This window comes from Saccoglossus kowalevskii, chromosome 1 (assembly GCF_978046115.1).
Source record: "Saccoglossus kowalevskii chromosome 1, keSacKowa6.1, whole genome shotgun sequence".
Taxonomy (NCBI): Eukaryota; Metazoa; Hemichordata; class Enteropneusta; family Harrimaniidae; genus Saccoglossus; species Saccoglossus kowalevskii.
This window is the reverse complement of record NC_140641.1, coordinates 31021430-31154533: the sequence shown is the minus strand read 5'-3', so window position 1 is coordinate 31154533 and position 133104 is coordinate 31021430. Positions and strand designations below refer to the sequence as shown.

General features: G+C 36.2%; 6 protein-coding genes and 1 pseudogene across 6 annotated transcripts; 4 read left to right on the top strand and 3 right to left on the bottom strand.

Moving 5' to 3' along the window:
- The first annotated feature begins 17096 nt into the window (after window positions 1-17096).
- Window positions 17097-22981, top strand: LOC100373999 (matrix metalloproteinase-19-like). The gene is made up of 8 exons (XM_078012386.2): window positions 17097-17298; window positions 18949-19033; window positions 19249-19498; window positions 20086-20307; window positions 20482-20733; window positions 20870-21091; window positions 21269-21439; window positions 21989-22981. The coding sequence occupies exons 2-8, from the start codon at window positions 18962-18964 to the stop codon at window positions 22357-22359; spliced, it is 1560 nt and encodes a 519-aa protein (XP_077868512.2). The 5' UTR covers window positions 17097-17298; window positions 18949-18961; the 3' UTR covers window positions 22360-22981.
- Window positions 21578-24746, bottom strand: LOC100374153 (uncharacterized). The gene is made up of 2 exons (XM_002731282.3): window positions 24097-24746; window positions 21578-23601 (listed from the first exon to the last, which is right to left on the bottom strand). The coding sequence occupies exons 1-2, from the start codon at window positions 24259-24261 to the stop codon at window positions 23098-23100; spliced, it is 669 nt and encodes a 222-aa protein (XP_002731328.2). The 5' UTR covers window positions 24262-24746; the 3' UTR covers window positions 21578-23097.
- A 1239-nt stretch (window positions 24747-25985) lies between these two features.
- Window positions 25986-27910, bottom strand: LOC144359201 (uncharacterized). Its single transcript, XM_078012424.2, has 2 exons — window positions 27665-27910; window positions 25986-26831 (listed from the first exon to the last, which is right to left on the bottom strand). Exons 1-2 carry the CDS (start codon window positions 27830-27832, stop codon window positions 26145-26147), a joined length of 855 nt encoding a protein of 284 aa, XP_077868550.2. The 5' UTR covers window positions 27833-27910; the 3' UTR covers window positions 25986-26144.
- Window positions 27911-29409: 1499 nt separating this feature from the next.
- LOC100373247 (TATA-box-binding protein-associated factor 11-like protein 11) lies at window positions 29410-32339 on the top strand. The gene is made up of 4 exons (XM_002731277.4): window positions 29410-29832; window positions 30217-30304; window positions 31332-31428; window positions 31783-32339. Exons 1-4 carry the CDS (start codon window positions 29501-29503, stop codon window positions 31911-31913), a joined length of 648 nt encoding a protein of 215 aa, XP_002731323.1. The 5' UTR covers window positions 29410-29500; the 3' UTR covers window positions 31914-32339.
- Window positions 32340-36291: 3952 nt separating this feature from the next.
- LOC100374454 (tyrosine-protein phosphatase non-receptor type 5-like) lies at window positions 36292-92677 on the bottom strand. Its single transcript, XM_006812170.3, has 14 exons — window positions 92551-92677; window positions 92166-92422; window positions 59753-59863; window positions 55287-55448; window positions 50234-50338; window positions 48427-48620; window positions 47329-47418; window positions 46846-46945; window positions 46427-46582; window positions 45519-45656; window positions 45036-45149; window positions 44397-44563; window positions 43405-43518; window positions 36292-42864 (listed from the first exon to the last, which is right to left on the bottom strand). The coding sequence occupies exons 1-14, from the start codon at window positions 92630-92632 to the stop codon at window positions 42774-42776; spliced, it is 1881 nt and encodes a 626-aa protein (XP_006812233.2). The 5' UTR covers window positions 92633-92677; the 3' UTR covers window positions 36292-42773.
- A 12964-nt stretch (window positions 92678-105641) lies between these two features.
- Window positions 105642-109786, top strand: LOC144343285 (uncharacterized; annotated as a pseudogene).
- An 8527-nt stretch (window positions 109787-118313) lies between these two features.
- Window positions 118314-128793, top strand: LOC100374608 (lysoplasmalogenase TMEM86A-like). Its single transcript, XM_002731285.4, has 2 exons — window positions 118314-118451; window positions 123301-128793. Exons 1-2 carry the CDS (start codon window positions 118431-118433, stop codon window positions 124078-124080), a joined length of 801 nt encoding a protein of 266 aa, XP_002731331.1. The 5' UTR covers window positions 118314-118430; the 3' UTR covers window positions 124081-128793.
- The last annotated feature ends 4311 nt before the right edge of the window (window positions 128794-133104 follow it).

Sequence of the window (133104 nt, the reverse complement as noted above, 5' to 3'; positions counted from 1 at the left end):
CTTCTCAAAGCGTGCATTCAGCCCCCTTCCTTCCAAGAAATTCTCAGTAGTATGATTTTACACGGGAAGAAATGATATCCCCCCATCCGGTGGTATTCAGTACTTGGAATACTGTGACCCGAGACCAAAACGGTGAACAAAAGGTTACGCACAGTCACTGACATCGCGCACTTTTCTGATACTATGGTGTGTTTTTTAAATCAATTAAAAAAATGATGCCACATTTCCAAATTGTTCCAAATTTTGGAATTAATTTAAAAACCTTATTATTGGGAATCTGGTTTTAGAATAGATCACTTCTGCCACACTGGTCTCATACGTAACAACACGCCAACCTTACAAGAATGTTGATCTGATTCAGCAATTTAACAAATAGGTTTGCTGTTTACCAGCTTTCATATTACCCTTATCCCCGCGAAAATGTCAAATAACATGACTATATTAAATGAAGGGACCAAATACTGAGATAAACACTTTAAGTTAGCTAGAAAACTTAGTGTTACTTTAAGTGTCTATTGTCTTGAATCGGAGGGGTCGACGGGGTTTGAGTCCCAAGCAACGATAACAAGACGCAAAGCCTCGTGGGTAGATGCGTGTTTGTAAACAACGACACGCTATGACCGTACGACGCATGCGCAGGTAACGATTCCCCCGCTTTAACTAATTAGGTGGAGTTATACAATAATGATGAATATCGCAATCGGGAACCCGAGGATGCGTCCCTAAAATTCGATAGAGTAAAACTAAACCTTTTTCTTCAAAATGTATCAATATTAATACACAATGCATTGATTATTGATTTCATGTAATGATTATTGATTTCGTGTACTGATTATTTCATCAGGTTTCCAAATTATAATGCTATTGTTTTTGTTTTTATTAGTATTCGTAGGTTTTCAACCCCACGAATGTCCTCTCGAAAACGAAACTCCTCTTGCTATTTTACAGTGTTGTACCATTATCGTTGTATCTCATTTGCATAACTTTATTCTAAACCACTCTTCCTGAAGCAAATGATGAAACACCAACTGACATACTAACTGCATAACATACACACATTTTATCCCTAGACCAAAAGCCGTTCTGGAGAAGATTTTTGAAGAAAAGCATATACAACAAGTGCATGTTTAGAATTACATTTTGTAATGGACAAAAGATGTGAATAACAGATCTGGTAGCCGTACATAGTTTGATTATTATTGATTTCATACTATTTATGATTTCATGATATTGATTGTTAATTAATTCGTGTTATTGATCATAATGATTGATATCATGTTATTGAATGATTTCAACATGTAAATTTCCTATTGTGTCTTGTTCTTAGGGGCGTATACTCAGACTTCCCTTTTTCAACGAAATGCGCGTACATTTATTTCAAAAGCAATTAGCATACGAAAATAAATGAACATTTAGTTTTTAATGTTTATGTGCAAGACTTTTTTTGTGAGTGCTCACATAAAGCGTCATTTTGTCACAGAAAATACATTTCATTTCACGTGATAGTGGTGTGTAACACTCCTCCTATCATAATAGTAATTCAATGCGCTATCCTAGTAAATCTAACATTGCCATTGAGTGTATGCACACTCACTGTTAATCGACTCTAGTAGAATTTGAACATGCAATACCTGAACATATGACATACATGATTCTACCGGTCTAGAATGTTTCAACGTCCAACAGTGACGATAGTCTGATGTTAACCAATCTGAAACGATTTACTGTTATAGTTTGGTTGTACTGATTCTATGTTTTTATAAAATAATGACGTCGATCTGATGTTACACATGGCCAGATTAATATACCACACATGGCCAGATTGATATACCACATATGGCCAGATTGATATACCACACATGGCCAGATTGATATACCACACATGGCCAGATTGATATACCACACATGGTTAGATTTATATACCACACATGGTCAGATTGATATACCACACATGGCCAGATTGATATGCCACACATGGCCAGGTTGATATACCACACATGGCTAGATTGATATACCACACATGGCTAGATTGATAGAATACACATGGCTAGATTGATATATCACACATGACTAGATTGATATACCACACATAGCCAGATTGATATACCACACACGGCCAGATTGATATACCACACATGGCTAGATTGATATACCACACTTGGCTAGATTAATATACCACACATAGCCAGATTGATATACCACACATGGTTAGATTGATGTACGACACATGGTTAGATTGATATACCACACATAGCCAGACTGATATACCATACTTGGCTAGATTGATATGCCACACATGGCCAGGTTGATATACCACACATGGCTAGATTGATATACCACACATGGCTAGATTGATATAATACACATGGCTAGATTGATATACCACACATGACTAGATTGATATACCACACATAGCCAGATTGATATACCACACATGGCCAGATTGATATACCACACTTGGCCAGATTGATATACCACACTTGGCTAGATTGATATGCCACACATGGCTAGATTGATATACCACACATGGCTAGATTGATATAAAACACATGGCCAGATTTGTAGGCCACATATGACCAGATTGATATACCACACATGGCCAGATTGGTATACCACATATATCTAGATTGATATACCACACATGGTTAGATTGATATACCACACATGGTCAGATTGATATACCACACATGGCCAGATTGATATACCACACTTGGCCAGATTGATATACCACACATGGCTAGCCACACATGGCTAGATTGATATACCACATATAGCTAGATTGATATGCTACACATAGCTAGATTGATATACCACACATGGCTAGATTGATATACCACACATGACTAGATTGATATACCACACATGGCCAGATTGGTAGACCACATATGACCAGATTAATATACCACACATGGCCAGATTGGTATACCACATATAGCTAGATTGATATACCACACATGGCTAGATTGATATACCACACATGGTTAGATTGATATACCACACATGGTCAGATTGGTACACCACATATAGCTAGATTGATATGCCACACATAGCTAGATTGATATACCACACATGGCTAGATTGATATACCACACATGGCTAGATTGATATACCACACATGGCCACATTGGTATACCACATATGACCAGATTGATATACCACACATAGCCAGATTGATATACCATACTTGGCTAGATTGATATACTAGTACCACACATGGCTAGATTGATATACCACCCATGGCCAGATTGGAATACCACACATGGCTAGATTGATATACCACACATGGCCAGATTGGTATACCACATATAGCCAGATTGATATACTAGTACCACATATGGCTAGATTGATATACCACACATGGCTAGATTGATATACCACACATTGCTAGATTGATATACCACACATAGCTAGATTGATATACCACGCATAGCCAGATTGATATACCACACACGGCTAGATTGATACACCACACATGGCTAGATTGATATACCACACATGGCTAGATTGATATACCACACATGGCTAGATTGATATACCACACATGGCCAGATTGGTATACCACACATGACCAGATTGATATATCACACATGGCCAGATTGGTATACCGCATATGGCCAGATTGATATACCACACATAGCCAGATTGATATACCATACTTGGCTAAATTGATATACCACACATGGCCAGGTTGATATACCACACATGGCTAGATTTATATACCACACATGGCCAGGTTGATATACCACACATGGCTAGATTGATATACCACACATGGCTAGATTGATATACCACACATGGCTAGATTGATATACCACACATGGCTAGACTGATATACCACACATGGCCAGATTGGTATATCACACATGGCCAGATTGATATACTACACATGGCTAGATTGGTGTACCACACATGGCCAGATTAATATACCACACATGGTTAGATTGATATACCACACATGGTCAGATTGATATACCACACATGGCCAGATTGATATACCACACTTGGCCAGATTGATATACCACACATGGCTAGCCACACATGGCTAGATTGATATACCACATATAGCTAGATTGATATGCTACACATAGCTAGATTGATATACCACACATGGCTAGATTGATATACCACACATGACTAGATTGATATACCACACATGGCCAGATTGGTAGACCACATATGACCAGATTAATATACCACATATGGCCAGATTGGTATACCACATATAGCTAGATTGATATACCACACATGGCTAGATTGATATACCACACATGGTTAGATTGATATACCACACATGGTCAGATTGGTACACCACATATAGCTAGATTGATATGCCACACATAGCTAGATTGATATACCACACATGGCTAGATTGATATACCACACATGGCTAGATTGATATACCACACATGGCCACATTGGTATACCACATATGACCAGATTGATATACCACACATAGCCAGATTGATATACCATACTTGGCTAGATTGATATACTAGTACCACACATGGCTAGATTGATATACCACCCATGGCCAGATTGGAATACCACACATGGCTAGATTGATATACCACACATGGCCAGATTGGTATACCACATATAGCCAGATTGATATACTAGTACCACATATGGCTAGATTGATATACCACACATGGCTAGATTGATATACCACACATTGCTAGATTGATATACCACACATAGCTAGATTGATATACCACGCATAGCCAGATTGATATACCACACACGGCTAGATTGATACACCACACATGGCTAGATTGATATACCACACATGGCTAGATTGATATACCACACATGGCTAGATTGATATACCACACATGGCCAGATTGGTATACCACACATGACCAGATTGATATATCACACATGGCCAGATTGGTAAACCACATATGGCCAGATTGATATACCACACATAGCCAGATTGATATACCATACTTGGCTAAATTGATATACCACACATGGCCAGGTTGATATACCACACATGGCTAGATTTATATACCACACATGGCCAGGTTGATATACCACACATGGCTAGATTGATATACCACACATGGCTAGATTGATATACCACACATGGCTAGATTGATATACCACACATGGCTAGACTGATATACCACACATGGCCAGATTGGTATATCACACTTGGATAGATTGATATACCACACATGGCCAGATTGATATACCACACATGGCTAGATTGATATACCACACATGGCCAGATTGATATACCACACATGGCCAGATTGGAATACCACACATGGCCAGATTGATATACCACACATGGCCAGATTGGTATATCACACATGGCCAAATTTATATACCACACATAGCTAGATTGATATACCACACATGGCCAGATTGGTATATAACACATGGCCAAATCGATATACCACACATGGCTAGATTGATGTGCCACACATGGCTGGAATGATGTGCCACACATGGCCAGATTGATATACCCCCCATGGCCAGATTGGAATACCACACAAGGCCAGATTGATATACCACACATGGCCAGATTGATATACCACACATGGCTAGATTGAAATACAACACATGACTATATTGCTGTACCACACATAGCTAGAATCATATACCACCCGTGGCCAGATTGATATACCACACATGGCAAGATTGGTGTACCACACATGGCCAGATTGATATACCACACGTGGCCAGATTGATATACCACACATGGCTAGATTGATATATCACACACAGCTAGATTGATATACCACACATGGCCAGATTGGAATACCACACATGGCTAGATTGATATACCACACAAGGCTAGATTGATATACCACACATGGCCAGATTGGAATACCACACATGGCTAGATTGATATACCACACATGGCTAGATTGATATACCACACATGGCTAGATTGATATACCACACATGGCCAAATTGATATACCACACATGGCTAGATTAGTATACCACACATGGCCAGATTGGTATATCACACATGGCCAAATTGATATACCACACATGGCCAGATTGATATACTACACATGGCTAGATTGGTGTACTACACATGGCCAGATTAATATACCACATATAGCTAGATTGATATACCACACATGGCTAGATTGATGTGTCATACATGGCCAGATTGATATACCACCCATGGCCAGATTGATATACCACACATGGCCAGATTGATATACCACACATGGCCAGATTGATATACCACACATGGCTAGATTGAAATACCACACATGACTATATTGCTGTACCACACATAGCTAGAATCATATACCACCCGTGGCCAGATTGATATACCACACATGGCAAGATTGGTGTACCACACATGGCCAGATTGATATACCACACATGGCTATATTGATATATCTCGCACAGCTAGATTGATATACCACACATGGCCAGATTGATATACCACACATGGCCAAATTGATATACCACACATGACTAGATTGATATACCATACATGGCCAGATTGGAATACCACACATGGCCAGATTGATATACCACACATGGCCAGATTGGTATATCGCACATGGCCAAATTGATATACCACACATGGCTAGATTGATATACCACACATGGCCAGATTGGTATATCACACATGGCCAGATTGGTATATCACACATGGCCAAATTGATATACCACACATGGCTAGATTGATATACCACACATGGCTATAGTGATATACCACACATGGCCAGATTGATATACCACACATGGCCAGATTGAGATATCACACATGGCCAAATTGATATACCACACATGGCCAGATTGAAATACTACACATGGCTAGATTGGTGTACCACACATGGCCAGATTAATATACCACATATGGCTAGATTGATATACCACACATGGCTAGATTGATGTGTCATACATGGTCAGATTGATATACCACCCATGGCCAGATTGGAATACCACACATGGCCAGATTGATATACCACAAATGGCTAGATTGATATACCACACATGGCCAGATTGATATACCACACATGGCCAGATTGATATACCACACATGGCTAGATTGATATACCACACATAGCCAGATTGATATACCACACATAGCTAGATTGATATACCACACATAGCCAGATTGATATACCACACATAGCTAGATTGATATACCACACATGGCCAGATTGATATACCACACATGGCTAGATTGATATACCACACATAGCGAGATTGATATACCACACATAGCTAGATTGATATACCACACATGGCTAGATTGATATATCACACATAGCCAGATTGATATACCACACATGGCTAGATTAGTATACCACACATGGCCAGATTGGTATATCACACATGGCCAGATTGATATACCACACATGGCCAGATTGATATACTACACATGGCTAGATTAATATACCACATATAGCTAGATTGATATACCACACATGGCTAGATTGATGTGTCATATATGGCCAGATTGATATACCACCCATGGCCAGATTGGAATACCACACATGGCCAGATTGATATACCACACATGGCCAGATTGATATACCACACATGGCTAGATTGAAATACCACACATGACTATATTGCTGTACCACACATAGCTAGAATCATATACCACCCGTGGCCAGATTGATATACCACACATGGCAAGATTGGTGTACCACACATGGCCAGATTGATATACCACACATGGCTATATTGATATATCACACACAGCTAGATTGATATACCACACATGGCCAGATTGATATACCACACATGGCCGAATTGATATACCACACATGACTAGATTGATATACCATACATGGCCAGATTGGAATACCACACATGGCCAGATTGATATACCACACATGGCCAGATTGGTATATCATACATGGCCAAATTGATATACCACACATGGCTAGATTGATATACCACACATGGCCAGATTGGTATATCACACATGGCCAGATTGTATATCACACATGGCCAAATTGATATACCACACATGGCTAGATTGATATACCACGCATGGCTATATTGATATACCACACATGGCCAGATTGATATACCACACATGGCTAGATTGATATACCACGCATGGCTATATTGATATACCACACATGGCCAGATTGATATACCACACATGGCCAGATTGAGATATCACACATGGCAAATTGATATACCACACATGACTAGATTGATATACCATACATGGCCAGATTGGAAAACCACACATGGCCAGATTGATATACCACACATGGCCAGATTGGTATATCACACATGGCCAAATTGATATACCACACATGGCTAGATTGATATACCACACATGGCCAGATTGGTATATCACACATGGCCAGATTGTATATCACACATGGCCAGATTGATATATCACACATGGCCAGATTGAGATATCACACATGGCAAATTGATATACCACACATGACTAGATTGATATACCATACATGGCCAGATTGGAAAACCACACATGGCCAGATTGATATACCACACATGGCCAGATTGGTATATCACACATGGCCAAATTGATATACCACACATGGCTAGATTGATATACCACACATGGCCAGATTGGTATATCACACATGGCCAGATTGTATATCACACATGGCCAAATTGATATACCACACATGGCTAGATTGATATACCACACATGGCTATATTGATATACCACACATGGCCAGATTGATATACCACACATGGCCAGATTGAGATATCACACATGGCCAAATTGATATACCACACATGGCCAGATTGATATACTACACATGGCTAGATTGGTGTACCACACATGGCCAGATTAATATACCACATATGGCTAGATTGATATACCACACATGGCTAGATTGATGTGTCATACATGGCCAGATTGAGATACCACCCATGGCCAGATTGGAATACCACACATGGCCAGATTGATATACCACACATGGCTAGATTGATATACCACACATGGCCAGATTGATATACCACACATGGCCAGATTGATATACCACACATGGCCAGATTGATATACCACACATAGCTAGATTGATATACCACACATGGCCAGATTGATATACCACACATGGCTAGATTGATATGCCACACATAGCCAGATTGATATACCACACATAGCTAGATTGATATGCCACACATGGCTAGATTGATATACCACACATGGCTAGATTGATATAAAACACATGGCCAGATTTGTAGGCCACATATGACCAGATTGATATACCACACATGGCCAGATTGGTATACCACATATATCTAGATTGATATACCACACATGGTTAGATTGATATACCACACATGGTCAGATTGATATACCACACATGGCCAGATTGATATACCACACTTGGCCAGATTGATATACCACACATGGCTAGCCACACATGGCTAGATTGATATACCACATATAGCTAGATTGATATGCTACACATAGCTAGATTGATATACCACACATGGCTAGATTGATATACCACACATGACAAGATTGATATACCACACATGGCCAGATTGGTAGACCACATATGACCAGATTAATATACCACACATGGCCAGATTGGTATACCACATATAGCTAGATTGATATACCACATATGGCTAGATTGATATACCACACATGGTTAGATTGATATACCACACATGGTCAGATTGGTACACCACATATAGCTAGATTGATATGCCACACATAGCTAGATTGATATACCACACATGGCTAGATTGATATACCACACATGGCTAGATTGATATACCACACATGGCCACATTGGTATACCACATATGACCAGATTGATATACCACACATAGCCAGATTGATATACCATACTTGGCTAGATTGATATACTAGTACCACACATGGCTAGATTGATATACCACCCATGGCCAGATTGGAATACCACACATGGCTAGATTGATATACCACACATGGCCAGATTGGTATACCACATATAGCCAGATTGATATACTAGTACCACATATGGCTAGATTGATATACCACACATGGCTAGATTGATATACCACACATTGCTAGATTGATATACCACACATAGCTAGATTGATATACCACGCATAGCCAGATTGATATACCACACACGGCTAGATTGATACACCACACATGGCTAGATTGATATACCACACATGGCTAGATTGATATACCACACATGGCTAGATTGATATACCACACATGGCCAGATTGGTATACCACACATGACCAGATTGATATATCACACATGGCCAGATTGGTATACCGCATATGGCCAGATTGATATACCACACATAGCCAGATTGATATACCATACTTGGCTAAATTGATATACCACACATGGCCAGGTTGATATACCACACATGGCTAGATTTATATACCACACATGGCCAGGTTGATATACCACACATGGCTAGATTGATATACCACACATGGCTAGATTGATATACCACACATGGCTAGATTGATATACCACACATGGCTAGCCTGATATACCACACATGGCCAGATTGGTATATCACACATGGCCAGATTGATATACTACACATGGCTAGATTGGTGTACCACACATGGCCAGATTAATATACCACACATGGTTAGATTGATATACCACACATGGTCAGATTGATATACCACACATGGCCAGATTGATATACCACACTTGGCCAGATTGATATACCACACATGGCTAGCCACACATGGCTAGATTGATATACCACATATAGCTAGATTGATATGCTACACATAGCTAGATTGATATACCACACATGGCTAGATTGATATACCACACATGACTAGATTGATATACCACACATGGCCAGATTGGTAGACCACATATGACCAGATTAATATACCACATATGGCCAGATTGGTATACCACATATAGCTAGATTGATATACCACACATGGCTAGATTGATATACCACACATGGTTAGATTGATATACCACACATGGTCAGATTGGTACACCACATATAGCTAGATTGATATGCCACACATAGCTAGATTGATATACCACACATGGCTAGATTGATGTACCACACATGGCTAGATTGATATACCACACATGGCCACATTGGTATACCACATATGACCAGATTGATATACCACACATAGCCAGATTGATATACCATACTTGGCTAGATTGATATACTAGTACCACACATGGCTAGATTGATATACCACCCATGGCCAGATTGGAATACCACACATGGCTAGATTGATATACCACACATGGCCAGATTGGTATACCACATATAGCCAGATTGATATACTAGTACCACATATGGCTAGATTGATATACCACACATGGCTAGATTGATATACCACACATTGCTAGATTGATATACCACACATAGCTAGATTGATATACCACGCATAGCCAGATTGATATACCACACACGGCTAGATTGATACACCACACATGGCTAGATTGATATACCACACATGGCTAGATTGATATACCACACATGGCTAGATTGATATACCACACATGGCCAGATTGGTATACCACACATGACCAGATTGATATATCACACATGGCCAGATTGGTATACCACATATGGCCAGATTGATATACCACACATAGCCAGATTGATATACCATACTTGGCTAAATTGATATACCACACATGGCCAGGTTGATATACCACACATGGCTAGATTTATATACCACACATGGCCAGGTTGATATACCACACATGGCTAGATTGATATACCACACATGGCTAGATTGATATACCACACATGGCTAGATTGATATACCACACATGGCTAGACTGATATACCACACATGGCCAGATTGGTATATCACACTTGGATAGATTGATATACCACACATGGCCAGATTGATATACCACACATGGCTAGATTGATATACCACACATGGCCAGATTGATATACCACACATGGCCAGATTGGAATACCACACATGGCCAGATTGATATACCACACATGGCCAGATTGGTATATCACACATGGCCAAATTTATATACCACACATAGCTAGATTGATATACCACACATGGCCAGATTGGTATATAACACATGGCCAAATCGATATACCACACATGGCTAGATTGATGTGCCACACATGGCTGGAATGATGTGCCACACATGGCCAGATTGATATACCCCCCATGGCCAGATTGGAATACCACACAAGGCCAGATTGATATACCACACATGGCCAGATTGATATACCACACATGGCTAGATTGAAATACAACACATGACTATATTGCTGTACCACACATAGCTAGAATCATATACCACCCGTGGCCAGATTGATATACCACACATGGCAAGATTGGTGTACCACACATGGCCAGATTGATATACCACACGTGGCCAGATTGATATACCACACATGGCTAGATTGATATATCACACACAGCTAGATTGATATACCACACATGGCCAGATTGGAATACCACACATGGCTAGATTGATATACCACACAAGGCTAGATTGATATACCACACATGGCCAGATTGGAATACCACACATGGCTAGATTGATATACCACACATGGCTAGATTGATATACCACACATGGCTAGATTGATATACCACACATGGCCAAATTGATATACCACACATGGCTAGATTAGTATACCACACATGGCCAGATTGGTATATCACACATGGCCAAATTGATATACCACACATGGCCAGATTGATATACTACACATGACTATATTGCTGTACCACACATAGCTAGAATCATATACCACCCGTGGCCAGATTGATATACCACACATGGCAAGATTGGTGTACCACACATGGCTAGATTGAAATACCACACATGACTATATTGCTGTACCACACATAGCTAGAATCATATACCACCCGTGGCCAGATTGATATACCACACATGGCAAGATTGGTGTACTACACATGGCCAGATTAATATACCACATATAGCTAGATTGATATACCACACATGGCTAGATTGATGTGTCATACATGGCCAGATTGATATACCACCCATGGCCAGATTGATATACCACACATGGCCAGATTGATATACCACACATGGCCAGATTGATATACCACACATGGCTAGATTGAAATACCACACATGACTATATTGCTGTACCACACATAGCTAGAATCATATACCACCCGTGGCCAGATTGATATACCACACATGGCAAGATTGGTGTACCACACATGGCCAGATTGATATACCACACATGGCTATATTGATATATCTCGCACAGCTAGATTGATATACCACACATGGCCAGATTGATATACCACACATGGCCAAATTGATATACCACACATGACTAGATTGATATACCATACATGGCCAGATTGGAATACCACACATGGCCAGATTGATATACCACACATGGCCAGATTGGTATATCGCACATGGCCAAATTGATATACCACACATGGCTAGATTGATATACCACACATGGCCAGATTGGTATATCACACATGGCCAGATTGGTATATCACACATGGCCAAATTGATATACCACACATGGCTAGATTGATATACCACACATGGCTATAGTGATATACCACACATGGCCAGATTGATATACCACACATGGCCAGATTGAGATATCACACATGGCCAAATTGATATACCACACATGGCCAGATTGAAATACTACACATGGCTAGATTGGTGTACCACACATGGCCAGATTAATATACCACATATGGCTAGATTGATATACCACACATGGCTAGATTGATGTGTCATACATGGTCAGATTGATATACCACCCATGGCCAGATTGGAATACCACACATGGCCAGATTGATATACCACAAATGGCTAGATTGATATACCACACATGGCCAGATTGATATACCACACATGGCCAGATTGATATACCACACATGGCTAGATTGATATACCACACATAGCCAGATTGATATACCACACATAGCTAGATTGATATACCACACATAGCCAGATTGATATACCACACATAGCTAGATTGATATACCACACATGGCCAGATTGATATACCACACATGGCTAGATTGATATACCACACATAGCGAGATTGATATACCACACATAGCTAGATTGATATACCACACATGGCTAGATTGATATATCACACATAGCCAGATTGATATACCACACATGGCTAGATTAGTATACCACACATGGCCAGATTGGTATATCACACATGGCCAGATTGATATACCACACATGGCCAGATTGATATACTACACATGGCTAGATTGGTGTACCACACATGGCCAGATTAATATACCACATATAGCTAGATTGATATACCACACATGGCTAGATTGATGTGTCATATATGGCCAGATTGATATACCACCCATGGCCAGATTGGAATACCACACATGGCCAGATTGATATACCACACATGGCCAGATTGATATACCACACATGGCTAGATTGAAATACCACACATGACTATATTGCTGTACCACACATAGCTAGAATCATATACCACCCGTGGCCAGATTGATATACCACACATGGCAAGATTGGTGTACCACACATGGCCAGATTGATATACCACACATGGCTATATTGATATATCACACACAGCTAGATTGATATACCACACATGGCCAGATTGATATACCACACATGGCCGAATTGATATACCACACATGACTAGATTGATATACCATACATGGCCAGATTGGAATACCACACATGGCCAGATTGATATACCACACATGGCCAGATTGGTATATCATACATGGCCAAATTGATATACCACACATGGCTAGATTGATATACCACACATGGCCAGATTGGTATATCACACATGGCCAGATTGTATATCACACATGGCCAAATTGATATACCACACATGGCTAGATTGATATACCACGCATGGCTATATTGATATACCACACATGGCCAGATTGATATACCACACATGGCTAGATTGATATACCACGCATGGCTATATTGATATACCACACATGGCCAGATTGATATACCACACATGGCCAGATTGAGATATCACACATGGCAAATTGATATACCACACATGACTAGATTGATATACCATACATGGCCAGATTGGAAAACCACACATGGCCAGATTGATATACCACACATGGCCAGATTGGTATATCACACATGGCCAAATTGATATACCACACATGGCTAGATTGATATACCACACATGGCCAGATTGGTATATCACACATGGCCAGATTGTATATCACACATGGCCAGATTGATATACCACACATGGCCAGATTGAGATATCACACATGGCAAATTGATATACCACACATGACTAGATTGATATACCATACATGGCCAGATTGGAAAACCACACATGGCCAGATTGATATACCACACATGGCCAGATTGGTATATCACACATGGCCAAATTGATATACCACACATGGCTAGATTGATATACCACACATGGCCAGATTGGTATATCACACATGGCCAGATTGTATATCACACATGGCCAAATTGATATACCACACATGGCTAGATTGATATACCACACATGGCTATATTGATATACCACACATGGCCAGATTGATATACCACACATGGCTATATTGAGATATCACACATGGCCAAATTGATATACCACACATGGCCAGATTGATATACTACACATGGCTAGATTGGTGTACCACACATGGCCAGATTAATATACCACATATGGCTAGATTGATATACCACACATGGCTAGATTGATGTGTCATACATGGCCAGATTGAGATACCACCCATGGCCAGATTGGAATACCACACATGGCCAGATTGATATACCACACATGGCTAGATTGATATACCACACATGGCCAGATTGATATACCACACATGGCCAGATTGATATACCACACATGGCCAGATTGATATACCACACATAGCTAGATTGATATACCACACATGGCCAGATTGATATACCACACATGGCTAGATTGATATGCCACACATAGCCAGATTGATATACCACACATAGCTAGATTGATATATCACACATGGCTAGATTGATATACCACACATAACCAGATTAATATACCACATATGGCTAGATTGATATACCACACATGGCCAGATTGATATACTACACATGGCTAGATTGGTGTACCACACATGGCCAGATTAATATACCACATATGGCTAGATTGATATACCACACATGGCTAGATTGATATACCACACATAGCCAGATTGATATACCACACATAGCTAGATTGATATACCACACATAGCCAGATTGATATACCACACATAGCTATATTGATATATGCATGGTTACATTGGTGTAATAAAATGACAATACTGATTGTTACATCGATATCAAGCGATGAAATGACAAAACAAAGTCAAATATATATAGTAAACACGACTAATTAAAATCCAGGATTGATATGATATTGGGTTAGCATATCATTATGCCATTTCATAGTGATATGAAACTATATTTCCTAGATTTTCATGCTGTGTTGAAATCTGTAACTGTACGTATTTAGAATATTTTCACTGGTATGTGTCTCTCCGTGACAAACTGCGTGAGGGCGCTGTTCGCGTCTAATCTGAACATTCCAACTTGGAGCCACTTGGATACGTGCAAGTGAAGATACAAATCAAAACTGTCAGAGATGGGTGAACGTTGAACTTGACGCGTACCTAGTAAGACAGTCGCACGGACACCGCCGATAATACAAGAGCCATACTCGAAGGACATACTCTGAATTAATGATGTGAAACCTGTAAGCCTGCTTCGTCATGATGGTCATTGGTGAGATTTTATCCAATGAATCCTTGCTTTATATTAATGTTTCGTTGGCAACATGTCCAATGTTTTGCTTCGTTGATAAGTATAATTTGGAATCCACATTACAAAGGTTTGCACAAACGGGGTGGATAAAAACATCTCACACAAACTTTATAGAATTACCAATAAATAAGGAATACTCGCGAAGTAAGCAAAACAGATTTAATAACAGTTCTTGATGATTTGCCAAAACCTCCCACTCGTTGCAGGTGACAGGAAACGCGCGTGTTTGTTAAGGTTTCTGTTAAGATGCCGCATTGGCTGTGGGTGACATTAAAACCGGATCAGTCAACAAGCGCAACATGTAAATGTGTTGACATTCAACAACTCAAATAACGTTTTGCACAGCCGTTTTATTCGTTCAATCATTTTAAATAGGTCTGTGTTTTAAGTGTTGAGGGCGTTACCTTTCGTTGACGGCAAAAACATTGAGACATGGGGGTATATTTGCCCACGAGTCTGTGTAATCCATTCCTCAATGACGCATTATACTAATAATATACTGTTTAAGGTGACATCTATATAAGACGTCAGTTTCATTCAGAATTCCAATCATAACTATTACATTATCGACAGTCGAAAAGGTAGGTCATACACGTTATTCCTATTTGTTTCCTTCACCACGGTGTCGTTGGTTGCGCTTAATTATTTAACTTTTTTTCTTTATTTGAAAACGTTTTCTGGTAAAATTGTTTCTGATGAATCATTTGCATAGCCTCTGATTGTACCAAATGTCGATCTCGCTCTCCTCATATCGTCGCGTGTTGTAAGTTCGTGTATGTTCTAAAACACTTCTTACGCAAGCTGCTCTGAAATATAAGGTTCGACCAAAGATAAAATGATCTTCCGTCGAAAGGGAGTAATCGTGTCATATGCATTATCTGACCGCAGTCCCTCAACACAGTCTGTGAGGGACTGTTGCGGGACTGTGATCTGACATAACAACTGAAACACCCAAACTGTCACATAAGATCTGTGACAGCCTCGTATTGTCGATAACGTTCAACGGTACTACAAATAGTCTTATACAGATGTCGTTGTGGGGTTAGTGCCGCTTTTCCACTTCTTTGAAATGCTGGAAATGTGATAACACTGTGGTTACGGGTGCGTGAATCCAGTACGGCTGTGTACAAGTCGTGAACGTTTGGAGTGTATTGTTGTCATAAAATGTTCATATTGAACTTGGGGCAGGTGGAAGTTATACTCAAAAGTTGAATATTCAGGATCTAACTTTGAACGTATATTAACTCGTCGTTTTAAAGCCAAAGATCTGACATCCAGTTGTAGGTAGAACAAACGAGTGTATATCCCAACTTTCGTAAACTCAGAACTGAGCTCGAACCCTAATTCCTCAATGCTCCAATGTATTAATACCAATACAATTTCACATGATGTATGTGAAATGCTTGGTGTGCTTTATATATTTAGAACTTAGCATGGTCGCAGGCGTGGTCATACTAAGGATACGAGTCAGACTTGAAAACCAGACATTCAGTGTGTATAAACACCTGAAATGGCTTACTTTGTTTGGTCAAGAAGCACTGATGTCATAATGTTTGTATGTTTGTTTCATATGCACGGGACCACGAGACATGTAGAGCCCTTAGCAACCCGTAAAATGGTACTTAAAATTTGACAAAATGAAAGCCCTTTAACATATCCGTTTCTTTTCTATTTTTTTTTTTAATGATCTTTGAAACAATTTAGGTGCCAGCGATATTCCAACTACTCCCCTTTTCTTTGCAGATTATATTTTCTGAAGCCCATATCGTGTTTTCCACCAACACACATACAGTACATTGCCACGTGGATGTAGTTTTGAATGCTGTGTACAGCCGCCGTACAGAACACTAAATCTGGCCTACTTATCTGTGCGGTACGCGTTAAAGGACCGCAGTGCATACCTAGTGTTACGGTCTAGCACGTATATCCATTTCTTGAATAAGAATTCTTATACCATAATACTGCGTTGGTGCCAAGTTTTCTGTTTCTATGTTTGTTTTTTCTGCAACTCGTTACTTTTCTTGATGTAAACAATTAAATTGGTTACAAAATACATCGCTGTTTGGTAAATACAAGGCTCTCTGAAATACTATATTAAGAGGCTTATTACTAGCAAGCGTTAAATTACACGACATAGATCGGTAATGCGATCCACCCTCTCTCAAATGGCTGTGTGCACTATGTCGTCAACTTATATATATTTATTTGTTTGTTTTTTACCCTTTTTTCAGAAATATAAACGCCATGGGACATAGAATGTTGCTGATTCTTCTTATTGGATGGGTTTGTCACGTGACAATAGCAATTGATGATATAGTAAGTTCGCGTTAAAGGGAGGGGGAAACGAAAACGAAAATGTATTTAAACGCGTTATATATGTCGCATAGGACCCACATCTAACATGGGCGACGCTCACCGTACTTTCGTTATGAGTCAGTCTTTAGACTTCTTTAATTTTTTGCACTACAAACCCCTTTTCATTAATTGGGCGGGCCTTATATTATCGGCGATTTTTTGTGTTTATCACATAGGAATATCTCAAGAAATATGGTTATCTGTCTCCAAATCGAGTTAAATTTGGCGACATGGAAGTGACGCAAGCCATCAAGAATTTTCAGCGAATGACTAATTTAAAGGTCACGGGGTTAATGGATGAAAGAACGAAGGCAGGAATGCAAATGCCTCGTTGTGGTGTCGAAGACATGATTGGTTCAGACACGGATGAGAATGCCGTGGAAACTAACTTTGTGCCGACGATAACGAAGAGATACGATTTAGCAGGTGACCCATTGCAGTGGTATTTTTCCCGTTGTTTACAGATCCTCTTCGAACAGATTTAATAAATCGTATTTGAACACATTTGTAATACCCAGTAACCCTGGGGGTATACGTTCAGCTATTTTGGTCATCCCGTCTCGAAAATCATTCGTTCAAAGTCTATGCCTGGTAATGTGTTTTTACGAGCTCAAATGTCAAGAATGAACAATAACAACGGTGGACGTGGTGGGTTGTTTGGTTAGGAAATAAGATGTGAAGAGTCCGATAAAGTTCTCATTTAGCATATTGATACACAAATGTTGTCACTGCCTTCACATTTCAGGGCCTGAGGGAATTTGGAGTATGGGGGCTGACCATAATTGTTGCCGGGCTTGTTAGAATGTTCGGATAGATTATAAATGTTTTCGATTACAGAGTAGTAAGCCACAATTTATACAGAGTATATATGTACAGATCATGTTCCTCATAAAGTTGTTTACTCTGTTAAATATATTTCTGGCGCTTATGCTTTGCCACACCCGCAGAAATAGTGGTACACTCTTAGATGGGTGTGTCGCACTGAATTTTGACTACATGTGTTTATATCGTAGGATCCAAGTGGAAGAAAACTGACTTGACATTCAGGTTTCTGGGATACACATACGATATGGATAAACAGCAACAGAGAGCAGCCATATATGAAGCATTTAAACGATGGAGTGACGTCACACCTCTAACGTTCAAAGAAGTTACAAGCGATGAGGCTGACATATATATCGAATTCGCCACTCGTATCCACAGCGACGGTCCCTTGGCTGCATTTGATGGCCCAGGTGGGTATCATGGTTACACATCTCAGTTATTCATCTGATTGTTGATGGCGATTATATATCATTCTACCCCGGGTAAGGTCATCCTTACTCAATGGTGTATTTGAAACTGCTGTTTTTTTATTTTTCAATGACAGTTTTAGGTTACCTAGTAACTAGATCAATTGTTTTGTTTAGGTGGAACATTGGCACATGCTTACTTCCCAGAACACGGGGACATGCATTTTGATGACGATGAATATTTCACAAGATTCAGTAAAGATGGCATAAATCTAGACGGCACGGCGCTTCACGAACTTGGACACAGTTTGGGTTTAAGCCATTCAAACAACAAACAAGCTGTTATGTACCCGATATACCGAAAATACGAATACTACCCAAGCCTACAGCTTTCCCGGGATGATATTATGGGAATTCAAGCTCTCTATGGTCAGTATTCCAGTAATTATTGGTGGCTGACATGTTCTTTCACTCAAGTAAAAGATCGTTCTTTTCTGTCCATACGCATTGGTCGTATGTAAATGTTGATTTTAAATGTGAAGTATATTTCAATTTATATGTGCAGGCAGGGGCGTGTCTGGTAATTCTGTGGGCGATGCAGAAAACAACAATGCACAGGAAGAAGACCGTGATGGTGACGATGGTGGTCGTCGTCGTGACGGCGGTAACGGAGGTCATGGTGGTGGTCGAGGGGGTGGTGGTGGTGGTGGAATTATGCCTGATCTACCTCCGTCGGACCCCGGGGCTCCTGATTTATGCACTAGTAATTTCGACGCTGTATTGACAGGTAAGATTACGACGCCGTCACTGGCAGAATTCTATAGCTGAGGTATGTCATTGACACGAATTGGCGACGGTGAGGGACTGTGTATTGGCACATGCCGTAGGAGGGCACAATATTCCTCTCAATTTTGTTCCAGCTGAAGATAATATCTCTCTTGGCTAACATTGTGATTATTTCTAGATACCAACGAAGACACATTTGCAATCAAGGGAAAATATATATGGAAACTTGACGGTGGGGGTATTGCGGATGGCTACCCAAAGAAACTGTATGCTGAATTTTACGGTATACCGAGCAATATCAATGCGGGGTTTACGTCGCATTGGACTGGCAGAACTTATTTTTTCAAAGGTGCGACTACAAAAACATATCTAACGTTATCGGTACATCGTAATTAATTTATGAAAATGCCATTCTCTGCATTGTCGTGTTCCCACCGAACAATTGTAAAAACAATGATAAAAGTCTTAAATCTCGATGAACACAATATTTTTATTTTAATAATGGGGTTTTATTCACTCATATACAAGGCCATTGGCCCATAGAAGTAAATGAATGGAAATTGTGCGTCCATAAAAAAAAGAAATAATTTATTTAAATATATTAGAGTAAGTCTCGCGACTGATTTTCAATTAATGGAAAAGATAATCAATTAATCGTTTTAAGATGTTATCATTGTTTTGATTTCACGATACGAGTCTAGTTTTAAATCTTCCAGAGAAAAACAATACCACAAATTACGAACATGGGCACATGTAGAGGTGTGGACCCATAGCTAGTAAAAGTACACTCCCCGGACGAAAAAGATTGTCAGTACATATTGAAAAAGTTTACCAAACTGATTTGCCGAGGTGTCTTACAGTTCCTGGGTGACTATGAATTCCTTTTTATATTTTGCAGGTGATCGAATATGGCGCTTTGAAGGACATGGACTGGAAACCGGTTACCCAATGAGTATTAGAGGCAGCGGCCTTCCACGCAATCCGGACGCTGCGCTCGTCTGGGATGGAGATGGGAAGATTTACGTGTTCAAAGGGTCTCACTACTACGTGTGGAGTGAATATTCTGAACGTGTTATTCGAGGGGGTGTCCGCCCAATTCGTAAACAGTGGGCAGGCATTCCCAACAAAATCGACGCTGCTTTCACGTGGACTGATGGTAGTACGTATTTCTTCAAAGGCGATAAGTACTGGCGTTTTAATAACACACAAATGAGAGTAGATCAGGGTTATCCTAAATCTAAATCTGAATACTGGTTAAATTGCATGTAATTGCTATCACGTGCTTAGAGCGTGTCAAATAACTGCCAGCATAATTGTGTCGGTGTTACGATGTCACAGTCGTCGCGTCGCGTCGCTTTTGACATGGATCCAATTCGACGTAAACAGTGTTTGTTTACACGAACATCGCGCTGATGACGATGGTGGCGCTGTCGTAATACTCACCATGATACAAGAAATAAATATCATATGCACATAAGATTACATAGTAGATAAAACTAACCAATCATCCAATAACATAAGCACCCCGGGGATATTAAAATATGCTAGGGTCTGCCGCTCTAACTCAAAATATCGATCGTGTTCTAAGAAAATTATGGTCTCTAAAATTATGAAAACACATTATATTGTTCATTTTTTTTTTGAGTATTTCAAACCAATAGTTAGGGATATTTTTCTACGGAATATCAAAGTCAGTGTAATAATCACGATCGAATCATTTCCCCTAACTAGATCGCCCTCGCACACTACTGTAGTCTACGGATATATAGACAGATTTTCATTGTTAAACATGTTAATATCAGATTTTTTAAATGTGTGAATTGATCAGATTGTGTCAAGTCAATATTTTTTTCAAATAAAAAAACTATATAATTCATGGCTGAATTCCGAATGTATTTGCCTCCATCGTCTTACTAGCATTCTCTGTATCGGTATGCAACGAGGTTTCCACGATTCAATAACTGACAGCTCAACTCGACGACCCAACGATCGCCTTCTCTCCCACACTCAACTTATAGTCACTGATGGGGTTATGTTTCCGGATCTTATTCCTGATTTTACCACTCCGGGTTTATTGGTTGTGTCGATGTCCCCGTTATTCTGTTCTCTACAAACATTTGTGTCGTTCCAGTCCATAATTCTTTCGGCTATTACATTATCACTGTTCGCCGACGAACTATCTTCATTACACCTGTTTCTCGGAAATGTGAAATCATCCACTATACCGCCCTCTAGTGACAGTTTGACGCAATTGGCAAAAGTGGTGTAATCCATGTTAGGGACAAATAATGGAGAGAATGGGTCCTCCAAGTTTGGATGGTAGAAAAGAAAAAGTATAGCCTGAACGACATGGTCAAGGTTGAAACAGCTTTGCCATTCATCCAGCAAGCTCACACATATCTCACCATAATCTTCACCGAAAACCAACAAGTTTTCTATATTTGGGTGGTAAATTGGGGTAAGACACGTCACTTCCGGTGCAGTCGATGGGTAGTTCGGTGCCAGGTATATCTGAAGAGTGAAATATTACAAAGAGAATGTAAATCTCGATGTTTCGGTACTTTAGAAAATGTGATATTAATTTTATATTCCGCTTAATAAAAACCTCCTGTGTACGTTTGTATTTTACTCCCATGGTGCACCTTACTGATGTAATCTCCAGAGATTCAAGGTCACCATTATTTTGTCCTTGATAGCAGAAAGCGGCACAAAAAAGAAGTGAGATGCATTACGGGAATACCATCTTGCACGTACAGATTAATATTTGATATCTAAATTTAATCCAAAATTAATTAATTAATTAATGCCCCCTAATACCACTCAAGGCACATTCGCTTTGTGGGTACCCCAGCCCAACACCCTGTCAGATCGCCAGGACAATAATTAAATTATCTATAAAAAAAAATGATGTTCGACGATTATTCTGTTTAAAAACGCACCAAAATATGCTTTATTCGTTTACTTAAACTATAAGCTATCTGAGGTCAGACAATAAGTAGTACTCACCTTGAAAATAAATTGTCCGTTTCCATAGAGACCACTGTTAGGTGTAATTGAGACAAACAATGTTCTTTCTTGCTCCTGGAAATTCACTACCATAGCCTGACCATCTGACAGCTTGTTGATATCGCGCATCAGGTAGTAGATATCTTTTGTAACACTTCGGTTCATTTCAACTTTTAGCGGTACTCACTGTGTTTTACTGGTGGTCTACGCCCTCTAAAATAAAAACGACAACAGACTGTTAGAATTTTCTGTAGGGGGCGTCGTTAGATTCGGTCAGCAGAGTGCCAGCGATTTAATCCAGCGGCGAGCAATGTATACAGACGTGGATAACTTGTTTAACCTCTGAAGATGTATATCTGTTGTGTAATATACGTGGAACGTCTTCTAAATATAGTGCCTCGACGGCAATATCAGTTGCAATATGCTAAATGTCGTCGGCGTCGATATAAACACCGTTCAGATTTGAGTTGACCTCATCAACCCAAGTTTGAGCGCTATACTACAAGTATGCTGGCGAAATACACATCAGGCTCCACACTTTTTGCTTCGAGTCGTCAAATTGATCAGTTGGATCTATATGGAAGTTTAGGTTCTCTTTGGTGTTTTTTTATAGTGCCGAAAATTGGATACTGCAATCGCGAGAAAGAAGTACTCCATGCTGGTTGAATGTATGATGCAATACCGAGAAATATAATAGCGCCCCCAGTGGTGATAATAACATTATCGTGTCTGTCCCCCACAGTATACTGCCCTGTAAAATGTACATGTTTATTTTGTGTTAAAGCGGGAGGGTCGTCACCTGCGCACGCGCGGGAATTGAGTCCCAAGCGACGATAACAACACACGCTAAAAATGCAAAGGCTCATGGATAGACGCTTGTTTGTAAATAATGATACGCTATAAAAGGCCATCTGACGCATGCGCAGGTGACGACTCCCCCGCTTTAAATATTTATTCCATGACATTGGACGATTTCAGATTCCAGTATACAGAAATTAAAAATTAATTAATTAATTTTAGCACCGAATTTATTGCCCACCAAATTTATAATCATCAAAATCGATGTTTTTTTCAGAGTTGTTTGTTTTTGTCTGTTTGTTTTTTAATTAAACGTGTCCCTTGATTATGTCTCCATGCTGTCCATGGTGGATTCAAACGATAAATTAAGTGTACAGTCCCATTATGTTTGGGAAAAACACGAGACACACTTATTTTTTTGTTTTTCATATATTGGGTCAAAGTTGCCTGGTGCATGCTGGGAGGACGCATAATTGCATTGAATCTGTTAGTTTAGTGAATATTTTGTAATCTTCTGACGTTTATATTATGACACAGTCAAAATTACCGTTGTCAGGTTATATCAATCGGCTTTCAGCATGTTTGGGCCTGCTCGGAACGTGTTGGAACTCATTTTTGTTTTCGTGATAGGCTTCCGATAACCTTTTTTCAATAGGCTTCCTACTTTTACATATATTTTTGGCGGCTACGTATAGTATCATTTTGGGATGGCTACGACGACAGAAAGTCAGAATCACTGTTGTACCGTGCCCCAATTTGCTAGCTATAGCTAATGAAATCGACTGATCGGTGTTCTTTCACTTCATTATATACTTACCGTATGCATTGTAGATCAAATGGAGACCAAGATGTATTCTGAGAAAATGACCAGCAAGTTAAAAATAACATCCCGTCATTTCTGTCTGAGGTTGCCTTTTCTATTTGAAACGGGACTTTTGGGGTGCACTGCAAGTGAATGCTAGACGGAAATAGCCACAAACAAACCAAACGTCAGATCAGCTGTTTTCTAAACGTGTCTGTGACGTTAACAGATCCAATGCATATATATATATAATATATTTCAAGTTACAATAGTGCACCTACTATTCTGGTCAGATGAGTAATATATATCGAAGTTTATTGAACATTGTCCTATAACATTACATTATTTAAACATTCAATTAAAACAAAGACGATTTTTTTGTTTTGTTACGAAAATACATAATTGTATATGAAAAAAACAATCTTATCGTTCACTTATATTTCTACGTTCATAGCTTTACGACCTTTCTTCGTGCAGTAAAATTAAATGTTCGAAAACAAACTCGCACAAAACGTTTTAGGGGGAGTCTTCCCCGTGTTTTTCTGCCACGTCCCCTGCAACGGACACCGCAGCATCGCTCCGGTCGGCAACTCCAGCAACAAGTGGGGGTTGCCTCTCCTCCAAGCTCTTGACAACACGCCACAGTTTCGTCCACTCCCAGATTTGGTGTTGCGGGTTTTGTCTCTAGAATGGCACCGTCGTCATTCAGTGGTTCTTGAGATACTTTAACTACGTCAGAAAATTGCTCACCAAGTTCTGATACGCGTGATGTCATATCTGGATTCTGGATCTCTCTCGTTTCGTCGGCTTGCTGACTGACGATATTTCTTTCAAAATAGAAACCGTCCACTACTCCTCCATGCAGTGACTTCTTGACTCTAAGGCTATACTCGTCTGACGTCATATAAGACCCAAACATAATCGACAACGGGTCGTCTAAGTTAGGGTGGTAAAACAAGTAAAGAATGCCTTGGACGAGGCTTTCTAAATCGGTTTTGGAATCCCAGTCATTGAGAATGTTTACACAAACGTTATCAAAGTAATTACCATCATAGGCGTCGATGTTCGGGTGATAGATCATGGTTTCACATGAAACTGTCGGTGGTGACACTGGGTATCGTTCGTCAAACTCTATCTGTAAAAAAAAAAGAAAACGGTAAATATTGAACAAACAATATTTTTCGTGGAGTGTGTAGAACCAAACGACATTCCCGCCGTTGGGGGCGTGAAAATGTGACATGAATGGAATCTTACTTCTAGGAAACAAATATTCGATTTGGAAATTGAATTTAAAAGTATGAAATCACCAGGAATAGAGCGGTGGTCGCTGAGATGCGTCATGCTATTTGACTTCGGTTTCAGTAAATTACATGTTTGATAGGTACATTTATGTGTTTTTTTCAGTGGCTCATTATTCAGTTTCATGATTCATAATTCGGCGAAACAAGCGGTACTTCCGCGGCTTTTTAGTATATATCCTAGAAAATCTCAATTAACTCCCCAAATGACTATTTAACTCGGATTCTTTCGGGCAACCCAAACACGACGACCGCGCATCAGCGCGCAAACAATGAAATAACATTTATCTGGCCGCCCAGCAAATTCATTAAGAGTGGCGTAATTCAAAACTGGTCGGGTACTCGGCAAATATTGACAAAAGAAAATAGTCTGGAAAGTTTATGGTCAATTTTCTCATGGCATAGCTGTGGAATCATAGCCATATGTTGCCGACCGCATTATTTACGTGACTGAGGCTCTGGCAGGCCCATAGGTTCGACATACAACAACTAAATTAAATAGAAGAAAATGAAATTGTTAGGGCGAAATTCTATTGTAGGTCGCACCAAAGAACAACGGAGCCGCAGCTACGCATGGCATATTTGCAATATGACCCAACACAAATATTTAGTTTGTGTTTAATTAGATATAGCGCAGTAATATCAAAAGACGTTCACTGAACTTACCCACCTTGAATTTGAAGCGCCCTCCTTGGTAAAGACCGTCGTTTGGTGATATTATAATTGTCATTTCCGTCATGCAATCGGCATAATCTGACACTGAAGCTTGTCCATTGCTCAAACTCGTAATATTTCTCATTAGAGAAAACAACTGTTTGGATATGGATTTGTTGCCCATTGCTGCAAGTGATGCTACGCCCTTGGTGTATTGTGAGTCTTTGCCCGGTCGTTTTGCAATCACGATGTTTTTGTATCACGACACGTCTATTTTTAGATATCGGACGACGTCATGGGTCAGTTCTATTATTGGTATGCAAATGCTGGGTTTCCCCAAACTTATCGCTGACTTACCATAGTTTAGAATGACAAATCCAGATTATCAGAAACCTGATATGTGCTTAGCCATAGACGGTCTAAGGTAAAGTATAAAGCGTAGTTTAAAATCACTCGATATAATAAACTCGGTGAGAAGAGAATCAATAATAAATAGTTTGAGAAAATAAACACCAGCAATCAAACAAAAGGTTTTCAAGTTAGTTCCGGCTTCGGGTTCAGCTTTTCGAATCATTGTATATAATTGGCAAGTGTGTACACATAACACCAACTTCGAACTTGAGATAAGAGTAAAATAGAATAGAATGGAATAGAATAGAATAGAATAGAATAGAATAGAATAGAATCTTTATTGCTATCCAATCCCATATTTGAGGTTTTGATGAAAAGTACAATAAAGTAATACATTTTGAAGACATAAAAAATTACTAATAATACAGGAAAAATCAAATAAGACACTCAAATTTAAAGGAAACATAGAAACATAGGTTAATTTGTATTTTCTGAGGCAGCTGGTTTAAGCATTTACTCGTATATTAAAACACGTGCTATGAAACACTGTCTTTGTAAGATCTCTGTTTATTGCTGACATATCCAAACAAGCTCCACAAACACATTGTGCAACGGTTAGCAAATATTAGCGGTTTTCTGGGTTGGAACGCGATTGAACATTCTATTTTGTGCTATTATTTTTTTTTTACTAAAATTTAGTTATTTTTATTTATTTTTTTCAGTCTTTTGTTATTTGCCTTATTAAACCCACTGATGGTTTTGGTTGTGTAATAAAGTTATTATTATTATCATACGTCGATAGCCATTACAGGCGCTGACTTGGCGCTTATTGACTGCAATAGAATACGTGTCTGATCATTTCGGGCCAATCTAACGTGTAAGCGGCAAAATCTGAAGTCTGAAAATTGGGTTTTAAATTACGATAAAACATGCTTGTCCTAAGGAGCTAGTAAAAAATGAGGTGGCTTTCAGTTTATCTTAAAAGGCGGCAGTCGTCGCTCCGCGCATGTGCGACATCTGTGTTGATTGATTTTCCCACAATCCAATGCGCTTTTCTAATAAAATCAGGAGTACGAGTTTTGCAGTGCCAGGCACCACTTGCACTAAATTACTGCCGGCGACTCCTTCGATACCCTTCGATACCAATTTGGACACAATTTCAGGATAATAAAAACACAGTCCCTCTATGATAGAGGGACTGTGATAAAAATAATTCATTGAATAACGAATTTGTAAAATGTCTGTTTGTAATTTTGCGTCGGACCATGATTAAAAAAAGAAATTAACATATAAAACAATACGACTGGGTCAACCTTATATTCAGAGTTGTTGATCGCACAACCATTCGTGTGTGACGTCACATAAAGATTTCTTTCTGACACCTCGAATCCGAATGTGTCCGAATATGAAACCGACGATAACGGCAGCTTCGTTGTGCTTGTTTAGGTGTGAGAAAATATATCAGGATAAGTAATGGAACACACATGACGAAAGCAAGAACATGGATACAACAGAGTCCCCAGATCGTAAAGATAATGTACCACCAGTCGTAGACTCCTCCGAAATAGAACAGAAAAACGTGGGAATCGCTGAACCAGTGTCTGACTCAAGGCCGGAGACAAACGTCGATAGCAATGGCGAAGACGGCAGCTCGACGTCGAAACGAAAAAGAGACCCAACTGAACCAGAGACTGAAACCAAGGAATCAGATGACGTGGAAAGTCCAACTAAGAAACAATGCACAGAAAGAGGGGAAAGCACGAGCGAAGAGAAAGAGAGGGAGCATCATAGACTTAAAGAAGAACAGCGCAGAGAAGAACGGCAGAAAATGCAGTAAGTACAAAATGTGCAAAAATGCCGTTCGATAGAAGAATTGGAGAGCATTTCCAAAACCTAATGCTATCTATGTTTGCCGTTCTTGTGTTGTGTGCATAGTTGTTGTCATAACCACAGGGAGCACACAAACTGACGACCCCGTCAGTGCTCAAGCTAACAAACATTATGTGCATAGACAGTAAAAAAAAAAACTAAAATGAAAAAAGTATGGAAAAAAAGCTTTCAATTTTCAGGGTATTTCATAACAAGGTGTTACTAATCTTTTGTCATTTTGTATTTTAGTTTTACGTCGTTCGAATAATATATTTATCTCGTATGATATGATCATTCTCTCATTTTGTAAAAGATTTTGTTTTGAATTTTGCCATATGTTTCTTATAGCACTTTAGTTTCTGCGTTCTCAGAAGAACAGTTAAATCGATATGAAATGTACAGAAGGTCGTCTTTTCCAAAAGCTGTTATAAAGCGAGTAAGTATTTATTTTATTTAACAACATAGCTCTTGAGGCAAGTTTCAAAAATGTGGTACAAAACTCATTTCAAAGTAAAAAGAAACCATAACAAGGACACAGAATGCTGATAAGTAACAACACATTGTTAAATAAGTTTGCATTCCCTTACCTTGTACTAGACTATATATATTAGAAAACTTGTGATACAATGAAGGACAGAATAATGTCCATTGCATGTATATCGCTAGTTTGGAGATGCAGGTTAATACACAAATTATCAATACTTAATTGTGCAGCATGCACCCTTTCAAGACATATGTACGTAAAGCCTTCACACACTTAACGCATTCATGAAACAGTTAGTTAGCTCCCTTTGGCTTGCATTGCATTGCATGCTAAACATTCCCACATACAAGAAATGGTCATGTACATTCCCGCAGTAAAAAAATACAAGAAACGGTTACATGGTACCTTACATTGGTATGACTGCATGACAAGCTTCCTAAAGTCAGCATGTACAAGAAATAATATTCCGCACATTATACTGTCCTCTCTGTTGTAACGGTACAATATCAGTATGTGGGAAACAATTTGGTTGCACATTCTAGCAATAAAAGTAGCTTTCCCACATTTTTGGTAATTTATATATAAATAAATTTGAGAGTACATATAATATAAAACTTTACTATCAGTTTAATAAGTTTGGGGGACTGTGGTTTAAAGTAACATGGCTTCATGACTAGTAATTTCTAAAGTACATTTGTATGTGAATGGTATTAAAATCTGGTCTCTAAAATCTTCTAGGAAAGACTATGCAGGAGGCTACTCATCATCATTTGGTTTTGGTACTGTTTGAACTGAAAGTAATTTTTTTCATGGAGAACAGCATTTCCAAATTTCCAAGAATTCCTTCATGAAAAAAATACGATGTACTTTTATATTTGTAACATTACAGAGCATGAACATTCATCTTGATAATTTAAAGAAGGGACTGGTATTGACAGATGTTATTCACAGGTGTTAATTGCTAATTGTTTATTCACAGCTGATGCAGTCAATAATAGGAACCTCAGTGTCTCAGAATGTTGTCATAGCAATGGCTGGAATTGCTAAAGTGTATGTGGGAGAAATTGTTGAGGAAGGTGAGACTCGTATAAATGCTTTGTCGTAATTGCTCTATTAGTAGTGTTTATGTAGCTGACTCAAGAGTGTACATCCATAATTGCAATAAATTAGTCATATCAAGACATTGGTTCGGATGATGTTAACTAAAGTGCCTTGGTGCATATTTTGGATAATTTATTGAGGCATATGAGAATAGTTGCTTGGAGAAATGATGAGTTAGTCACAGGTCAATTGACTATGATTATACAAGCAATTCTCAAGACCACATTATTTGAAGCTTGCTTTTTTTGATGAAAGAGAATCGTCTTACATAAGATGAAAGTAAGTACCATTCTTCTATATTTCACACTACCATTACCATTTATTTACAGCACTTGATGTAATGGAAATATGGCAAGAGAGTGGACCACTTCAACCAAAACACATCAGAGAAGCAGTCAGACGATTAAAAAATAAAAATAAAGTTCCCTGTACCAAATATAAGAAAACTTTGTTTAGGTAGCCTCAAATGTTGTGCAGATTTGTGAAAACTTTTGCAGAGCTGTTTCAATCAAACTCAGATACAAGCTGCTGAGATCTCATTGAGATTGAGATCAATGAGATCTCAGCAGCCATTAACATCTGAGGTTGATTTCATAAATTAGAGAGCTTTGTACATTTTATTACATGCCTTCACCTCCTCATTAATGTGATCCATGGTTTACTAGAAGAATATCTGTGGTATTCTCTGGCCCAGCTTATATTGACCATATCAACCCATTTAGTAGATGTTCAGTAAACAGTGATTCAAGATAATGGACATCTCTAAAGTTCAACTAGATTTTGTAAATGATGGTTGATGCCACCATTGACTTTCACACATCTTGTATACTAACACGTTTATTCATTATTAAAAGTACAATAATAAAGATTGTATGATTATATGAAATTATAGAGTATATAATTGTGAATAATATGATTAAAACACACAATGAATGTTTGTAAAACTTACAGAGTGTTTGATGGTTGTGTGAGAGTTTATGTTGTATGGCAAGTCATTTTTGAGTACACATTGATGTTCACTTGTTTTGTGTATTCTACTAGAAACTCTTTATCAGACTTTTGCTATGTTCACGTTACGAGATCTTGGCACGAGCCAAAATTTTTAATCCGTTTGCAGAGGGATTATAGTAGTTGCATTCACGTTAGTCGAGACCCACTTGGATCGTGTTGTTCTGTTATTTGACCAAAACATGGAAAATTATGATAATAATCGCTATATTGAAATTATATCCATTTGCTGTTATGGCATTTATTACGAGTCATTGTACATATGAACGGCAAAGAAGATTTGAAAAATAATTATTTTTGACTCCCGTGTGAGAAACACAAAAGGGAGTCTTTGCAGCTACCCTGTCTGTATGTATGCATGTCACTTTTTTGTTCCGCTGTTATCTCAAGAACCACTAATCAAATTTTGATGAAACTTGGTACATGGATGCTCTGGGCCAATGCGCAGATTTGATCAGGTTTTGGTAAAAATCCATGGACATTAATTACGTAATTTGAATGATAATTACCCGGTAGCTAATTTTTTAGCTGTTCCACTGATATCTGAAGAACCTTGGTACATAGATGATTTGAACTAATGCGCAGATTTGATTAGTTTTGGGTAAAAATCCGTGCATTTTAATTAGCTAATTTGCATAATTATTAGTCAATTTTTGGCTTTTCCCACTGATATCTCAAATCACATTTCAATGAACCTTGGTACATAGATGTCATAGGACACTGCACAGACCTGATATTTTTTGGGGTAATATCAGTACACATTAATTACCTAATTAATTTTCAGCTTTGATATCATCGTAATCTTCACATTCCAATTAAACTTTGTACACTCTAGGACTATGCAGAGATTGATTGTTTTGGAGTAAATATTTGTGCATATTAATCACCTAATTTGCATAATTAGTTAATTTTCAGCTTTTCCACTGATATCTCAACTAATAATCATATTTTAATGAAACTTGGTACATAGATCCTCTAGCATATTCAGGGACCATATTAGTTTTGGGGTGAATATTTGTGTATATTAATCACCTAATTTGCATAATTAGTTAATTTTCAGCTTTTCCACATTTCTCAAGTAGTAACCACACATTTCAATGACACTTGGGACATAAATGCTGTTGGCCTATGCAGAGACCTGATTAGTTTTGGGGTAAATTAATTAACCAATTTTCAACTTTCACACGATATCTCAAGTACTATCACATTTCAATAACATTTGGTACATAAATGCTCTAAGACAATAGACAGACCTGATTAATTTTGGGTTAAAATCTCTACATATTAATTTGCATAATTAAATCAATTTTAATCTTTCATACTGACATCTACAGTACTAATTTTTCCATTTCATTGAAACTTGGTACGTAGATGCTCTAGGACAATGTGCAAACCTGATTATTTGTGGGTTAAAATCTGTTCATATTATTTCCCTAATTAGCATAATTTATATGTTCACATTTCAATGGTACATAAATGGTCTGTTACATTGCACAGACCTTATTAGTTTTACACTCAAATCTGTTCATATTTAATTACCTGATTTGCATAATTAATTTTTCCATCAATATCTCAAGTACAAGCAATTTTGAATTAATTTTTAATGCGTCTCCAATACACATACACATGGAAGTTCTTTCTAAGCTTTCTTTGATTTCAAGAAAAACAGGTTGCCGCAGCGCATAAATATGCGTAGCTGAAGACTGTTTGCATTCATTACTACAGCATCCCACCATATCTAGCTGCACTTCCTTTAGTCATACCATACTGGTATGAATCTGTATACGTTCCCTTATAATTCACTACCGAGGATATGATTTTGGTTCGTGCTGAGCATTCAGGCAGCAAATCTCAGAACATGCCAAGTTTCGGTCTCGAGCATCAATCAGGATTGAGAGTCTTGGCACGTGAACGCTACTACCCCGGTATTATCTCAGTGAAGGTTGCAATTGGACACTGATGTTGATAGAGTAGCTGTTGGTTTACAGGATAAACTGAGTTGTTTGGGTTAGAATATTATTTTATTCTGTAAATCACTGGCCATGAGTTTGTATTTTTGATTTTTAACTTTAATGAAAACCATAAAATTAAGATTCAGCAAGCAGTTACGTACCAGTTCACCTAAATTATATAGCTAATACAATGTTAGTTTAAAAGTTGTGCAGTTAACTATCAATAAAAACAGTATGTAGGTGACATGCAGTGTAGTAGTATGGTCGAAAAAAAATGGCTACCAGTCGACCATCTTTGATCAGATTGTGAAACAATAATTGTCATGGACATCTATCCTAACATGTATAATCCAAAGAAAAAAACATGCTAGTTGGTTATTTTGGATCTGATCATGAAACTAATCACGGACATGCATCTCAACATGTACAATTTACGTACCAAATTTAATTGAAAACCTACAAAACATTTTTTAAAAAAAAGATGGCTGTCGGTTAGCCATCTTTGATCTGATTATAAAACCAACTGACTTGGGCATGTATTCCAACATGTATGATGATGAAAATATGAATAACAAGCAGCCTGTCAGCAATGCACATTACAATTAAAGAACTGAAGATATCATTAGAAATGAACAATATGTATAAATATCAAAGCAATCGTGGCACACGGACAGTGAAGTACGTTTCATCTCTTCAAGTGATAGCAATAGCTAAGAGATATAAATAAGAGCACAGTGTAAAAAAAAACTATCGGCTGAGATAGCTCCACTGTTAGCAATGCACATTTCAATTAAAGAACTGAAGACATCATTAGAAAATGAACAATATGTATACCCCGGTAGTATCAAAGCAATCGGACTTACAGTTTTTAACATGAAGTCGAAAATATCACTTTCTACCAAAAATGACAAAAATATTCACCAAAATTAGAGAATTTAAGATATCATCACGAAATGAACAAATCTGAGAAAGGTCTACATGTAGTATCTATATATGTAATGTCAAAGCAATTGAACTTTTGGTTTTTAACAAGAATTCGAAAATATCACTTTTCACCAAAAATATTCATCAAAATTAGAGAATTGAAAATATCATGAAATGAACAAATCCAAGGTACATATACACCAAGTATCAAAACATTCAGACTTGTAGTTTTCAAAAAGAAATCGAAAAAGTAAAACATTGACACGGGTGACGGACGCCGACAGACAATCACTCATATGATAAGCTCCGCTCGACAAAGTCGATAGCGGAGCTAAGAATGGTTCATTAGTCTTGGAGTAGTATGACCAAAACGCAAGATGGTCGCCAGTCGGCACATGCAAAGATTTAATGGATTCGGTAAAGAGGGCAGTGACTGAATTACAAGTTCACAATTTCGAACTAAAAACAGTCCTTGAAAATGGGCATTAAACAAAGACTAGTAAATGGAGACTACCGGGTATAAAGAAAGAGTACTTTCGTAGTAGATGCTAAACTCAATGCAAGAACAAAACAGGCCCAAAAGTTGTACCATAAAATCCGTGTTAGTAGCCACACCCATTCTTATGCACAATGAAAACCCAAAACTCACCTTGCTCTAATAGAAGCGGCATCTGTCTGTTACATTGTACCATTTCAATAGTAACCACAGCTTCTAAATGCAGGTTTTACACTATTACCTATACTTCGGTTTTAGCTCAATAGAGGACATCACTTTCAGTCAACTTGTACTAAAGTGCCGAGGCTAATCAGACTAAATATTTCATAAGCACCACATTGGAGACTTCTAAATATGGAGATTGGACAATTTTTATGTATGTGAATACCAGTAGTCAGCAACGTTCCAATACTGGCGCTTTAACTGGTTACTACATATAGTCATAGAATAAAACAAACTAAATATTGGCAATTTTTTATTTACTAAAATCACCAATATAATTACATGGGAGACAAAATGGCATATTTACTTGGGTTCTTTCTCTATTTACATTACATGATACATTATATTTTACAACAAAGATTAAAAATGGAGGCAACCCCATATACGCAAGTACATACAACAATTTGTTTTTTTTTTTACTAACGGCCATTACAGCCATGTATCTATGTACCTCTAGCATGAAGGAATACACCACATTTTATAAACTAATATTCTACACATGGGGATTTTCCATTTTACTTACAGGGGAAGTATGGGTGGTCAATTGATTTATTTCAGACATTTTTTTTTTCTCTCAATATAATACAGGCAAAAACAAGAAAATATTACACATTTTCTTCTTCAGTTACAATATATACACTACTAAATCAATACATTTGTTGAACACTTTGACCGAGGAGGTCCTAGACAGAGAGATGGAAAGAACAATATGTACTACAGCCAAATTATATCTACCGTATCGCTATATACAGTGCATTATGCCCGTTGCAAATTCTCCTGCACTATCCACAAAAAGTGATGCAATCATGCATAATGCTAATCGTTTTGCATGACGATTATTCACATGTTGCATGATATAGGTTATAATAGTAAAATGTTGTGTTGTCTAGTTGCTAGGCAACCAAGCATGTGATAAAGGGAAGATATATGCAGAAATATAACCGTTTGTACTAAAGATGATTTTTATTATATGCACTCAAGTTGCCTTCTAAAGTTTATGTAATGTTTGTGCTGTACAAGAAATGTACTTTTTATTCATTCAAACTAAACAAAACAGGAAAATATACAAAGATACCTTTGTATCAATATGTACATTTCGGAATATTTCTTAGGAACTGGAAGGAAGAGCTGTCAACTATTTGAGCAACAATCTTTCCCGCCAAAAAAATTTGGTACAACTACATGCCCCATTTTTATGTATTTTTTTTTGCACAAAATGGTCATAATTTACTAATTGGCTATAGCTGTTGATCAAAATTTGTAAAAAGGTGTGAAAATCAAATTATGTGGGTTTTATATTGTAAAAGATGATAAAAAGTTGACTTCAGAGTTCAAAAGGTCAAACTTTTGATGAAAGGCAACAGCGAGCCATAAATCGCAGAATCACGATTGGTATGAACTCAGTGACCAGAGAACACAAAATTTGTCTATTATTCCCAGAGATAAGGATAATCAAGAAATAAATGATGTACGTAGATAAATTATACAAATTATTAAAACATAGTTATCACCATCTCTCTGTGTTTTATAAACTGAGCACTAGTTGGAATGTTCTAGAATTGGTTATCAAAACAAAGTGAACAGTACACTGAGACAGAAAGACATCCTTCAGTTACTGCAAACTGATTAATTCACACAAATTGATAATTTTACTGAGTTTACTAAAAGTCCTAAAAAGTCACCAACTCCATCTTACAGTTGATGAATACAGCGAATGCACGGGAGTTTTCTTTCACATGAAAACATGTTCTATTGCCCATGTATTAAGCAGAGGGAAAATTACTGAAACTGTCATATCTTTACAAATAGGTCCATACCCATTTTTTTTTTTTTATTACTTTGCAAAATGAAGTTCCAGATGTATTGTTCCATTATTTTGAAATTGAAAAAAAAAATTTGTTTCAAATTGAACAGGTCATGAATTACTTTATATATTATCGCATACATCTCTAAAATTGTGCCTGCGACCCCAATTTTGTTTTTTCCACATATGACCAATAAGCAATTTGCCTGCCAGCATTCTGGTGCAACATTTTGCCCGTTTTTAGTTGACTTGGGCACTCAAAGGACAACTAGTGAAAAGTTCATTGCTACACAATTTGCATGTAGCTTTGTCTTGTGAAATTAAAACGGTTTACAGACTCTTGCTAGACTGGTACATAATACGACAGCATCATGTAAACTAATCTCACTTTGACAGTACAAGTACAATGGAGCAAAACACAGTAAGGCTCCATTCAATTCAATTTAGTTCAGGTCAGTTCAGTGCAGTTCAATTCAGTTTAGTTTACAATGAAGGATATCCTCGTCTCAAATGTCTACTACATTTCAAAATGAAAATATAAACTTGTTACTATTTACATATGAAAACATCTACACTTTGTTGAAACCATTAGATAGCTCTAATCACCATTTGGCGAACACAGGTCAACAAGATGCAGTGTTTTTTTTTTTATTTTCACTGTTCAAGATAAATTAAAAAGAAATGACAAGAATATATATATATATATCTCCTTTGATAATCTACAAAAATATCACAGACTTTACATTATAGTGTTTTTTTGCATTTTTTTTTTTATAATTCAGTTTAAGAAATATTATTTCTGATCATCATTCCTATATAATGATCTAATCTTGGGATTGATATGCTACAATAAAAACGTTTTAAACCAGAATTTGAAATATTTTTCCTTGACCAACCCAATTGTTTAATGTACAATATATTGACAATTTGCTTAGTTACATACAATATGTATAACGTTATTGCATAAAATACGTGGATTGTCGACACAATCATTTAACAATACTTTTCATTGATGTCTTCTTTGCATTTGTTTTGCATAGAACTTAATCCACGCAGCCAAAGGCTAGTGAATTTGGTCCATATTAATTGCATATCGAATGTATATGCTGGAAGAAATCTAATCTTTCACAAAAATGCAACAACTTTAAAAAACATTGTTTATCACCTTACAAGACAGGATCTTTTCTATTTATTAAGTGAAAATGGATACCAATGCAATCTTTAATCTCACTCCAATCCCACAGTGACTACCTAGTCACTTCTGGCACGCATGAATTGGAATTCTGAAAACAAAACTGAGTAATAATGCCTTCTAGCATCATTCAAATAACATACGTGGAAATTTCGGCCCACAAGGGAAAAAAGCTGCATTACTTCATAACAATATTTCCATGCCAAGAGGTCAAGAAAAAACATTTCTTTTTTTTTCTATCATCCATACTACCTATGATGCAAAATAAACTAATGAACATTTATGGTGAACTTGAAAAGAAAAGTTTTATAATCAATGTGATTCAAGGGGGAAAAAATTTAATATATCGCTTATTTGCGAAAATTGCACATAAACTAGTACACATGTACGTCAAATTACTGACAACAACTTCAAAGACACAAATAGAATGTGTCAAGCTCAATATATCTCTCAAATATAAGTTAAAATGGAAGTTTCAAAAAACTGTAAATACTCGGAACAACGTTTACATTCTACAAGTTGATTGCACATTTTCTCAATAAATAAATGATTTAATATTTACAAATACATTGTTAATAATGAACAGAGGGTAAATACAATTAAAACCTAACTTAATCTGCAGTCTCTTTAGATCACAGGTTCTAATCTTCATTTAATTCTCAGATTTGACAATGGAAAGCAAGGACTGCAACAGAGCCAAAATGCTACCCAAGAGGCAACAGGTCTTTGACCAACTCTGACTAAACTTTAAAAGGAAATACACTAAAATGAAAAATAAGCCGTTAATTTCAGGCAAAGGTTAAATATTATTTTTACAGTCAACAGGATGACTTCTGATCTTTTGAACCTGTCTCCTTCTTTTTAAATAGTAGTCAGTAATAATTTCAGTTTTTGTTTTATTAAGTACCATTGAGGGAGACTCTTAAACCATATATGGCCTGAAATTGACCCCTTGACTTTTCAAATTTCAGTTTTATAATAAATAACCAATATTATGAAACCTTAAATGTACAGTAAAATTTAAATAGGAATATGTGATATGAAATGCCAAGTATGGCTGGCAGTGTTAAAAACCTTATTTTCTAGCATGCATAACACCCACGACTCACTATATTTGCATATTAAATAATTCAGAATTGAACCAGTACACCTGTAAATTGCTTGCGGTCACTCACTCAAACACGTCTGTACACAACCAATAATACTCAAAGCTGAAATGACACAATTTATCTTACACACAGTCAGTCCCGTAATTTTAACAATTCTATTTTCAAAGATTTGGGTACATTGTGTCATTTCAACTTTCACTTGATGGAAAATCATTTTTTTTTTAATGCATAATATTTCAGAAAAATGTACTTGTATGCTAAAGTTGACTTCTGTTGGCATTACCGGTATCTATTACCCGTTTAGTCCCAACAAGTATGCTGAAATGAATCGATTGGCTGATTCTATTTATTCAATTTAAATATTTTCAGCTTTATCCATTTAAGTATGCAATGTTTTGATTTAAAACATTTGAGAACTGTCTTTATTATGACACCGAATCTGAAAAACTTGTCTAATTTAATGTTACCCATGGCGATAGCCTTTCAATAACGTAACACACAATTTTCTTTTGCTCTCCAATACTGCAATCTGAACATTACTGAGACTGAAAATAAGGTCATTTTGTTTCCTCCTTACTTATACACAATATAATTTGTTAAAACTTGCGTAATACCAGTATATGGTTGCAGAGACGTGAAGGTGTTGACAAACTAAAGCATTAAAAATAACACCACTATTGCACAAAACAAAGTCTGAAAACGACGAGAAATGTACTCAACTGAAAAGCATGAATGCCTGAACACCTAAGCTTTGTCTCTTCTGTATAAGTGATTTTGTTTTTTAAAAAACAAAAATGTATCCCAGTAAATGGAGTAATTCTTAGATCCTGATTTGAATTTTTGAACTAAAACCTTGTCAACAGCTGCTACAGTTTTCATCTTTGGATTAAGACATCTTGTCAATGTGTATTTGTCCAGATTCAAAGTGTACATTTTTATGTTTCTAAGAAATTTTAGCAAATTTTGTTTCTACAACTGTATTAAAACAATCGATCTGAAAGTATTTAATACTTATGAGGGGAAAAAAGAATGATGTTTTTCTTTTTTCTGTAAATTTTGTTTATGTTATAGCAGCTTAGGAACACATTCAATCATTATTCGAAACACAATATTTGTCGTTTTATCGATTTAAACAGAGAAAAGGTATCTATAATACTTGATTTGAGAAAGGAAGATTAAATATTACTTGATCTGATACAAACAAAGTTCGGGTGGGATGTTTTAGAGAAAGATGGTAGTTGATTGGAGAAACAATACTGAATTATCGAGGGGAGGGACAGTCTTTACACCTCACATACTGCACCATTCTTCACAAAGTTTAACGAGGACAGCTAAGATAATAGATAGATAGAACATCACTGCAACCTATTAACAATAACTCACTGGAATTACCTATTTTGGTGAATGCAAGATATTCATATAACAGAATGTGACTACATGGTTTCAAAGAAGACTATTCAGCAAATACTACTGGTAGGTTCTAACACAGCATGACTACCGCATCATAGCTAACCCTATAAAGTTAAATACTCTTTACCAAAAAGGGGACAGATTAAAACTACTAGAGTCTTGCATATGGAAAGATTTCACCTCCCAGTAACTAATTAATCCCATTAAAAATTTACAATTTAATTTTTAAAATTTGCATCATGCAGGATTTTTCGTAAATATTTAAATGAAATGCGCAGAAAATTGCTAACGAAGGAACAGACATGCGAGTATGTATATAATCTATGCAATTTCAAAAGTTTTATCACTACATAAATAATCTTGTAAATTTGGTTGTCAAAAAATGGCAAGAACAAAAAATAGAATAAATATTTCGGATAAATTTTTGTGACAGCTTCAGGAAGTAGCATCCTCATCTGAATTAGTGGCAAGATCTAATATCAATTAGTGGAAAGATTCTAATTACTGAATTCAATTACATGTCAGAGGTAAGCGCAAATAACAGTGCACTTACTCCCTGAGATGCTAAAAATAACACAAGTGACCTAAACAGTACAGGTCTCAATAGTGCTGATATGCTCAACTAGCTACAGTATATGAACTACATAGTAAATTTACAACTTGAACCAGACTCCTTAGAGTACTGAGAATTTATACACAAACTCCCTAGTAATACAGCAATACGTGCATGTACTAAATATATATGCATAATAACAATAAATATTATCTTTGGTCCCTTTTTTGTGAGAAATACATTGTACCCTGCCTTTACAATAAAGTTTCAAAGCTATACTCAAACTAAAATTCTTACATTTGATCTTGGTCCCATGGATTGAACAAGAAGACTTAATACCCTTGAAAAGTGCTAGGGAACCTTACAAAGTAATTGCATGTATTTTCCTAATACACTTCAGGAATATAATGAAGACATTGCACTTATTGACCACACTTGCATGTACTTTTCCTATACATCATGTATATAAGACTATTACACATAAACACGCAGTAAATTTACTTCCTGGATTTGTGAACATCAATCTTCGGGGGTGTTGCATTTGACATTATGCTGTCAAGTATTCCATGTGCTCCATCCACTACATGACATCGATGACAGCATTCTTCTACCTCAGACACTTCTGGTGCCGGATACGTTTTAACTGGAGTTCAATCTACAATATCTGGGAGACATTTCTCATAAAGACACAAGGCTTGGTGGATGAACTCGTACTGTTCATTTGTTTGTATCATTCCACCTCTGAAATAGAAAAAAAAGCACATGTCATGTAATGACAAGAAATTCATGATGATTCTGGAAATATCAGAGCATTGCTACAGCCATTATCCCTCATTTTGGCCCATGCAAACAGGAGAAAATTGCTTTCATGGATTTTAACGTTTTTCTGTTTTTGACTCCTGTGTGCAGATTACACAATGGGAGTCTTTGCAGTTACCCTGTTTGTATGTGTTTATGTCTATTCCACAATTATCTCAAGGTTTGTGAAATGTCGGCAGCATACATGTACTATGATGGTACACGTGTAAACAACACTGCCAAAATAACTTGTGTCAACTTTTTCAGATTCATTTGTTTTTATGTGGATACCACAGCATGTGGATGACGGTAGCCAGTCACAACACCCAACTATACACTCACTGTGCTCAGTAAAAAGTGTGTCAATTCACAACACAATATATGTACATCAATTTGTATTCTCTTAGTGCAACCATCAATCACAATCTTACTCATTTGGTTATGTTTGTATGCATGCATCTTAGTTCAAATGATTGAGCCTACCTATCAAGCCTCATTAGACATACAATTCCTAGTATATCCACCATGCTTTCTTCTATAAGTTGCAGCACTCCTATACTGATAGCAATAAAACAGCCAGTTCTACCCAAACCAGCACTGTGTAAGGAAACGAGAACAACACTTGAAATTGAACAACAAAGATTTTAGTGAAAAGTTAAACACATTAGACACTGATGCAATGTATATAAGTGTACCTAAATTACTGTCAAGATGGTGATTGGCTAAAGCACCAGTCGATCATCATACAGCGCTAATTTTGGCAGGAGTTCTTTAGGGCCCCTCACCCATAGCTCTAATCTTAACCATGCTTCTTCAATGACCCTCTCCTATATCAATTGTATATACCCTTCTTTGGGACACTTGTAGTTATTTGGAAGGACATATTGAATTACATTGGGGGGCTGGAGTGTTAGGGGTGAGGGACCTTAAGGAACTCTTTCCCTAAAACTGTACCGCTACCAATAGTAGTAGTGATTTAGAGTAAACCCAACAGTACATGTGAATACTCACAATAAGGCCAAAAAAAAAAAAACTTATGTTGCCCTCAAATCAAATAATTTTGTCGGTCGGTCGGATTTTTTTTTTTTTTTTTAAATTTGGGAAAACTAAGAGTATCGTAAATAGCCAAGGTATATGGACTTCATAGTATTCGGAACATGTCAGAGAAATACAGATCAACCCGAGGTTCAAAGTCGCCACTTATGGGGACTCTGGGGATCAAACAATGGTCCGGGATCGTTAATTTTTAGAGGAAACACTTTATTACTGCTTAAAATAGCGAGTTTTTAATATTTGGGCCTATTTAAAAAAAAAAAAAAAAAAAAACACAACCCGATATTTTATATTTTTCAGTCGGTCGCTGAGGCCAACAAAACAATTTTTTGTTTTTGGCCTAAAGGATGTAAATCTTATACCACATAACAGTGTGGCTACAAAGTGGCTGTGATGCAGTGATTCGTACTTGAAACACTTACCTGCAGTGTACAACCACTGGTCCTATTGCCTCGTCCTCATCGTCATCTCTTCGATGTCTTTCCACATCTTCTACAAGTTCCAGCAACTGTTTGGCAGTGTCTGGCGTTTTATGATCTGGCCAAGCAGTGTACCAGTAATGCTTGACATGCCTAACTTCATCTAAGTACTACATTAGAAGAATTACAAATTGTTAATCTCACTGTATGATGATACATTGTACTCAGAAAAATCATCTGCATATTGGGTCATGTAACAGCCACTCACTAACACCACAGCAGGCATTAGGACACATACAACGACGTTTGACGTTTAACGACGTTTGACGTTTAACGACGTTTGACGTTTAACGACGTTTGACGTTTGACGTTTAAGCACAAAATAATCAAAAGTACATAGAGCTTTCGGTTAGCACAATGTATTTTTCCCCTTCAAACTTTAACGGGTGGTTGTTGTTGCAGAGTGAGTGTTCGAATTTCATACAATCAAAATAGGTATTTTAAATGTACTGCGTACATCGCTACGGATCTCAAGTTGAACACAATATGGTGTGACAACCAACACTTTAAATGAAATCCAAGAAGGCCACACCACCATAGACAGACTATATCATACTATGAGGTAAAAACGATGGTACTTACCTTAAGCGTCATAATTCTAAGTATATAGCCATCTTTTCTAATAATATTATCTACACAAATTTCTATATCCCCATAAATACCCTGTGTGTGGGGCCAATAATGCTCACACTTCACCTACAAAAGATGATAGGAAATATTGAACAATGTATACCATGTTTGCTCTATTCATAGAGCATATGTGCTTTTTATAAATGACAGGTGTGACTGTGGTCAAAATAAGTGAACTTTAATGATCCAGGCAACAGTAAATGTACTATACCATAGTTAGTAATACGCTGTATTTGCAACCATTTTCTATACATTTTGACTTTAACTGAAATCATTTAATAATTCTATCTACTGGAAAAATGAATTGAGTCAACAAGACCAAACACTATATAGTAATGAACATGTAGGCGTTATAGTCAGTTTATGGCATTTTTTAAAATTAATCTGGACAAGAAAGCAAACAGTTGATTCGCTGTACCTTCCCAACAACCTTACCTTATTCCTTTCTTTGAGCTTTGTAATCATAACAATAATTGGTGCATTGGTAAACCATATCATCCTCCAAAAATCATTAATAGTATGGGCCATTGGACCTTGCGTGGCTATGAATGCGCTCTCTTCCTGCTCATAGCCCTGCAAACAAACATAAAAGAGGCGATTATAGCAATTGTTATATGGTTCATCATGAATAAAGGAAGTGACACATATTACGTTGTGAGACATTATTAGTATACTCATCATATGTGTATATGTAGTAATACTGCACATATGCTCTAGATCTATGGTTCTGGTTGCGTATTATCAAAAGATAATATTTTCAGAAATCTTACAAGACTGTTTCTTATAGGCTACCCAATTTTAACACTTAATTATTCAGCCAATCTAGGAATGTAAACCGTGTTTCACTGCTGATATTATGAGGTTATTACGAGGATACCTCAAAGTATGCACAAAGACAGTACAACGTGCAGCAGAGGTCGATGTGACAGCGTACTGTCTGATTGCACACTGTGAGGTATCCTCGTAATAACCTTATTATTATACATCTTTTCCTTCCAAGGATACATCATGGGAATGCCGAAATCCAAAAAGTTTAGAACAGACTCAGCAAACTTCTTTGAGTGGAGTCCGGTCAAACCCTAGTGGCACCCATGTTTGTTTTTATTATTAGAGGACGCTTATGCAAGTAATCATCCCATATTTGGAGTTCGCATTTCCTTATAGGGTAGAATGAAAATACCCCGTAAAATACCGCAAAATCGCGGCACGCTGTAACTTACGATGTTACGGTGACAGATATATAATAATAATGAATAATTTCCATGTGGTTTATACGATGAATCAACACTACTATACATGTACCATTACATGCCAATATGTGTATTCAAATACTTAATACTTACACGTATATAGTTTGCATTTATATACGTTGACAGAGGATCACTGTTGATCTCTGGTAATATAACTCTAGTATGCAAATTAGGTAATATAGTACGATATCTGTTTTTAGTTCCTGACCCTGGTACATCTATGGCTTCGGGGTGATTCATTGGAATATCCTGAAAAAGCAAATTAAGTTATTAAATATTATCGATAGTTGACGAATCGTCACCGTAAACTGCTTTAATATTGTGAGAGACACATTTTCGCAAATTTGTAGCATTAATAATTTCTCTAGTCTCAAATGATCCAATGTCATCAAAAATTAAAGAATTTGGTTATAGTGCTGTGTCTGTCTTTACAGAATTTAGTGATGCAGAAACTAAGCAATAATTCTTGGAAAAAAGAATGTGTGTGTTTTGAAAATTAATACTATACATACCCAGAATTCCTCATGTAGAGCTCGTACATTTTTTAAAGAATTTCTTAATTGTTTTCTAGTCATTCTGTTACCGGCTGATGACAAGTACTCCTCACTAGAACTGAAACAGAAAATCATGAAATTTAATTAAATATAGCTGATGTTTTTCTACCACTATCCGTCACTTTAGCATTTGGGAAATGCTTCATTCCTGGAAACTTGCACTGTGGTGTCCATGGGCGCAGCATGGTGATTTAATCAACATGTGCACGTAACAGGACAAACAGCGGTCATTGCGCTAATTCTTTCCCTCATTCGGAATCCTATGCAACTTGCATTCTAGCTGTTGTGAACAGTTCAGGTCAAATTATTTTTTTTTAGTGGTTTTTGTCACTACATACTGTATATACCAAACATAATGGCTATCTGTAAAGGCAGGTAGCAGTTGATGTGTGGAAATGCCTGGAAGTATACAACAAGCATGGAAACTGAATGAATAATTACCTTTCCTTGGGAGGCGTTCCATAATGTATTCCCCCAGTGGCACCACCTCTTCCGTTCAAATCAATCGTCAGTGATGCATTCGATCCTCTCCTAGAAAAAATAAAAAGGCTTTTCATTTCAACTTGTTGTACGTACCCTTTAGTAAATTGTACATTTTTGTACAAGATTTATAATATATATTTACAACTTGGTTACGAGGCACCCAACTTTTTTCCTTTCAAAATCTTATTGCAATTATTATCAGAATGCCTAATGAATGCATTTTAGTAATTAAAAAAAAAGACCGGTTTTGAATACTTATTAAGCTGGGTACATTTTTCCAATAACGTCAGTATAAGTACAGTCGATTTGAATTTTTAGAAAATTAAACTTTGTGATTATAAATAAATTTTCAATTTTTTTGTTTTAATTGTTCTATAAAAATAAGCTCTGCTTGTGAAACTATTACATTGTTGCTTATTTTGAGTCTAATTGTAGTTTTAAAACCTGTAGACTCATGTCTGCATGAATCCCTTCAGAGTATGTATAGCGCCACCAAGTGTGCTTCACTGACAACAAATCAGCTTTTTGTCAGTCAGAATTTACTCTTCATTTACGGCAAGAGGTAAAAATTTCTTAAATTTGCATGACATTTAGTTGTAAACTGTACAATTCATGCAACATTTAGTAGTAAACTGTACAATTCATGCAACATTTAGTAGTAAACTGTACAATTCATGCAACATTTAGTAGTAAACTGTACAATTCATGCAACATTTAGTAGTAAACTGTACAATTCATGCAACATTTTCTTAAGTAAGCTTAATATACTACGTGTTTACTTTTATATTTTTTTTCTTTTCTTTATTTGTCTTGGATACAAGTTCAATAATTATTATTATTACAACAACATAATAGAATCATTAGTAAGCAAGACGTGAAATGACAAGCAACACAGCGCAGTGTTAATTTTGATGATTTCCTGAAAACAATTAATTCTTACTCGTTTTGTTAAAGCATTTACCAGACATCAAGAATACTGCTCAGGTTCAAGTACACTATACACAACAGTCATGTATGCAAAACTTGCATTATCAGCACCACGTCTGAGCATCTTACCTTTCCAGTAAACCTGGTGCTTTAATTATTTTGATTGGTTGACTTCTTGCTACAGGTGCATATATCTGACCAGGTTCGGGTTGAACCATTCTTCCAGTCTTCAGCTCGGGTTTAATAGGGGGATAGAAACACACATGGGTTAACTCCTTCTCGGCTTTCTTTCGTCTTCTACGTCTGATACAACAGTAGCATGTCTAAGGAATGGTGCAAACCAACAGTATGATTAATGACTCACAGTAAAGGGTTAGCCAAGGATGTCACTTTTGCACCTACCCATGCATCTCAGAACAATTTCTCTGACAAGGAGAAAACTAACAAGCATATAGGGCCCAATTACTTAATTGAAACTGTGCCCTAGAGAAGTAATATGTCTGAAACTACCCCCAAGAATGAATTTGCAGACACCATTAGATAGTGCTCTGTATGTTAAAGGACTTGTTATTATAAGGGTGACTGTACTAGACCGACTTGATGCCCATGATGGCCTTTCTATTACTAGGGTCAAGTTCAACTTGCCGCTGATAGAGTTTCTGAATAATCAAATTAGAGAATGAATTTTGTGAATTTAGACTACTGTAGAATACTTTATTTTCGCTTGGAATTTATTTTCGCTATTTTCGCTGAAGGGATGATTCCGTGAAAATAAAATCCAGCGAATATACTTTTTTCCCTATATTTCACAATAAACTCATGAAAAATCAGTGAAAATAAATTCCAAGCAAAACACCAAAAAAGCCTTTTCAGCGAAAATTAATTCCAGTGAAAATAAAGTATTCCACAGTACTATGTAAATAGATAAACTATGCTTCATTAATTATCTGTAGAAAGGTGTTGTATACTTTTTAAAGCACACTCAGTTTAACTTTCAATAATTGCTAATCACCAGTTTCATGTCGTTTTTTTTTTTTACATGGAAATCAAATCAACAGATCATACTTCAACATTGATAATCCACTTCATGATTGCATTAAAAAAAATACATATGGTAAGTCTTCGCCAATATTCAAGAACTCAGAGATTACATCCGTACGACCAGCATTCTGATTGTTCAATAACACCTGAACTTGCAAGTCAAAGTATGCTGTTTCATGCAAATCATGCAGGTATACAGCATGGCGAAAATTACTTCGCATCAAGAGTTTGCATGAAATCCAAAACTAATTTGATAACTAAGATAATGATGAGGCTCTCGACTTTTTTCCCCACAGACCCGATTAATTATTACATTATGAATTTTCGTGGTACATTAATAAATCTGTAAAAATGAAGTTTTTTTTATTTTCTATAATATAATAATTTTAATAAATAATTAATACTGTGGAATACTTTATTTTCGCTGGAATTAATTTTCGCTGAAAAGTCTTTTTGGGTGTTTGCTTGGAATTTATTTTCACTGAGTTTTGATGAGTTTAATGTGAAATATAGGAAAAAAAAGTATATTCGCTGGATTTTATTTTCACGGAATCATCCCTTCAGCGAAAATAAATTCCAAGCGAAAATAAAGTAATCTACAGTATATAATTTTCTGAAAGGGGGGGGGGATTGTCCAAGTCCCAACTTCTTAAAAAAAAAATTTTTGTAGCTAAATACTTATTGTCACGTACCGTAACATTTAGTTTTTGTTGCTATCAAGTCTCACTATATGAAAATTTGTGGGATAAAATTTTGCTAAAGAAACTGTAATTGTAAACTCGGATCCAAATGAAATAAAGCGAAAAAACACATCGAGAGTACATAAGATTGCACATTAGCAACAGGATCTGATAAACACATGCAGAGGCTTTTATAACAATTTAAATACACTCACCACTGCTACAAGTAGAACAAACACGGCAGCTACAGCCCCAATAATATATGGAAAATAACTGGTTTCATAGAAAGGAACATCTGTATAATCCACAGAATACACCTGCTGAAATAAATATGAAAATAAGGTCACTTTAATATATTGCATGCCAGTGAATGGATGCTGTCTATAGGCAGGCCATCAGAGCTTGAGCTTGTAATCAAATTACTGTAAAATACATTATTTTCGCTTGAAATTAATTTTCGCTATTTTCACTGAAGGAATGATTCAGTGAGAATAAAATCAAGCAAATATACTTTTTTTCCTATATTTTACATTCAACTCATCAAAAATCAGTGAAAATAAATTCCATACAAAACACCCAATAAATCTTTTCAGTGAAAATTTATTCCAGCTAAAATAAATTATTTTACAGTAGTATAAATGCATGGAGACTGGTCTTTCAAAAACAACTCCAGAAACAGCGTTCACACATTAGGTGTTAAACCTAACACTGGTATTCTCATCAACCCACTTTTATAGCTGAAAAGGAACTTGATAGTGCTACACATTTGTGGGAACACTAGCAATGGTTTCTGGGTAAATACAAATTAACCCAAAAGATGTTGTAATACTACGGTATCCACTCTCATGACATTAATTTACAGTTGTAGACGTATAGTCTAGAGATAAAGGCTGAGACAAATTATTTATGATACGATTACAAGTTTTAATATAATAAAGACCCTTCCTCTCTTCCCAACCCTTCTATTCTCTGAATACGCTATTTACATTTATGAATGAATGAATAAACATTTCAATGAAATACATTTTGTACAGATGGATACAAACTGAAAATTCCTATACCTATGCATACTATCCAGATACAATGAACATACCGGTAACGCTCAACGATAGACCCTTCACAATTAATTACATAAATTTAACATAAAATTCCTAATATATTGCATTTATTATCATTAACCTGTCAGCTGACATAAAAAACATGTCACAAAGAGCATATCACTTACATGCAATATGTTTGTTCACTGCGTATGAATTTAGAAAATACAAAGGCTTGTTGAAGGCTAGTGGTTGTTTTGATTGAGATGGAACTTTTCTTTTTTCAAAAGAATACAAATATTAACTTCAAGCTCTTTTTATGTCTGACCTCATTAGTATGATTAAATATCAATTTGCATAACAATACATATTACAATACACCATAGTAAGGGAACTGATCATTACCACCCAGCCGGTTTCCTGTGAGTTTGACTCGGTTTACCGTACCGGTCGTTGCTTTACCGTACCGACCGTTGCGTTACCGTACCGACCGTTGCGTTACCGTACCGACCGTTGCGTTACCGTACCGGCCGGTGCTTTACTGTACCGGCTGGACAATTACCGTACTGATAGGACCAATACCGACTATTTATCACCTTCGATTAATGAATGCATGGTAAACAAAGCCCCGGTAACTGATCGGCGCCCTGCCGGTAACCGTGAGTCATGCATGAATTAATTGGGCATTTTGCAAACAATAAGAATTTTTTTTTAGGACTTGTACAACAGAGTGTTACGTCCCAGTCGACTAGAGGACTCGATGGTTTAATTATTTGTTTATATTTGTCAGTAGCTCACACAGTGGAAAGAAAGTCGGGCAACCGTCGAAATACAAATAAATAAATAAATTAAATAAAAAAGTCTTTCTGAAATTCTTCGCATGTGTTTTTTTCAATATATGTGTGTTATTCACATATTCATGATCGCCTGTAACGCTATAAAACGACAGTCCTAAATCGTAGCTTACCCACAACGTTGAATAAAACGTCTCAACCTGTCGCATGAATTCGATGATACTTGCATAATCTGTCAGCGTGACTCGCTTGGCCGAGCTCACATGTATTTAAATTCGGGCTTGGGCGTTCGAAAATCTGTTTTGATACTTTGTCGACAATAACACGCGCAACGCGTGCACGTAGTCCAGATAAAATTCAAGTGCGTAAAACGGAATTTGACCTTGCTCTAGTTCAACATTTTTCCATTGCTTTTCGACCTCATTTTGTGATTTTGCTTATGGAATTGACCAAACATATTTACACATCCCTTCCAACAATCCCCAATGTAACTTTATTATAACAAAACAGAGTGTGCAAGTGTGCCGGTACATCTCTTTTTGGAACATGTGATTGGCCCTGAAAAGGGCCGTTTGGTTTGGGGCAGAATACGTTTTAGACTGGAAAGGTCGGGACTTTTTTTTGTTTTACAAAAAAAAAAAAATAATTACAGCCAATACAAAGTCAGCTTGGACATTCAGTTGTGAGACATAACAAAATAAACGGTGCCAGCGATAGATTTTGCGAATGAAAGAACAAACTAAACGCAATCAAAGGCGCCGACCACTCGCGTTGGAAATAAACTAATAAAACGCGTTGCGACGAGAAATCTCGTCTGCATCTATCATTCGCGCACACGCACACACATGCTATTTTCGTATGTTGAATACGTTGGCAACGTCGTCAAATATTTAGCCCAATCATTGAATAAAAAAACATCCAAGCACACGTGCACTGGCGCCAGATAAAGTGAAAAAATGAAAACAAAATTACGTCTGCACTGTGCATTTGTAACAATAACCAAAACCATTAGGTTACATGCCAAAACTACCGACTCAGGATTCATCATACACAAATATAGCCACTTTCATGGAACTGTTATTTTTGTAATCCACTTTGTCGGCTCAGTTGATTTGGGAGCACTGATCCCGATTTAAAAAAAAAAATCGTATAAAATAAAGACGCAGTTCCGTCTGTAGTCATATCCAACAGTTCACTTGGACGTACTGGGAGCTCCATGGTCTCACAAAAATCATGTGTAGCATTATCACGCGCAACTTGAATGTAAATATTATGCAATAATAATGGTAAAGTTTAATCTCTGACAAATAAAAAGACGCAACAAATTGCCCTGGTGGTGTATTTGACCTCGAAAGCTACCGTATAGCAAACATGAACAAAATGATTTATAAACAGACTATAACTACAAACTAAACAAATTCTACTCAAATTAATTCTACAGTTCTGCTTTCTCTGGCGATCCTGTGCATAAAACTGAAATTTAAACAGGTCAGCATTTTACCTGTAAACCGGAAAATCAATGCATAAATTAACTTGTCAGAAGTGTGAATTGCCTCCTGCCAGTACGGTAACGGCCTTGCCGGTACGGCTAATGACCTTCGGGTACGGTAAAGCAGCGGCCGGTACGGTAAAGCAACGGCCGGTACGGTAAAGCAGCGGCCGGTACGGTAAAGCAACGACCGGTACGGTAAAGCAACGCATGCCGCAGGAGACTCACAGGAAACCGGCTTGGTGGTAATGATCAGTTCCCTAACATGAAAATACAGTGGCCCCTCGCTAAGTCGCGGGTGTTGGGATCCAAGCAAAAACCGCGACTTATCGAGGGCCGCGACTTACCGAGGGACGTCGTGAAAGAGGGAGGTCGTGCATTGAAAAACATATAAAAAGCACATACAAACCCTCGGTTTAGTTAATTGATGTATCATCACATGTGTCAGGCAGTATTCGAATAAAATCATGATTATGTTTGCTGTAAACATTGCGTTGATTATTTTGTCTAATATTATGTGGACCGCTTGCTGTTGCTTGTGACTTCGACGGTAACAGCTTCCAAAATAAACCAGTTTCATCGCAATTATAAACATGTTCGTCAAAATAACCACCTTCATAGATAATTTCTCTCAATTTTTCGGGAAAAGTTCCGACAGCGTCAATGTTCCCAGATCGAGCTTCGCCTTGGATTGAGACTGCGTGTGTCGATAGCGTGTCTTCTTTGCCATCGCAAGAACCACCCTGAACTGGCCTTAAATTCAAAGTCGTCATATCTGAGTTGTATGCTTTGCATTGGGTGATGGGACCAGATAGTGGAGTTCCGGCAGACCGTTCTTAAAGAAACGTAAACAGCTTTATCGGTGTCATCATTGTCGGACACTTTCGCTTGTTTTTCTGTTCAGTCCCGCCTCTTGGTCAACTTTGAAAACAAATTTACTTTTCATTTTTTACCCACCCACGAATAGTGGGCTCAACCACGTGCAACTTAACTTGGTTTGACACGGTCGATCGCCGTGAGTTTATGGCGTACGAACAGGCTGTATAGCTTTCGCTTTGACATGCTGCTCAATTGAGAAATAGAGATCAGAATTCTATGAATTCAACTCATTGTAGCGAGTTTTTGTAGAGGTATACCAAAATGGGACCGGCCAAGAAGTACGTACGGTCACTACTCGACACCCCTGTTGACACCTTGAGTAAGGCCGCCGTCACCCATTGCGTCTCAGCAATTGACGGACAGTGGGTGTTAAGTTGTCTCTTTAACGGTTAGTTAAAAACACTATGCCACGAAACATTAGTCTTTGTACTTCAAAATTGCTGTCAAAACACAATAGAAATTTTGGGAGCCATCCAAGTACCCGCGACTTAGCCGAATCGCGACTTACCGAGGCGCGACATAGCGAGGGGCCACTGTATACATAATTAGATAAATATACACACAAGATTAGCACAATATCCTCAGGGGCGGACATCCGGGCATTTTCACCGCTTGGCAACCCTCGCGGTGAAAACAAAGGTCAAAAACTCGCAGAAAACGATACTTTGGGATGGTTGTTGAGACTCCCCTGAACAGTGTAACAATATTAGCCCTACGTGTGTAACATATATGAATTTAGTTATTCAGGATTACTTCAAAGTTAAGTTTGTGTTGTTTTCTCGAATTTTCACCGGCTCAACCGGCGTTCCACGGCAGTGCACACAGAGCCCATAGAAATACATGTACAGTGGTGCGCGTCTTAACAACGTGGAACGTCTTGTGACGTAGCTCCGCCCCCCGAGGATACATATATTAAGGCAATACAGTCATCCTTTAGAGCATGTTCGAATTTCATGTAAACAAACATCTCGCCATGGGTCCCATAATGAATGAACAGGACATGGTGTGACAACAGTAGCACTTCAACATACCATATTAATTAACATACCAACAGTATAATTATACATACCTGTGGATATACATCTTGTATGGAAAAATCAGAAAGTAAACTATTAAGTTGGTCTAAATCTAATTCACTGACTATATCTGCAGCTGGTATTAGGTCACTTTCGCTATAACCGGTGTCATCACCGTCATTCGTACCAATAATATACATATCGTACACATTATCCTGCAATATGAACAGACATATTTGAAATTACATGTACATGTTGACATCACTAATTCATGCAAAGAAAAAAATATTTGCTGCCACCATGGCTAATATTATGTTTTCAATAGCTACCGGTAGTTACTAACATGTTTATACCCACTCAATAACATAACATTATGAAATATTACAGTATTCTCATATTTATGTAACAGAATGATTAAATACGTCTTCTAAAAGCATGTTTTTAAATGATGACTTGTTTCTCAGAAGAATTCTTGGTTTGAAATTGCTCTTTAAAAGTGAAGGACATGACTTAAAACAGTACCCTTGACCTGTTATACAATGTAATATCAAACCAAAAAAATAAAACATTTTTAACATAAATAACTATTGAAAAAATACTGAGTTTTGTTTTTAAATTTAGAAATATTGTACTTTTGTTTATAGAAAACATACAGAAATTGTGGCACACGGACAGTGAAGTACGTTTCATCTCTTCAAGTGATAGCAATAGCTAAGAGATACAAATAAGAGCACAGTGTAAAAAAAAAAAAAATACTAGACTACTCATAAGTAGACTGAGTGACTTGAATACTATTACGCCGTTCAATAACCTTTATCATATTCACTTACACTAACAAATAAATAAACCAATTAGGCTTCAGCTTATTAGGACTACTTGGTTTAATTATAACTACTGCAAATGTTCTAATTTAGGCTGATAAAAAAATATCTCTGTTTCTCGTTTCCATGCGCATCATTTTGAACTAAGCGCCTCAAACGTTTGTTTTTCCTTCTAAAGCATTCCAAAATGTGCTTTTACTCGCACTTGTCTCAAATTTCTCTTATTTTAGCTCAGTATTCAAAAAAAATAAAAAAATGTCTCGCCGCCTCATTTTAAAATTTCCATGAAACGAGTACCAGAGAATATTTTTTCCTCAATTAAAGGGAAAAAAGATATAATTATATGTTGACTGACATGATTCAGAGACAAGTTTTGAGATCAGAGTTTATATTTGAATGATGTCAAATAAATGCAACTGATACCACTGTAAAATCACTGTCATTATAATACATATTGCTTTGCATTTTGTATGAATCTGTCACATAAAAACACATTAAATAGTAAACATATTAAAATGCTAGTCTTAATTGCTCTAATTAATATAACAGTTGCCAAATCAAAGAAATTCATCATTTGAAAGCCACTTTTTTCAAACCCAAGTTTTAGCGCATAATTTTTTTTATGACCTTTCTTTGTTTTTCGAAATGGACATAAATTCCCCTTCGCTATGATCAAAATCGCTGAAAAAATGAGGAAACATGTTATTTTGTGAATGTTGACAAGAGTTACATGCAACTTTGGTGTTCAAGCGATTAATTAATGTTTCCAACACTCAGCAAAATATATCAAAGAATATAGACCATACAGTATGTATGACACGTACAATCCATTACACAGAGGGATAGTTTTGACAGGGCCTTATGTTTTTAAAATCAGATAAATGACTAATACACAGCATAAATGCATTATCACTGTCTTATTGTTTGCTTCAATCGTTAATGGGAAGATTAATACCATTTGGACTATTGGACTACGATTGAATTATTGGCCAGGCTAAACAAACTAAGTTTGAATGGAACAGCAAATAAACTCGGAAATGTATTCCCTATCTTTTAATTTTTGCTATTTACACCAAAAGTGAAATTTCAATTCCAATACATGTTACAGCAAGTCTAAGAAGTATTGGGGCAGCCAATTTGCAAACTTGCTAGCGAATTGGCTAACTGCTTTGGTTTTGACTGAGCTGTTGGCTTTCGAATCTCGCTGGCGCCGTCCTGTGGTCACACCCACTCTGGGTGAATCTATATAACAGTAGGAGATGGTCATCATACTTTAGTTGGATGGCGATTTCGCTTTCAAATATACAAGGGACAGTGTTCTATTTTCTTTGTGTGACGAGGTGTTTGTATACAAGGGATTGTCCACGCAAAAACAATGAATGAAGTCGAATGTTATTAGCAGTTGGTTTAATGTTACCCCAAAGAATCATTTGGATGTGAAAATTTATTTTTCTCCCTGATTTATCGGGAACTGTTTCTCAATTTGTCTCTTTATTTACTTTCAATCAGTGTTCAAGATGGCTATCCCGATTTAGTAAATATCGGTGGATTAGTCACATTTATCATATTACCACTTGTACGCCAGCTGACTGTGGCCATTTTCAGGCTGACCAGGGAAACTACTTTCACATTATCACGCCTCGCAAAGCAAATCATTCAGGGCAGTCCAGACATGTACAAGGCTACATAAAAGCTTACTATAAAAAGTCCCCTAATGCAGTATAGACTTGCCAAGAGTGGACGCGACAACGATTCAACGCAAGCGAGATGGGAAAGCCAACTGTTTAATCAAAACCCAAGCAGTTACCCAATTCGCTAGCGAGTTTGCAAATTGGCTGCTCCAATACTTCTTAGACTTGCTGTAATGGTAGTTAACATTTAAGTTGATGTACCGGTACTTTAACAAAGTAATAATGCCAATTTGGGAAGTTTAAATTTTTGTTGCAGCCCTATCACAGGTTGTGTGCTGTCATGGCACATGTGTGTTACTGAAATCCTTCAGTTTTGTATAGAAATTCAATAGGGCAAAGACCTCCAGAACCTCAATGTACATACAGTAAACTACATGTTCTTTCAACTACAAACCAGCTGCTTAGCTCATTCAGTAGAATGGCTATGTATGCTCCCCAATCTGAAAGTCATGCTTATACAGTCAAACCTGTGTTAACGACCACCCGTGCAGAGCGGCCACCTGCTCATAGCGACCACCTTAGTACAGTCCCTTCGCAATTTACACGTTAAAGACACTGGATATAGCGACCACCTGTCCAACGCAACCAGCGACCACCCTATTGTAGACCTATTCACACTTTAACCTTTGTATAACGACCACCAACATTTCCATCAGACTGTCTCAGCAAAAAGACAATAGCTACTTGCGAATCGCTAACAGGAAAGTGGCCATATGTTACGTTCAGATTACCGAGTACGCAATTTTTAGACAGGGGTGACCATCGCAACTTGGTTTGTGAAGTTGCGAAAAAGTAAAAAAAAAAATTGAATATCATCTGAATGTAACGTCTGGAGACTGGAAAGATTTTAACAACAAATTAAAACAGTTTCATTCAAAGTTTGAAATGAAAAACTAGCTTGTTTCCGATCGGTACTACCCCCGGTATACTATCGATCCCCAGCCGGCCGGCGGCACTTCTGTGGACTGTCTCGCACATGAAGAGCAAATTCGAAAACAAGAAAAATGAACCAGTTTTATTAAATGGGGGATGTTTTATTTACCTTGTCGACATGAAATATCCAAACAAAATAATAAAACATTCGTTTATGTAGTTTTCATCGCGGGAATGCAAAATCCGACTTATTTTGGCCGCCATGTTGTTTGTTGTTGATCGTTATAAATTATGCTAATGAGCTAGCGCATGGGCAAAACGTATTGTTACTGAGGGGTCATCTCGGGGTTATTCTCAACGAAAGATGTTTTCTATTTTGATCCTCTTTTTTTTTTTATAAACTGTAATATCAATAATTCGCAATCGAGAAAATTCGTTTGGGCAGTTTTGACACGTCGATGCTTGCAACAAATAACTGTAAAATTGCGTGTACGATCACCGTGTTTCATTTCCGGTTCGTTTGACTTTCTGATTCAACACCGAGAGTTGGAGCAATCGTTATGAGTTGGTAAATTTTGTTTATTACCAATGCTTCTTCATTTTTAATGCTTGTTTGATTTTTCAAACACGGCAACTTTGCCTGTGCATTTTGTCACAGTGTACAATCGACAATACTAACGATGGGACTGATTACCGTCTGCGATGGAATATGTGTAAGAGACTGGGGAATAAGACTGCGTGGTGAGAGTGTGAAAGTCCGAGCTGAAACGCCAATGCGGCCGATCGTTGACAATCGTTCTTATGCATTAAATACACCAATGAATCCATGGGCAGAATCACTTGGTTTCAGTGAATTTACATGATATAATTTGTAGTAAAAAAGTAAATACCTATTCATTGTAGGTTTGTTTTTATGTTATGCTTATGATCTCCCTTAAAATTCCGGCCCTAATTAATATTCATGATTAAATGAATAAATTAGGCCACCTCCATATAAAGACCACCTGTCTATAAAGGACAGTTTGGCTCAGTCCACTGACTGTCCTTTATAGACAGGTTTGACTGTACATTGATCAATAAAGAAATTGTTATTAACCATGCTGAATAGAAATCACTGAAATAACAAAGACCTACCTGGTTGTTTAGTATAACTATATTGTTTTTTGAAACAGATAACTTGGAGGCTAAAACAGATAATAGCACTTCTTTTTGACTTTCATTCAAGACTTTGTTTCCACCAATTTCCTACAAGACAAAAGATTCCATTATAGAAATGTTAGAATAAAAAACATATGTAAATCTGTAATTTACAGCTTTCAAATGATAAGTTTCATTAAACAAGTACTGTAAAATACTTTATTTTCGCTTAGAATTAATTTTCGCTATATTCGCTGAAGGGATGATTCAGTGAAAATAAAATCAAGCGAATATAACTTTTTTCCTATATTTTACATTCAACTCATCAAAAATCAGTGAAAATAAATTCCATACAAAACATTCAAAAGTCTATTCAGTGAAAATTAATTCCAGCTAAAATAAAGTATTTTACAGTATAAAATTAATGTGCCAGTAATTAGTTTGCATTATGAAAAACAAGTAGCCTATCGGCTGAGATAGCTCCGCTGTTAGCAATGCACATTTCAATTAAAGAACTGAAGACATCATTAGAAAATGAACAATATGAATAGTATCAAAGCAATCGGACTTACAGTTTTTAACAAGAAGTCGAAAATATCACTTTTTACCAAAAATTACAAAAATATTCACCAAAATAAATAGAGAATTGAAGATATCATCACAAAACAAACAAATCTGAGAGAGGTCCACATGTAGTACCTATATATGTAATATCAAAGCAATCGGACTTGCGGTTTTCAACAAGTAGTTGAAAATATCACTTTTTACCAAAAATGACAAAAATATTCACCAAAATTAGAGAATTGAAGATATCAACATGAAATGAACAAACCTAAGAGAGGTCTACCCAAGGTACATATACACCAAGTATCAAAGCATTCAGGCTTGTAGTTTTCAAGAAGAAGTCGAAAAAGTAAAACAATGACACGGACGACGACGACGGACAATCACTCATATGATAAGCTCCGCTCGACAAAGTCGACAGCGGAGCTAAAAATGCATTTTAATACATATACATTTATAGCATGGTTCAACTCAACATTTTGATGATTTTAAGCTGGCTTACAGCTTACCATAGTTTGTTTTCAAAAACTGATACATTGTAAAGGAAGTGTAAATTGTGTCTAATGTAACATAGTCAAACATTTCTGATAATAAATTAAAATTATTAATGACAATGATATTCACTTTAAAATTAACAAGTTTTAATGAAAAGAGTAAATGCAGCTGACAGTTAGCTTGGAAGTTAACCTTTACTGTACTGTACAATGCCTGACTAAACAGTACCAACTCTTTGCCGTCACCCTAATTTCCCTAAAGCATTCATATACTGGAATGCCTAACTCATTCTGTGTATCAATCCATCAAAATAGATACTGAATGATTTATTGGATACTTGTTATCGCTGAATGGAAAATATGAATTTTCTGACATATACATCCTGTATGTATATGGAGCACTCAGAATAATAAAGAAAAGACGGTAGTTTCATCTTGTAGAAAAGCAGCATTTGATACTTTCATGCTTGTTTGTCTTCACTGATATTATTTTAAATGGAATTTCTTGATAGGAATATTGAGAGAGATAAAGTCTTGAATTTAAAAAAACAAAGAATAATCTGATATTCTTTGTACTGAAGTGCACTTTTGCACTAAACACCTCTGCTGATGCCACTCACTCCATTCATTTCGACTAATTGGGGAGGCTTTCGGCAGGTGATACGTTAAATTCTACAATTATCCATACTCGCTCTCAAATCAAATAACTATAGTTATGGTAGTTAACGTAGTAGTATTATATGTATTATAAGATAAAATTCAAATGACTGGTAGTATTTCAGCTAATCAAATTTGTCACTAAGAAATGTTGTGATTTCATCTCAAAAACAACCTTGAATCAATTTATTTGAATACATAATGCTTGAAAATAATGTTTCTTGAATTATCACCGAGAAATTCTGGCTACTCACTGAGAAAATTTTGCAAAATTTATAGGGAAACATTGATGATTGGTATTGTCTACATCCTCCAGTCTTCAAGTGCATGAATGTCCCAACAAAAACCGTTGAGGGCAGTATATACACACAAGAAATATAGAATACAGCTGAAGTGGAACACAAACTATAAATTAAAGTCAACAGTATTTCACACTGTAAACAGTACTATGTATATACACACACAAATTAAAATGACATATGGTTTAGACAGCCTCATAAAATACAAGTCAAACAAGGTCATCCAGTTGTTAGTATCACAACTGCGTTGGAGCCGAATTCAAATTGCACACTACTGAGCATGTTAATGCACTTATACACAATGCATTGTGGGAGATTATGTACAACTTTCGAGAGTCAGTGAAAATCATGAACATTTTCTAGCAGTAAAAGTTTCCTACAAGTCCTTCAACATAGCGTCAGTGAATTTAGCAAAATTTTATCTTCACTTAGCCATGAAATTTTTATATCACAAAAAATTCTATCAGTGAAAAAACAATTATCAGTAACCTTACATTATGTATAATGAAAAATTTATCACCATGGAAATTCGCTGAATCATATGTCAATACTCTTATTTATTTTTTTTCACAATGTTAGGATTCATATCAATAATATTATATTCATATTTTCATTCCATATAATTTTGAGATATGAAGAAATAATTTTGCCATATAAACCAGTGTTATTGCCAATTCCCAGTGACATTACACACTCTAGTATCTCAAATTTTTCTCACATTTTCAGTATTTTGATGTCATGAACCAATAATAATAAAATCATAATAAACATTACATAATCTTCAATTCAGCTCAAACCTCCTTGATTGAATGATTACAACATAACTAAAAATACATCAAAAACACCTTCCAAGGCCATATTTAAATTTACCCATGTTGACAGTTCTCTGCATTATATTATTAAAATATTAAAAACAAGTAATGTGGAATTGTGTTTGAGTTGTAATTTTTTGTTCCGATCACAGTAATTATTAGTCAAACACTATAATTCAGTTACACAAATACCGAAATATGAACAAATTTTGGAAATTTGTTGTGTACATGTATGTACTTGAAACCACACAAGTAGATAGATGATCATAGTAGCAATTTGTCAATTGTTGTTTTACACAGGAATATTGAATTGGCCTCATGCATACATGTATCCATTCTATTTCTGTTTTACTTTTTTTATTGGACGTCTTTTGAACTGTTTTATAGTTTTTTTTTGTGTAATTTTTGTTTAATTGTAAACAATCCTCCTAAAAATAAATTAACATCAAGTCATAAAAAAACAATTTTGAAATACTATATTTACTCTATTAATCTTTCAACCATCAAATGTAGGAATATGATTACTAGTTTGACAATGTAAGGCAATTTGTGCTGTTTTTTGTTCTATATAAATTGTTGTTAACTTGCTGAATGATATAAATTTAAAGCGGCTTTTTCATGCAGTATATTAAATCAAAGACACATTAAGTATGAAACACCATGTTGGTTGTTGGGGTTTTGACATAAGCTAGTTTGAATGATGCATGTGAAATACTGGAAAACGTAAATTAGAAGCGTAATTACCAAAAATTACATTTATTGTATTTTGTCCATAGATACATCTGTTTATGTATTAGTGCATCCACTACCGTAACAGTAAATACAAAAACAAGAGCATTATTCAATTGAAACGAAATACGGAATTTGAGATTATGTCTAAGATAAACTCCTGGTTGTCGAATGCTGACAAAACTGATAATGTACACTAGTACTACCTTTAATAATAATTAGGCACTACCGTATTACATGTACATATAGGTAAGCTAACATCGACAACCTTTTAGCGATTGAACTCTGACAAATGGAAATTACGTAAAGTATACCAGCTAAAAGCTTATTTTAACTTAAGTGATAAGGTGATGACAACAAACACAGGAGAGTGGTTGTGACACCTTCCAGATTCAATTTGATTATTTATGTCTGTATAGGTAGTGTGTAATCATACTGCATTAAGATTGTATTCAAAGAAAGTAGGAATGAGCCAGATGAGCACTTCAATTTGTTCCTACAGACAGAAGACTGACACTACTAATGAGGTTAAAGAGATAATATATATGGAATTTTTCCAAAAACATTGTGTTGATACATTTTTATATTTTTCTATTATTTGTTGGTTTTGAACCAAATGAACGTAATTTTGTATTCCCGGGTATAGGTTTATTTTTCAAAAAATTATGAAAGCTGACCTGGAACATCAAAGAGATAAGACAATTCCTTAAAATAAATTAGATTTCCTTAAAATAAATGCGAATTCCATAAAATAAACCCTACATAGTATCCAATGAACAAGTATTTGAAAGACACTATACCGTAAAATATTTTAGCTGGAATTAATTTTCGCTAAAAGACTTTTTGGTATTTTGTAAGGAAATTATTTTAACCTATTTTTGACGAGTTGAATGTTAAAATAGGGTATATTCGCTGGATTTTATTTTCACTGAATCATTCCTTCAGTGAAAATAGCAAAAATTAATTCCAAGTGAAAATAACACATTTTACAGTACTCGTGAAAGAATCTAATATTTGGAACTAATGATTTTATATTTTAATGAGTAATGGTACTGCATCAGAACTAAATACAATCAACAATTGTTTGCCTATCCAACCATTAATTACACATTAGTCTAGAGAAAATAGATCAATGTAGGTGTAAGATTACTTTGATCAAAATAGATATTTTTTGTTTTTGTTTTTAAACCCACATGTTAACCTTTTCAAAATAACCTCTGAACTCATTTGTAACAAGTCATTGTCAATGACACGTCCCCGTTTCGTTCATATTTGAGTGACATATACATTCAAAGCAGATCATGACCGAAATCTCAGACCGTCTGATTCAAAATGCACCTGCACATGTACAACACATTGTATTAAATCTGAACAAAATCCATCCATGCATGACTGAGATCCGGTTCAGGAATTGTGAAAATACGTGATTTTGATGCATTTTCGGCCTTCATTCAGCTATTGTTGAGCGGATCATGAAACAAATGCACATATCTATTTGTGACATGATGTACCATGTGTGTGTGAAGTTTGAACTTGATCAATCCAGACATGTCTCTGATACGGATCCATAACTAAATTCTTTAAAACAAAATGGCGGCCAGTTGGCCATTTCGAACTTGATCCGAAAAAAAAATGACGTGCATCAAGGTCCTATCATGTTTAATGTATGTACTAAATTTGAACAAAATCTGTCATGCATAACTGAGATCCGGAATGGTGAAAATGTGCGATTTTGATGCATTTTCGGCCTTAAAATGGCCGCTATTCGGTTATCGTTAATTGGATCATGAAAAAAATGCATGTGCATATGTCCTATATAATGTGTGATGTATGAGTGAAGTTTGAACTCAATCGGTCCATGCATGTTCAAGATACAGGTGATCACGGACGCACAGACGCACACAGGGCAAACCATAAGTCCCCGTTTTCGCACTACGTTCGAACGGGGACTAATAAACACATCTCAATACATTATTTCTAGCACTAGCAATATTTCTAGCCTCTTTACATTTGGGGCATGTATAAAGAAAAACAAAAAAAATATTAGATAATACCCCCCTCCCCCACAAATCCCCCCATCCATCTTTTATCAGTACCAGGTACATGTACTTAATTCAGAAGTACGGCTTACCCAATTTGAAGCTAAAACTATTGCAGTGTCAAATCTTATGATAAGTAAATGTACTTTGTACAAATTGAGCTTCATTGATATATTAATTGCAGTCACTGGTACTTGAGATAGAACAGACACACAGACAGAGATCATCAACTCTTTAAGCTCCCATTTTGCATTTCCAGAATATTAATGTTAAAAACGAATGTTCGAGTCTGATATTCGTATTGCATGTAAACACACTTCAATGAATTCATTCTTGGCTATCCATGAATTGGATAAAGTGATTATATGTGCATGATGCAATAATTACCGATTAGAACACAGGTGTAAAACGATGTAACAGTGTACCACATTGCTTTGTGTTCTAGTAACCACATCGCCCAAAATTTGTCCATGTTGTGTCCAGTTTCAATGCCAAATAAGGCAGGACATGTGCTTTTTTTGGTTTTCGCGAATATAAATATGTTTGTTTATATATTTTAGAAAAACCATGTTCACAAATCATGTCCACCAAAAATGGGTTAATTGTCAGTACTATAAATATGAACAAGGGAAACGTGCCAAGATGTTTTTCAACATGTTTTACACTTTGCATCATGGGAAAAATGTCAAACAGAACATAATACAATTTGTACATGACTAGGTTAATGGAATTTTGAGAGAAACAGGAAAACAACCATGCTTGTATTATGACCAATTATGATTTTCCCGGCATTTTGCAAAAAGCCCATCCCAACAACACAACATTGGTAATTAGTAATAGTATTGTAGAACACTGAATGTGGTGACTCCAGAAGTTCCACTGTCAAAATGGATGAGATACAAACAAAAAAGGTACATGTATGAAGAATTTAATTTTATCAAGTAAACATGAATTTTAAGCTGGGCGGAGCATGCATACGTTTAACAGCGGAACTAACATAATATATACAAATTCTGGGATTAGTAGAAAATGCATAATTCATAAAAACAATGTGAAATTCATGTAATAAAATTGTAATAAATTTTGTACTAAATTTTCGCTTATAAAATTGCATATACATTGTAGATCAGGTAAATATTTCTAAATATCTGAAGTGAGGTATACAATCATCACTACTTCATGGACTCAAAGTCATTTGGCTAGCTTCATGTACGTGCTGTACAAGCTATAACAGCTGGCTCAAATAGTGTGTTGCCTACACGGTAATATTAAAGTAAACAAAAAAAAGTACATACGATGACGTATGTATCCAGATTAATAAAAAAAATACATGGCCAGCATATGGAGTCATGCATTTGCATATTTCACATGAATGAAGCAGTGACATGTTTAGAATTACAATATGAATGTGTTTGTACCGGTATTATTTTGTTGATCACTTTTTTACAGTAAATTTAAAAGAACAGTTCTCAATTTTACAGAGCATCTGCAATTAATTTGTCAAGCAGGCAATATACATGTAAAGATTAAATGAAGGTCATAGTAAATTGACTGATCTGAGAGAATTAAACGAGTTTAACGAAAATGTAAACACAGAATGGATTCACTGGGACAAAACATGCCAAAAACAAATGACACTTCTTATATTCAAATGACACTCCCAATATTCATATATTAAAATTACCATTAACAGATCACATACGGTCGAGACAGGTGAATTAATTCAAATTTTGCACGTACATACATGTACATGTATATATATAATATATGTCCATAAGCTTCAGCCTGTACTCGAGCCCCGCAATATACATGGCCAATAGAACGGTGTGGGAACTTTCAAATTTACGCATCATGCATGCATTCATAGCAAATTTATTTCACAAATTCATGAGATATTGATTTTGCAGTATAAATTCATGAAAACCAATACACTGTATAGTTTATTGATGGATAAAATGTTCCATATGGTGACAACACTGGCATCGCCATGCCAACCTTCACTACAACCACTGAATACTAATGAATGTGCTGAAACCTGGTGACAAAAATCACAATCTACCAAGTCTCTCCATTAGAAAAAAAATTTGAAGTAAATGTTCAGTGTATGTGTTTTAATAAATGAATAGCGACATATTTTAAACATAGTTGAACTCTGGTGACCTTGCCCTTTGTTATATAATACAATTCCCTTTAACATAGTTTGTTTCAATATAAATATACATTGTCATAATTAATTTTGAATACAAAAAAGTTTTGGGGTTGAACTAACAGTGGGGAATCAGTCTACCGAATGTCCTTTAAAGATGTAAATATCTTACAAAAACATTTGTGCCTTATTTGTTTAATTATTTTAAGGGACATAATTTCCAGCTTTATTCAAAGTAATTCAGATATTTTAGTATAAAAACAAATGCCTCATTGCAAAAAAAAAGTGCTGCATTTAGACGTGAATAGATTCATAAAACATGCAAGATAACAGAAAATCTTAGCTGGCTTTTGTCCAAGTATTTTGTACAGGTGTACAGGCATTCACTGAGACAAATATGAACTGCCTCATTGTGTGACTACTGTATTATATGAAAAGTAAAAAAAAAAAAACCCTTTATGAATAGCTATCATGTTGCAAGCTCTGCTTTGTATGCAAATCAACATAAATAGTTGGTGTCCAGTGGAGGGAGAAGTCAACAGTACTGTTGCCTCCTGAGAACCTACATCTTCAAACACTGCAATCTTTGTTTGAAGTGAGTTTTTAAACTAGTATTATAAAAACTCTATCATTCTGTTCTAATAGCTGAAACATATTCCTGCGAGTTTTCATTTGTCGAATGAACTGTTTGTCAAATACAGAATACATATATTTTAGAACAATTTTCTTTTTAAAATGTGGATGAAATGTTTTGCTTTTTATGTATTTTTGACTCCCATGTGCGAAGCACAAAATGGGAGTCTTTGCAGTTAGTGTGTCTGTATGTGTGTATGTGTGTATGTGTGTATGTGTGTATGTGTGTATGTGTGTATGTGTGTCCGACTGTTCCACTGCTATCTCAAGAACCATACATTGGTTTTTGATGAAACTTGGTGCATAGATGCTCTGGGCCAATGCGCAGATTTGATTAGGTTTTGGTAAAAATCCATGCTCGTTAATTACCTAATTTGCATGATAATTAGCTAATTTTTAGCTGTTCTATGACTGTTCCACTGATATCTAAAGAACCACTCATTGGATTTTGATGAAACTTGGTACATAGATGTTCTGAACATATGCGCAGATTTGATTAATTTTTGGTAAAAATCCGTGCATATTAATTACCTAATTTGCATGATAATTAGCTATTTTTTAGTGGTTCCATGACTGTTCCACTGATATCTAAACAACCACTCATTGGATTTTGATGAAACTTGGTACATAGATGCTCTGAACTAATGCTAGGTTTTGATTAGTTTTTGGTAATAATCCGTGGATACTAATTACCTAATTTGCATAATGATTAGTCAATTTTCGGTTTTTCCACTGATATCTCAAGTACTAATCATCACATTTCAATGAAACTTGGTACATAGATGTCATACGACACTGCACAGACCTGATAGTTTTTATGGTAATATCAGTACATATTAATTACCTAATTTGCATAATTAATTAATTTTCAGCATTTGATATAAGTAGTTAGCATTACATTTCAATGAAACTTGGTACTTACATACTCAAGGACTATGCAGAGATTGATTGTTTTCGATAAATATTTGTGCATATTAATCACCTAATTTGCATAATTAGTTAATTTTCAGCTTTTCCACGGGTATCTCAAGTACTAATCATCGCATTTCAATGAAACTTGGTACATAGATCCTTTAGGACTATGCAGAGACCTGATTAGTTTTAGGGTAAATAATTGTGCATATTAATTACCTAATTTGCATAATTAATTTTCAGCTTTTCTACTGATATCTAAAGTACTAATCATCATATTTCAATGAATCTAGAATTATGCAGACCCAATTAGTTTCCGGTAAATATTTGTGCATATTAATCACCTAATTTGCATAATTAACCAACTTTCACACTGATATCTCAGGTACTATACATCACATATCAATGAATGTACATGGATGCTGTAGGACAATAGACAGACCTGAATAATTGTGGGTTAAAATCTGTACATATTAATTACCTAATTTGCATAATTAACCAATTTTAATCTTTCACACTGATATCTAAAGTACCGTAAAAACTCCAAAATTTCGACTGGTTTTAAATAATTTGTGTTAGAAATGTGACGTGTTTTTAGAGTCAAAATTAAGGTGCATTTTCGGACGGTCGAATTTTTCAGAATAGAAATCAGCAAAAAAAAATGGGGATGATAGACAGTGTGCTTCATTAGTTTTTAAAAAATGCAATGTCCGTCAATTGACGTAAACTTCCTCATGTTTCACGGTAAAAGCAAAGGTCGTGGCCGAGTTGTAACTCAAAATCTAAACAAAGTCATCAATCAGTGAGTATTATGACAAGCAAAACAAAACATCAAGACGCGGAGAAGAGGTCAGCACAAAACTAATAGGTCAAAAGACAAAGCTGTCTCGCACTACCTAGGAAAACTTGTGAATGTTCGAAGTACAGGTACCCATTGGACAAAAGATACATGGAAGTTTAGCAAACGATCTCCCCGACCCAGTGCAATGTATCCGGTTAGAATCAAAGCTCACGTGTCCCTTATTTGAGCACCGTACCGGTGATTTGAGGGACCAAATTCTGCCGTAAATTCGCCCTTGGATTAAAAAATATAATGGGATTTAAGAAAATAAAATGGGACTTTTAAGGTGTATTTTGGCGTCATTTTTCGGACATTTCAATCAATCCTGCCGGCTAAAATAGAGTCTAAGTTTTACCGTAGTTATTGACGTCTGTCTATTCAAGAGTACACGTGTATGATTTTTATCGTGACTAGCGTGAGCAGGTAAGCTTCCTTTCGAGAATGAGCTGTTATCACTGTGAACAATGTTAAATTATTCTTCAGATGACCAGTTTATTTTTTAAAAACAACTAATTTTTTTATTTAAAAAAAATCATGCCGTTTTCGCATCATCCAGCTTTTTGATTGGTTAATTAGCGATTTGACCTATTTGACCTAAGAGAACATGGCGGATATCCTACAGCATCAAACGTTTATACGAGACCGGAATCATTCGCTTACGATGAAACTAAGTTGACTTTTATTTGTATTTCATAACCATTCAACAAATTTATTTTGTGTACATTATTATAATCACTACTGAGTACAGTAATAATCAACAATTCAGAAACGCAGCATGCCGAGATTTTTGTGTTCGTTTTTATTTGAAACTTCGTTTATTTAGAATATATTTTCGTTACCAATAAAATAAAAATCTCTCAGTCAATCAGAAACCCGGATTCATGCCTTTGAGGAAGGTCCCGTTTGAACGCTCACATCGGTTTTTTTTTCGTTTGGGGGAAAACTAAAACTGGTCGCAATTTTCGAATAAGAATGAGTCGGCAATTTTTAGTGGAGTCGAAAATTTGGAGGTAAATAAAACACCGAAACCCGGCAAATAAATAGGCGGTCAAATTTTTAGAGGGGTCGAAATTTTGGAGTTTTCGCGGTGTTAATTATTCCATTTCAATGAAACTTAGTACAAAGATGCTCTAGGACAATGTACAAACCTAATTAGTTTGGGGTAAAAATCTGTTCATATTAATTCCCTAATAAGCATAATAATTCATAATTTTTTGGTTCTGTTACATTGCGCAGACCTCATTAGTTTTACACTCAAATCTGGTCATATTAATTTTCTGATTTGCATAATTAGTTTTCAGCTAAGTAATTTCGAATTATATTTAATGTGTCTCCAATACTCTCAGCACATGGGAGTTCTTTCTAAGCTTTCTTTGATTTATGTATTGTTTTTGATTTGATAACTTTGAACTAAACAGATTTTCTATTAGCTTCAGATCTTGATCAAAGTTTGGCACCCAGTTCATAGGAGTGCTTATATTGATTTTCTGACATCTTGTTTTCTGTAAAGATTTATTGGTAGGTTTGCAAATGTGTATCAGACTGTGCAATCTCTCCATGAGTTGGTTTGGAAACCCAGTAAGGGATTCTGAGATACATTACCAAGGATATTATTACAAGATAAATCATTTGCTCAATTGAACACATAGAACAATGCATATTTCCACTGAGATCAGTGACCTTTGATGTGTTTCACCAGTATCAGTCAAGTAGAAACAGTCAAAATATTTTATCAGGACATCTGTTGTTCAAACTCAGGGAAGACTTTATACTGATGAACAAGGTGACCAAGTTTGATGAAGTTTGGAATAGAATTAGTAAAGTTATCATGCACACAATAACAATTATTAACGACGACGACAACAACAACAACGACGGACAAAATTTTTCCCTTAATATACCTTTCCCTTCCATCTTTGATGGTAAGGGCAAGGTAAAAAGCAATGTATTAAAATAAATTTTGAGTATTTTTTGAGCATTTTAGAATAATTTTTCTTAATAATAATATTAGTATTTATCATAAAATAATGGTTTCGCTGCTAACAGTATCCAAGCTGAATAATTGCATGTACGTACAAGGTCAATCCAGCCAAAACATTTCCCCCTAGCAGTCTCATATTTTGTTAAATCATACTATTAGCACTTTTAGTCACAGTAAGATTTTTAAAGAATAAATCTTACTTTTTTATTCAAAATAATCAAGATGTGAAAGTTCTTTTCATCGAAGGAGGATAAAACATTTCAACAACGGTGATATGAATATTTAATAACTTGCTTGAGTGTAGCTGTGCATTAAGTCACCACCTTACATGCAATTGATCACCATGTATGCAATTACACACATGTGTGACACATGTGGTTAAAATACTGATACACATGTACTCAGACAAATTTTGAAATAAATTCCAGGTATGACTTTGCAGTAGGCAAAACTTTGCTGGGAGAAAAAAAGCAAAAGAATTGAATCCAAAACACCATGTTCCTGTAACAATCCAAAGGCATTATCACCAATGCCTATGTTGTCTATCCAAAAATGTGTACATGTATCCAAATCACATAATATACCAAAGCACCAGAAATTTGGTTGTCAGCTTACTTCTCAAAATTGTATTATTGAGTGTTTATATCAACAGATCCCCCCAATCTGATACATTTTGTTATTTCAGAATAGATGTTGATAAATAACGTACCCACTCCATAAGCCAAAAACGGAATAAATGTTCTGTTAATAATATTCATGCTACATAAATTTTACAACAACCACAACAAAATTCTATTGTATGTACACTTCAGTCACTGACCAAAAAAAAGCTTTCGAGAATCATCATGTACATTACAGCAAACATGACATTTGAAGCTACCTCGACTACATGTAATGTCAAAATGCTAAGGGAACTGATCATTACCACCAAGCCGGTTTCCTGCGAGTCTCCTGCGGCATGCGTTTCTTTACCGTACCGACCACTGCTTTACCGTACCGGCCGGTTTTTTACCATACCCGAAGGTCATTAGCCGTACCGGCAAGGCCGTTACCGTACTGGCAGGAGGCAATTCACACTTCTGACAAGTTAATTTATGCATTGATTTTCCGGTTTACCGGTAAAATGCCGACTAAACTTTACCATTATTATTGCATAATATTTACATTCAAGTTGTGCGTGATAATGCTACACATGATTTTTGTGAGACCATGGAGCTCCCAGTACGTCCATGTGAACTGTTGGATATGACTACAGACGGGACTGCGTCTTTATTTTATACGATATTTTTATTTTTTTTTAAAATTGGGATTAGTGCTCCCAAATCAACTGAGCCGACAAAGTGGATTACAAAAATAACAGTTCCATGAAAGTGGCTATATTTGTGTATGATGAATCCTGAGTCGGTAGTTTTGGCATGTAACCTAATGGTTTTGGTTATTGTTACAAATGCACAGTGCAGACGTAATTTTGTTTTCATTTTTTCACTTTATCTGGCGTCAGTGCACGTGTGCTTGGATGTTTTTTTATTCAGTGATTGGGCTAAATATTTGACGACGTTGCCAACGTATTCAACATACGAAAATAGCATGTGTGTGCGTTTGCATGAATGATAGATGCAGACGAGATTTCTCGACGCAACGTGTTTTATTAGTTTATTTCCAACATGAGTGGTCGGCGCCTTTGATTGCGTTTAGTTTGTTCTTTCATTCGCAAAATCTATCGCTGGCACCGTTTATTTTGTTATGTCTCACAACTGAATGTCCAAGCTGACTTTGTATTGGCTGTAATTATATTTTTTTTTTGTAAAACAAAAAAAAGTCCCGACCTTTCCAGTCTAAAACGTATTCTGCCCCAAACCAAACAGCCCTTTTCAGGGCCAATCACATGTTCCAAAATGAGATATACCGGCACACTTACACACTCTGTTTTGTTATAATAAAGTTACATTGGGGATTGTTGGAAGGGATGTGTAAATATGTTTGGTCAATTCCATAAGCAAAATCACAAAATGAGGTCGAAAAGCAATGAAAAAATGTTGACCTAGAGCAAGGTCAAATTCCGTTTTACGCACTTGAATTTTATCTGGACTACGTGCACGTGTTGCGCGTGTTATTGTCAACAAAGTATCAAAACAGATTTTCGAACGCCCAAGCCTAAATTTAAATACATGTGAGCTCGGCCAAGCGAGTCACGCTGACACATTATGCAAGTATCATCGAATTCATGCGACAGGTTGAGACGTTTTATTCAACGTCGTGGGTAAGCTACGATTTAGGACTGTCGTTTTATAGCGTTACAGGCGATCATGAATATGTGAATAACACACATATATTGAAAAAAACACATGCGAAGAATTTCAGAAAGACTTTTTTATTTAATTTATTTATTTGTATTTCGACGGTTGTCCAACTTTCTTTCCACTGTGTGAGCTACTGACAAATATAAACAAATAATTAAACCATCGAGTCCTCTAGTCGACTGGGACGTAACACTCTGTTGTACAAGTCGTAAAAAACAAGCAGCCTATCAGCTGAGATAGCTCCGCTGTTAGAAATGCACATTTCAATTAAAGAACTGAAGACATCATCAGAAAATGAACAATATGTATAGTATCAAAGCAATCGGACTTACAGTTTTTAACAAGAAGTCGAAAATATCACTTTCTACCAAAAATGACCAAAATATTCACCAAAATTAGAGAATTGAAGACATCATCACAAAATGAACAAATCTGAGAGAGGTCTACATGTAGTATCTATATATGTAATATCAAAGGAATTGAAATTTTGGTTTTTAACAAGAAGTTGAAAATATCACTTTTTACCAAAAATTACAAAAATATTCACGAAAATTAGAGAATTGAAGACATCATCACAAAATGAACAAATCTGAGAGAGGTCCACATGTAGTACCTATATATGTAATATCAAAGCAATCGGACTTGCGGTTTTTAACAAGAAGTCGAAAATATCACTTTTTACCAAAAATGATAAAAATATTCACCAAAATTAGAGAATTAAAGATATCATTACAAAATGAACAATTCTGAGAGAGGTCCACATGTAGTACCTATATATGTAATATCAAAGCAATTGCACTTGCGGTTTTTAACAAGAAGTCGAAAATATCACTTTTTACCAAAAATGACAAAAATATTCACCAAAATTAGAGAATTGAAGATATCAACATGAAATGAACAAACCTAAGAGAGGTCTACCCAAGGTACATATACACCAAGTATCAAAGCATTCAGGCTTGTAGTTTTCAAGAAGAAGTCGAAAAAGTAAAACATTGACATGGACGACGGACGACGGAGACGAACAAAATGCCCAATTAATTCATGCATGAGTCACGGTTACCGGCAGGGCGCCGATCAGTTACCGGGGCTTTGTTTACCATGCATTCATTAATCGAAGGTGATAAATAGTCGGTATTGGTCCTATCAGTACGGTAATTGTCCAGCCGGTACAGTAAAGCACCGGCCGGTACGGTAACGCAACGGTCGGTACGGTAAAGCAATGACAGGTACGGTAAAGCAACGACCGGTACGGTAAACCGAGTCAAACTCACAGGAAACCGGCTGGGTGGTAATGATCAGTTCCCTAATGTAAGACACGACAATATTAACGCATTTTCCACATCGCGATCAAAGAAAGTTTCCCGCAATGCTTGTATAATAACATGGAAAGTGGGATTCACTTGGATGATTTGCAAAGGAATGTTTTCATTCGTATCTTAATGTCCTGCGCATATAAAGCTATGAAACGGCAATTGGAATTTTGTTTTATGACAAGAAAATGCTCAATTTTTATTTTTATTCAATTTCTGACCAAAAAGATGGCTTAAAGCTAAGGAGAAGCAATCACACTTTGATATAAGAGAAGTGAACTGACGCCTTGCAGGAAATGTTCTTCCCAATGCATTAGTAAACACAAATTACTGATACATATTGTAGCATTATTACACTCAGTAATGCTAGACGCAAAGACAAATTCACATTAAATCAGTATAGTGTATACCAAACTTACAGCAAAGAAAACACAACTACTGTAAACAAACAGTACATGCATGGCAAAAACGGCCTGACAAAATCGCATTAGAAATATATTTTCTAGGTACATATTTATTCAAAATATAAATTTTATCCTTTCAAGTTTGTAAATAGTTGCTGTTCACTTTCTAGCTCCTGTCCAATAATTCAGAACATGTTCCTGGTAACAACATAGTAAGTAAACAAAACTGAAATGAAGACATGTTAATATGTGTGGCATGATGTTTAACTCGTTTGAAAAGTCATGTCAGAGATGCATGAATAGCTCCGACAGCACGCTTGCAGCCACAAACCAATGGCGAACAAGGTCACATAATGGTCTCATATTTTACCGATAGATGTACATACATGTGTGAAGATTTCAAGCAATCTGTAAATGCACGACTCTGGAATAGCATTTGTTAAAACAAAATGGCCACTAGTCAGCCACTTTGAATCTGATTTTTAAAAAAAAACTGACGTGCATCAATGTAATTTTGTAACTCATTTTTTCAATATAATTCTATTTTTATGTTTAAAAACCAAATGTTAATATATGCCAAGGTTGACAGTCTTTTACCTCCATGATCTAAGTCTAACTAAGTCCTATTTTAATTATCTAGTATATTATAAATGCTATGTTTGGTTTATGTTTGCACTTCCAAAAGATCAGATACAATATTCCAAATATAAATAACACATTTGTTCTTGTGTTTGCACAAAAAAAGTTGACAGTGATGACAATGACAACAAGGACAGACATTTTCTCACATGCATGTATATATAGATAACCACTGTTACAACAGCAGTGCAACCAAGTGACATGTTCTAACATCCTTCCGATATCATTACTGGCAGGGAAAAAAAATCATTTTTGCAACAAATATACTAGGTATAAACAAACTCAAAATGAAAATAACAGGCGAATGGGAGCAAAGTGGCTCCCTGTTACAATGAACACCTGACAATAAAACCGGAAACTCACATATGGTAATAAGCGTCTGTTCATTCACATAATCTAATAGCTTTTACTATAACTATGGCAACTGAGTATCAGAAACTACGTCATTCGCATAGTAATTAAGTGCCGACCCAATTTCACAAATCACACGATTTTTCAATACTGATGGACGGTGAATATTTGAAATTAAATATCTATATTTATAAGAAGATTGAATTGAAAAGTAATGTAGTATAAACATTAAAATTGGAATATTTTCTCCTGTCCCACAACCACCATACTCAGATTTGAGTAAAGTCACAGACGACAGAAATAGTACCCGGAACACATTGGAAGATTTGGTATTGCTATAATTAATAATTTAGAATGTTTTTTTTACAAGTGTTTTTTTGTTGTCTAAATGAGCAACTCCCACTAATTGAGGAAATGTTAAGGTCAATTTAAAACAAATAGAAACTAGTTTAATATTAATAATAACATAAATTAAACAACCAAAACATTTGAATTTAGAATCAATATTGGGAAAACAACACAAAAATTGAAAATTCATCTAAAGCACGTGTTTCTATTCAAATATACTAACTAATTTGTCCTTTTTATAACAAAATAAAATTTTCCACTAAACTACTAGGACGAAGTAATAAATATTTCAATAAGATATCAATATTATATGAAAAAAAAACACTTCATGCAAGTTAAATTATGCGTATGTAACAGTTACACATAAATGAAAAAAACAACGTTATAATGAAAAGATAAACCGAAATTAGCCGTCTAGTTGATAACGCAGTAAATGCTATCACATACAAAGTGAAACAAAGAACTGGTCCTAATCAAAGAAAGCTTAGAAAAAAACTGTGTGCTGAGAGTATTGAAGACACATTAAAAATTAATTCAAAATTACTAGTACATGAGATATTGATGGAAAAGCTGAAAACTAATTATGTAAATCAGGTAACTAATATGAACAGAACAGAACAGAACAAAAAAATTATGAATTATTATGCTAATTAGAGAATTAATATTAACAAATTTTAACCCAAAATTAATCAGGCCTGTCTATGTACCAAATTTTATTCAAATGTGATGATCAGTAATTGAGATATCAGTGTTAATTAATTATGTTAATTAGGTGATTAATAAGCATAAATATTTACCAAAAGACTAATTGGGTTTCTGCATAGTTCTTTTTAAAAGTTTCATTAAAATCCAATTTGTGGTTCTTTATATATCAGTGGAACATTATGCAAATTAGGTAATTAATATCCAATTAAAAATAATCAGGTGTCTGCATAATCCTAGAAGATCTATGTAGCAAGTCTCATTGAAATATGATGATTACTACTTGATATATCAAAAGCTGAAAATTAATTAATTATGCAAATTAGATGATTAATATGTACTCATATTACCCTAAAAACTATCAGGTCTGTGCAATGTCCTACGACATCTATGTACCAAGTGTCATTGTAATGTGATGATTACTACTTGAAATATCAAAAGCTGAAAATTATGCAAATTAGCTAATTAATATATACTGATATTACCCTAAAAACTATCAGGTCTGTGCAGTGTCCTATGACATCTATTTACCAAGTGTCATTGAAATGTGATGATTACTACTTGAAATATCAAAAGCTGAAAATTAATTAATTATGCAAATTAGTTAATCAATATATACTGATATTACCCTAAAAACTATCAGGTTTGTGCAGTGTCCTATGACATCTATGTACCAAGTTTTATTGAAATGTGATGATTAGTACTTGAGATATCAGTGGAAAAGCCGAAAATTGATTAATCATTATGCAAATTAGGTAATTAATATTGCAGATTTTTACCCAAAACTAATCAAATCTACGCATTAGTTTGGAGCATCTGTGTGCCAAGTTTCATCAAAATCTAATGAGTGGTTCTTTAGATATCAGTGGAACAGCTAAAAATCAGTTAATTATCATGCAAATTAGGTAATTAATATGCATTGATTTTTACCAAAACCTAATCAAATCTGCGCATTGGCACAGAGCATCTATGCATCAAGTTTCATCAAAAACTGATGTATGGTTCTTGAGATATCAGTGGAACAGACGGACACACACACACACACACACAGACACACTAACTGCAAAGACTCCCTTTTTGTGCTTCGCACACGGGAGTCAAAAAGTGTACACACAGCTTCAGCATATGGCGGATAAAAACCACAGACGTCATCCAGATTTGGATTACGAACTAACGTCAAAACAAATATAGGGTAGGTATTACACTATGTTACGATGAATGAATAAATAATTTTTTCTAAATTATAAACAAGTTTTCAATAATTATCATTATTAGTCATAATAAAACAGGGTCATGTCAGAAAAAAACTGAGTTTTATATATTGAATCACTAGGGATTATGTTTTTAGAATTTATGAGTGCAACTTAATTACAACATTTTTTTAATACGTTTTCAAGCTTCATAGTCATTAAATCCATAGTTCACTGATGAAATGGAAAATAACTCACCTTGCAAGCAATAAACACGCAATATTTAGATGCAAACACAGCTTCTCCATTGCTTTGTTACAGAGAGAGAGAGAGAGAGATCTACCCTTCACTTCATGTGATCCTTAATACCTTAACAATTCTTTGAATACATATAAGAAGGGGAATCCAACCCAATTACTTGTCAGGATATCCTTCATAGTATATATTTCTAATTTTAATTACAGAGCATTTTCTCCCACCTACTGTTGTTGGTAATAGAACGCCTTTAATGTACCGGAATGCAAAGCATGGCGAGTGGGAGTTTACAGAGATAGAGTATAATGGACACCCACGTACTATCGTATACAATTTCATCCACGCACTTGTAAAATACGTTTTCGTTTTACAATTCAATTATATACAGTTTACAACTATTACTATACTTTGCAATAAAACTTTGTCAACCATCCGAACACAACCCCCCTGACATTCTATATACAGGCACCAAGCATCATTTAGGGGTACTGTTATACATCTTTCCATGAACCAGATAGAAAATGAAGGCACAAATCTTCCTCTGACCAGTGTTTTACCTGAAGCATTTCATTCACAGATAATTTGGTACTATAAATGTATCAATGATAGTGTGCATCAAATGACTAATACACGACTACTACCACACCAAGTAGGAATAAAATTGGCCAAGGCATGACTGAGAAACTGTTGATGCTGAAAATCATGAACAAACAGAACCCAAAACACAAAACCCAGTTTCCAAAGAGAAATAAAAATCATGGTTATAACTGGTTGCTATGTTGATGGTTGCTAGGGACAGACCCACTAAACATCCCCTCATCAATGTAATTGATATCAATTTAATAGTACAACACATCTATGATAGGTTGCTTAGAATTACATTTCTGCATATTAATGATTCACATGAGACCCACATACAGACCGCAAGTAATTGAACAGACATTGTTGTTACTCAAATCAAAACTTTGTGAAAGCTATGGCCTTATGTACAATCCTTAAGACGACAAACACACCTGTATACATGTACTAGATACAAAAATGTATACGCAATTTTCAAACACTTCTAGATAATGAACCTAGTTCACTGATGCGGGTTAGCATTGGAAATGGTTTCATTAAGGTGCTTAGGTGAAACTATTAACAAAGGAGACACAGCTTGGGCTCAACAAATTTGGACGTTCCGTCATAGTTCTTTCCTGGTTTATAGTGGTTCTTAACAGTTTGATGACAGCCAGCAAACTTGTTTTTCCTTTTACCAAACGACAGAAAGAAGTAATTGTGGACGGCACCACAGAACAATAACGCTTTAGAAAATTCTAAACAAAAATTGCATGACTGACTTGCTATAAACAAAGGACGCAACTAACATAACTGACGCATGCGCATAAATGCATTAAATAAACACAAGTGACGTGCGCAAAACTCAAAGCGAATGGCTTGAATAATTAACCAGTTTGAAATGAATACAAAATTACAAACTTTGGGCTACTGAATTATGAGTTCTTCAGATTTTTCATAGCAAACTAAAAGGCAACATGAAAAATATCTAATGGTGGATAGGTAGATACCCTGATACACACCCTGTGAATATACAGGCCAATTCTGGAGTTTACAAACTATATGTTTATATTTGACCAAGTGGTGCTCTAATTTACAGGTACATAACAAACAGGAACATCCTCAAAAACTGTCATAGCAGATCCAATAACAGTATTGTGTAGGTTGATTCCACCCACATACGACAGAGGACCGTGCGTTTTCAGCACGACATACATACACCCACAACATTTCAGAAACTGTTTTAGATGAAAGTGGAAAACAACCAGCCACAAATAGCCAAGCGAGTTGCTGCATCCATAGAATTAATTTGATTAGAAATGAACTTCACCCACGTATGCAGATTCTCATAAAAGGCGCTGGTGCTGGTAATTCGAAACACGGCTATAGACAAAAATTCAAAAGCCTGATGTTCATAGAATTGGAAGCAGGTGGCCAATAATCAGAACACTGATTCTCCATTAGATTGTGGTGTGACAACACATGCATACAGACGTACAATAACCGACTGTCTATAGGAATTCTACCTAATCATGATTAGTGATAACAGGAATCTCGCATCACGCCACCACTGTCACAGACTGACAGTACATCCATTAAATTACAGTTCATAAAAGTATGGTATATTTTCCATCCATTAATGGACTTTTATGCTCGAACAATGGAAGAGCATGTTACAATTAGTATCAAAATATATATATATATATATATATATATATATATATATATATGCATTCAGTCAAGAACCGAGATATCCACCAATCAAATCATGCCTTTCAATGGACAAATTCCTTATGCGGACATTATACACCAAGACATGTGTACATGTACTGAGATTTGGGGGGTGCTAATTATACGTGGGGGTTGTCCATTAAATCAGAGGCTTTAGCATATTTAGGTAATCAATAAATTTCCTTATTATATTTACCGGTAGCTGACAATTGAACCATATTTTCTCATTGCATGGTTGACATACACAAATTGAAATTGATCTGTGCAAATTTTTTTTTTATATTTACAGCTTTATATTACCGTATTACCCCGGGCACACGCCCCTCCCTGGGCAAGCGCCCACCCCCTGTTTTCACAAAAGTTACATGTTGGGGACATCCTCGGTTAAACGCCCAGGGTGATTTTTAGCCAAGAACGGGGTCAACAATAAAGTTTTATTTGTCAAAAACGAACGCGTTCGATTTATTTAAATACTAGTAGTGTGTCTGTTACGGTAGTTCTCTTTTTGGAGTGTGTGGTGGCCCTAAAAAGGACCGCTTTGTTTGTGTTTTTACATAAAAACTCATTGGAACTTAATGACGTAAGATGAACCACGCAGCATGTGGCGCACACGTTCTGCTTTCTCTTCATTCACGATGAATCCAATATTGCAACGATCCATACCTTAGTGAGTGCCTGAGTGGTTTGAATCACTTAGCTTTGGTTTCAAAATGTAGCAATTCGCTGACTGTGAATCCATAACGGGAGCTAGCACTTTTGAGACATCACGTCGTAAACTTGCTAATTTCTTCCCATCTTTCATCACAGCATGTGGATTATTTTTCTGTCGTTGAAGAAAAAACATTTTGCCGACCTCAAGTCCATTACGATAACCATAATGAGGCATGCCGACGATGGGAACTTGTTGCATCATCGTTATTTTTGTAATTTTGTCACGTGTGTGGGTGCGTGAATAAATCATGTTAATGAGGTCGACCAGAGTTTATTTTCAGTCTGTTTTTTATGTATCGCCATTTGGATATGTTTATGTATTCACAATAGTTTGTAAATATTTCACATCAGTAATAAAAGGTTTATTTGTTTCATAACTCTGTCTCCTATTCTTCAGTAATTACGATGCGATGTATCAATACGTGCGTGAACAAAATTATGCTAATGAGGTAATCGCCATCTTGGATTACAAGCGGTAATTTTTCCTGGCCATTTCGACTTGCACTGATCACGGTTACCGATACTAAAAAAGTAACCGTGCATTGATTACAATACTTGCCATACTTAGTAGCCAATTTCAGTTAGTAATACAACTTCATTCGCTGACATAAAACATGTTTTATTCTTGAAATTCGACCCCGTGTCTTAGTGTTCCCACAGTTCTTGACCGAGTGCTCACGTTTATTGAAACCTCGCATAAATCAAGAAATAAGTACGTGTACAAAGTGTACGAAAGCATTCCTTTATTTGACCTTATCATACGATCACAAAAACAACTTTTTAAAATCTTATTGGGGCGGTCCTCTGGTAAGCGGCCACCCCCAATTTTTCCCGATTTTGTATGTTCAGGCCCCTGGGCGCGTGCCCAGGGTAATACGGTAGGTTACTTGTAAGGAAGTTGTAATCACAAAATTTCAACATGAATACTAAAAATGTTACCACTTGAGCTCAAAACGATGTACATCATCAGTAACCTACGGTACTGTGAGGAAAATAATATCAAGTTTGATTTAAATCAGCTTGGCATGTTCAAGAAATGGTATGACTATATCAAACACGACTGTCAATGTGCACTGTAGTCGCACAGGACTACTTCATTTTGCTGTGCAAGCCCTGTGTGATTCAAACTTATGAAACGATCCACAACAGTGTCACTGCAACCACTGCACTATTAACCTGATGTTTTCGGTATACAAATTTCAAATCAAAGAGAGGGGCCAAATAAAAAAAAAAAAATATGTTGTAACTAAAAATATTACTCTGAGTTAGGGAGACAGTGACTTTTGTGAAAGTCCTCCAATAAATGCTTTCAAATGGCAAATGGTTCTGTCAGTGGAACAGTTTAGATTAATCATTGAAAGCCAAAAACATTGAGTCAGCTGTCAAAAACGTGTATGACATACAACAACCAAATGTTGTGCAATAAACATATGGATCATAATTTGCATGATCTACGTTGTATTTTCATAAAAATGATCCCCCTGATCGTCACTGTGCCATACCAACAATTAGCCAATTAGCGTACTCAGCTCATGCATAATGATAATTAACACCAATTGTAACGTTTAATTTTTTTCCACTGGGTCTACATATATTTAGCTTGTAAATAAAAAATTAACCTGCCAGGGTATTTACCAGTTTAGTCACGGGACTTCCAGAACGCACTGAAAATAGCCCGTGTACCTACCAGCTGGACCAAGTCTTATTACAGATACAGTATGTGATGGAGGCATGTTTAACATCAGGTATTTACCATTACATTGACCTTTTACCAACAAACCAGGCCAAGAGATAACTACTAATTTAATAAATCATGTCTATGGTGTCATCAAAACAATGTGCAAACAATAATTATACATGGTTATTGATTCTCTGACATTTAAATATCTCAAAGGTTGACATAAAACTGGAACTGAAAAATCCCAGACAGCAGCTACCAGTACTGAGAGCTGTTAACCTTTGCTGCACAAGTGTAATGCACATTTCATAAAACATTAAAATCAGAAATAAAAACAAAAAATCTACACGTATTGCAGTTCTTTTATGTATGCAAATAAGCGATTTCCACCACTGAAATAAGGCATGTTGAGAGAAAAGAACGGTTACCATAGGTTTGGGACACGCAGTATACTACTATGATTCTAACAGTAATATGTGTAACATTCTAACTTGTCCACGCAGTTTAAAATACTGGAAATAATTATCTTAGTAGCTGCAGCTAATTATATTAATGTTGTTGGATTCCAAAGATACCATTTAACAACCCAATTTAGTTCAAAATTTATATTCCTGTTTAAAGATTTGTGGTGAAGAATTGTCCCGTTTTGAATAGAATAGAATTATTTATTAATACCATAAAGATAATGTGACATTTTTTTTTTGGTTAACGAGTTAATAAAGTTCTTGCATAGTTGAGCGGACATAAAACTATCCGTGAATAGTAAAGACAGTTTATAATATGTAAGAATATGGCATATGTTGTTTATTTATGCCACTAATATATTTCTTATTTCTATATGTGGACTGTACACTAGAGTATCTCACATCAAAGTCACATGTGTAGCGCTTGTATATATATCAGACAGGAAATGGTCATGTTCATACATGTATGACTTAATTCACCTTGATTTTTTCTAATCGAGCTCTGCCTCCCAGATGAAGAATATACCTTATAGTCACAACCATATAAGGTACTTTTACTAATACATGTAATATAATTACAAATAGTCTTTACAATGCCTATAAGGACATTTGAGAATTATTTTAGTGATTTATAATCATTGAAGAAATTAACAGTTGTTGGGTTACATGTCTAATTTAAGATATGCCTCATGGACGATTTAGATAATGAAAACAGACCCCCTAGACATTTATGGTTGAAATTCAAATCAACGCATTCTAGTGATATTACCCCAAACTTGTATAATATTATATAGAAAGGACATATCACACAGGAATCAGGATTATTATATTTGCTTTATAAGAAGTGCACATAAACCCAAAAGTTCAAAATAAAACCTAAAATGTACATTTAATTATCACAATACAACTCTGACAACACTTCTGATGTTGATGTGAGCACATGGGCTACTAACAGAACAAATGTAGTACACATACAGGATACTATTAAAATAAAGAGTACGGTATCTAAAAATATACGCACAGTTCAAAATAATACGATTCCTTCCTTATTTTAGATGTTCACTTTAGTAACAAAATATAGGTTCATCCTAGTGCGAACACAGATTATAATGTTAAACATAAAGTCAAATTAAATAGCACAACTACAGAAAATTGTTTTTATGTGTACTCAAACCTTATTCCCCTCAAAATTATGAAGCTGAAAAATGAAATGATAGAATTAATGGATCAGTGGTTTCGGAGACCTGAAATGCATTAAGTCAAGAGCTGATGCAGTTGTTTGTGAATCGCCCGATATGCCGCTGCTTCAATATTTTCAGATCGTTGATATCAGTATGCACAGTCAAAAAAAATTGAGAAGTGATGAACTAACTGTGCTAAGGGAAATCAATGATGATCAAATTTGGTGATGAAGTAGGTACAATTTGATTGTCTCCTTTGACATAATCCAGACAATATGGAATGATTGCATGACATACTACAAAGGCTCTTCTCAATCATTTGAACTTTGCGAAATGCGTTTAATGAAATTGTAATTGGCACACGAGTTCAATATTGCCAAGGGAATGGAAATACATAAAACTACAACGCCACAAAACCAGTCATACTCCAAGGCAATAAGAAGGGAATATAGATGTAAATTGCAAAAGCAGTTGAGGAAGTTTTGCATCAGCCAGATGATGACAGAATCAATACGCAGTCAGAAAACAGAATGACATCATGGTGAGGTGTTACGGTTTGGTAGCCAATGAGAAGGAATCCTGTAATTCACTTCTAACTTGCTGACTATGTGCTCTCTGATGGGCTAGATGGTATTGAACATAAGTTGAATATTAAAAATTTTACACATACACATGTAAAAACTTTACAGAAAAGAATGAAAGATGAGAGAAAGCATGCAATCTGCTTCTGTCCAATTCTGATAACAGTTCCAAAAAAAAGAAATTGAAAACCGGAGGCTTGCATTGATCACCGGAGATCAGCCATTCAGTAAATAATTGATACATGTCATACTGCATTTGACAGTGTTTTTAACATTCCTATATAATGAATTATGTTCAATTTCAAAATCATATACAAGTACGATAAAATTAAACAGTTCCGAATGAACATTTCAGTAGCTATAAATAGAATTATATAGATAATTGCCATGACATCACCAAGACAACACCCTTCACCTCCAGCTGTGTTCATCTTTATCCCAATTGCAAATCCTTTTTAATAACCGTGGCAACAGGCCGTAACAAACAAAAAATCACTGTCAGCAGTTTTGGTGATAAAGTGATAAAGAGAAATGTATAATATAATGCATCACCACATGAAACAAAAGTGAGCAAAATAAATTACTTTGTTTTATCTTGATGATAAATTTGATGACCATGTGGGCTAGGTATGTGGAAATATGTACAAAATGTAATAATCACATTTATTGCTCCAACTGAAGATCATACAAGCTGACAGGGTTTCCGTCACTAAGCACACGAAAAAATACTTAACCAACCACTGTTTTGTGCAATTCAGCATCTAGTTCGATGCGTGTAAATTTTATTTGAAATTTGAATATGTGCTGGTGTTTAAGACTGACAGACGGCAATACCTACTGGCATGAAATTCTGCAAACGATCTTGATATTAAGGGATCGCAGACAAATTTTACAGTTTACAGGAATTGTGTATACTGGGTGAGAGTACAAACAATAATGCGAGGTACAGAGTAGGTCTCCTAAGTAAACTCTTACAATGCAAATACGTTTCTTCATTTACCATGACCTGTTGCATGTATAGCCAGTGTAAAAATAAATGGCCAATTACAATAGGAAGCTTCCAATAAATGGAGCAGTGGGGGAGAGGTGGGGGTATTTTTAGAACAATGTTTTTCTATTCCCAGATACTGTTCAGTAGATATATAGATTTATTATAGATCAACAAATCAGAGAAATATATTACCAACTTATATTATTGAAATAAGAATTTAGCAAAGTTAACAATGGCCGTCAGCCAGCCATATTGGACAGAACAACTATGTAAATTCGCCTTTCCTACGAGTTGCGGGCAATGGCTGAGAGCAGTGGGGAGGGAGGGAGGGAGGGAGGGAGGGAGGGAGGGAAGGAGGGAGGGAAGGAGGGAGGGAGGGAGGGAGGGAAGGAAGGAGGGAGGGAGGGAGGGAGGGAGGGAGGGAGGAAGGGAGGGAGGGATCAACACTGAAGTGATGAAGTAGACAGATTAGTGGACGCCATAAAAGGAATCCACATCTTAATGACAAAAGAATGAACAGCAATGGAATGTCACTAAGCATGGTCTACGTCATTTGTCAACATAAAAAAAAAATCATAAATAAATAAATACAGCATAATATTTATCATCGCAAGAAAGATTGTCTCGGTAGTAAAACTGACAGGAAATTAATCATTAAATATTGATGGTTGCCATAACAACACAAGATGAAAAATAGAAAACAAGTCACCTTTAATGACTGGCAGACAAATGACTATGATTAGACTATAAGAATACATTAAATTTTATTTTGTCATTAAGTAGTCATCACCTAGATGGAGTCCACTGCACTTGGGACAGTAAAATGATCACAAATTGTTCCTATCCAATATTACCACATTGCCTGTAAAACACCGCCACGTCAGCAGGTGATAAAATACTCAAAAGTATACATACAGTGTAATGTCACAAGTAATGATTATTCAAAAAAAAAATGTATTCAATACATCAATAATTGATGGTAGAGCCCATTTATAATTGAAAGTGATATTGACAAATTGTTTTGAATGTTTGTCATAGAGCCTTACTCAAAAATTAAGTAGCTACAGCATTCTCCACAGACTGAAATGGATAACAGAAAACTTGCGAGTATGTTAACGTGTACCATGCTATCAATTTAACATTATGTCTGTAGTTATGACATATCTCGTATATTTTTATCACTATGAAATATATCTGGCAGAATATCATAATCAGTATTATTAATGTTAATCACTATTGGTAAAGCAGATTATTATGCGTGAAAAGTTACATAATTACTAGGGAAACACATAGAAAAATTTTTAATTTTTGCCTGGCTGACTCCACCTGAAATCAGATTTTTACAGGGCAATGACACCAGACAAACTCGTCTCACCAGAACAAAAAATAAAACAACAAGAACACAGACTTGTGACAGCTCGAACAAAATCATACAGTTTTAATCCATTTGGACTTATTTCTGATTTAAATTTTATATTTAAGCTACAAATGCTCTCTATAATGCTGTCCCTTTTGGAATACATTTATTTGATACAATGGCACAAAAACATGAAGTTTGGTTTAAACCAAACAAAATATTCCGGAGACTGAACATCCAGTATATGTTCTCATTAGTTGAATGGGGTGGTTTATCAATTGCATCAATGTAATGTCAGTGTGCCTTGGTTCTTGTACTTTCTTACCAATGACAGTCAGTAGCAGATATTTCCTCTGTCTTCAAAATCAAAATTCAAGTTACTAAATTTCTTGGGCAACTGTTTTAGCACATCTTGAATTTTCAAGGTGAATGTTCCGGCGAAGCACTCTATTGGCATCCACTATTGTGGAGGGAGGAATGTTCGAATGGAGCAACACCGTGCAGGCAAACGATGGTTTTAGCAGTGATGTCATGCAAGACAGTCAGATTGACTTAATTGATCTAGAATAAATCTATATGACATAAAGAAATAAGCATTAATTCTGCGATGGTTTATTTAATTTTCGTTAAAATATGATATCCAAATTAATAACGTTATTTATGTTGAAAAAGATCCAATCATCCAGTACCTAAGTAAAGTCAAGCCATTCATCTGCGAGATTTGTGTTAACTCAGCAATTTTCCCACAATTCAATGCATTCATGGCATGACAACCAGCTGCCTTTAAGAGATTGAGTCTGATACAGTAAAATGTTTTTTCACTGTTTTTGTTTTGTTTCAATACAGACACATGTTCTGATTTACCCAGTATCTACTAAGTATCAGTCTCTAATGCAACTGAAATCGCATATTTAGTAGAAACGCCCTGCACCAGTTCTATCACTAGTTCTACAATCCTGACATTTATATCATTAATTAAAGAGTATCCTGACATTATTAGTATACATCAAATGTGTGTTACCAATGATTTTTCCTGAGGAGCAAAGTTATCAATATCAACAACGGCAGGTTTGAATGAAATTCAATAGGTGCAAACTATTTCAAATGCTACTTCCATCATATCTGAAGCAATCCAATTGAAGGCAGTGCTTTACTCAGCTACACTGTCCAGTTTAATTGATCATAGTGAATCAATACATTTTTTTTAAAGCTATTTAAGAAAAATCATTAATTTTATGTTACCTGGTATTATTGGATTGAGGTGAGCTGTACAATTTGTTGCTATGTTGATGGATGCCTCTTACAGAAATGAGTACCAAAGCTATAAATTCTAAGTACCTTCACGAAGTGCAAAATTTGTAAAAATGATCACCCTAACGAAAGTACTGGCACACAATTTGTCTCCTGCAAAGTTACAAAGGGCGTTTACAGTGGATACGGTTGAATTATCTTAAATAAGTAAAATTGCTACCTGTAGTAAATTTATGGGACAATGACAGGGATAAGGTGTTTGGCGGTACAAAATGACAAATTATCTTCTATCGGAATCCAGTTCAGCACTTTTACCAAAGTTTTTACTGAATGGCAGCTACAACCTTGACATGTCCATAAAACAAAAGACTGAAAATATGATCCTGATCAATGGCTTATATAAAGTTATTTTTTTATGAACAAGTCACTTTTTCTTTACAATACAGTAAGATGTAGCGGTAGTTGTGACTGCATTACATCACACATTCCTGCATATATGCTAGCAATATCAATCAGCACTTGTTGTGCATGTAAATTTGAACACAGTCACTCAAATAGGGATATTATCGTCTATTAAAGTGAATTAAGTTATCAGATGTTGAGAAATGCGTATTATTCTACAGAATACAAAATTAACCCCATTTCCCTACAAAAATGTAGGTGCAACATTATCACGTTATTATGTAATTTCCCATAATTTTGTGGCAAATTTTTGACCGAATGTACCTAATTTGCAATTGGCTACAAGTTCTGATTACAATTTTGGGGAAAAATATTGAAAATAAACTTAACTATAATAGTTTTTTGAAAATAGGAAAATGGAGATACTGTCAAAGACAGTCAACAATACAAAGCTGGATGACAGCGGACAATCATTAATATCATTAGTTTATGCTTAGCCAATCTTCACTTGATAAATGATAAACTACCTAATATTATTAAATAAGGACTAGAAATTCTCGGTATCTACTGGCTAGAAACTCCATTCAAACGCATTGGCACTCTTCCAAATACATGTAATAAAATATTTGCTCTACATTATCAGTCTTTACATTTGACCTTGAAATTGGATGTCCCCAAATAACTGAAGTTCAAACCCAATCTTATCAGTTTTTTATTTCAATTTTTTGCCCAGCCAGCCTTCCAATAAAAAAATATTTCAATCTAAAGCTGTACTGTTCACTCATAAATATTAAATCGTAAAGAGGGTCTACATTTTTCGTGACCATGATTTTATGTATTGTGACCATGACATATGGTATGGGTGATCTATCCACTCACTCACTAACTGTCAAACAAGTTACCCTTATGTATGGGCTGAATATGTCCTGTGTCTGGTGATTGATTAATTTTGGAATTATAGACTAGTTAAAAATATTTTTTTTTTATTATTGAATGCACGCTAGTGTCACGTATTGTGGTATATTTGAGTGAAAATTTAGCTTAGGGTTGAATAGCTTCTGTTTAAAAATAAGTATCGCAAAAACAATACGCAATTCATTGATGACGCACACTGAAACAACTGAAGAAAAACAGTTCTGGACCCTAGGTAACTAACAGTGACAATTTGTAGTTACCTAGGTTACCACTGATTGATAAAGAGACTGCCTTGTTTCCGAGGGAAACATCCACTTGGAAATCCTTCAACAAAATCGAAGAAGAGTTGTACAGTATTTGCTCTATTAGAAACTTATCTCCAATAGTAGAGCATATACACCAAATATCCCATTTTTTTTACCGGTATACTAAATCCATAAAATATTACTTATTTTGACCATAGAAACACTTTACGTAAGTGTATGGGCTACTAATAGGGCAAATATGGTAGTTAGATTTCAAGAAAAAATATGACCTGGCAGCTTTCGTCTTCCAGTGTTTTTTTTTTTTTTTTATTCTACTACAGTGTTCACAGCAATATTATTACAAATGATGATGCACCTGCCGATAACATTTTTTAAAACCATATAAATACTTGTGGCAGTATATGTACAGTACTGATTAACGGAGAGAATTTCCTTTATCGAACTTGGTTTGATAAATATACATCAGGAAATGAAAAAAAAGACCCGAATTGTTCTCAGCAATAGTGATAGTGAATTTGTTTGGATTGTAGTCCACCCACGCAGACAGGTACACATCAATTTCAGCTAATAGTTATGCGTGACGCATATATTTCGCCTACAGTTTCGGACCAAGTCGCTGCACAGGGACTGACGACCCTGGATGGACGGGAAAGCTGTTTGCAAGAAAGATACAACATGCACGCAATGCGTTATTGGCAAGGAGGAATCACAAACTTACCACAACAACAACGTATTCGCCACTCACGCTATCCGACAATGTGGCAGGCTCAACCTCGAATGCACTTTCGCCGGTGCTGCCATCTTTCCGTCGCCGTATTGACAAGGTTGAACGCTTCGACAGTTCTTCCAATGGTCTGAAATTTCTAGAGTGAGCCTTCAGATCTCCATTGGTAAACCTGTCATCGGGATTTTGTCCGACGATGGCCGAATGTCCTGGGACGAATCCGTTGCTATTTGACGAAACTGGAACAGACCCTGATTTCGAAACGAGACGAAAATAAAAAAATATACCGAAAACAATTTTAATATCGCCACCTTCAACATGCGTCAAAAAATCTAGAAATATTAGTATAAAATAATCGATAATGAATAAATTGACGAACCTGCTTCCTGTATCGATAAAATGCAAAGTATACCAATATTAAGGGCTAGAACTAGCCCACCTCCCAGGCCATTTCGGCCCATCGTTCACTTCAATTTTGCAATGGAGTTGGCAATCATTTTAATGCACATGCGCAGTGTGAGTGTGACACGTGATGTTCTGTATATGCACCTCCACCTTAAAGAAAGGTAGTTCTCAAAGGAAAATGGCCTAATAGCTGAACGGAATGTGTAATTCATGTATATTTCCCCCTCAGAGGCAGTCACATACAACAATTTTCTTGGTCTGATGAATTGATTGAAATGTTTGTAAATGCAAAAGAACACAATTACTCATTCTCTTGGCGTAGGAATATAATATCGGTTTCCCAGTGACACTTTTCCCGGATGTAATGACGTCAATCATTATTTACAAATTCATAGTTGCTGTCGACATAGGAAGTAAAGTAAGCAAATAACACCGAATAAACGGCAAGGTAAAGACTATGTCTAATTATAGTAAATACGTACTGCGTGCGTGACTCGAACCGGCGCTCGCGTACGGCACCTAATCGCCTAGCTTCACGCCACTACACGTCTTCCCCTCGGCCACCGGGCATCCCCAAAAAAGGATGCTTAATAACCGAGCTTATTACGTGCAGAGAACGTGAAACCCGTCCACGCGATACGCGCCACACAGCATGGCCAGAATGCGGCAAAGGCCTTCAGATCTGGCTGTAGTAGGATGGTGAAAGTAACGGTACAGCATTTTAACAGTGAATAAGTACTGAGAAATAATTTTTAAACTCATAGTTGCTGTCGACATAGGAAGTAAAGTAAGCAAATAACACCGAATAAACGGCAAGGTAAAGACTATGTCTAATTATAGTAAATACGTACTGCGTGCGTGACTCGAACCGGCGCTCGCGTACGGCACCTAATCGCCTAGCTTCACGCCACTACACGTCTTCCCCTCGGCCACCGGGCATCCCCAAAAAAGGATGCTTAATAACCGAGCTTATTACGTGCAGAGAACGTGAAACCCGTCCACGCGATACGCGCCACACAGCATGGCCAGAATGCGGCAAAGGCCTTCAGATCTGGCTGTAGTAGGATGGTGAAAGTAACGGTACAGCATTTTAACAGTGAATAAGTACTGAGAAATAATTTTTAAACTCATAGTTGCTGTCGACATAGGAAGTAAAGTAAGCAAATAACACCGAATAAACGGCAAGGTAAAGACTATGTCTAATTATAGTAAATACGTACTGCGTGCGTGACTCGAACCGGCGCTCGCGTACGGCACCTAATCGCCTAGCTTCACGCCACTACACGTCTTCCCCTCGGCCACCGGGCATCCCCAAAAAAGGATGCTTAATAACCGAGCTTATTACGTGCAGAGAACGTGAAACCCGTCCACGCGATACGCGCCACACAGCATGGCCAGAATGCGGCAAAGGCCTTCAGATCTGGCTGTAGTAGGATGGTGAAAGTAACGGTACAGCATTTTAACAGTGAATAAGTACTGAGAAATAATTTTTAAACTCATAGTTGCTGTCGACATAGGAAGTAAAGTAAGCAAATAACACCGAATAAACGGCAAGGTAAAGACTATGTCTAATTATAGTAAATACGTACTGCGTGCGTGACTCGAACCGGCGCTCGCGTACGGCACCTAATCGCCTAGCTTCACGCCACTACACGTCTTCCCCTCGGCCACCGGGCATCCCCAAAAAAGGATGCTTAATAACCGAGCTTATTACGTGCAGAGAACGTGAAACCCGTCCACGCGATACGCGCCACACAGCATGGCCAGAATGCGGCAAAGGCCTTCAGATCTGGCTGTAGTAGGATGGTGAAAGTAACGGTACAGCATTTTAACAGTGAATAAGTACTGAGAAATAATTTTTAAACTCATAGTTGCTGTCGACATAGGAAGTAAAGTAAGCAAATAACACCGAATAAACGGCAAGGTAAAGACTATGTCTAATTATAGTAAATACGTACTGCGTGCGTGACTCGAACCGGCGCTCGCGTACGGCACCTAATCGCCTAGCTTCACGCCACTACACGTCTTCCCCTCGGCCACCGGGCATCCCCAAAAAAGGATGCTTAATAACCGAGCTTATTACGTGCAGAGAACGTGAAACCCGTCCACGCGATACGCGCCACACAGCATGGCCAGAATGCGGCAAAGGCCTTCAGATCTGGCTGTAGTAGGATGGTGAAAGTAACGGTACAGCATTTTAACAGTGAATAAGTACTGAGAAATAATTTTTAAACTCATAGTTGCTGTCGACATAGGAAGTAAAGTAAGCAAATAACACCGAATAAACGGCAAGGTAAAGACTATGTCTAATTATAGTAAATACGTACTGCGTGCGTGACTCGAACCGGCGCTCGCGTACGGCACCTAATCGCCTAGCTTCACGCCACTACACGTCTTCCCCTCGGCCACCGGGCATCCCCAAAAAAGGATGCTTAATAACCGAGCTTATTACGTGCAGAGAACGTGAAACCCGTCCACGCGATACGCGCCACACAGCATGGCCAGAATGCGGCAAAGGCCTTCAGATCTGGCTGTAGTAGGATGGTGAAAGTAACGGTACAGCATTTTAACAGTGAATAAGTACTGAGAAATAATTTTTAAACTCATAGTTGCTGTCGACATAGGAAGTAAAGTAAGCAAATAACACCGAATAAACGGCAAGGTAAAGACTATGTCTAATTATAGTAAATACGTACTGCGTGCGTGACTCGAACCGGCGCTCGCGTACGGCACCTAATCGCCTAGCTTCACGCCACTACACGTCTTCCCCTCGGCCACCGGGCATCCCCAAAAAAGGATGCTTAATAACCGAGCTTATTACGTGCAGAGAACGTGAAACCCGTCCACGCGATACGCGCCACACAGCATGGCCAGAATGCGGCAAAGGCCTTCAGATCTGGCTGTAGTAGGATGGTGAAAGTAACGGTACAGCATTTTAACAGTGAATAAGTACTGAGAAATAATTTTTAAACTCATAGTTGCTGTCGACATAGGAAGTAAAGTAAGCAAATAACACCGAATAAACGGCAAGGTAAAGACTATGTCTAATTATAGTAAATACGTACTGCGTGCGTGACTCGAACCGGCGCTCGCGTACGGCACCTAATCGCCTAGCTTCACGCCACTACACGTCTTCCCCTCGGCCACCGGGCATCCCCAAAAAAGGATGCTTAATAACCGAGCTTATTACGTGCAGAGAACGTGAAACCCGTCCACGCGATACGCGCCACACAGCATGGCCAGAATGCGGCAAAGGCCTTCAGATCTGGCTGTAGTAGGATGGTGAAAGTAACGGTACAGCATTTTAACAGTGAATAAGTACTGAGAAATAATTTAAACTCATAGTTGCTGTCGACATAGGAAGTAAAGTAAGCAAATAACACCGAATAAACGGCAAGGTAAAGACTATGTCTAATTATAGTAAATACGTACTGCGTGCGTGACTCGAACCGGCGCTCGCGTACGGCACCTAATCGCCTAGCTTCACGCCACTACACGTCTTCCCCTCGGCCACCGGGCATCCCCAAAAAAGGATGCTTAATAACCGAGCTTATTACGTGCAGAGAACGTGAAACCCGTCCACGCGATACGCGCCACACAGCATGGCCAGAATGCGGCAAAGGCCTTCAGATCTGGCTGTAGTAGGATGGTGAAAGTAACGGTACAGCATTTTAACAGTGAATAAGTACTGAGAAATAATTTTTAAACTCATAGTTGCTGTCGACATAGGAAGTAAAGTAAGCAAATAACACCGAATAAACGGCAAGGTAAAGACTATGTCTAATTATAGTAAATACGTACTGCGTGCGTACTGGGTTTCACGTTCTCTGCACGTAATAAGCTCGGTTATTAAGCATCCTTTTTTGGGGATGCCCGGTGGCCGAGGGGAAGACGTGTAGTGGCGTGAAGCTAGGCGATTAGGTGCCGTACGCGAGCGCCGGTTCGAGTCACGCACGCAGTACGTATTTACTATAATTAGACATAGTCTTTACCTTGCCGTTTATTCGGTGTTATTTGCTTACTTTACTTCCTATGTCGACAGCAACTATGAGTTTAAAAATTATTTCTCAGTACTTATTCACTGTTAAAATGCTGTACCGTTACTTTCACCATCCTACTACAGCCAGATCTGAAGGCCTTTGCCGCATTCTGGCCATGCTGTGTGGCGCGTATCGCGTGGACGGGTTTCACGTTCTCTGCACGTAATAAGCTCGGTTATTAAGCATCCTTTTTTGGGGATGCCCGGTGGCCGAGGGGAAGACGTGTAGTGGCGTGAAGCTAGGCGATTAGGTGCCGTACGCGAGCGCCGGTTCGAGTCACGCACGCAGTACGTATTTACTATAATTAGACATAGTCTTTACCTTGCCGTTTATTCGGTGTTATTTGCTTACTTTACTTCCTATGTCGACAGCAACTATGAGTTTAAAAATTATTTCTCAGTACTTATTCACTGTTAAAATGCTGTACCGTTACTTTCACCATCCTACTACAGCCAGATCTGAAGGCCTTTGCCGCATTCTGGCCATGCTGTGTGGCGCGTATCGCGTGGACGGGTTTCACGTTCTCTGCACGTAATAAGCTCGGTTATTAAGCATCCTTTTTTGGGGATGCCCGGTGGCCGAGGGGAAGACGTGTAGTGGCGTGAAGCTAGGCGATTAGGTGCCGTACGCGAGCGCCGGTTCGAGTCACGCACGCAGTACGTATTTACTATAATTAGACATAGTCTTTACCTTGCCGTTTATTCGGTGTTATTTGCTTACTTTACTTCCTATGTCGACAGCAACTATGAGTTTAAAAATTATTTCTCAGTACTTATTCACTGTTAAAATGCTGTACCGTTACTTTCACCATCCTACTACAGCCAGATCTGAAGGCCTTTGCCGCATTCTGGCCATGCTGTGTGGCGCGTATCGCGTGGACGGGTTTCACGTTCTCTGCACGTAATAAGCTCGGTTATTAAGCATCCTTTTTTGGGGATGCCCGGTGGCCGAGGGGAAGACGTGTAGTGGCGTGAAGCTAGGCGATTAGGTGCCGTACGCGAGCGCCGGTTCGAGTCACGCACGCAGTACGTATTTACTATAATTAGACATAGTCTTTACCTTGCCGTTTATTCGGTGTTATTTGCTTACTTTACTTCCTATGTCGACAGCAACTATGAGTTTAAAAATTATTTCTCAGTACTTATTCACTGTTAAAATGCTGTACCGTTACTTTCACCATCCTACTACAGCCAGATCTGAAGGCCTTTGCCGCATTCTGGCCATGCTGTGTGGCGCGTATCGCGTGGACGGGTTTCACGTTCTCTGCACGTAATAAGCTCGGTTATTAAGCATCCTTTTTTGGGGATGCCCGGTGGCCGAGGGGAAGACGTGTAGTGGCGTGAAGCTAGGCGATTAGGTGCCGTACGCGAGCGCCGGTTCGAGTCACGCACGCAGTACGTATTTACTATAATTAGACATAGTCTTTACCTTGCCGTTTATTCGGTGTTATTTGCTTACTTTACTTCCTATGTCGACAGCAACTATGAGTTTAAAAATTATTTCTCAGTACTTATTCACTGTTAAAATGCTGTACCGTTACTTTCACCATCCTACTACAGCCAGATCTGAAGGCCTTTGCCGCATTCTGGCCATGCTGTGTGGCGCGTATCGCGTGGACGGGTTTCACGTTCTCTGCACGTAATAAGCTCGGTTATTAAGCATCCTTTTTTGGGGATGCCCGGTGGCCGAGGGGAAGACGTGTAGTGGCGTGAAGCTAGGCGATTAGGTGCCGTACGCGAGCGCCGGTTCGAGTCACGCACGCAGTACGTATTTACTATAATTAGACATAGTCTTTACCTTGCCGTTTATTCGGTGTTATTTGCTTACTTTACTTCCTATGTCGACAGCAACTATGAGTTTAAAAATTATTTCTCAGTACTTATTCACTGTTAAAATGCTGTACCGTTACTTTCACCATCCTACTACAGCCAGATCTGAAGGCCTTTGCCGCATTCTGGCCATGCTGTGTGGCGCGTATCGCGTGGACGGGTTTCACGTTCTCTGCACGTAATAAGCTCGGTTATTAAGCATCCTTTTTTGGGGATGCCCGGTGGCCGAGGGGAAGACGTGTAGTGGCGTGAAGCTAGGCGATTAGGTGCCGTACGCGAGCGCCGGTTCGAGTCACGCACGCAGTAAGTATTTACTATAATTAGACATAGTCTTTACCTTGCCGTTTATTCGGTGTTATTTGCTTACTTTACTTCCTATGTCGACAGCAACTATGAGTTTAAAAATTATTTCTCAGTACTTATTCACTGTTAAAATGCTGTACCGTTACTTTCACCATCCTACTACAGCCAGATCTGAAGGCCTTTGCCGCATTCTGGCCATGCTGTGTGGCGCGTATCGCGTGGACGGGTTTCACGTTCTCTGCACGTAATAAGCTCGGTTATTAAGCATCCTTTTTTGGGGATGCCCGGTGGCCGAGGGGAAGACGTGTAGTGGCGTGAAGCTAGGCGATTAGGTGCCGTACGCGAGCGCCGGTTCGAGTCACGCACGCAGTACGTATTTACTATAATTAGACATAGTCTTTACCTTGCCGTTTATTCGGTGTTATTTGCATTATTTACAAATACGCGTTTACTTTTATAGGTCGATATACGATATCCTTTCTCTGTGAATTGAAAGAGGAAAATACCAGTTGGACTTTCGTGACAAGTAAATGCAGCGGTGAGCGTGTTCAACGACGAACACACGTTTCGGTTACCGCCTGTTATCAGAATTACTCATGCAGTTATGAAATGATGGGGGGTACGCACGGTTATGAATGAAATACTGAGAAACGGTCATGAATGGTGCGGTGTTTATCACGTAAAGCAGCAACGCCCTCTTCGACTTCTACGTTACGCACGGGATGTAAAACGCGGAATAATGAAATGCGCGTAAAACAAGTAATTTACCGTACACGTCACCTTTTGTTTTGTCAAAATTTACATAAAGTTTGTCTTGTTTGTTACACCATGGGGCTGACACGTGTCATGGTGACATGTTCAACCCCATCGCATAAATGGACGAAAATAACTCCCGAGAAGGACTCTGGGCAAACTTGAAAACTGGCCAAGGTCGTATTAGAGATTTTCGTCCGGGGCTTCATGACACGCTTTAATTTGTTAGGCTAGAACAACCGTTTTAGACCCCTTTTGATATTAAATGCTGAAGTTGTAGAACCTTTACTTTGACATACTATTACTTTCCGATTTATTTGTAGTTATTAGACCTTTTAAATGTTTAGTTATATTTAGTTGTACATATACGTCTTTTATTTTATTTTACACTATTTTTACCTTACTGTACCCACAGCAGATTACAGTTGCATATAAAACTATTATTAGTATTACATGTATATACAAGTATAATGAAAAGAGCGGAAGAGTCTCGGGCATGTTTAGTCTGTGAAATATTGCATAGTGCCAATATATAAATCCGACTCAAAACATAATCCAACAGACTACAGAGGTGTTGATATCTCAAGCTGTCTCGTAAGACTATTCACTAGCATTTTGAACATTAGACTGATATCATACTTAGATATAAATAACCTATTATCAAAGCAGCAGTTTGAATTTAAACAAAAAAAAGTCTCGAACTACAGAGAACTTATTTTATGGTAAAGACCATTAATATAAATTAATATATGTACCGTGGAGAAAACGGAAATTCTAAAATCATAGACATTAAGAGAGCTTTTGGCAGCGTTTGGCATGATGGCCTGTATTTAAAATTACAAGAAAATAATATTACCGGCAACATGTATAACATAATTAAAGAATAGGTAATATAAAAGATAAAAATAGACACGCTTTACCTCATCTGCAGGAGTTAAACAAAAATGCAATTTAAGCTTTATTTTTTTTTAATCTTTTCGCCGCATAAATATGTGACCCACCATTCCTAAAAAAAAACAGCCTTCTCTACGTCACGGTTGATCATATAGTCATGTAAAAATATAAGACTAGTACTGGTTTGCAAAATTGTCTAGATAAACCCCCCAAACACAACAACATTGCAATTAAAAGACAATACGAAAAATAAAAAATATTATATTTAATAAATCAAACAGGCTGCTAAAACATTATATTTTGTTTTTGAAGGAAAGAAACTTCGGTTATCAGACCACAAAACGGGCGTTTTAAATCAGCTATGGAAAATATATAAATAGACAAGATGCCGTTAGTGTTCTCCCTGAAAGAAAAGAAAATGGGCTTAATGATAGAAAACTAAACATTTTGAGTTATCACTATCTCTTTTTGATAAATTAATCAGATAGTTCTGGTTGATGCAACCACGGTTACTATCTCAGTAATCGTCATGCAGCTCACATCGCTATAATGCTATATTTGCTTCCGTCGGACATTTACTAGAACCTCGACCCCAATCAGTCCGTCAACTACCGTTAGCGTCCCCGTAGCCGTACTTTAAATATCAGATAAATTTAAAGAGATCTTTTTATTTTTATCTGAGGGTCACCTAATTGAAAAAGAATGTGATAGTTGGCTTGCATCTAATATTGCTGACTTGTCTTCACATGTGCCATAACCACAAAAATGTCTGTTTAAAAACTGGTTCATTGAAAGTTAAACTTCTTGTTATTACGATGTCCAGCTACCATTCAATGTTTTACGTATTAATGATATTACTGTTTACAATTACCTCTGTTGTAGACGAAGTGATTTTCAAAGTCAGAAAACCCCAGTTTTATAGAGTCAATGATCACACATCGAAAGTTTGTTTGTGTGGTTCTATATAATATAGACATCTTTTCGGGCCCAAATAGTAGTACGAAGGACATTTATACAACAGATGAGTTATTATATAGGGCGTCGTGTGTCAAGATTACATCAGCGTTGCCGTTTCATTAGTACTGCGACAATAGAGCAACGCGTCAACAATCACATGAATCGTCTGGGCAAATTGATTCATTGATTCGTGGTGACTAAGGCTACATGTATATATCATTTTGCGTCACTTGTTTCAATTCATTTTATTCTTAAAATGAAGCTACATTCTTGATACCAGTCCCTTTGAAATATAATTTCAATCATATGTTGGTTTCTCAATACATGTACATAACCGAAATATACAACAGCTTATAACAACCTGGTTGATATATTATTCAGGGATATCGTTTTCGTTACCCGCCGATATTTAAACAGCGCCCCCTATTGACTGATTCACGAATAACAATGTATATTTGTTTCTCTGATTCCACTGTCCAGTGGGTTTATGTGTTTATGCACTATTGCAATGACTAGACATTGACTGCCATATTAGAGCTCATCCGGCGACAGAACGTCTCGTGGCGGTGTCCGGGTGATGACACATGCACAAAGTCACTACACGCGACACTTTTGAAGAAAGTCGGCCATAAATCATGATCGCATGAAACTACGGTTTCGTAGTGACATGAAACAACATTCTTTGTGTGTTACAGATATTGCTATTTTACTAGTACAGTTCCGTAAAATGCAATGTTAAAGCAAAATAACATTTGTTTATCACTTTTCACACACATGCTTTAATATTTTCATCATTACGGTCATCTACGGTGATCACGACTACGGTGTTCTTGCTGTGGTGGAAATCATTCATTGAAAACCAAACCATAATTATATAATTCTGTGTTATTGCATGTATACACAGATGTACCACTATTCTCGGGGGCGGACATCCGGACATTTTCTACCTTCTGGCAACCCTCGCGGTGAAAACAAAGACCAAAAACTCGCAGAAAACGGTACTTTGCGATGGTTGTTGAGAGTCCCCTGAACAGTGTAACAAGATTAGCCCTACGTGTGTAACATATATGAATTTGGTTGTTCGGGAATACTTCAAAGTTGAGTTTGTGTTGTTTTCTCGAGTTTTCACCGGCTCCACCGGCGTTCCACAGCAGCGCGCACAAAGCCCATAGAAATACGTGGTACAATACGTCTTAGCAACGTAGAACGTCCGTGACGTAGCTCCGCCCCCGATGATACATGGTAAACGTATTTGTTGGAAAAATGAAAACGCCAACAATTCATCGATATATAATTATGTTTTGTGGATATATTATGTTGGAGTCATTTTTTTCAAAACAATTTATCGATTTTAGTGACTGGCTAACAATCAACGCTTGTACATTGAATAAATACTTGTAAGACAAGATGCAAGTGGTCCCAGCTGACCTGCGGGACATCACTGATATAAATTGTTGTAGGATTTTTACGAAATTAAATTTTCTCCAAAATCGGAGTTGAAGTCGGTGGAAGATCGGAGGGGTCCCAGAAATGTTATGAAATTCTCTTGGTCAAAAATACCGTATATTGCAAAAAAAAAATATTGCTATGAACTGCATAAATTCGTTGAATATCTGCAATCTTTTCTTTCTATATGCCATCTATATAATATCAGCAAATACATGGATTGCTGATAGTATCTGCCATCATTGGTCTACATGGTATGTACGTCAAGTTATGGCACGAAAAGCATACGTCATTTGTACATGTATTTGTGCCTAAGCTAAGCAGGTCTGGAGTATTTTTTATTGGTTGTGTATCTGCACTTTTTAATTCAATCATGATTCGTGACTGCATTGTGAATATTTTTAGTGATTGATTCAGTAACCTCTTACAGGTCAATAAACTAACGTGACAATGACGTCAAAAATTGGGTTTACAAAATCCATATGATTCATCCAACATGGAAATTAAAATCGTGATTTCTTGAACCGATCGTTGCTATGGAAATTCAGCTAAACTCAATTTATGGAATTGAGAAAAAATAGATAACCCTACTAGTAAGTAAACATGCAAAATAATATTATTACTTTCATGGAATATACGACAATTAAAACAAATGTGGACTGTATGTAAAAGTATGTGCCGTTGATGCATTTTATATAGAAATTGTAAAATAACATTTGGCATACTAACCGTTGCTATGGCAACGGAAAAATGTGAAATCCTAGTAATTAGTCATGTGAGGATAGAGTCGGTGTATAATACACTGAACATGTTTATATTTCTTGGTGGTGTTTATATGACTCGCGTACGTAACTGGCTGTCACGCTAGCGCTGTGTGATTCAGGTCGGCGTGGACGGTTTCTGAAAACCAGGTGAAAAAATAAATAATTTGCGTATATTGCTTATAAAGAGGTTTCTTGGCTCACGGTGGTTGCAGCTCCAATGCAAAAAACTCCACACCAAATTTTGCAATATTTTCCTGAACGTAAATACACAGTAGCAGGGCCCCCAATCTAGCTTGTGAAGATACCCTCTCGTTGTAGAACGTACTAAAAAAATGATAAAATATTGGATGAGGATAGGGGATATGCCGGAAAATAAACCAATGAGCAAACCATATAAGTTTGTTTTGAAAAATGCACAACTTAGGTACACAAAATTGATTATCTGGTGTGACTCAAATATTATGATGAATGAACATTAAAACACAGTGAAGCCTTAATAAAAGACATTTGTAAAAAAAAAAAAAAAAATTGACGCTCAATGCCAGAAGAGATGTAAAGAATTTATGCACAATGATGACAAAGGTGCAAACAATATAAATAAACAGAGAATGTACAGAAAATTAAAAACAGACTTTTCACTATAGAGAATGTTCAGTTTGTGAAATTAAAGAAATTGAAAATGAGCAACACTTCTTGTTTGTCGTGTCAGTTATACGCTGAGGAAAGAGAAAGTTTGTTCAGAAAACGCAACATTAATCAAGACAACAAAAACAATGAACAGTTATTAATAAATATGATAAACATTAAAGTTAAAAACATTGTAAATGATGTGGCGAAACACAATTATAACTGTTTTAATATTCTTTATGGGCCGGGTACGGCTTTACCGGGGACAGCAAAAGCAGTATCCAGCAGTATCATATATCCTATAGCTCTAATTACAATTGTATGGTGCGACCTCAAACACACGACGTAATTTAGAATGACACCTTTTGTTTTGATTGATGAAATCCGGGCGAAATTATTGCCCTGATGCGAGGGCGCAATTTGTGATGAGGCCGGGCAATACGAGGTATATGATAATATACGACAAAATTCAATTAAAAGTGACATGCTTAAACAAGCTGCTTAACAAAAAAAACAAAAACAACATTTTTTTCTATGCTTAGAAATTTGAGCGTCTTATTTTTCCTGTATTGTAAATATTGTTTATTTTTTATGTCTTTAAAATGTATTACTTTAACATGGGATACGATAGCAATAAAGATTCAATTTGATTTGATTTGATTTATTTTCACCAATAATAATAACAATTCTAGTAATCTTATAATAATAATAATAATAATAATAATAATAATAATAATAATAATAATAATAATAATAATAATAATAATAATAATAATAATAATAATAATAATAATAATAATAATAATAATTTCTTGGTGTGGACCACAGAGGTAGTTCATCCGAACTAATCTAGTCTGTGGCCCAATCCTAACCAATATACATTTCTATGCAGGCTATATATATATATATATACGTGCACACACATACAAACAAAAAACAAAATCTCCAGAAATAAATAAGTAAAATAATAATAATAAAAAAAAATGAGAGAAAAAAAGAAAGAAAAAAAATGGAGCTGTTAATGCGCTACTCTGCACATCATATTATTAGTGGAACAATCGTGGGCAAGACAATGCAATGCGGGGAAAACCAATAAGACATATTATAAAGCCAAGTGAGACAACTTGAGCCTGAATGTCCATCTTTTAAAAATCAGCTAAACAGTTCACCACCACGATTATGGTGAATTGACGAGTTATCAACGAAGACGACGGGACGTCTCCGATCATGAGCTGGCTGGTTCGAATTTATCCACTTTTACAGTGATGAATATTGCGTTCGAGTTGAGTTACTTGTAATTACAAGCTTGATTTACATTTTTCTTGTGGTGTTTTTTGTCAATGTAATAAATATAAGTGCGTTGGGAAATAGCATAATTATATTGCGTCAGTAAAAGAGGTAGTCTGGTTCCCTGCCCCATTTCAACGCTGAGGGCGGTTTTAGAAAAGGGTCAGGTACGGGGTATTACATCCAAGGCGGTTATTGGTAGTTACGTACGGAACATCTGATTCGTCACTGAGACAATTCAACATGGCGGCTTCCATGGACATGGAGTTTGTTATGAAAACAAAGATTGCTTTAGCACATGTAAACGCAAACAGTCATTCATGTTACACATATTTAAGACCAAAGCAAGTTGATTGTTTGAAGGCATCCACTGATAGTGATTGTATAGGCTTGTTGCCTACCGGTTATGGAAAATCACTGATTTTTGAGTGCCTTCCCTACATGTCAGCTTCACACAGTCCCAGGACAGTGATCTTGATCTCGCCATTGAATGCTATTATAGAAGAACAGTCTCGTAGACTCGGCGCAAGGTCAGTGCGGTTAAATCCGGAGTTTGACTGTAGTTTGTCCAGTTTCATTAGTTGTGAGTATTTGTATATACTGTCTCACCCAGAACACATAATGACCAAGAAACTCTTCGCCGTATTTCGTGGCGACATTTGGCAACACAAGGTATCTCATATTGTTGTTGACGAAGCACACTGTGTAGTACAATGGGGAAGTGATTTCCGTCCGGAATATCGAAATCTGAAAGACCTATGGCCACCGGTACGAAAAGAACACAGCAAGAAATATCATCACATCTTCTGCTTACCAATCCTGTTATTATCGCTGCCAGCATAGATAGACCAAACATAATGTTCCATGTGACAAAAAGACTTCCAAACAACAGAATTGAAGAGTCTTTTAAGGAGATCTTCAAACCACTTATTGATGAATTGCGCAGTAAACAGGAATGTTTTCCACGAACAATTGTTTACTCATCACTTAAATGGTGTGGATTTGCTCACGAATTGTCCTTAATGCCAACTTTTGACAGTGATATAGATGATATATCTGGTCTGGTGGCTCAATTCCATGCCTCATGCACTAACAAGGTAAATTTAAGTTATTTTGTTAACTATAAATACTAACTTGGATATGACTTCTACTGTTTAACGATTGTTTTCCATATTCTGTATGGTATGGTATGTTATTTTTGTTGTTGTATAGTAAAAAACAAATTGGTCCTCTGATGGTTTTACCAATAAAAAAATAAAGTGAATATTTATTTGTTAATTGTTATATATATAAATCATTTGTTCCGGGTTTATAAGCAGCTTTGTCTATAACATTTAGGTAAACAATGTGGCTGTTGCCTCATCAAATGACACACTGAAAGATAACGTGATAAGTGTGTGTTCTTTATCAAATTGGTGAATGCAGTTCACTTTACACTTAAGCCAAATTTGTATAAAAGATATAGCGACTGTGCCCCTTTAACTGTATTTGCTATATTAGATGTTTATCTCCAACACAAGAACAGATAAGCCATCAAAATTTGTTGTATACTGTTCTGTATATTAATAATTTGTGCATTTTTTTTACTATAAATGCACCTCTGTCATTTAACTATCATATGATATTCTGTTACATTACCTTTGCCACAACAATTAACTTGAGCCATTTGGCTATTTCATATCAACTTGCATATTGACAATTTATATATCATACTTTTATCATTAAGCAGATGAAGAAAGAGGTGATCGATGGCATGCAAACCATGAATTGTGGTATCAGATTGTTATTTGCAACTGAGGCATATGGGATGGGTGCAGATCCAAAACAAGTCAGGCGAATTATCCATGCTGGTGTACCAAGAACAATGGAAAGTATGTTAAAATGCATGTAGTTCAGTCTAAATGTAGTAATGCAATGTTACGCACAAAATTCATGAATTTTCAGAGCGCATTGTACATATTTGACATACAATGTGTAAAACCAAGTTCCTTTATTGTGTGCATGATCTTATTATTATACTGCTTGTAAGTGTTGCCAACATTTTGAATGTTTTATTTGTTTTGATTATTTAATGACCACAAGCAATTGGTTGGTTCAAGAGAATCTGAAGTCCCAATAATCCTGTAATCCTGTCATGAGTGTAGTTATTGGATGACGATGATGGCTAGGAAAGTTATTTTATGATGAAATGCCACAGGTTACATCATAGAATGGATATAACAATTGATGTCAGTCACCCAAGAGAACTCATGAAAATACGCATTTGCTCAATATGAGAAGTGCATCTTCAATAGAAGTGTACAATAAACTAAACTTTTCCTGTACTGTATAGAGATATATTACCATGTCATTTACCTATGCATATGCTCTAGTAATACAGCAAATACAGTCCAGTACCATATTGCACTATTTTTGTAACTTGTAGTGAAGCTACTTAAATGTTAAATACAATTCTCATTTGTTCATTAGCATACATTCAGGAAGTTGGCAGATGTGGGAGAGATGGGGAAGAATCTGAGGCTATTTTGTACTACAACGCATCTGACATAGCACACAATGTGAAAGGCATGACTGAGGAAATGAGGAAATACTGTACAACAGATGAATGTCGTAGAGTGTCACTAGCCTCACATTTTGGTCAGGAATTTCCCAAGGACTATATCATTAAACATCAGTGCTGTGACAATTGCAAGCTATTGTGTGACTGTACCATCTGTGATTCTCAGTTTCATTATCATCAGGCTGTACATCAGATCCTATTGTTGCGGGCTGTTAGCAGCCAGCTGAAACTGATGGCTGTTAGCAGCCATCAGGAGCAGAATCTGATGTACAGTCAGATGCTGATGAAAGTGATTTTGATGATCACAAAGCACAGGTAATATGTGATGTGTTATTACAGTATTTTGAAGCTGAAAATAACATCTGTAATGCACCTTCTCCTTCAGTTGTCACAGGATGGACACCATCTTTAGCGGAGAAGATATCTTCAAAATATACAAGATACTCCAATCGCAAGTTTTTGATTTCTGATTTTTATTTGGAGGATCAATATGTTGATAATGTAATTTCTCTTATTTTGCAAGTGTAGAAAGAGGAGAATCTTTATAGTTATGTACCTCAAATTTTCACTGGAAACTGAGGGGAAATGTTATTTGCTCATGTGTTTGCTTCCAGTTGAAAGCATACAAATTAATATATATGTATATATGGGTGCTTCAAGACATGCATATTCAAAACAATAGTGAGACATTTTGTTAGAGCAGGGTTTCATGCTGTAAAAATAAGGATAAATTCTGAAAGTTGATCACTTTGTTGGATGTGTTGATGGAGTACTGTTACGTATATTCAATAAAGTGACCAAAGACTAATTTATCCTTAATATGGCAACTCACTTATTGTTAGCATGTAGTGATACTCTATATATTGTCAATGTATATACTGATTGGGAGCTCAAACAATGGCATGCAATACATTGATAAAACAATACTGTTTTCAACTGGATGTCCAATACTCTTTGACAATGATTTCTAGTTCATGAAAAAAAATGTGTGTTTGTATGATACATTTTATCACACACATCAATTAAGCGCTGTGCCTTAGTGTTCATAATCCCCCTCAGTTTTCAGTGATACACCTTACTTTGACAATATATTTCACCTAAGTTTTGAATCTGTGTGTCTTGAAGTCCTATATATATATATATCAATTTGTATGCTTGCTCTCAACTGCAATTTAGATTAGGGCTAGACCATTTGATATCCTGGATGCACAGGATTCACAGCAATAAATTCATGGCACATAGACCCCTTTCATAAATCAAGCGCCCTCACTCATTAACCGTTGACCTTAACTCAGAGTGAGGCCAGTAGGTAATGAATGCTTAGCAGTGTGTTTTTACCATAGAGTGTACAGTGCAGACGGTCCTTTTGAAAGCTAATAAACTCCCTTGGTTGTGAAATAATTAGTATTTTTATATTTTGTAGAGTTCAAGGATGAGGTTTCCTGTGTATTTAGAGAGGAACTATGCTAGATTTATGAAAGGGGTCTATTGCTTAGATAATCAGAAGGAAAAACTTATGTCACTATCCTGTGAGAGGAGATATGTTTTTGCTTTGATCTACCAGGATATCCTTTATTTAAAAAAAACTGTTCATGGTATTTCCATTAAAATCCTCGGAGCTTATCAGTTTATCAGTTTTGGGAATTAACCAGCTAATTCTCATATGGTTTTTGTTACTTAGTTTGAATTGTCTGAACGTATTTGTACCAAATTTAAGGATTAGACATTATATATTTGCATCTTACTTCTAGACACCTTGACCGATTTGGACCAAATTTGGTGTGATGACAAAGAGTCCCTCAGTGAATGTTATAATGATGTTACTTTTCTGAGAGGGGCATTTTTGAGGGGGCGGAGGGTGGTTTTTATATATTTGCCTTTTACTCCAAGACTCCTTGACCAATTTTGGTGTTGTGACAAAGAGTCTCCTAGTGAATGTTATAATGGTGTTACTTTTCTGAGAGGGTCAATTTTGAGGGGAGGGGGGTGTGATTTTTATATATTTGCGTTTTACTCCAAGACTCCTTGACCAATTTTGGTGTTGTGACAAAGAGTCTCCTAGTGAATGTTATAAAGGTGTTACTTTTCTGAGAGGGTAAATTTTGAGGGGAGGGGGGGTGTGATTTTTATATATTTGCATTTTACTCCAAAACCCCTTGACCGATTTGGATCAAATTTGGTGTGATGACAAAGAGTACCCCTGCGGGTGTCCTAATAGCAGTTTTTTTTTTGGGGGGGGGGGGTATGAATTCATTTAACTCCAAGGCCATGTGACCGATTTGAACCAAAATTGGTGTGATGAGTAAGGGTCCCAATCGAATGTTTTAAAGTTTTTAAAGGGACTTATATTTGGAGGGGGAGAAGAGGGTGGTGTGATATAGTTTTTTTCAAGACCCCTTGAACTAAATTTGGTGTATTACAGCCCTGTACCAATGCTGCCATAGGTTCGAAACTAGTTGATCGCTGCTTGCAGCTATATTTCAAATGTGTTAAGCTGGTACATTTCACAATACAGCAGAGCTGTATCAACCGATAGACTGCTTGTTTTACAAATGTATATATAATTTGGATATGCCAGCCTGCAGCAATTAATTTCTATACATATGCATATCTAAGTGCTGATACACAGCATACAAGTTGGTAATTCACATGGACTGTGCTGTGCATGACTTGTTTGTTAATGCAATCAAGTCAACCTCACTCTTGTAACAACTCTTGTGCAATGTGCAATTAGGTTCATGCAACTCTGCACACATTTCTTGATGTCTGTCCAATACGATTGTTCACAATATGTGGGAGCCCTTTTGAAGCTTTCTTTGGGTCGAAAAATACCAATGACACAATTACTAAATTGATGAGACAGGGATGTTTATTTACAAATATTTTATGTGGTATGTACCAAACTTGCAGTGAAACATGTATATAATAAATGATTATCTTTAACTTAAAAAAAACATTGTGCTGTCTTACTTGCATATGTAATATTCACAGTGGTGGAAAGATGTAACCCTGGAAATTGTCACACTATGAAGCCCACATTTGTAAAATTGCTGATGCATTTAAATCAGTGTCACAGCATTAGTGTCATTTGGGCCAATAACATTTTGATTTTTACATGGCACTCTATGGCTGTGATGCACATAAATGTTGCAGTTTCTAATTTATAAATCCAGTGAACATGACCACTCACTCATACTTAGATGTACTGTATTTGTTACATTAGAAGCGCATGCTCTTAACTACATGTCAAGGTCTGTCTGGCAAAAATAATTGATACTCTAACACTACAGTATACAAACAATTCAAATTTTGGTTTAGGTGCGCTTCTAATGTAGCAAATACACATATGGTACACAAATTACTTGTAAATTTATTTTCTGAGGTCGAGTATATCATAGAGGAAATTTAGTGCCATTATAAACATTACACTAAATATGTGATATCAGATAAGCATAGGGGTTAAAGACTATTTATGGTGGCATAACATAGCATAGGACCACTAAAACCCTGGAATCTGACTCGCTTGAAGACCTGGAACCCATATTTGTGATGGGGTTTTGCCACACAAAATGTGCTGACCATTATATATAAAATCAAATTCTTTTGAAAAGAGAAATATGAATTGTTTGGATGAACAAATATTCACCAAAATAAGTTATTATAATTAAGTGTCCCCTGGGAATTACATTGTACCGTAAAAACTCAATCAATTCGGCCATGTAAAAATAAATATTTTTGGGGGTGGGCCAATTGATTGAATAAATATAGAAAATATGTTTCCGAAGTGGTCGATTTGTTTGAATAATTTTTCAACGTTTTAAAACTGGGTTCGAAGTGTGTATCACCGGTAACTGAATAAATATATCGTTTTCCCGAGATTAGAGTAAAGGTTTCGTACTAGTCTGAGACTTGACCCAATTTTAAAACAAACTACGAGCGCGTTCAAGAAATCTAACGCAACCAGGCCACCTGCTGTTTTGTTGCCGTGAAGACGACAGTTTTATGTCACGCTCCCCGTAAATGTAAACAAACATGGAGTTGGACATTCTTCTGCACATCTTATTTCAACACTGTCAGTGATTTCGGTGATCTTACAACTAGACAAATTGGAGTGTTTCTTAAAGCTTTTTCCTTCAGCAACCAATGGAGATCTCGCACATCGCTTCACATTCGAATTTAGTCTGCTCGAAGTTTGGCATTTCTCTCGAAATTCATTCACCTGACGATCTAGTGTCAACAAATGGCGTTCACAATTCCTACAAATCAAACCCTCAATCACCTCTACTTCGCCATATTTCGACAACAACAACTTCAAGTTATGTTTCCCGGTACCTTCGTGGATTTTTTTTGTTCGTGTCCCCACTGTACTACAAACAAAACACGCTTGAGATGAATTACTTATCTTGACCGGCGTACATGTCACAGTGGAGGCAGCCATTTTGTTTGTTGCGAAGTAACCATGTGACCATCATGTGACTGTCATCCATTTTGGCCAGAAATCTGACCAAGATGTCGGCCCGTACCTGACCTTGTTTTTCTTTGAGCCCTCAGCGGTGAAAACTTGGGCAGGGAACCAGACTATAAAAGAGGCTGGTGAGACTGCGTCACAACGCGTTCCATTTATTACCAACGCGCGTGGTCGGCGCCTTTGATTGCGTTTATTTTGTATTTTTATTTTCAAAATGTATCACTGGCTGCGTTTTTGTTGTTCTGTCTCGCAACTGAACGTCCAAGCTGACCTTGTTTTGGCTGTAATGTTGTTACTACGATGCGTACCGATGTTTACCTTGTAAACAGTGCTGATGTAGGTCATTGATAAGCGGGGGATTTTGTAAATAAGCGACGAAGGCCACTAACAAATGTAAAATCCCTTATGTAGGAGGGGTAGATAAAATACCAACTATATTTTTTAATATTTTTTTAAATAATATATTTGTCCTACTCTCTACGGTATGGCTAAGTTCGAGTCTTCTTTAAGAAAACATGTATCAGACAAACACATGCATTGTCACTATTATTTTCAGTTAGATTCTGTGTTCATGATTCAATATTCTATTCGGCTTCTGTATGACACTTTGTTCTAGTAGAGTGACTGTGGAAAAACCAACGAACAGAAAAAAAGGCTTCTTAAATGTTCATGAACCAGATTTACAACACATTATTTTTGACTGTTTTATTACAGAACTGTTGCTAAAGTTATTTTTAGTTATTGTGTGTTTGTTATTGCACTTTAACCAAGCACTGTATTACCATTTTAGCTCTATGGTATTACGTACGTTTCTAATTAAACGATCATATCCTATTTTAGCCCGGGAAAGGGCCAACATTCTAGTTTCCCATAATAATGTCAAGCTGCAAGTAATTATAGAATAACACAAGTTTTTATTGTTTTCTGTGGTTACGTGGGTCATGGAGCTAAAAATGCCCTTTGGCTTCACGCATAACCTTTTTTTTAGCTCCATGCATGAACACACGGTTAGTAACCGGGATCATGGAGGTAAAATGATGAACACACGGTTAGTAACCGGGATCATGGAGGTAAAATGATGAACACACGGTTAGTAACCGGGATCATGGAGGTAAAATGATGAACACACGGTTAGTAACCGGGATCATGGAGGTAAAATGATGAACACACGGTTAGTAACCGGGATCATGAAGGTAAAATGATGAACACACGGTTAGTAACCGGGATCATGGAGGTAAAATGATGAACACACGGTTAGTAACCGTGATCATGGAGGTAAAATGATGAACACACGGTTAGTAACCGGGATCATGGAGGTAAAATGATGAACACACGGTTAGTAACCGTGATCATGGAGGTAAAATGATGAACACACGGTTAGTAACCGTGATCATGGAGGTAAAATGATGAACACACGGTTAGTAACCGTGATCATGGAGGTAAAATGATGAACACACGGTTAGTAACCGTGATCATGGAGGTAAAATGATGAACACACGGTTAGTAACCGGGATCATGGAGGTAAAATGATGAACACACGGTTAGTAACCGGGATCATGGAGGTAAAATGATGAACACACGGTTAGTAACCGGGATCATGGAGGTAAAATGATGAACACAAGAGCCACATAACGCCCCCCCCCCCCACTCAGGATCCATAGGGGGCCGCATGCGCGTTCCCATTTTCTCGGGAAAGAGGGTACTTTTTGACGATCTGTCTCGGGAACATTTTCCCGAGAAAATCGTAGAAAAGGGGGTATTTTTTGCTTGTTTTCCCGAGATTCTCAAAATAGGGGGTGTATTTCAAAACACTTCCCGAGATATACAAAATTTAATGAATTGGGAGATGTCCTAATCATGGGTGACATGAATGCTAGAAGTGCTCAACTGTCAGACTTCATTATTAATGATGACAATGACCACTTACCATTACCAGATTATTTTAATATTGATGAACATTATTACAGAAACAATATGGATTCATTTGTCAACAAATATGGTAAAGCTTTGGTTAAACTTTGTTGTGCTAGTAACTGTAGGATTTTGAATGGTAGAGTTCCAGGTGACTCCTTGGGAAAATTTACGAGTCACCAATATGGGCAGTTTGGTAGATTATGGTATTGTTAGTTCAGAACTTTTTTGTGCTGTTCAATATTTCAAAGTTTGGCCTTTGAATCACTTATCTGATCATTGTCCTATATCGGTGTCTCTGTCTGCATGTGTTAAACATAATACGGTAGATGATCATAGCCTGCTTTCCCCTTTACCCGGCAAATTTATCTGGGATGGCGACAGCCAGGAAAATTATATTAAAGCAATTTCTAGTAAGACTATAGGGGAAAAACTTCAACATTATCAGAGTTCTAATTTTGTAGATGTTGATGAAGCAGTGGCTAACTTCAATTCAATTATTATTAAAGCAGCAAAGTGTTCTCTTAAAGTTATCAATCCCAAAATTAAAAAAAAGTCTAATAAACCAAAACATAAAAAGTGGTTTGACAATGATGTCAGTGAGGTAAGAAGAAACTTAATTAAATATTCACATTTATTAGACAAGTTTCCTAAGGACAATAGTATTAGACAAGAACGATATAAAATTAATAAAAAATACAAGCATCTAATTAAGAATAAAAAAAAGGAATATAAAACTAATTTATGTAATAGAATCATTATGCTTAAATGGTTAAATCACTTTAAATGTTTAAATAATAAAGTTAACGTGGAAGATAAAAGCTTCTCACAGACTATTGTAAATGATATTAGTAGTATGGAAAGTTTAGATGATTACAAACACATTATTAATCAAGATTTCACTAATAAGGAAGTATTGCAGCATATTAAACTTTTAAAGTCAGGCAAAGCTTCAGGCACTGATATGATTTCAAATGAAATGTTGAAGCATGGGGCTCCTTTTATTATTAATTCTCTTACTAAAATGTTCACACAAGTTTTAAATTCAGGCATTATGCCATTACATTGGAACAGTAGTCTCATTATTCCTATTTTTAAGTCAGGTAACCCAAAGGACACTAATAACTATAGAGGCATTGCCATTTCTAGTTGTGTATCTAAATTATATACTATGATACTAAATACTAGATTAACTAAGTACTTACAAGAAACTAATCAAATAGTGGATAATCAGTTTGGCTTCAAGAAAAACCATCGTACAACAGATAATATTTATATTCTTAAATCCTTAATTAATAAATATGTCAATTGCAAACTGAAAAAATCAGGGAATTATTTGTTTTCATGTTTTATTGATTTCTCCAAAGCATTTGATTCAGTCTGGCGAGAAGGGCTGTTATATAAACTTCTTCGGTTAGGTGTGGGAGGAAATTTTTATAAGGCTATTAAAGCTATCTATAAAAACACTAAATATAGCATTAAATTGAGTGCAGGGATTACTCCATATTTCAATTCATGCAGAGGGGTAAAACAAGGGTGTAACCTTAGTCCTCAACTATTTAATATTTTTGTTAATGGAATCTGTGATGATGTTAAAAATTTTGACCCTGTTGATTTAAATGGCTTGAAGCTCAATTGTTTGTTATATGCTGATGACTTGCTATTGTTTTCTACAACCCAAGAGGGGTTACAAAAGTGCATTGATGCAGTCCAAAATTACTGTGACAATTGGCATTTAAAAGTAAATATTAACAAAAGCAAAATCATTATTTTTAATAGACTAGGTAAAAACTTAGAAAACAAATTTCAGTTTTATTTGGACGCCACTAAATTACAGTGTGTTAATTATTATAATTACCTTGGCATTGTTTTTCAAACAAATGGTAAGTTTCATAATGCTATGTCTAGGCTACAAGACAAAGCACAGAAAGCACTGTTCAAGATGTACAAAATGCTTTGGATCAGTGAGGAATGTTATTCTGTTAGTCTGGCTAAAAAACTATTTAACTCTATTATCAAACCCACAGCTTTATATGGGGCTGATGTGTGGGGAGGGGTTATGCTGAACATCTACAAGGGGTCTGGTAAAAATAAATGTACAGTTGACAATTGCAATTTTGAAACAAAACTTTTCTCAGATAAATTAATTCCAGAAAAACTTCATATTAAATTCTGTAAAAGAGTTCTGGGTGTGCACAGGAAGGCATCTAATGACCCATGTAGAGGTGAATTAGGTCAATATCCACTTATATTGGATATCTGTGTTTCAGTTATGAAATATTATCAAAGACTAGTATGTAAAAAAACAAACAATTCTATCATTGATGCAGCCTATGAAGAATCCAAAACTCTTGTGCATGACCCATGGCTTAACTTTATACAAAAATTACTAGTCATAACAGATCTAACTAATTCAGACCCACATCAGAACAATTTTTGTGATATTTTTAAAGAGAAGCTCAAATGTTTGTACCGTATGAAGTGGAAAAACAATTTGTTGAACAATTGTAAGCTTGACTTTTACAGGTGTGCTAAAGAAAATTTTGAATTTGAACATTATTTGGAAAAAATTAAAAATAAAAATCATAGAATAGCTTATACTAAATTTAGAACTTCTGCACATTTTCTTCCCATTGAATCCGGTAGACATAAAGGCATTTTGAAGGAAAACAGGCTATGTAATCTCCATGAATGCAATGAAGTAGGGGATGAGAAACATTACATTTTATATTGTAATAATTGTCAAATGAAAGAACAAAGATCTAGATTCCTTGCAGCTTTATACATCTATGCCCCAAAGCTGGAAGATTTTAGCATGGATGAATTATTTCCTATTATTGTTTCAAGTAATGATTTTTTCATTCTTAGCATTTTTGCAAAATTTATTTTCTATATTCTTGATATGTATTAATACTGAAAGTTTTTGTTGTTCTGAATGTTTTGTTTTGTTATTGTTATTTTTGGACTTTACTCAAGTTTTCATTGGTACGTTCCAAATAAAAAAAAAAAATTCTATTCTATTCTATTCTACAAAAAAGGGGGGGGGGGTTTAAAAGGAGTTCTAGACTGAAAAGTTCCCTAGATAGGGGGTGAAATTCATCGGAAAAGCCCGTGAAAGGGGGGGTTAAATTTTCTTCTTTTCCCTAGATAGGGGGGGGGGGGGTAAAAAAAATGAGGGAACAAGCATAGCCCCCCCTAAATATAGGGAGTGGGGGGCCGGGACATAACTTTACCCACGGCTTATTTATACAGCACCTCAGCCGTCGCGTCGCGTTGTGTTTGGGTACGATAAGAGTCACATGCGACGCAAACCACGCGTATAAAGTATATATAAAATCTTTTTCAGAACCGTCACGTGTTTAAATTACTTACTAGTATCTGAAATTCGAAAGTGTGCTGTGCGACGATTGGCGTTTTTCTTTTCTAGTTAATGAAAAACAAATATTGGTCGGCAAAGATTCTCCATTTGTTTGCCGATCTTCTAGGTTCAATCACAACAACATTTTGCGATGAAGATTGCGTACATAAAGAAAATGCGAAATCGAGTTCTTGTTGCCACCTTTGGCCTATATTCGTGGATATGATCTTCGGATAAGATCCGGGAAGACAAAACGATAAGGATAACAGTATTATCTGTTGATGACGTAGTTGGCATTTTATCACGTGACATCATTCCTTGCCGTGCAAGCCAGGTAAAGACAGATTCTTTCATGTATACGACAAGCACACATGATCTCATGTACTGAACAAATGATTTACTGGTATATACCACCGTCCCTCAATGTGTATATACCGTTTCATTTTCCCGCCATCTGAATAACCAATCATTGCTTCCCCAGTTCTTTAATTATGAATGACGTCACAATCTAATATAAGGTCAAAGTTGGTTCAAAGGATGAAAACAAAGCACAACTGAAAGCGGTTTTCCGATGTGCAGATGTCGATAGTGGTACAATTGTATCGTTCCTAAATATTGTTATATTTTTGCCGATATCTTCGCCATAAGACTGTACAAATGACGAGTCCGATCACTGTCGTAAGTCTAGTATTCATTTTGTTTTCATTGTGTTGTCTGTTTAAGTTGAATTTTGTCCAATTTTCAAAGACTCAAAACGTTTCGCAACGGGAAGGCCGCTTGGTAAGCAGCAATATTCACATGAAACGAGCCATTACGTATTTAATATTAACATGTCGGATAACGGAATACTAATCAGTAACATACGCTAGTCTCGATTGAAATGCCACATAAGCACTGGAATCCATCGAATGTTATACAAATACCGGTGTTTAGTGTGTTTATTCGAGGTCGAAACGGAAGGTGCATGCCTTTATTTGGCGCCTACGCACATAAAGCGAATGAGTCATCATGTAATTTTTTTACCGAGTTAGTATTGAAATTGTTGACTGACAATTTTCTTCATTCCAACGTTTAATCACACAAGGTGAAAGACTCATGCATGTTATCTTTGAGGGGCCCTGTGTTATCGCTGCTTTATGTGACGCATTTTTTTTTCTCATCTGCGCTGACGATGTAGGATAATGTTTCTCGTCATGTGACTTTGTTTACAAAATCGAGCGAAAGCAGCGACCACTCGCAGAGGCGGGGGTACTGTAAACGTATACTTCTGTATTATTGTATTCGCAATTGTGTATTGTTTCAATCTGTGTGTTTATAAGTTTGGGAAAACGGAATGCTAATTTGGAGCATTGTAAACCTCGGTCGCTGCCCTTCACCGTTGTATATGAGTCCATCCACCACGACCTCGATGTCCCCTTTGGTGAAATGGAATGTGTCGTCAGCTGTGAAGAACAACAAACGTCGTTTATTAGGCTTCAGCACAGCTTTAGTCGTGATCTTATGCCCCATGAGTTGGCCATTTTTAGCATGTTTACTACTAATTATCACATAATACTGTTTATAGTAGTTTATTTTAAACATTTAAAAACAATAAGAAAATTAGAATTAATTAAGATTACGATTATGTGACCATAACAGTAAGCTTTGTTAGTAACAAACATTTTACAATGCATTTTACAGCAGCCTGGGGCCAAGATGGTGATAGTTATCAAGAACAGACATTCACCTCTTCTGTAGTGATCACTCATTTAATTTTAATAATTCATTTTTTAGGCAATTATAGAAATAAGTGGCATCTCCTATCATACCTTATATCTTACCCCACAGACAGTGCTTTCTAATCACTCACCTTTTTAAAGTGTCCCAAATTAGTCTAATCTTTCAATACAACATTTGCACAGCATAACAATATATTGGTCGCCAGAAAAAATGATTATCAAAACAACTACATATATAACACTTTCTCCAGTGTCTTTGATAAAACAGGACAATGACCGCTGTTAAAATCCACAGAAGAACACCACCACCCCCCCCCCCCATAGTTGTATTTAAACCAATACAAATGTCTCCTTGAACCCAGGTCATAGTAACCCTCAGGATAAGATTGATTTGTACTATTTACTATTTGTACTAATGACTCAACACCCAATATGGTTTGGTATAAGTTCAGCTATTGTAACTTATGCAATTGCAGAGCAACTCTGAAATCAGATTGGCATGTCAAGGACGGTTGACGCTGTGAATTACCGAAAAAGGCAATTTGTATTGGTATTAAAGCGTCACTTATTTTACATGCATTGTATATGTGTCCCTTATCAAACTCCAATGCATCACGACAACCAGCGCTTTAAGTATTTTATTTGATTTGGCATAAACTACAAGTAAACCAGTGGGGAACATTTTTTTACTGTTTGACCTCTTTATTTGAAATAGCAAAAAATAAATGCTTAAAAAAAACAGTATGAACAGTATGAACAGTACATTTGATTATTACTACCTGCCAGCCATGTTTATATAAACACTCTCCAAAATGTATTACATTCAAAACATATGTATTGATCTTCTATCAGCAGACATAACAACAGTAGATCTTATTTTTTTATTTTAGAAATCTCATGAACATTATCTCTAATCAGTGTTTACTTGATATATTTCTCAGGTTATAAATTACATGTCTGAGACATAATAAATGTTTATTTGCAATGATTTATCAAGTTGTTGTTTTTGTTGTGTTAGTATTTGCATGGATTAATATATATTTTTAGCCATTTTGGGTACTAGTATTTAGTTGTTTATTGGACAGTATTACTGGTATGCCAGTAAAAAATTGACTTTATGAGACTTGGGTGATGGTACAGTAGTTAGTGTGTCATACCAGGGTTAAAAGTTTGATTTCCCGAGCCGTCTGTCCACTCAGCAGTATAAATCCGAACACAAAGTATTTGGTTTGGAAGACTAGTTTAGTTTACACACATGCACTTGCAATAGCAGCTAAGACGAGAAAAGTTAGGAGAAACAGCAGTAACCTTAATGTCCAGAAATCAACAAAAATATAAAAAAAATAATTATTTTGTCTACATATGGATCACGCAATATTATTATTCTTTATTGAAATTATATAAGTTAAAACATGTTATAATTGTTTCCCCATTTTAATTGTATATATGTATTATATGTACCAAGTATGCAAATTAATTTAAAAATAATATTCAAGTGACATACTTAACTAAAATTAGAAGTTTAAAAATTCCTGGACTATCAGTGACATCATCTCAATGTAACAAAAAAACAATTAGATTTCAGTTGGTTCGCAGGTATTTGACCTATTAATAAATAACCAGAATGTTTTGTTTCAAAAGTGTTACATCATTGTTGATTTTATAGTGACATGTCATTGACTTCTGGGTTATTTTACCTAGTACAAAATATATTTTTTTGAGAAAAACTGTATGAGAATATGCAAAAATGGATTTATTTCATAAAAAAAATAAATAGTGCTTGTTAGTTTTCCCTAATAAATTTGAACAACCATAGGTACTCACTCATCTTACAAACTACCAGTACATCTGATTTTTTCACCATATGCACTTGGCCGGACGAAGTTCTAGGCATTTCACGTATTTTTTGTGCAAAAATAGTTTGGTAATGCATACCTTTTATCTAAAATTTTTGTGTAATGGAATGCTCCATCAACCTTGTGAAATAGATACAATCAAGAGATAAAGTGGATGGAATGAAATCCTAGGGTATTAATGTGAGGGTATAATATATGGTTACTACATGAATCGTTTCAAATTCAGGGGTTTCATTAAGAGCCGGCCACCGGCCAAATGGCCTGCTACAAGCCCAAATTGGCCGTCTACTTTCTGGTCTTTCCCCTGACCGCCTGTTGTTACAGGATGATGACCTGCTATTAAATGCATTTGTGAAATCCCTGTTTCATACAGTAATGAGAGGCGTGTAATGAAAATTCTCCATCAACTGCTTCAATAGAATGATTGAACTGCTTACTGTACATTCATGGTGGGTGAAATGGTATACACCATGATCAAGGTACTGGAGAGTAATGGAATTCTCCATCTTTATTTGAATGACTACCCATAATGAGAAGCCTTATAAAGATGATGCATTAAGTGAGAATTAATTTTAATTTGCTGCTGTTTTGTTACGACTACTTGATAACATTGTACATGAAGGCATACATATTTTAATATTTGTTAAACTAGAGCAAACATCACATGGCATAATATGTTAGTGAACGCATATTAGTGAATTGGATTAAAACTTGCCATCATACATTTATTGAAAGATATACATTTCACATTCAGAGGACACATTCATTACTGTTTTTATTAGCTGTGATCTCCTTCATACTTTTGAGACTCAGTGGTTGTCATGGCGATGGCCATAATTGTGTGAAAGGTATTATCAAGGATGTGTAAGTACAGTACATACAAATAAAGTCAGTTGGCAATTTTAAAATTCAAATGGTGAAAAATTATTTCACTTTTTCCACCAATGTCTGAAATGAATTTTAAAACATAATTCATTTAATAAATATTTAAAAAAAATGGTTTATGTTAACATAACTCATTGAACCAAAAACACACAAAAAATTGTTGATAAGTGTGTGAAAAATTGCTTTATAAAGGCTTCAACTCTTGTTTGTATTAAATAAACCCCAGTTGTACATGTAACGAACCTGTCAGTTGTAAATTGCATTAGCTTCTTTATTCTATTCAATATGCTGGTACAATATTCTGGCATGAACGTTTGAATATTAATCGTATTTAAATTTATATAATTCACATTTATAACATGCTTGTATTTGCTGCACACATCCACTGTATAAATATGACAAATTTTGTGATTTTTCATTGGTTAATTAATGCTATCTTCTCTGTGTTTAGTGGATAAGTAATTGGTTAAGGAGAAAATCGTATTGTGAAGCCCCTTACTCCAACACTGTTTTACTCTTAGTAAAAGCCTTGAATGAATAATATATTGAAGCATCTGTTGGGTCAGTGATATAGATCACCAGTTTCCTCTTTTCCTCACAAATTCACAAAATAGTCTCATTTATAGTTTGCACTTTCTTTCAAAAGATTGGGACAAAAATAGCCAAATTTTTTGAGTGAAAACTGAAAGTTTACTCAAATTTTATCTGTTGGCTCCAAAATTAGAGCTCATTCATTTAAAGAAATATTAAAGAATATAAGAAAAAAGTGCAGACAAATTTGGGCGAGAAAGTCTGGTGGTGAAAAGGTTAATAAAACAAAATATATCAAAACTTATCTACATTGTAAGAGTCTATGTAAATATGTATACAGAAAGAAGATATTTGAAAATGATATGACCCCCACCCCCCAATGCAGTTAGATCATTGACATCTAATTCTCTTTACTTCCTTCACTCCTGAAATCTCACATTATCTTTATATGGTATTTATGATGAATTCTATTCTATTCTGTTGTTTATATGACAAATAATTCCATTGTATGTTTGTTCGTTTGTTTGCTCTACACAGATCAAAAGTGTTGGGCCAAAATTGGTACCATTCTTCAAGACGACCTGCATCTACTTCGTACTATGGTTACCAGAACCATCAGTTCTTGCAGCTGTGGTGAAGATTCTTCCAATTCTGTCATTAGGTGGATTCATCCTAATACACAGAGTATCCTTCCCCAGCCTGCACCGCTTCTCGTATGGCATCCTTGCTGGCCTGTTCTTCTCCTGTTTTGGTGACATCTTTCTGGTATTCAAAGAGAATTATTTTATTCATGGTCTCTGTGCGTTTGCGATAGCCCAGTTGATTTACGCCATCAACTTTGGATTCAAGCCATTCAAGTGGTCTGTCTTATTGGTTTTGAGTTTGCTGAGTTTTGCCGTTTACGTTATCCTGTACCCGAGCCTATTTGGTCCCCTGGTCTACCTTGCAGCTGTCTATATCACCCTCCTAGGCTATATGACTTGGAGAGCGATTGCCCGACTACAGTTCTTTGAACGACGATGGACCTGGAGTAAAATGTCAGGATGCTTTGGTGCAGTATTGTTCAGCATTTCAGATCTTTTGATTGGTTTAAATAAATTTGTGTTCCCAGTACCATATGTGCGTGTCATTGTGATGCTGACATATTATACAGCACAGCTGGGGATTGTTTTGTCAGTTGTAGATTACCACAAATGTGATGATTTGAAAAATTGTGTAGATGTCGACACAAAAAGTGATGATGTCAGCAAAAAGTGTAGTCTCAATTTCCACAGTGCAGACAGTCCACTTAAGAAAAACGGCATTAAAGTTGACTGAAAGTGTTTTATTTTATTTTATTTATTTCATGAAAATATTATAGGATATTTTCATAATCTCTAGAACGAGAAGTGTTGACCTAACAATAGATAGAGATAGTACTTGCAAGCAAGCTAATACTATGTGCAAAAATGTAAGTCTAAGTAAGCCTGTAAATTTCTATTGTATGAATATGCATATATTTCTATCAATGACTTTTTGGACTCCAGGACTTTGTGGTAATCCCCAGAACTAATCATGTTTTAGTTAATATTTCTGCATGTTAATTACCTGATTTGCATATATCTGAATGTTTGAAATTCATTACAGACAGAGGTTACCGCATTATTTATTTTACTGATTTATTTGTTTATTTTATATGACCAATGTCTTCTGAACTTTTCGACTATAAATTCTGTTGGTCAGACACCGTACATGTTAAAACATGTTTTTAAATTTTATGAGGGATGTGATTAATTATCTCATTTGCATTTTTAATTGATTTTAGTTGATTCACTATCTCTTTTACTAACTTCCGTCAAATATAAATCAACTTCATCAAAATAATTCTTATGTATGTAGATATATATATTCCTATTTCATCCTTGGCTTCAGCCTTAACAGGTTCTGAGGTTTGAGGTTTATCGATATTATCATTTTGTTCCTATCACATGTTGTCTGTATTTGGGCCTAAATACATGTGACCCCATATGTTACAATTATGAGTATCTTTACTGGTGTATGTCAACTAGATTATTGGATTTAGCAACATACTTTGGCGTATTATACATCACTTCCGTTTTGTATAGATTTACATTGTATGTTCCCTCATTGATTATTGACATTATGCCATCGACTAAAATGTGCTTTCTGTTCAATCGGCTTATGTATGCTACGTACATGCTTATAAAATACGTCATACGACTCTCCAATAGTGATCGAATACTTGCCACAGCTGTGGCAACATAAGGCTTGGAACTGATTAATATTCGTGCCCTATTTAAAGTCAAATCAGTTCAACCATCAGCGTGAGTTGGCATCCTATTTTCAGTATTGTAATTTTCATCTTGATGTGCAGAACAAGCAGTCCTTGTAAAGTCCCGCTCTTGAGATTCCATGCACTGAAATGTTGACTGCTCCAAATTTTGCAATTTTTTTCCTGACTGAAGCACAGTGGTTATTCATCACTCCAAATTTGTTTTCCTGGTTTTGTTTTCCCCCACAGTAGTTTACAGTGTATGCTATGCTGATTCAATTGAGTATTTGCTTGCTTGCCTGTACATTTATCTTGTTGTACTTTTGGGGTTGATGTTATATTAAGGATCATCTTCTTTGAAATCAACTCCATAATTTATGTACATTTTTTGTTTATATATTACATGAATCTGTCATCATTATTTTATGTTTAAAATAATTGCTTGTTTTGTTTCCTATAATATATATATATAGATATATATATAGATATATATATATATATATAATCCCACCCGGTGCTTGTATTTAACAGACTTTCCTTGATCATATGTGTTATTATATTCGACTACAAATTTTACATATTAAATATTATAGAGATTAAAAAGAAAAATTACATTTGCTATATTTATTATGAAAAATACCTCATTATTTGTTTTAACTAGAGAATCAGTGTTTTTTTAGTTTTTGTTTTTACTATGAATTGTCAGAAAAGATATTTTTCTAGTTTTATTTACGCCATAATATGCATGGTAATATGAGTCACACTTATTTCACACCATGTAAACTAGGGGTGTCCTCAAGTTAGGGGAATGCCAGAGATACTAGTAATGTCATACTGTGTTTGGCTTAATTAGTAGCTAGGTTTTATTTTTGTTGACAGCAAGGTGTGCTGAATTGAAACATAGTAAATATTCAAATTTAACAATAAAATGTATTGTTTTCTTCACGAATATTCAAATTTAAAACCTAGTTAATATACACTTATATACTTTCTGGTTTAATGCGCTACAGTCGTCACATAGCGCATGTTCTGTGTGAATGAACGATGTTTATTACACGCGTTGTAAACGGTCGCTATGCATCCCATATCGAATACGATGCCATGCAAAGACTGCATTGCTTTAAAGTTTTCTTGCCTATGTATTTCTTAGTTCCAGATGACTGTCAAACAATACGCAGTTCTTGTATTTGTTTAGCTTTTATACAGATTCCCGTTTAGTAGCAACACTTGAATAGAAAATGTAACAAGTATTTACTATGTGTAATTTTTTTTTTTACAAATATAATTGTTATATATTTATTGAAATATTCATGAGTATTGCCACACTTTTGCAGTGGCTGGTATATTTGAGTTAGATATGGGTACAAAAGTGACAGATTCAATTAAACTGGCAGAGGTTTTGAATTAAAATATCATTGTGTGATTGCAAAGTAAGGCCAAAATATGTTTTAATAAACCTTATTTGTTACATTTATTCTTCTCTATGAAGATATGTACCCGGTACTGTAAAATACTTTATTGTAACTGGAATTAATTTTTGCTGAAAAGAATTTTTGACGAGTTGAATGTAAAAAGCTACATTGGACTTGATTGGATACTGGTACTGGATTTTAATTTCACTGAATAAATCCCTTCAGCGAAAATGAATTCCAATGACAATAGAGTATTTTACAGTATTTTAATCTTTGATTTTTTATTGCCATTATTGTTCCTCTTACATTATTACTTTATATCTTGTCATTTATTGAAACATTTATGTTGTGGTGTTAAGTTTAAAATGTCCATGTTTTTAAAAATACTGAAATTGTTGTATTTTGAGATTTATTTTTGTGGAGCACACATACATAGCCCCTGTGATCTTTTAGATGGGGAATGGATATTTTTGTATCCACTTTACTGTAGGTTAAGGTGCAAAGCTTACAAGTGTATATACAAAAAATATTAAAATGTGTACTCATTTTCATTGTTACATGTTTTACTCAAAACTGTTGAAAAAAGCTATGTGAGTGTTACACACTTGTGGTGAGCCATATGACGTTTATATGTGTTGCCGTAATGCATTTGTTAATGTTCCTAGTGTATTGACTTCATATTTTTTCAACCCAAAATATAAAGCTGTGTTCTTGATGGAGTTTGTGGAGGGAAATGTCATTTTGTGCTAGGATTTAATTATCAATGCATTATGAGTTATTACAAATCATCGCTATCAGAATTAGAAATTTTAAGATATCAAAGTTCATAATCACACGATAATTACAATTAATAATAATGATTTCAACAAAAAGCTCCTGAATTTAACTAAATTTGTTTAATTTTGATGGTGGTGATTTATAAGAACAATAATGAATCTCCACAGTGTAATTTTGGATTTAAAGAAAGGTATAGACGCGATATTGTATTTGGCTTTGCCTCACACATCATCTTGCCACAGAACCGCTCTGCTCATCAAATATGATTCTGTGGAGGATTCAATATTGTTTAAGTAGATGAGTCATGTGTGCTCAGAAACCATTCTATTAATATCAATGAGCAAAAACTAATAATACATGTAGGACATGTAACTGTGGAAATGTGTAATGCAGCTACAATGCAGACCAAGGATTATGAATAGACATTTACAGTGATAGGCTTCAGGCAAATTCCAAATATGGATAAAATGATTCCTTATTAGGACTTACTGAATTGGTATTTCAGATATGAATTTGAAACTTCCTTCAATATAAGGATCAGAGTAATCCAAATATGGAAAGAACAATATTAGAAAAGTAATAGTTCTGAAAAAAGAAGCTCATATTTGTTAACTTGCATTGTTTTCTCTATAACATTTTCTGTTTGTTTGAGTGGTGTTTAGTTATTTACTTTTTTTCATAGATAAGAGTTAGTTTGTTTTTTGTCACCTTTTGGTGTTCCCAAATATGCAGGATTTGTTTAGACTATTGACCGTGTTGCAGGCCAACGTTTTTCTTGAATGTATTTCCCCATTTAATGATTTACTGTATATATATATTTTTAAAAAGTAAATATATAGCGATTATAAACCTTATAGCTATGTGTTAATTTGAATGTGTTCTGAATCTTTGATATGTATGCATCAGTTATCAGCCCCCTCCCACCCTACACCCCTCCTCCCAACTCTTCAGCTTGGCACAGAATCCAGACTATGACTGGCACAGGCCATAGCCTATGACCTTGGCCCAATGGTGTGCATGTATCAGCTGACTCGCCAGTTTACTGTGTGCATGTCTAAAAATGTAAAGCAAGCAAAATGTGTTGCTGAAATTGTACAAAAAATGGCATATATTTATAATAATATTATGCAAATAGTTGAAATGAATTAATTTCCATGTATATTTTAACATTTCACCCCATGTGCAACCCAAAAGGACATTTTACATGTATCTCTGTATTTCTGGTATTGAGGGAGGGGTCAACTAATGCAATGTGTACGACTATTTTTCTTTCTTAGTTAATTAAAAATATTCTATTATAAACTTTATTTACTACTTTCAATTTGTTTAAGTTTTTATAGTTAAAGCAAACCTATTGTTGGATTGAAACAAACTGTATATACCTTGGTGGCTGTATTCTCTGAATGATGAAATGTTATAGCTGCCTGTATACTTATTTGATTTTTATTCTAGTCCTGATACTGTTATGTTTTTAATTGAATGTACCTAACACAACCTGCTATGGCGTGTCATGCATGTTGAAATGCTTCATTCTGTGGTTACTGAATAAAACTATTATTAAGTAAGTTACCTTGTTGTGTTGTGTTTGTTAGTCTTATTTGTGTTTATTAGACTTATAATTCGGTCTCCGTGCGTCTGTGCGTCCGTCCGGAGTCGTATCTCAGAATCCCTTGGACCGATTTTGTTCATTCTTCGCATGTGCCTAGTACTTTATGTGGGACATATGCACATGCAGTGGTTTAGCGATTCGATTCAAAATGGCCGACTGGCAGCCATCTTGTTTTTTGAAAATGTTGTATTTTGGACATGCTTTGTCAGTTTTCATTCAAACTTGGTACATAGATTATACATGTTAGGATACATGTCCATGACAATTTATTTCAGAATTGGATCGAAGATGGCCGACTGGCAGCCATCTTGTTTTTAGCTCTACTGTCGACTTTGTCGAGCGGAGCTTATCATATGAGTGATTGTCCGTCGTCCGTGTTTTACTTTTTCTTGAAAACTACAAGCCTGAATGCTTTGATACTTGGTGTATATGTACCTTGGGTAGACCTCTCTCAGATTTGTTCATTTCATGATGATATCTTCAATTCTCTAATTTTGGTGAATATTTTTGTCATTTTTGGTGAAAAGTGATATATTTTCGACTTCTTGTTGAAAACAGCAAGTCCCATTGCTTTGATACTATACATATTGTTCATTTTCTAATGATATCTTTTGTTCTTTACCCCCGTAATTGAAATGTACATTGCTAACAGCGGAGCTATCTCAGCCGACAGGCTGCTTGTTAGATGTTATTACAGGGTTTGGCGAATATGCTGTCATCGCCGTTTTTATTTCTCCCAACCTCATCTTGACAACTTGAACGTACATGGTTGGTTTACCCTCACTGTATCACTTGCCTATTATTAACAATGCGACGGGGTTTAATGACCAGCAAAGTTAGCAATCTAGAGACACTGCTGAACGTTTTTTTTCCAACGCACTTAAAAATCCATTGCCATTGGTACTACATGTGGACCTCTCTCAGATTTGTTCATTTTGTAATGATATCTTTAATTCTCTAATTTTGGTGAATATTTTTGTAATTTTTGGTAAAAAGTGATATTTTCGACTTTTTGTTGAAAACCGCAAGTCCAATTGCTTTGATATACTATACATATAGGTACTACATGTGGACCTCTCTCAGATTTGTTCATTTTCTAATGATATCTTCTGTTCTTTAATTGCCATGTGCATTGCTAACAGCGGAGCTATCTCCGCCGACAGGCTGCTTGTTTAAAAATGTTGTATTTTGGACATGCTTTGTCAGTTTTCATTCAAATTTAGTACATAGATCATACATGTTAGGATACATGTTCTCGACTGTCCGTGAGTTCCTGAGTCTGTCCGTCCGTGTGTCCGTCCGTTCGTGCGTCAGTATGTCCAGAGTCATATTTCAGAATCCTGTGGACCGATTCTAGTACCTTATGTGGGACATATGCACATGCAGTGGTTTAGCGATTTGATTCAAAATGGCCGACTGGCAGCCATCTTGTTTTTGGACATGCTTTGTCAGTTGTCATTCAAACTTGGTACATAGATTATACATGTTAGGATACATGTCCATGATGATTTATTTCGCAATTGGATCAAAGATGGTCGACTGGCAGGCATCTTGTTTTTGTTTTTTTATGCGGTATCTTGGATGTACTCTGTCAGTTTTCATTCAAATTTGGCACATACATGTACTTCATACATGTTAGGATGCATGTCAGTGACAATTTGTTTCAAAATTTGGTCAAGGATGGCTGATTGACAGCCATCTGACTTTTTGGCCTTACTACTATATTTCCACAATTTATGTACCATTTTCATTTGTATTTGGCGCATACATCATACATATCAGTGTGTTTCATAATCAGATTTTTGGCCATATTACTACTACATGGAACACATGTTTTGATGTAAATAAACAATCTGTTGTATACACCACTTGGAACTCAAATTTCAAGGACACGCTCGTGACAACCCCTCCGCTTTAATATGACGAGCACAAAGAGAACTTAACAGGGACTGTGTCATTTTCAATGACTTGTTAACATTATTCAAGGAGTCTAAAATTTATGCGCTTTCAGATTACTGTAAAACGTGTCATTTTCGCGAGCATGTCTCTTTACCGAATTTAGCGAGAGAACTGGTTCGCTAATTCAAGATGTCGCTAATGACTTTATTATAAATTCAAAATGGCCAAGGCTTGGGAATTTGTATACAGTAATCCGGAACATAAAAATCTGGGGCGGTTTCTAATTACACTTGACAGTTTTTCTTTGTTTTTATGGAAGTGATAACTGCGCATTTGTCTTTTGGCAGGCAACAGACAAGTATTGTGAAAACAGGAAATCAACAATGACAAGAGAGATTCGCTAAATCAACAACTCGCTATTATGTCATTTTACCACAATTTGCTAAAATTACATGTCGCTTTTTCTACATGTTTAACAGTACTACACATCCACATGCTGATCTGCCATAAATTTAGTTAGTATCGGTAATCATGGCATAGATCCTAGTCTAAATACCCTAGGGCTTCCCCAGGTCACATTGCTTGCTGGGATGTATGCTTCCTTCCAGACTTAACATATTACAGACAGTCTTCATTATTTGTCATACCACCCTGTTAAAAGATTTCTCAAGTAGGGAAATTATTTCTACTATGAAGCCAAAAGTTTATTTAATATTCGTCGCTGTTGGACACAATCTAAAAGTTTGTGTAATGAGGGGTGGGAATGGGATTTCCCATTACAAAATCTTGCTGAGTTGCATTTTATGACTGTTCAATTTTTGTCTTTTTGTTTAAAGTTCAGGGAAAGTTAATGTTGGCAAAATGTCTGACATTCGCCACTGGTCCCTTGTAAAGCTCCAAGTGATTAGTTCCAAACTGATGTATTTTATACATCAGTATGTAAGCTGAATCTGCTAAAAATTAGGCTGTCACACATGTATAATTTTGAAATATCATTTAAAAAACCATATTCTAAATAAAGAACAATTCTGTCTGAGAATAAATAAATTAAATGCCACAGCGCCCTCTAGTGGAAGAATATCTATGAGGGTACTTGATTATAGAATCTAGATACGGTATGTTTGTGACCATGTTGGGTTGTAAGAATGTAATGATGTTTAGGGTGCTCATTAAAAGCCCCTTGCAATATTTCCAAAAAGCAAAGCTACAATAGTTTCCCTATCTTTTATTATGATTTTTTTTTACTATACCTAGTTAAATATGTCTATGTCCAATATTTCGGTCATGGTTTGATAACATAAATATAAATATTGTCATGCAGCTGCAATTTCATGAGTATGCACTGACTTACTTCAGTCAAAGTTGGTATACATATACTTGGTGAGTTACTGTGCAATATTGTTGAGTCAATGCAAATCTACTAACAAAATTGTACATGATTAGCTACCCATCCTAATAGAAAGTTTTTTTGACTTATTAAATTCTTTCTTGTATATATGCTTTGACATTATTTTGTTTCACAATTTGATTTTCTTTTGTATGAAAATTGTTTGTGATTTCTACAATATACCATGGGAAAGGGTAGGTCCCTGCCATACAGCATAATGAATAGGCAATTTTATGGACATGGCGAATTGAAATTTGTGCCCGAGGTTAAAATTTTGTTCCAGTGCATGTTAGCACAATAGCATCTGGCTAGAAATAGGGTTGTCATGTGACCTCAGCATTGTGACTAAATGTAATTCTAAGGATGTTCACGATTATTTTCGTCTAGTAACCGCTTAGTAACCGTGTCATGTTTTCAGCAAACTATTATAGACAGCAATGATGATGAATGCTAGGTGGGTGTCTCCTTACTAGCAAACATTATCATGTGCATATCAACTAGTTAAAAACATGATTATAAACATTTATTGTATAGTAACTTGTTATTGGTTCTACTACCGTATGTATGATATATGGGAAATCGATCTAGTACACATAAGTGCACAATACTTTATGGCTAGGGGGTCACGTGACTTCATAATTATGCATAATTCTAAGTGCGCTATCGTTATATTGCCAGCTGGCGTAAAAATATTAATATGAGTGTTAGGTGGGCGTATTCTTAGCAACCGTGACATTCTTAGCAACCAATTCATTACATTTAGTTCCATATTATAGTTTCACTGTCAATGAAGATGCCAAAGTGGAGCTAATCCCATTGGTGAATGTTCGTCATCCATTCTTTAAAAAAAATTATATTTTTGACTTCTTATAAAAACAAACTAACGCTAGACTTATTTTGATGGCTGATATGTAGGATCATTTGGTTGACCCCTTTTAGATTTGTTCATTTAGTGCCAATATCTTCAAATCTCTGTCATTAGCGA

Coding starts and splice junctions, on each gene's coding strand:
- LOC100374608 (XM_002731285.4), top strand. CDS start 118,431: ATGACGAGTCCGATCACTGTC. Junction 118,452..123,300: donor TGACGAGTCCGATCACTGTC/GTAAGTCTAGTA, acceptor TGCTCTACACAG/ATCAAAAGTGTTGGGCCAAA.
- LOC144359201 (XM_078012424.2), bottom strand. CDS start 27,832: ATGGGCAACAAATCCATATCCAAACAGTTGTTTTCTCTAATGAGAAAT. Junction 26,832..27,664: donor GAGGGCGCTTCAAATTCAAG/GTGGGTAAGTTC, acceptor TTTTTTTTACAG/ATAGAGTTTGACGAACGATA.
- LOC100373247 (XM_002731277.4), top strand. CDS start 29,501: ATGGATACAACAGAGTCCCCAGATCGTAAAGATAATGTACCACCAGTC. Junction 30,305..31,331: donor CAAAAGCTGTTATAAAGCGA/GTAAGTATTTAT, acceptor GTTTATTCACAG/CTGATGCAGTCAATAATAGG. Junction 31,429..31,782: donor GGGAGAAATTGTTGAGGAAG/GTGAGACTCGTA, acceptor ATTTATTTACAG/CACTTGATGTAATGGAAATA.
- LOC100374153 (XM_002731282.3), bottom strand. CDS start 24,261: ATGAACCGAAGTGTTACAAAAGATATCTACTACCTGATGCGCGATATC. Junction 23,602..24,096: donor ACGGACAATTTATTTTCAAG/GTGAGTACTACT, acceptor TTCACTCTTCAG/ATATACCTGGCACCGAACTA.
- LOC100373999 (XM_078012386.2), top strand. CDS start 18,962: ATGGGACATAGAATGTTGCTGATTCTTCTTATTGGATGGGTTTGTCAC. Junction 19,499..20,085: donor GAAGAGATACGATTTAGCAG/GTGACCCATTGC, acceptor TTTATATCGTAG/GATCCAAGTGGAAGAAAACT. Junction 20,734..20,869: donor GGGAATTCAAGCTCTCTATG/GTCAGTATTCCA, acceptor TTATATGTGCAG/GCAGGGGCGTGTCTGGTAAT.
- LOC100374454 (XM_006812170.3), bottom strand. CDS start 92,632: ATGGGCCGAAATGGCCTGGGAGGTGGGCTAGTTCTAGCCCTTAATATT. Junction 59,864..92,165: donor GCGAATACGTTGTTGTTGTG/GTAAGTTTGTGA, acceptor TTTGTCTTGTAG/GAAATTGGTGGAAACAAAGT. Junction 45,657..46,426: donor TAAATGCAAACTATATACGT/GTAAGTATTAAG, acceptor GTTTGTTTGCAG/GGCTATGAGCAGGAAGAGAG.